The following is a 144,179-nucleotide window of genomic DNA, read 5'->3' on the forward strand; positions in this document are numbered from 1 at the left end:
TACACCCTAGAGTGTTGAAACAACAATCTCAGTGTTTAGTGTTTGAAACCTAAACGCCTTAAACTAGGGCTGGGGAATTGATAAGGATCTCACAATACGATATTATCACTACGCTTTGGTGCCGATGGGATATGTACTGCAATTCTCACGATTCTATATGTATTTCGATTCAATACTGGGATTTTATTGCGATTCGATGTTCCAAACATATTGCTCACCATACGTCTGCTGCGGAGGGACAAGAGAGAGCCATGACAATTTAAAAAAAAATCAGGCATGGAAATAAAAGTGTGGAAAAAAAATTGGCTCCCTATTTAAAAAGAAGATGGAAGGAAAAATACTGGAGCTTTGGTGCAGGTACTGCCAACTAACGCAAAATAATATTGCAATACTGTCAAAACAATACGATATATCATCAAAAACAATATCCCGATATGTAACTGTCGATTTTTTCATCACTAGAATAAACATGTTCATGTGTTTAAAAAGTGTTAATGAATAAACATGTTCTGGTGTTTACAATCTAAAAACTGACGGATATCCATTGAAATTCAAAATGCCTTGACACATTTCAAAAGTGTAACAAAAGTATTTATGTGTTCAGATCCTAAACACTTGGTTTTACAGTTTATATACTTAAATTGAAACCATTTCAATTCCCAATTGTTACTCTTGTATATGCTACCTTAGTTATCAGCTATTCTGTACTGTACTTATAAATATATAGAATGTAGGCCTAATACATTATATTGTCATTCCAAGATGGCATAGCAGTCAGACGTCCTTTGTCCTCCTTTTGTCGTGTCCCGTGTATATATATATTTACATATTTTCTTCGCATATCTTTAAAAAAAAATTTCTTCTAAAAACTCAACCTCAAAACACTCTCCTGCAACCCGCCTCACCAATTAAAAAAAAAAGTATTATTTACCTCAAATCTGAAATCCACAACAGAAGCTAGCCAGAGGTTAGCCAGAGGTTGGCCAGTTCACTGGCTAACGTTGGAGTTCAGCTAGCCACGGTTGGCGGTCATCAGCTATCCCTTAGCTCGAAAAGCTATCGCCAGTTTTGTACAGCGCGACTCAGACCAGAGCATACCGGATCTATTTTCTCTCCATATCCCCGGATTTCTACCGCAGGCTCTGGACATTTACACCTGGATCTTGCAGCTAGCTAGCTGCTACCCAAGTGACTATTGGCTAACATCGGTCCCGGAGCTAACATCAATTATTCCGGAGCTAGCCAGCTGAAGAGTTCCATCAGCCACTCCTGGGCTACAATCACCTATCCGGACCCGTTTTACTGCCAATGCGGAGCCCCAACGGGCCTTCACGACTGGACTACCTACGTTATCTACCAAAGGAAGTTAGCCAACTGGCCCCTCCGTCGCAACGTAAGCTGAACGCCCATCTGCGGCCCGCTAATCGTTAGCTGTCTTATCGGCTGCTATCTGAATAGGTCTATCGGACAATTTTCTTGGGCCACTATAACTAGAACTATTTTGCCAATTGGACTGGTCCCCCCTACCACACGGAACCCCACTAATCTACAGACGGAAACGCACAAGGTGGCTAAAAACAGACCTCCATCCATCTTCTGCCAGCTTGCTACCTATGGCCCGGCTAGCTGTCTGAATTTCACTGGACCCTGATGATCACTCGGCTAAGCATGCCTCTCCTTAATGTCAATATGCCTTGTCCATTGCTGTTCTGGTTAGTGTTTATTGGCTTATTTCACTGTAGAGCAACTAGCCCTGCTCATGCTATGACATCTTCTGGTTTCAATGATGTTTCTAGAGACAATATCTCTCTCATCATCACTCAATGCCTAGGTTTACCTCCACTGTATTCACATCCTACCATACCTTTGTCTGTACATTATACCTTGAAGATATTTTATCGCCCCCAGAAACCTGCTCCTTTTACTCTCTATTCCGGACATCATAGACGACCAATTCTCATAGCTTTTCGCCGTACCCTTATCCTACTCCTCCTCTGTTCCTCTGGTGATGTAGAGGGGAATCCAGGCCCTGCAGTGCCTAGCTCCACTCCTATTCCCCAGGCGCTCTCTTTTGATGACTTCTGTAACCGTAATAGCCTTGGTTTCATGCATGTTAACATTAGAAGCCTCCTCCCTAAGTTTGTTTTATTCACTGCTTTAGCACACTCCGCCAACCCGGATGTCCTAGCCGTGTCTAAATCCTGGCTTAGGAAGTCCACCAAAAACTCTGAAATAGAACGGCCAAAGGGGGTGGTGTTGCAATCTACTGCAGAGATAGCCTGCAGAGTTCTGTCCTACTATCCAGGTCTGTACCCAATCAATTTGAACTTCTACTCTCTAAAAACAAGTCTCTCACAGTTGCCGCCTGCTATAGACCACCCTCTGCCCCCAGCTGTGCTCTGGACACCAAATGTGAACTGAATGCCCCCCATCTATCTTCAGAGCTCGTGCTGCTGGGTGACCTAAACTGGGACATGCTTAACACCCCAGCCATCCTACAATCTAAGCTTGATGCCCTCAATCTCACACAAAGTATTAATGAACCTACCAGGTACCACCCCAAAGCCGTAAACACGGGCACCCTCATAGATATCATCCTAACCAACTTGCCCTCTAAATACACCTCTGCTGTTTTCAACCAAGATCTCAGTGATCACTGCCTCATTGCCTGCATCCGTAATGGGTCAGCGCTCAAAGCCTCCTCCCTAAGCTTGTTTTATTCACTGCTTTAGCACATCATAGACGACCAATTCTCATAGCTTTTAGCCGTACCCTTATCCTACTCCTCGCCCAAGCCTTCCCCATTTCTCCTTCTCCGAAATCCATTCAGCTGATGTTCTGAAAGAGCTGCAAATTGATGTTAGCTTCGGGATGGTCGCTTTGTAATTGAGAATGTCAATAAGCATTTTTCTACGCACTCCCAAATCCATTCAGCTAATGTTCTGAAAGAGCTGCAAAATCTGGACCCCCACAAATCAGCCAGGCTAGACAATCTGGAACCTTTCTTTCTAAAAAATATCTGCCAAAATTGTTGCAACCCCTATTACTAGCCTGCTCAACCTCTCTTTCGTGTCGTCTGAGATTCCCAAAGATTGGAAAGCAGCTGCTGTCATCCCCCTCTTCAAAGGAGGGGACACTCTTGACCCAAACTGCTACAGACCTATATCTATCCTACCCTGCCGTTCTAAGGTCTTCGAAAGCAAAGTCAACAAACAGATTACCGACCATTTCGAATCCCACCGCACCTTCTCCGCGATGCAATCTGGTTTCAGAGCTGGTCATGGGTGCACCTCAGTCATGCTCAAGGTCCTAAACGATATCGTAACCGCCATCGATAAGAAACAATACTGTGCTGCCGTATTCATTGACCTGGCCAAGGCTTTCGACTCTGTCAATCACCACATCCTCATCGGCAGACTCAATAGCCTTGGTTTCTCATGATTGCCTCGCCTGGTTCACCAACTACTTATCTGATAGAGTTCAATGTGTCAAATCGGATGGCCTGTTGTCCGGGCCTCTGGTAGTCTCTATGGGGGTGCCACAGGGTTCAATTCTTGGGTCAACTCTTTTCTCTGTATACATCAATGATGTCGCTCTTGCTGCTGGTGAGTCTCTGATCCACCTCTACGCAGACAACACCATTCTGTATACTTCTGGCCCTTCTTTGGACACTGTGTTAACAACCCTCCAGACGAGCTTCAATGCCATACAACTCTCCTTCCATGGCCTCCAACTGCTCTTAAATACAAGTAAAACTAAATGCATGCTCCTCAACCGATTGCTGCCTGCACCTGCCCGCCCGTCCAGCATCACTACTCTGGACAGTTCTGACTTAGAATATGTGGACAACTACAAATACCTAGGTGTCTGGTTACACTGTAAGCTCTCCTTCCAGACTCACATCAAACATCTCCAATCCAAAGTTAAATCTAGAATTGGCTTCCTATTTCGCAACAAAGCATCCTTCACTCATGCTGCCAAACATACCCTCGTAAAACTGACATCCTACCGATCCTCGACTTCGGCGATGTCATTTACAAAATAGCCTCCAATACTCTACTCAATAAACCGGATGCAGTCTATCACAGTGCCATCCGTTTTGTCACCAAAGCCCCATACACTACCCACCACTGCGACCTGTACGCTCTCGTTGGCTGGCCCTCGCTTCATACTCATCGCCAAACCCACTGGCTCCAGGTCATCTACAAGACCCTGCTAGGTAAAGTCCCCCCTTATCTCCGCTCACTGGTCACCATAGCAGCACCCACCTGTAGCACGCGCTCCAGCAGGTATATCTCTCTGGTCACTCCCAAAGCCAATTCCTCCTTTGGATGTCTCTCCTTCCAGTTCTCTGCTGCCAATGACTGGAACGAACTACAAAAATCTCTGAAACTAGAAACACTTATCTCCCTCACTAGCTTTAAGCACCAGCTGTCAGAGCAGCTCACATATCACTGCACCTGTACATAGCCCATCTATAATTTAGCCCAAACAACTACCTCTTCCCCTACTGTATTTATTTATTTTGCTCCTTTGCACCCCATTATTTATATTTCTACTTTGCACTTTCTTCCACTACCATTTACTTTGCCACCATGGCCTTTTTTGCCTTTACCTCCCTTATCTCACCTCATTTGCTCACATTGTATATAGACTTCTTTTTCTACTGTATTATTGACTGTATGTTTGTTTTACTCCATGTGTAACTCTGTGTTGTTGTATGTGTCGAACTGCTTTGCTTTATCTTGGCCAGATCGCAATTGTAAATGAGAACTTGTTCTCAACTTGCCTACCTGGTTAAATAAAGGTAAAATAAAAAAATAATACTTAAATCTGAAGCAAAATATGCACTTAACATTTCCAGTTAGACAACCATAAGAGACTCCCGTGCATATCTTGATAAGAGGCTATAGTTCATGTGGTGTAATTGAAATGAATGTAAATTACAGATATTATTCTGTGACGTGTTATCTCGAACATGTTCCTCAGTTATTAGGCCGACGGGCAGAGGAGTTGGACTGTTACCAGGCAACAGTTGGAAGTGTCTATACCAGCAATCATGTGTTCTGCCTTTGTCAATCAAAGCAAATTATTTTAAATGCAGTGTTTTACTCCCTCTGTGCAATGACAAAAAAAGAGCAGATTCACAGCAGTACCCGTTTTGTGTGGTGGTATAATCATGGGTCATTCATTGCATGAATGACATTAACGGGTTGTTGGAGCTCCACGCACTGTAGCCCTTTGTTTGCCATCCTGTGAGTTGTTGACTATAACTCTACATCTTATGAGCTCACTCTGCATACCAGCTGTTGGCATAGAGAGGCTTGGTGAAGTAGCTAGTCATCCATAAATCAAAGTCTTACAGATCTCCTCACAAACGATGCAACATGGTACTGTGGCCCTATCCATTAAAAGTCAGTGATCTTTCTCTCACCTGATCTTCAGTACTTCAAACACAACTTCGCGTTGCCTTTGTTGATGCTTTTGTAAAAAAAATGCTAAAAAGTCAATTAAAATAGAATTAGACCATTTAATGCATTCAATAGTTAGTTCTTTATATGCACTGATTGTATGAGGAGGTGTCTTGAGACAAAGAAAGTGTAAAAGTCTGTAACAGAGACACTGTGAGTCGAGAAGCAGGTGAACCATTTAATAAAAAAACAAACATGAACCGAGACACCATACCAGCGGCATTTACCCATGAACACAGGAACAATACTGACTGAGGAAGGAACCCAAGGGAGTTAAAGATATAGTGGAGGTAATCAGGAAGGTAATGGAGTCTAGGTGCGTATCATAATGATCTGCAGGTGCGCGTGATGATGGATGCCAGGTGTGCGTAATGATTGACCCCAGGACCGGTAGTTAGTATACCAGCGACATCAAATGGAGGGGAGGAGCGGGAGTAGACGTGACAAAGTCTAATGGGTCCTGGTCAACCATGAATAATAGAATATGTGCTCATGAAACATGGTGTCTTTTCCCTCTTGATCGTCTGCTGTCTCTCTCTGACGCCGTGCACACACACACACACACAAACACGCACATGCACACACACGCACACACACACACACACACACGCACACACTTAAATCATGCCCCAGGCATGCCCCAACCTGTGTGGAAAAGTGATTTAGGAGACTTAATAAACCTCATAACAACAAATTTAAAATGTCTTTATTTTACACTAGGGCATCCTCATAAATGAAGTTCCCAGCATTGTCTTATCCCATTTTGTCTGCGACTGAAATAAAATATTATTTTTACAAACTCACAACAGTAGTTGTTGACTCCCACCCAGTTTCATCTTCTCTCCAAAATTCTTTTCAACTTTTTAATATTAGATATTCAGCACACATACTTCAAACAAAGCTATTAGGGTTCTTATGTTATTCTCATTACAGTATTATATACTGAGCTGTTATGTCTGAACATTTAAAGTAAATTAAATCTATTTCCAAGGTCCACAAATTAAATGATCACTTTTCCCAAGTAATAGAAAAAGCTACCTTAAAAAGTTGGTCTTCAACCATGTAGACAAGATTTACAATCTATCTGTGATTACTTCTTGATTATTCACCAATTGGGACACTATAGTTTTAAACTACAATGGATGATAGCTACTGTTTGTCGGTCTGCTGTGTTATAGCTTTACCATGCATCACACAACCCCTTTGGTAATATTCTGCGCTGGGTTCTCATTATTACCACTGTCATTGATTTCACAGGTTAAGTTCAGCAGGAGCAGCAGTCCTAGATACGTGTTAGTGCTAACGTGTTAGTGCTAACAGACTTTCCATGTTTACGGTTCACAGAAAACACAGCACAACGCCCTCATTGCCACATTGATCTGCTCACCTGCTTTTAACACCCTTTGAGGTGAATGCATTTTGGAATTGGTTGGATGACCAATTAGATGCTAAATTAAATCTGGTGCCATTTCTTTAGTTTCCCCTGTGAACGTGACGAGGGTGACAGAGCTCAGATAACAGCTTGACATTCTTCCATTCCACATTGCTCCAAACAATCTGCAGACTATGTTCTGAGTTTGCTCATTTTGGACATACGCCTTTCCGTTGAAGTAAATATTTAGCTGTTAAACACACTCAATTACACAAAAGAAAGGCTGGCGTAGTGACTAGATAATTTGTCATGTTTATTGTCTAAATACTGTCAAACATTTCAGACAACAGACTAACAGACCTGCAATGACCTTGCATAAAATCTCCTGAACTTCCTTGTTTTTAAACTCTATTCTTGCTCTATTTTAACCAACTAAATGGTGCTGCAAAAGTTTTGTTGCTATTTTTCTTGCTGGATTCATATGCTGTCATGCTTCCCCACCTACAGTATATTATTGAACAGTAATGGGAACTAGCACTTCAGAATGCTTCCTTTACATGTAGGATACTGTATAGTATAACCATAGGTCAGTATGTACAGGACCCTGCCTTGGTGCAGTGGTAGACAATTTGAAGTGTTTTTCCCTTGCGGGTGCATCAGTCTTGAGTGCTCTCTTTTGTCACTGCTGTGCTGCCTGGTTGAAAATATTCAATCCAGAGCTCATCTAAAACAGACAGACCGGGGAAAGAGGATGTTGCACTTCAGAGTGTTCGATGTGCAGAAGAGACTTCACACTGCACTGCTTAGAGAAACAATAATTTGGATTTAATTATGGCAATGGATGGTCCTTCCATCCATAGCCATGTCGATGAATTTGAGTGTGGTTACATTTCTTCAACCCCATGCCTCAGTGTTTATCAAAACAGTGGCGGGATGGTCGCTTTGCTGTTGTTTGACCTGCATATTGCCCTTTTAATGATAGATAGTTATTACAGTATTGACATTATGCATTCATGACTTGCACAACGGCTAAATGCGTCTTAGTCTGATTATTTCAATCTTTAGCTCAATGTCATAGGAATTAATCTCATGCCCTTGAGATACCGCTTGATCCCAGAGAAGAGGATATTCATTAAAATGAAGTTTTTCTATTGTTATTCATTATTTAAGATTACAGTAATATAGGGAGTTAAGTTATTCAGCAACACAGAATGAAATCTTTGTAGGCAATATTATGGACAGTAACCACAGCACAGATCCAAATCAAAGGGAACTGGCAACCTAATCTGGCCAACTGTACCAATACGATTACGTGGATTGGGTCCCTGATCAGCCTGTCAGCCTTAGACTAAACTCACATATGTCATTTTTCCTTTCACAACAACCAGATGAGTCATGATAGTGTTGTTCTGGTTGGCCGTTGTAAAACATTGTTCACCCTGCTCAGAAGCAATTCATGAACGGTGAGTTCTTTCTTATTTCTTACATTTAGCTATAGTATATATCACGAAAAATAGCATGTTATGAATTATGAGTTCTTGCTTATTTTTTAAGTTAGCTATATATCACAAATATATATATGGAAAGTGTGTGTGTGTGTTTTTTTTTTGGGGGGGGGGGGACTTCCAGTAATGGCACAGTGATTAGAGTAATGAAGATGGAGGATATTTGTAACTCAAGTAATGACCACATGGCACGCATGCACACACACACTCACACAAATACAACGTCACTCATTGATATGCCATTGGAGTCTTGTGGATTCTGAGTTGAACAGATTTACAGAACATCCATGCAAATGCAACCAATTTTCTTCCAGCGCTAACAAAAAAATGAAGTCTTTGTCAGTTTAAGGCCATGTCTGCAGCAGGTAAAAGGGGTGATGTGGCAAGGCACGCAGGTTGTTAGCTTCTGACAGTAAAAAAAAAAGTTCTACATCATGAAGCAACAACCATGCACATGTTTTAGTTTTGGTTTTGTTTTCAGAATGTGTTCTTTCTGTTTCATTAACCTGTACCTAACCCATACCTTGACCATAACCACACAGGGTTTATTATCTAACCTTAACCCTACACGGTTCTTGCATCCTTGAAGTCCTAATTTTGTTGAGTGAATGTGATTATTTTTACAAGGCATGTCTCCCATAAAGAATGTTACATTTCTACATTTAAAAAAAAGAATATCGTCAAGAGCTTGTGAGATCAAGCTGCTCTCAGAGGATTCTGCTGTTGTAAAGCAGAGAGCATGACATATTTCTAATTTATATTTCTTTGTGTCTTTTTTTATACTGATAATTAGACTACAGTAGTTGTGTAATTTCAGCCTCTGGGATTTTTCTGTGTTGCACTATTTGATTTGAAATTAATGGTTAAATAAAAACCCAAGGCTGCTTCTTGAGTATTTAGCATGGATTCTGGAATGCTAATGAAAGAGGAAATCAGAAAAAAAGTGATGATGCACTAATCAGTCACGCTCCCATTTCTCCAGTGACACAGAGAGGCCTCAAGCAAGAAGCCCTTTTCAAGGCCAATGAGAGAAATGGGAGAGACACTTAAATACACCATCAAGATCACCTGGGGTGCATTTGTGACAGGCTAAACTTTTTGCTACTTGTTGCAACTGTGTGTACAGAATATCACATTGTCCTCAAATGGTGAGCCCTTTAACAGTCTTCGAGGTATGTTTACCAAAATAAAGTGACTGGGCGACTGTTTTGTTGTTGTTTGAATTACAGACTGCAGCGTTAAGATTATAAAGTGCGACCCTTTAGAATAGTTTCACTAATAAGCATTTTCATCCGAGCAAAGTTTGCACCTAATATTTCAGTTGGGAATAACAAACAAAGCAAATGGAACAGTCTAAACTCCTCATTATAAATATCAGCACTTGCACTTCCCAATTAAAAGGCCTGCATTGTTTTTCTTTCTCAGCACTGAATAATCTGAATACATTTGGGGGAAGCTATAGTCTGTTGAACAAGAAGGATAAAAGGGGGAAACGTGTAGAATTACACACCAAAACAATATTTGGGCCTCTCCAGTGTTCCCTCCTAGGCTTCTAGATTCGGACTTAGTATAATGCACCCACCCTTAGCGGCATTGGTAGAAAGCGGATGTTTCCAGTTTTCAAGGATACAGTATTTTCAACCTAAATTCCCTTTCCCCTGAAAAACGGATGTGTGGACTCAGCCCAGGCTTCTTTTACGCCTGCTACGTTAGGTTAAGTATAATGTAATGATACAGGGATCCAAACACATCTACCATGCTGTACGGCCCATTTTTTGGCAAATGGGATTATATACATGGAAATTAGCCTCCCCATCAATTACACATTGCTCAGCAATTTAAGAGCCCCCAGGTTCGTCTGGCTTTATCACAATGGAAACACTGCAGTTCAATGCACTCATGTAAATATATTTTAAATGTAAATAAGATGAGTATAATAAAGCGTTTCATGCTTTCTAGGAAGCATCCTTATGAAGACAAATGCTTGTAATGGGTAGCAGACGGTCTAGTAGTAACTTTACAATAGGTCTCCTGCACACTTCAACAGATGAGGCACTCAATTACACAGTCTGACTGGTGAAGTTGTCCCTTGTAAACTGTCAAACTGTCAATTTGTGAGGGAACCTATAACTTTCAAGAGGAGACTTGAGATTGAGGATGGAGCATCTTGATCTATCCACCAGGGGGAGACAATTAAGACCTGTCCTGATGTCCTCAGAAAGCTAACTATGGTCTCACTCATTGAATCTCAATGAGTAATCGATTTTCCTTGACAGAGAAACACCAGCCAATGAAACATCTCCAACCGTTGGGCACTTGGACAAGGCACTTAACCCCAAAACATGCTCTCCATTCATCGGCGCTACACTGCCACTTTACTGTGTATGTGTGTGTGTGTGCGCTGGATTCTCACAAAGAAATTGTTATGAGTTCGATCAGTATTCTATTCCATGGGTCCATTCATGTTTGACATTTTTTAATATACCCACATGGCAGTAAGACACTGAAATACATAGGTATGGACTAACATCAATAAATACAAAATTACATACAACAATTATACACAACTTAGATGAGGAGACTCAAAGAGTCTTATGGGGGATTTCTTGTATCTCTCAGTGCTGGCATGTCAGACAGAGGAGGTGGGTGCTGCAGGTGGTCTTGGAAGTGGGACTTGTATATATAATATTGTTACTATTCTATGAGGACATGTTCATCTGTATGGTTGGACTCCCAGTGAGGCATAGATTAGGTAAGCAAACCATGGAAACGCCGTAGGGGATAGATCCAGAATCTCCTCAGCCCCTTATTGCCGCCTAAATCATCTGTGTACCGGAGGGTGCTTCCTGAACTCTTCCCCCTCCATAATTACAGCCACACCCATCACCCACTTGAGTGGACCACCCCGTCTGGCAGTCATGGCAGTGCCGTCTTGGACTCCTAGCCCCCTTAGCATCACCATGTCACAATGTACACCATGTCTCAGGGCTGCTGAGCCGTCACCCGTAGGGCACCTCAAAATGGTCAAGGCCAGTTCGGACATGCTGGGTCTTCCTAGAGAACAATAGGGGAAAGCTCCATCTTCAGCCCTGCCACTCCCAGGACTACCAGACTACATAGGTCATCCTGTAGGGAAACAAACGTCAAAAGCAAACAAACTACTCTACTCCACAACTGCCCACTCAGTGGCCCAGATCCTGCCGACTACGCCAAATGTCAAGAGGTGGAAAAGTGACAGGTTCTTTTGGATTTGAGTTGAGCAGGCAGAGTGAAGTACAAACCAAGGACCAGTTTCAGCATTTAATAAATAATAGGGAATGGTTTACAAGTTCACCTTTATAGCAGTGGCCATTCTCACTGGCCCAGGAACATTCACAAACCATGCAACAAACAAGCAAAGTAACAAAATAGCCCAGGAGGCAAGCATCCATCTTGTTACCCTCATCAAACTCACGAGACTCTATTTCCCCCATACTCCCGGAAACCACCTTACCTCTGGACTGCATCACCTCCCGTGAGCAGCCGCCCCTCAAACAGAAAGAAACAGGGGTTTTATATACTGTAGGTCAGGAAACATATTAACCAATGAGATTGTTTTGAGAGTTAACGAGGCAATCAGTCACACCTGCGGCAGTACCCTATTCCCTATATAGTGTATTCATTTTTTCCAGTGCCCTGTCAAAAGTAGTGCCCTACATAGGGAATAGGGTGCCATTTGGAATGCAGTGTATTTTATGGAAGGTTACCATCTGACTTTCCCAAGGGAGTAGCAGCATCGTAAGAAGTGTTCTGTTGACTGAATCTAGCATTGTGAAAAAATATAATTTCTGAGCCATTTCTCTAAGTTCGTTTGCCTGGCTACCCATCCACATCGCTCCAGCCAACGCCACGCCCACGAACGTTTCTTTTCAACCGTGAGTCTGGATTTGCCTCCCTCCCCGACGACTTCTGGAATGCGAACACATTCTGACCATTCTGATTGGTCCCAGAAACTGATGGGCTGGGGAAGAGCCTGCCTACATGGTGACGTTATCAACTTTGATACTCTGATTGGTTAGATTTGTTAGACAATCCAATTGCTGATTAATTTGTTTTGTACAATGCCCCTCGTTTTAACGTCACAAAAACAACTTCTATGATGGCAAATTCAGACTGAATGTATGTAGCGATGAATAGAGCAGCGGAATTAAATTCAGGATGGGTCATCAGGCAATAGGTTTGTAGCATTCAGGTACATACTGTAATGTCAATTCTGCTATCATCAATGGTGTAAAAATACTTTAAAGTACTACTTAAGTTGTTTTTTGTGGTATCTGTACTCTACTATTTATATTTTTGCTAACTTTTACTTCCCAACATTCCTAAAGAAAATAATGTACTTTTTACTCCTTACATTTTCCCTGACACACAAAAGTATTCGTTGTTATTTTTGACAGCAAAATGGTCTAATTCTGTCAGGTCTACTCCCGCTCCTCCCCTCCGGCGTTTGACGTCTCGCCAGTATACTAACCACTGGTCCTGGGATCCATCATTATGCACACCTGGTATCAATCATTACGCGCTCCTGCACGTCATCATCAGACACACCTGGAATCCATTACCTCACTTATTACCTCCCCTATATCTGGCACTCCCTTAGGTTCTTTCCCCAGTCAGTATTGTTTATGTGTTTCATAACTATATGCAACTCGTATTGGTTATATTGCTTGATGCTCCGTTTATTATTAAACTCACCACCTGTACTTGCTTTCCGCCTCCCAGCGGATACGTTACAAATTCACACACTTATTTAGAGAACATCCCTGGTCATACCTAATGCCTCTGAACTGGTGGACTGTCACGATCGTCGTAAGAACTGCACCAAGGCGCAGCGTACGTAGCGTTCCACATCTTTATTATAAAGTGAAACTTCAGCAAATACAAAACAATAAACGAACAAACGAAACGTGACGTTCTGGAGTGCTCACAGGCAACTACACAAAAACAAAACACAACAAAATCCAACAAAACACAGTGGGGGAATGGCTGCCTAAATATTTACATTTACATTTTAGTCATTTAGCAGACGCTCTTATCCAGAGCGACTTACAGTAGTGAATGCATACATTTCATACATTTTTTCCCCCGTACTGGTCCCCCGTGGGAATCGAACCCACAACCCTGGCGTTGCAAACACCATGCTCTACCAACTGAGCCACACGGGACCAAATATGATCCCCAATCAGAGACAACGATAAACAGCTGCCTCTGATTGGGAACCATACCAGGCTGAAATAGAACAACCTACATTACCCACCCTAGTCACACCCCGACATAACCAACATAGAGAATAGAAGGCTCTCTATGGTCAGGGCGTGACATGGACTCACTAAACACAAATACCCCGCCCCTCCCCCCCCCAAAGGTGCGGACTCCGGCCACAAAACCTGACTCAATAGGGGAGGGTCCGGGTGGGCATCTAGCGTTGGTGGCGGCTCCGGTGCAGGTCGTAACCCCCGCCCAGACCCCAGATCCGACCATGGCGCCGGGCTGAACATCGTGCCTGGACAGGGCACCGGCGCAGAAGAGGACTCCGGCCATTGAGCCGTGCCTGGACTGGGCATCGACGCAAAGAAGGGCTCCGGCCCTGGAGCTGGGTTGGACGCCATGCCTGGACTGGGCATCGGCGCGGAGGAGGGCTCCGGCCATGGAGCTGGGTTGAACGCCGCGCCCGGACTGGGCACCGGCGCAGAGGAAGGCTCCGGCCTTGGAGCTGGGCTGGTCGCCGTGCCTGGACTGGGCACCGGTGCAAAGGAAGGCTCCGGCCTTGGAGCGGGACTGGATGCCGTGCCTGGACATCGGCGCAGAGGAAGGCTCCTGCCATGGAGCGGGACTGGACGCCGTGCCTGGACTGGGCACCGGCGCAGAGGAAGGCTCCGGCCTTGGAGCTGGACTGGACGCCGTGCCTGGACTGGGCATCGGCGTGGAGGAGGGCTCCGGCCATGGAGCTGGGTTGAACGCCGCGCCCGGACTGGGCACCGGCGCAGAGGAAGGCTCCGGCCTTGGAGCTGGGCTGGTCGCCGTGCCTGGACTGGGCACTGGTGCAAAGGAAGGCTCCGGCCTTGGAGCGGGACTGGACGCCGTGCCTGGATATCGGCGCAGAGGAAGGCTCCTGCCATGGAGCGGGACTGGACGCCGTGCCTGGACTGGGCACCGGCGCAGAGGAAGGCTCCGGCCTTGGAGCTGGACTGGACACCGTGCCTGGACTGGGCACCGGCGCAAAGGAGGGCTCCGGACTGTGGACCGTCGCAGGAGGTTCCGGACTGTGGACCGTCGCAGGAGGTTCCGGACTGTGGACCGTCGCCGGAAGCTCCTGACTGTGGACCGTCGCCAGAAGCTCCGGACTGCGGACCGGCACAGGTTGCACCGGACTGGTGACACGCTCTTCAGGGAGAGTGCGAGGAGCAGGCACAGGACATGCCGGACTGGGGGGGTGGGCGCACTAGAGGCCTGATGCGTGGGACCGGCACAGGTTGCACCGGACTGGTGACACGCTCTTCAGGGCGAGTGTGAGGAGCTGGCACCGGACGTACTGGGCTGTGGAGGCACACTGGAGACCTGGTGCGTAGGGCCGGCACAAATCGTACTGGAATGATGACACATTTCGCACGGCGAGTGCGGGGAGCTGGCACAGGATGTACTGGGCTGTGAAGGCGCACTGGAGACTTGGTGTGTAGAGCCGGCACACATGGTACCGGACAAATGATACACTCCTCAAGGCGAGTGCGGAGAGCTGGCACAGGACGTACAGGGCTGTGGAGGTGTACTGGAGACCTGGTGCGTGGAGCTGGCACAGTTTATACCAGACTGCTAGCACGCTCCTCAGGACGAGTACGGAGAGCTCACTCAGGTGGCATCAAACAGATAACACGCTCCTTAGGGCGAATGTCGTGCATCATACACCAACACAACAACTCTCTCATTTCTCTCTCCTCCAATTTCTCCATCAACTCACTGACGGTCTCTGACTCTCTCCGTTCACTCTCCTCCAATTTCTCTCTCTTCTCCCAGATCGGCTCTGGTTCGCTCCTCGGCTCCGCCGACCACCCCGTGTGCCCCCCCCCCCAAAAAAAATGGGGCTGTCCTTTGGGCTTTCCTTGTGGCCGCGAACCCCGTCGTCGCTGTCCTCCTTTCTCTCCTTGCGTCTGCTGCCAAGGAAGGCGATCCTGTCCTGACAGGATTTCCTCCCAAGTCCAGGATCTCTTCCCAAGTCCAGGATACCTTCTCCTCCTGGGCATGCTGCTTGGTCCTGTTGTGGTGGGATCTTCTGTCACTATCGTCGTAAGAACTGGACCAAGGCGCAGCGTACGTAGCATTCCACATCTTTATTATAAAGTGAAACTTCAGCAAATACAAAACAATAAACGAACAAACGAAACGTGACGTTCTGGAGTGCTCACAGGCAACTACACAAAAACAAAACACAACAAGATCCCACAAAACACAGTGGGATAATGGCTGCCTAAATATGATTCCCAATCAGAGACAACGATAAACAGCAGCCTCTGATTGGGAACCATACCAGGCCAACATAGAAATAGAACAACCTAGATTACCCACCCTAGTCACACCCTGACCTAACCAACATAGAGAACAGACAACAGAGCATTTGTAGAAGCATTTGCCTTTATACATCTTCTTGTAGTATACCTATATGTATTTAGACTAGAGAATATATAGTTAGTTCATCCCTATTTCTAGAAGTATGTAAATTAATCATGGTCCACTCATTTCATGTGAAGGATTTTAGGAATTTAAATAGAAACCAAACTGAAAAATGTCCAATGTTGGCTGTGACTAAGTAAAAACAAGGTGAATGCACCAATTTGTAAGTCGCTCTGGGTAAGAGCGTCTGCTAAATGATGTAAATGTAACAAGTTACTGAAGAGTTCTCTCCCCCATTAGAGCTGTCAGGCCTGTAATTGTGCCTTGATAAACACCCATTTCCTAAATTCCCAGGAGAAGGACAATCTAGTCTGCCGTAATAGACTATACTATCAGCTCAATTAGTGTCTATTGGACATATCCACAAGTGACTTTCCAGAAGCCCGCTTTCCAGGAAGCTATTATTACTGACTCATAGACCTACTCAAACATTCCATTAATTCCATGTTCCAAGTATGGCTTAGCTTTTTCGAGTCATCACTTGTATGCACTTGCCTTTTGCATGTTATGTTTTTTTGTATTTGTGTGTGTGTTCTTTGAAGATTAATTAACATTTAATTAATGGGAAATGTACCACTGTTTTTGATTGAAGCCAAGGTTAATTAATGGTATAAATGGAACTGAGACTCTATAGGTGTGATTGATTAGACCAGTGGAGCCTAATAGCCCAACAGTGATTTCCTCTGGGAGCTGATGCAGTGTTTCTCTAGCTTTTTGTGCTAGGAACACACTTTAATAGAGCTGAATCGATCCCGTCTAATCTGTTGGGAAGACAGGATACGGTGGTGGGCAATATTTAACTCGAATAAAATGTTCAAAATAATGTCCATTAAAAAGGCAGCAGCATTCTTGATTGCAGAAGTATTATGGGATGCAATAAAGGTACACACGTGTCTAACATTGGACTGCAGTACCCAATTTGACCAATGTCCAATTTTAAACACACTTTGGTTATTCATTATTTAAATGAAGAATGTATGATGGAAATAAAGAAGAACCCAATTTGTCGTGTTAATTGTTTCATCATGAACAGTTTCTGGGTTAGAGAAGGTTAATTGGTGAATGTGAGACAGGTAATGTTATGGAAACTCCAATCCCAGCAGATGTATTACATAATACTGGCACATACAGTACACTCTTAATACACTCACATGAACACTAACACTGTTAATGTGAATGTATTAAGAGTGTACTGTATGTGCCAGTATTATGTAATACATCTGCTGGGATTGGAGTTTCCATAACATTACCTGTGTCATATACAGCCAGTGTTAAGTAGCAGTAAATGTAAATTAGACACCGAGGGGAGCAATTTTCTCTACTGAGGGATGTTATGGTTTTTAATCCTTGCTTGTTTTGTGTAATGTAATTATGTAGAGCTCTCTTAATGAGTGTTTGCTGTACTTTCACTATTGGTCATTTCAATTACCTATTAAATCCAGTTGGTAATTACATATTGTGATAATGCTGATCCAGTGATCCAGCATGGTACTAGCAAGGGCCCCCCCTTTTTGCCATGGGGCAGAGAGGAAAATGTGTAGTTTTATAGCTAATATCATGCTATTTTTTTTAAAATTCCCCCACAGAGACCAATGTATCAGCTATCATACCATGTAAAGAAACAACCTAAATGTATTTTTTTTCTCATAAAATACAACTAACTGTATTTATGTGACCTTCACCAGACACCATAAAAGGCATTTTATTTGTACAATTTTTGTTCAACAAGTGTTTGAAGGCCTTGCTTGTTTAATTCTAACATTAGATTATTTAAATATGTCATACAAATTTCTAAACATCTTTTTGTTTAGTTTTATAGCCCTATTAAGTGCTCCAGGGCTAATTTTGTTAGCATTCTGGCATGTTGTACTAGATTTAGAACTTAAAACAACATTTCTAAAATAAACATTATCCCTTAGGTTTAGCACAGCAAATGCTTCAATTGTTTAAGCATATGTTGCAGAGAAGTTAATAAAATATTTGTTCATAATTTTGACACCGAAAAAAACGACTTTATGGTTATTAGCCATCAGTGACGAAGTTTACAAGCCATTGACGGAGTTGTTAACAGATATTCAAAACAGACATATTTTAGCCTCTAAAAATAAAAGTTCAATACAAAAATTTGCAAAATATAGAAAATTATTCATTTGAAAATCCTTAATGAAAACATATCCATTCTATCAGATCTTTCAGCACTCTGACGGAGTTGACGTTAGACACAAATATGACGGAGTTCATGTTTTACAAATTTGACATAAATTGCATTTTTCTTCTTCATTCAAGTGTTATACACAGTAGCAATCTAGATTTTCCTAAATTGCTTTATAACTCTAAACCCTAATTAAATGTAACATATTTGAACCAAAATGTATATTCTATTGTAATCTATCATTCAGATGGATTTGACAGTTAATGGTTGCACCAGTTAATGGAAGCACCATACCATGGTGCTTCCAATATTGTTTGTTTAAATCTATCAAAAGTATAGAACTTTACAGACCATGTGTGGTCTTGTTGCACTACATGCAATGAAGACATGAATAGGGGGTCCTTATGGTATAACTGACCCTGCTCATTCCTGATTCATTTAGGATTTTAGACAAATCTGACGGAATAAATCAAATCTCTGGACATCTTTTAGAAATCACTGTTTTGAGATACATTTTCATTAAAGATCATTTTTCAGTTGTTATCCATAATTGCCTGTTTTTAGAATTTTATACACTGTTTTGGAACGTTTGAAATTGGGATATTTTGCTCCAGACGGGCATTTCTAAGCATAGAGCCAAAATGGAAATACACAATATTGAAGGTATTTAGAAAATTCCCAAAACAAATCTTTTCCTGATAAAATGATTTAGCAAGTGGCTATGATTATGGCCAAACCAGAGTGGGTCTGGCCTTCTGGGACCATACACCATTTGTCAGTCCACTGACAGCTAGTTTCAACAGGTTTCTCACAAACTTAGAAAAAAAGTTCCTTAACGAACCAAAAAGGGTTCTATCTCTTGCTTCATATATGGAACCTCTAAAAGTTCTATACAGAACCATTTCATAGGGTTCTTTGGTCAGAACCCTAATGGTTCTTCTTCACTGAACCTAAATGATTCCATATAGAATCCTGCATGGTGCCATTTTATGAATTATGGCTGCTACTATTAAATAGTAATATTTTTTAACTAACAGCATCATTTAATAAACTATTCAATAACGGAAAAAAATATACCAGCATAGTTTTAGGAATGTATTGTCATTATATTCAAACATAGTTTGAAAATTTGCACTGGTGGCCAGGGAGACATCTCTTTGTTTGAATGATGGCCCATGTCAACTCTGGATGACTTCTTTAGAATACAATACAATGCAATCCAATACAACTTTGCCCATTAGTTACAATGAACAACAAAAATGTGTCTTCTGCTCCATTCTCAACCCCCATAAACAGCAGACCTCACACATATAGTTGAGACGAGCATATGTTCAAGCTGCAGTGCAGCAGCCCTCCAATTGTCAGATCAATTCCACTTTTCGGCCACAGGTCAAACTCCTGCATCAGGAACCACTCCTAAACCGCTAGGCAGCCTTCCGCCAGTACAGTATGGGTTGTTGCAAGACTGGTTCTAGAGAAGAAGAAAAAAGGAGCAAAAACATAAATGAATCTTCAGAAATAGCTTGAGTTAATCTGCCAAAACGAAGACAAAAGCCTATGCAGACATAATTATTAAGATGTAGAAGAACAACTTACAAGCAGTGGCTGTCAGTAGCAGCAGCAGCCAAAAGAGAGATCCTCAGCCTCTGATAGTTCTAAGTTAATACCAGACAGAGCAGAGGCTATTGAATCACCAAAACTTGTTATACATAATCTATTATAAATAATTTATACATACCTCAGTCTTCTAATGGCTTCATGAAATATTTTCATTTATACATTGTTTTATTTAACCTTTATTTAACTAGGCAAGTCAGTTAAGAACAAATTCTTATTTACAATGATGGCCCAGGAACAGTGGGTTAACTGCCTTGTTCAGGGGCAGAACGACAGATTTTCACCTTGTCAGCTCGGGGATTCAATCCACCAACCTTTCGGTTACTAGTCCAACGCTCTTACCACTACGCTACCTGCCGCACAACAAAGTCCCCTCAATGAATTCCACATTGAAATAGTGAAATAAATGTAACAATTGCTAATTGACAATGTCAGGCTGGGTCTGTAGCTGTATTTGGCATATCCCATAATAACAAATAATATTTATTTGAAAGAGTTTGCTGGCTAGCTAGTAAAGTGGTGAATTAGCCTAAAGTGGCCTTGCTTTTTCTGTTTAGCTAGCTAAGTTTACAAACATGCTCAAATTCTAATCAAGTTTCAACTTTATTTATCAAGCCTATAGTTTATCATATGACTTTGGCCTCATATATTTGAAATAAATAATAAACTTTGCTTACCTTAATACATTGAAAAATAATGTGCTTATTGGTAGGCTACTTCCAAGTTGGTTCAACAATCATCCCCTTGAATGGTCATGCTGGAATGACAGTTGGTTTTATAATAGGAATGGCAGTTACATTTTGAATTGACCAACATTTTCTATAAATGTAACATATTTTGTATCTAAGGGTGCATTCCTAAATTCACTCTGGCTATCTACTCCGATTGCAGAGCACTTAGTGTGCCAGAGCGCAGAATAACTGATGAATTTACGAACACGCAACACTCACTGAATATATGACCGGTGTCAGTGAACTCAGCAAAACAACATAATTAAATTGTTGCCAGCAGCACAGTTACAGTCACCAACTCCAGATAACATGAAAACAGCCTAACCAGCTCTTCTCTGGCGAGTTAAATGGTCAGAGTAAGGTGTTCTCTCATTTGTGTCTGGAAGGAGCTAGCAAGGTAGCCATCTTTAGCCTGTTAGCTTGGGTGCTTGACTGCCTTTGTGAGGTCAAAATGCTCGGATCAACGCTATTCCTCGGCCAGTGTCCAGTGCAGTGTGCGCTCTGAACGCTCCAAGAGCGAACTTAAATCTTACAGTACATTGCTCTGCATGTATGAACGCCCAGAGCGCACTTTCGAACACACCCTGTTTCTATGAACCTTGTTGTTAGTCACTCAGACCTTGGCAACAATGTTGCAAACTATGAATTCCATCTCCCCCTCTGCCATAGAGAGCTAATGGTGTCAGACATCAGCTAGCCATTTTTCTGACCAGGCGAAATCATACAGCAGAATCATTAATATGAATATAAATATCAATGCAAAACAGCTAAAACAAATGAAAACAGAGATAATCAGCTGTCATTTCAGAATTTGATGTGACTGGCTTAGCTTTTGTTATCTGTTGTTGTCTAAAATCCCCATTACAGAAGGGGGAAGAGACATCATCCTCAAGGTTGTTTGCCTTCACTGGGTACACAGCATATACCTTTACTTTATCCACATTTTGTTGTGTTACAGCCTGAATTGAATATGTATTACATTTAGATTTTGTGTCACACTGATCTACACACAATACCCCATAATGTCAAAGTGGAATTGTGTTTGTCTGTATTCAACCCCTTTGTTATGGCAAGCCTAAATAAGGTGACTAAATAAGGTCAGGAGTACAAATGTGCTTAACAAATCGCATAATAACTTGCATTGACTCATTCTGTGTTCTGTAATAGTGGTTAACATGATTTTTAAATGACTACCCCATCTCTACACATCACATATACAATTATCTGTAAGGTATCTTAATCAAATAGTGAATTTCAAGTCCAGATTCAAACACAAAGTCCAGGGAGGATTTTCAATGCCTCGCAAAGAAGGACACCGATTGGTAGATGCTGAATATCCCCTTTGAGCATGGTGAAGTTATTAATTAGGCTTTGGATAGTGTATCAATACACCCAGTCACTGGCAAGACTTGAAAATGGCTGTCTAGCAATGATCATTAATCAACATGACAGAGCTTGAAGATTTTTTTCAAGAATAATTGGCAAATATTGTACAATCCAGGTGTGCAAAGCTCTTAGAGACTTACCCAAAAAGACTCACAGCTGTAATCACAGCCAAAGGTGCTTCTACAAAGTATTGACACAGGGGTGTGAATACTTATGTAAATGAGATATATCTGTATTTCATTTTTTTATAAATTCAGGCTGTAACACAACAAAATGTGGAATAAGTCAAGGGGTATGAAAACTTTCTGAAGGCACTGTATATATATAACCTTTTTCAGTAAAGGTTTCTTTAAACTCATCCAAAGAATCATAAGGTTCTGTACACCTCAAATAACCATTTTTTTCTAATAGTGCATGGCTTTTCAATAGTGCATGGCTTTTTGCCCTTTCTCTCTCTCTCTCTCTTCCGAAAGGGATTCCAAATGCCAGATTGTTTTCTAGTTTTTGTGAAAGCATGGGTGCCTTGAGGCGAGCAGTGAGGTTTTGTTTTTGGTGGGGGATTTTCTTTTCTAATTTGAAGCTTATTCTGCATTTCCCTGACTGCTAAGAACAATGGCTTTGGAATGCATCTGTATGGTTAGAATTTATTTGCTTGAATGAGGAAGAGAATGACTGCCCAGACCTGATATCCACAAGCAAATGATGAGGATCAATGTTTAAGGACAAATCTTTTGTTTACACAAGGACATTTAAAAGTGAGTTAATTGAGTTGCCATGGAGGGACAGTATATTATAAAGGCAATGCATTTGATTGCTTTGGTTTTGTTGTAACCTTTAAACAAATAGATTTTGTTATCATCTCTGTTCACATTTGGGAAGGGCCTGTAGTGGCAGTTTAGGCAGATTGAACTTCTTTATGCCAATTTCTGTAAGTAGGAAGCTACCCTGCTTTGGTTCAAGATGTCATATTGCAGTTCATCTTTCATGTCATTAATACATTTCATGCCGTATCTTTGTCCATAGGCTGTGGATGTCAAAATAGATTCAGTACCATAGTGTGTGACAGACATCTCATCTGTATTCCGTATGAAATGTCAAGTGGAAAAGAGAGAGGGATGATTTCATCTGGGGGATTCTGAGCCTATCATTATGTTTGAAAGCATGAAACTGCAAGCAAACCTTGTTATCCTTGGACACTGAACAAGATTCCAGGACTTCATTTTAATCGCTACCCTCTATAAATCAGCTGAGCCTGCTCCCTTGCTGTGTGAATTGACTACAGCATATTTAGAGGTGGAAATCAAATAAAAGGTATAGCATATTGGTAACTATTAAATTTGCCCTGGATCAAACATTCCATTCAGTTACAAGGGTATGAATCCTATTCAAGACAGGCTCTGTAGTGTGTGAAACTTAGACTAAAGATGCTATAGTTCATGTCAAGCTGTTAAACTTTTACTCACTTTCTTGCCTCCACAATACATTACATATTAATGTTATATTTGATAAGGACTAGGGAGTTTTTTAGGATGAAAAAAACCCGTAATCGAGCTAAGCACAGGCAAAATCCTAGAGGAAAACCTGTTTCAGTCTGCTTTCCATCAGACACTTGGAGACCAATTCACCTTTCAGCAGGACAATAACCTAAAATACAAGGCCAAATATACACTGGAGTTGCTTACCAAGACAACATTGAATGTTCCTGATTGGCAAAGTTCCAGTTTTGACTTAAATCGGCTTGAAAATCTATGGCAAGACTTGAAAATGGTTGTCTAGAAATGATCATCAACCAACTTGACAGAGCTTGAAGAATTCTAAAAAGAATAATGTGCAAATATTTTACAATATAATTGATGCTCCAAATACATCACATAACTGGTAAGTACTCTCAATTAAAGAGGAATAAAGTATGGATATGTTTGAAGTCTATAAACAAAGAATATTAAGGAAGCTTAGTAAATGAAAACATAAGTCACCTTCATTGCCTTTAACAATGCAATTAGCAAGCAGCATTTTAATTATCTTTCAACTCTCTAAAGAAATATAAGATACCTCTGATTTCTAAGTAAGCAAATTAACACATTTTGCTGTAGCTATTCCTTCATGAACATCTCACATTCATTTCAGTCTGATGAAGCTGTCACCTTGACGACGCTGGCACCTAAGGCCCACTCATTGCCATATAAACAGCTCCACAAAACTGAAAACCTAAGTGTTGATCTATTATAGCACTAAATGGATTTTATTGAAATCAAACTTTTATTTCCCTAAAGCTTCACTTGAAATATCCAAATGCACTTCGCGGTACACACCAACATCCCTGTACTTTGCAATACTTTCACAAATGTACAATGCAGCACAGCAAATGACCACAGGGATTATTTTTCACCTTGAGGAAATAGGATAATGTGTTCAAAGAACAAATTTAAATAATAATGGTTTCCCCCCAAAAAAATTCATATTGTCTTACTTGCTGCTTCATGTAGATTAAAGTGACAGCACATTATGGATTATGCATTCGTAGGTCGCAGTTGTAAATGAGAACTTGTTCTCAACTAGCTTACCTGGTTAAATAAAGGTGAAATAAAATAATTGCACAAATGGCAATCTGCGATTGCTACATCAATTTTTTTACTTTTTAATTTATGATATACACCTATTTATTCTTGAAGAATATAACTTATAAATGCCTCATGAGCTAAGTTCAACTGTCAGAACCCAAAACAATAGCTTGTTTTACTCCATTGTTTGCAAACAATGTCATTTTAAACCAACACTGTATAGCCTCAAACATGGTTAAAACTATCATTTTCATACAGTATCATAAATGGCCAGTCCTTACATCCATAGCTCTGCCAATCAATTTGAGAGTGGTTACATTTCTCCAGCTCCAACCCTCAGCTGTTTACTAAAACAGTGGCGGGATGTACGCTCTGTTAATGTGTGAACTTCAGATTGCCTGACATTAACGATGGTCCCTCCCTGATCTGAATTCTGCATGAGAACATCCTGACAAGGACATTCAAAGTCACTTGTGACATCATCCCCTCAGTCCATCATCTTTACCAATTTTTCAATGACTCAGACTCACTGAAGGAAAGTTTTGTTCTTTGAATTTACTTGTGCAATTTCAATACTTTCTTTCAGCGATTCTTTCTCTTAGAGCAGCATAATAATTGCGCAGTATTGGGGAGAGTAATACATTTTTTTCTGAACACAATGATTAAAAAGGAAAAATAGCTGCTTGCAAGCTAAGTAAATTCTGAATATTGCATAACTAAAAAACTATTCTGAATTTTTATTCTCTTTAATTATAAGTTTTTATTTTGACTAAAGAAGAAAAGTAAGCTCCATTATTAATCGTTATCCATTTGTTTACTGAGTGGTGGCCATCATCCCCTGTGTTTTAATGCCAGCCAGTCCATAGATTACCTTTTTCGAATAGCATCTATACCAAGTCATCACAACCTTATAGTTTTTACTAATTCGAGGGCACCAGCACTTTGTTTTTCATATTTATTTATTATCGTGTAGCAAACAAGTTCACTTCATGACACCATGACTCACAATGTAGTGAAACACATTTTGCAACCTCCAATTTGCTCCTTTGTGCCTTAACCAGTGGCGTCATTCGTCCCGAGCCTTTTGATCAAATGTTTTTTTTACATTTCAGTCTGATATGAGATTAAATAACCACAAATCACTTACGTTTTACTGACACATTTTTATGACAAAAATAAAAACTACAACATACTGCACTAGAAAGTAGCTGGCATTACAAGAAGCCCCTGGAGTGACGAGGTGTCTGCTGTGTTTAGTTGAGATTTCACATCACAGTGGACCGCTCCCATCCCTTGACCCCTCACCCACCCCTACAGCACCGGTTAGATATCAATCTGGCATCGATATGAGTCAAAAACATTTCTTCTACTATCAAAATTGACTACAAAGTGTAAATAGTACAATTTCGGTCATGCAGTCAGTCTTCTCCAAAACTGAGTTGTGTGAGACTTGTGGTTGTGACTGCATCACAACATAAATTAAGGTTGGATGTGTTTCAATCCTGCCCACATGCCCACAGCTGGCAACAGGCAAGTAAATATCAATTCAGAGTGCAGCTACATGCAACACAATTGTAATGCCTGTGGTAAATTTGGGTTGACTTTGAATATCCCTTTGGGGCTAGTTAGGGACCATTGGCAAATTACACAATGTACATGGGACAACATGTTAAAATTCCAATAGCTCTAAATTTAAATGACTTAAAAACCTCAAACCAACTATGAATTGTAGAAATTCATATACAAATATTGAAAGCATTTAATGAGAAAACTTAAAGGTGTGCTACATGAAAATATTGTCTCATTTACATGTATTTATTAACGGTCCCTAACTAGCCCCAGAGATAGGCAATCTAAAGTCAAAGTCAGGTCGCACACCAGCCAGCTGAAACTAATTTGCTAAATAATTTGGCTATCTCATCCCACCTACAAACACACACACAAGACACCCACATCAAACCACACCCCGAAACCAACTCACATTTGAATTTACTCATGGCCGCTAGCATTTCTTAATTTCTTACCTTATTTACATAAGTATTCAGACCTTTTGCTATGAGTCTCGAAATTGAGCTCAGATGCATCCTGTTTCCATTGATCATCCTTGAGATGTTTTTACAACATGATTGGAGTCCACCTGAGGTAAATTCAATTGTTTGGAAATGATTTGGAAAGGCACACACCTGTCTATAGAAGGTCCAACAGCTGACAGTGCATGTCAGAGCAAAACCAAGCCATGAGGTCGAAGGAATTGTCCGTAGAGCTCCGAGACAGGATTGTGTTGAGGCACAGATCTGGGGAAGGGTACCAAAAAATGTCTGCAGCATTGAAGGTCACCAAGAACACTGTGGCCTCCATCATTTCTAAATGGAAGAAGTTTGGAACCACTAAGACTCTTCCTAGAGCAGGCCGCCCGGCCTAACTGAGAAATCGGGGGAGAAGGGCCTTGGTCAGGGAGGTGACCAAGAACTCGATGGTTACTCTGACAGAGCTCTAGAGTTCCTCTGTGGTGATGGGAGAACCTTCCAGAAGGACAACCATCTCTGCAGCACTCCATCAATCAGGCCTTTATGGTAGAGTGGCCAGATGGAAGCCATTCCTCAGTAAAAGGCACATGACAGCCTGCTTTAACAATTTTTAGGGCCTTCCTCTTACACCGCCTGGTATAGAGATCCTGGATGGCAGGGAGCTCAGCACCAGTGATGTGCTGGGCCGTGGCCTACGCACTAACCTCTCTAGGGCCTTACGGTCGGATGCTAAGCAGTTGCCATACCAAGCGGTGATGTAGCCGGTCAAGATGCTCTCAGTGGTGCAGCTGTAGAACTTTTTGAAGATCTGAGGGCCCCTGACAAATCTTTTCAGTCTCCTGAGTGGGAAGAGAAGTTGTCGTGCCCTCTTCCCAACTGTGTTGGTGTGTTTGAACCATGATAGGTCCTTAGTGATGTGGACCCCGAGGAACTTAAAGCTCTTGACCCGCTCCATTACAGCCCCATCGATGTGAATGGGGTGTGCTCTGCCCTCCATTTTCTGTAGTTCACAATCAGGTCCTTTGTCTTATTGACGTTGAGGGAGAGGTTGTTGTCCTGGCACCACACTGCCAGGTCTCTGACCTCTTCCCTATAGGCTGTCTCATCGTTGTCTGTGATTAGGCCTACCACCGTCGTGTCGTTGGCAAAGTTAATAATGGTGTTGGAGTCGTGCACGGCCACACAGTTGTGGGTGAACATGGATTACAGAAGGGAACTAAGAATGCACCCGAGGGGCCCCAGTGCCTACCCTCAACACCTGGGGGCGGCCCGTCAGGAAGTCCAGGATCCAGTTGCAGAGGGAGGTGTTCAGCCCCAGGGTCCATAGCTTAGTGATGAGCTTGGAGGGCACTATGGTGTTGAACGTTGAGCTGTAGTCAATAAACAGCATTCTCAAGTAGGTGTTCCTTTTGTCAAGGGGGAAAGGGCAGTGTGGAGTGCAATAGAGATTGCGTCGTCTGTGGATCTGTTGGGGCGGTATGCAAATTGGAGTTGGTCCAGGGTGTCTGGAATGATGGTGTTGATGTGAGCCATGACCAGCCTTTCAAAGCATTTCATGGCTACAGATGTGAGTGCTACTGGGCAATAGCATTTAGACATTCTTGAGCACAGGGACTATGGTGGTCTGCTTTAAAAATGTAGGTATTACAGACCGGGTTGGGAAGAGGTTGAAAATGTCAGTGAAAACAAGTGCCAGCTGGTCAGCACATGCTCTGAGTATGCGTCCTGGTAATCCGTCTGGACCTGCGGCCTTGAGAATGTTAACCTGTTTAAAGGTCTTACTCACATCTGCTACGGAGAGCGCGATCACACAGTTGTCCGAAACACCTGGTGCTCTCATGTATGGTTCAGTGTTGTTAGCCTCGAAGCGAGCATAGAAGGCATTTAGCTCTTCTGGTAAGCTTGCGTTACTGGGCAGCTCGCGGCTGGGTTGTCCCTTGTAATCTGTGATAGTTTGCAAGCCCTGACACATCTGACGAGCATCAGAGCCAGTGTAGTAGGATTCTATCTTAGTCCTGTATTGATGCTTTGCCTGTTTGATGGTTCGTTGTGTATAGCAGGATTTCTTATAAGCGTCCTGATTAGTGTCCCACTCCTTGAAAGCGGCAGCTCTAGCCTTTAACTCAGTGAGGATGTTGCCTGTAATCCATGGCTTCTGGTTGGGATAGATACGTACAGTCACTGTGGGGACGATATCATTGATGCACTTATTAATGAAGCCGGTGACTGATGTGGTAAACTCCTCAATGCCATCCGATGAATCCCGGAACATATTCCAGTCTGTTCTAGCAAAACAGTCCTGTAGCTTAGCATCCGCTTCATCGGACCACTTCCGTATTCAGAGCATCACTGGTACTTCCTGTTTGAGTTTTTGCTTGTAAGCAGGAACCAGGAGGATAGAGTTATAGTCAGATTTGTCAAATGGAAACCGGCCAGTGAATGAAACCTGTATCTCCTCTGCACCACAAGACTGTGTTAGGAGATAAAGCCTAGCTTGTGGAGCTAATAATGTAGGTCTTCAGGTCTCAGACAAGGTTACTCATCATGCAAGCATGATTCCAATCCGCCTTCGTTACACTTCACTCTCCTTTGACCTTGTGGTCGTTTGACCCATTCCAGTCACGGCACAAAACTTTTTTAAAGCCAGGTTGAACCCCGGTCTCCTGAGCACCTGCTCGTGTGATGAAGCAAGGTTACTTATCACACAGGCGTTGTTCCAAACCACCTTCGTTATATTTACAAGACAAGGAAAATAATTAACCTATGTTTTCTCGACAGAAGCAACAACTGCTTCTACCCTTCTTGCCGCTTATCCTCCCGTAAATACCATGGGTCTAATAATGATTTGATTATTGTTTGGCTATTGAGAAAGTTAATAACTTATTTGACACACTTTCCTGTTTTCAGAAGACAGTAATGTCAGTGTACTATTAACCTTTTCAATGCAAATCCTAAGTGGCTGATGGTTCTTGTCTCGTTAAAAGGTCCTTTCAGGCTAGTCCATCAAAGGTCATTTCAGGCCAGTCTAATCAATCAAATCCATTTAATTATGACAATCAGAAACATCATGTGCTGTGCATCGTTCCTAGGTTATCGATTTATTAGTTAGTTACAAGATAGAATTAGGAATTATAATACTATTAATTTAATAGGATCTGTATGAGCAGTGGTGGAAAAAGTACCCAATTGTCATACTTGAGTAAAAGTAAAGAAACCTTAATAGAAAATAACTCAAGTAAAAATGAAAGTCACCCAGTAAAATGCTACTTGAGAAAAAGTCTAAAAGTATTTGGTTTTAAATATACTTTAGTTATCAAAATAAATGTAATTGCTTAAATATTCTTAAATATCAAAAGTAAAAGTAAAAGTATGAATAAGAAAACATTCCTTTTTTTTTTTAAACCAGACGGCACAATTTTAATGTTTTTTTATATATAATTACGGAGAGCCAGGGGCACACTGCAAACACTCAGACCATTTACAAATGAAGCATTTGTGTTTAGTGAGTCCGCCAGATCAGAGGCAGTAGCAATGACCAGGGTTGTTCTCTTGATAAGTGTATGAATTGGACCAATTTCTGTCCTACTAAGCATTCAAAATGTAACGAGTACTTTGGGTGTCAATGTATGGAATAAAAAGTACATTATTTTCTTTAGGAATGTAGTGAAGTAAAAGTTGTCAAAATATAAATAGTAAAGTACAGATACCAAAAAAACAGGGGGTATCTGAAGTCAGAAGTCAGAAGTTTACATACACTTAGGTTGGAGTCATTAAAACTTGTTCTTCAACCACTCCACAAATCTCTTGTTAACAAACTATAGTTTTGGCAAGTCGGTTAGGACATCTACTTTGTGCATGTGTCACTCTTGTCGTCGTAGAGAGAATGGGACCAAGGCGCAGCGGGTTTCGTGCTCAACATATTTATAAAATAATGCGAACACCACGGAAGAAAACGATAAACAAACTAGCGACATGAAACAGTGACTGCAGGCTCAACAAAAAGCAGTGCTCTCAAACAACTACCCACGAAAAACAAAGACAAACACACCCTACTATATAGGACTCCCAATCAAAGGCAACTCAACACACCTGCCTTCAATTGAGAGTCCAACCCCAATCAACTAGACATAGAAACACAGACATAGACCAGTGACAAACCCCATAATACATACATCAACTACCCTCTGCCACGTCCTGACCAAACTACAATAACCAAATATACTCTATACTGGTCAGGACGTGACAGCATGACACAAGTCATTTCACTTATAATTCACTGTATCACAATTCCAGTGGGTCAGAAGTTTACATACACTAAGTTGACTGTGCCTTTTAACAGCTTGGAAAATTCCAGAAAATTATGTAATGTCTTTAGAAGCTTCTGATAGGCTAATTGACATCATTTGAGTCAAATGGAGGAGTACCTATGGATGTATTTCAAGGCCTACCTTCAATATCAGTGCCTCTGCTTGACATCATGAGAAAAAAAAAAAATCATAAATTGGGATTTCATCTGGGCCCGCTGCCTTATGGGTTTTCACCTTCTGTAGCTTTCTGTAGACTTCCCAGGCTTGGACTGTTGGAGCAGGGCATGCTGGTAAAAAGAAGGGCAGCAGGGCTGGGTGGTAGGGACTGTGCTACTTTTGATAGTGCTTTGATCATTTCATTTGCTGTACCATGTCTATCGTCTGGTCTAAGACCCTCTTTGTGGAAGGTTGCCTCAGTTTGGGAGAGGTTGGCTAATTCTTTGATGTTGTTATGCCACTGGGCATAATGAAACGACATTCACTGTTCCTTAACCCCTGTATTGATTAGCCTACATTAGGCCTTATAAATGTATTCTATAATATGATAATGCCTCTATAATTTCCTCTTCGAGTTGTACAAAAGAAATAGGCTATACTTTTAATGAGTCACTACTATCACATTATACAGTAACACCATGAATTTTCAGAATATAATTTCTATTGCCCTCCATTTAACAATAGGCATGATTTACCCATTGTAGTCATCGGAATTAGAAGGCAACATGGTTTTGATGCCTCCCAGTGGAGGATTAGAGCAAACATTTGTTGCACTTCCCATCTCTCACAAAGTGAAACTGCAATGTCCACTGGATTTTGTCTAGAAGGGATACAGTTTATGTCCAAATAGATTTTTTTGTAGCAGGTTAGGAGAACTTACGCAGCAGGTTAGGAGAATTAACTTAACAGGTTAGGAAAATTAGGTTATGGTTAGGAAAAGGGTTAGCAAAAATAAAAAATAAAAAAGTAAATTTTTACCATCAATTTGACAAAAGCTGTATCCCATCTAGACATGACCTGTCCACTGGCACTGAAGCCCTCATACCAAGATAGTAGTCTACAACAGCAACCACAATTAGTAAAGTGTGATGGAGGGGCTTGAAAGCACACAGGGCTCTTTTCTATCTCCGGTGAGAACAAACTCTCATTCCCATTTATGTTGGATATTTGTCAGGGTACTTCTATGGTGCAATGCGATTTTTCTTGTTGACCTAAATATGAGAAAAGATCATTAATTTTTCTATAAAAATGTCACTCGTATTATTTAATTTGTGTTAAATGTCTGCATCCATTTTATGATAAGATTGTTTAAGATCATGTTGGAGTTTTAATGTGTTCTATAATAATCAGCTGGTGATACAAAATGCCTATTCCTATTGCAATTTAATATCCAAATGATTACAAACACAAGATTTAAAAAAAAAAACATTATGTTAAAGATGGGAATACTTAATATCTTGTTAGAGCCAAACAATTGTTCATCTTGGTTCAGAAAAATATTGTATACATTCCATATGCAAACACATGTTTTAGTTTCAGACACTTGAGCAACAACTAGCTTGTGCTTAGATTGACATAAGTATCGAACCAATGGTGTAAGCAGGAATTGTAAAAACTTGGGTAAGAATGAAATTAGCAACTGTATTTCAGACTACATTAAGGTGGGCCAACCGGTGGCCATCTATGTGGCAAAGACACTGGGAAACTTACAGTAAATGTTTCAATATTACTTCTCCATCTTTGAAAAATCAATGTAAGCAGCTCCCTTTCCCGCACCCTGCATGGCCAGCGTTGAGCTGACAGTAGCACGCATGCGCAGTATATCAACTGTTTCGGTGTCGGTGCTGAAGTTGGGCGGATGGAAGAAAAACACCGCCGATGGAGATTAAACGGCAGGATGTATCTTTACTGTGCGATCTAACAAGCATCAACATAAAACACATATAAAGTAACCACTATAGACGACTGACAACCAGAATTAAAAGGGTAAGATGATGGATATTCTTATGTTAAATGTCCCACGAGCTAGCACTAGCCATGCTAGTCTCAGTAGCTAGCTGCCGCCTCTTCGCAGCACAGAACATGAGAACGGTCTGACGGTGGAGGGCTAGCTAGCTATACAGAAAGTGGGTGTTATTCGTAGTTTTTTTGATGCGACAATAAGGCACTATCGTATCTTTGTAGTGGTTTTGCATTATCATTTGGTGTTTTGCCATGCGGAATCAGGTTGTCTTTGCAGCTGACGTTACCTGCAATGATTTAGCTAGCTAGCTAGTTCAGATTCTTCGAATCACAGCTGCAAGACAGTGAGAGACCATGCAAAACACCCAAGGATGAGCAGCAGGCAACGACCGCTATGTTGCGAATGCTTTAGGAAGTTATGACAAGAATGCATATACTTTAACATGTATTTAGCTCTAAAATGTACGATTGTATTACAGTTCATTAGCTAACTTATTTCTTCATGCATTTAATTAGGCGAGTCAGTTTATTTGTTATTAACGAACTAGGGGTTGTCACAAGTTACGACAGCCACAAAGTCCAAATTTGCTACTGGCTTATCGTAAAAATTCATGGAAACAAATATTTTATTTTTGTCTTAATTTAAGGTTAGGCATAAGGTTAGAAGTGTGGTTAAGGTTAAAGGGATAATTCGAGATTTTGGCAATGATGCCCTTGTCTACTTCCCCAGAGTCAGATGAAATCGTGGATACAATTTTTATGTCTGTATCCAGTATGAAGGAAGTTAAGAGGTCGTTATGCTAGCCATAGACTTCATCATGATGCGCTGATTCTTGTTAGCAATTGCAATAGTACTAGTTAGCAGCTTCATTCAAACCGCATGCAGAGACATAAAAATGGTATCCACAAGTTCATCTGACAAGGGAGGTAGATAAGTGCATCATTGGTTAGGGTTGAACCAGAATCTGTACTTACAGGAGGCGAAATTTCGTTCCATAGGAAGTGGGGGCAATTTCACAATAGTGTGTGATTGCAGCCGCAATTCAGGGCGTTCCTGTATCTGCAGGAACATCCCATTGGTGCACGTGATCTTCATGCTTGTGTTACACTTGATATTATGGATTTCCCCTGATTGTCTCTGCGATTCAAATGTGGTCCAAAGGGAAATATAAATATTTTCGGTGCTTTTCATGGGCAAAGAACATTGTCTACCGGTGTCCTAGCTAGCTACCTACCTGTGTCGCCCTCGCCTCCCGCCTGGTGTGTACCGGAGTCCTAGCTAGCTAACTAGCTACCTGCCCTCACAGTCATTAACAGAACTGCGGGAAAAAAGTGCCGGACAGGAGGTGGGCGACGTACACTGTCTACCGGTGTGCTAGCTTGCTACCTATCCTGCCTCCCACCTGCTGTGTACTGGAGTCCTCCTAGCTAGCTAGCAAACAAGTTAGCACACAGTGTCCTACGCTCCCACCTTCCAAACACCTGCCCTCGCCATCATTAACAGAACTGCGGGAAAGCAGTGCCTGACAGGCAAGGGCAAAGGACACTGTCTAGCTGTCGTTAGCTAGCTAGCTACCTATCCCGCCTGCTGTGTACTGGAGTCCTACCTGCCCTTGCTGTCGTTCACAGAACTGTGGGAAAACAGTGCCTAACAGGTGGGGGCGAAGTAGTCTTGTCTACCGGTGGCCGAGCTAGCTACCGTTGTCGCCCCCACTCCAGGCTGTATCACATCCGGCCGTGATTGGGAGTCTCATAGGGCGGCGCACAATTGGCCCAGCGTTGTCCGGGCATGTCTGGGGTAGGTCATCGTTCTATACAGTAATTTGTTCTTAACTGACTTGCCAAGTTAAATAAAAATAAACATTTTGTCTCATCTGATATTTTAGTTAAAAGACTCAGGTAAAAAAAAAATGAAATGAAATTTAGCAATATGTCACATTACATCTTACTAATACATTTTAAGTAATTATGGCAAAAATATTTTGGCTGCTAAAAAATCTGAGTGGCTGGTAGATTTTTTTTTCATCTACCTACCACAGTGGCTGATAGACCAAAAAGTGAATTTTAGGCCCAATAGTAACCCCCAACTTCAATGACAGTTAACATTAAACAAAAATACGAATTTGACATTCCCGCGCCCCAATGACATTGGCGCAGAGGAGGGCTTGCTTACTAGCTACAGTGTTTGATTCATATCAGCCGTTTTCTTATAAAACAGCTCAGCTAGCGAAATGCAAATTCGTAAATCATACCAGATGTGAAAAGAATGTCTGTCCATATTTCTAGATTGAGTTCTTAACTTCTATGGGCTAGCGTCCCACCCGTGGTACACACTATCAACAGCCAGTGAAATACAAAACAGCAAAAATTTCATTTTCTCAAACAATCAACTATTTTACACCATTTTAAAGATAAACTTCTCGTTAATCGAACCACATTGTCCGATTTCAAAAAGGCTTTACGGCGAAAGCATAAAATTAGATTATGTTAGGACATAAACTTCACAAGAAAAACCACACAGCCATTTTCCAAGCAAGGACATGCATCACAAAAAACAAAAATACAGCTAAAATATTCACTAACCTTTGATCTTCATCAGATGGCACTCATAGGACTTCATGTTACACAATACATGTATGTTTTGCTCGATAAAGGTCATATTTATATCCAAAAACCCCATTTTACATTGGCGCGTGATGTTCAGAAAATGTATTCCCACCAAAAGATCCGGTCAATGAGCACATCAATTTCCAAAAATACTCATCATAAACATTGATAAAATTTACAACAGTTATTGAAAGAATTATAGATATACTTCTCCTTAATGCAACCGCTGTGTCAGATTTTAAAATAGCTTTACGGAGAAAGCACGTTTTTCAATATTCTGAGAACATAGCTCAACCATCAAAGCAAGCTATACAGATACCTGCCAAGTTCTGGGGTCAACTAAACTCAGAATTAGTATTATAAATATTCTCTTACCTTTGCTGATCTTCGTCAGAATGGACTCCTACTTCCACAAGAAATGTTATTTTTGTTCGAAATACTCCATATTTATGTCCAAATACCTCCGTTTTATTCATGCGCTCAGATCACTATCCAAAGGCATAACGCGCAAGCGTAAATCCAGACACGAAAAGTCAAATAGTTCCATTACCGTTCGTAGAAACATGTCAAACGTTGTTTACAATCAAACCTTAGGGTCTTTTTTTTAACATAAAAGGTCGATAATATTCCAACCGGACAATAGCATATTCATTACAGAGGAAAAAGAAGGAGCGGCGCACCAAACGTGCCCGCGCAGTAAACAACTCACTGGTCCCAGGCAGTCCACTCATTGACTGAGCTCCTATTTTCTGCCTAGTAACAGGAGAAGGATGAAACACGTTTCTAAAGGCTGTTGACAGCCAATGGAAGCCTTAGGAAGTGCAACGTGACCCCACAGACACTGTAGTTTCGATAGGGATTCAAAAGAAGAACTACAATTCTCAGATTTCCCACTTCCTGGTTGGATTTTTCTCAGGTTTTTGCCTGCCATATGAGTTCTGTTATACTCACAGACATCATTCAAACAGTTTTAGAAACTTCAGAGTGTTTTTTATCCAAATCTCATACTAATAATATGCAAATATTTGACCCTGGGCCCGAGTATTAGGCAGTTTACTCTGGGCACGCTTTTCATCCGAAAATGAAAATACTGCCCCCTATACCTTAAAAAGTTAAGGGTGTGAGGGGTCTCCCCTATTTAAGCCATGAGCACACCTTCACCATCACCATTGGCTAAGCTAAATGGTTGAACTGGCTAACTAAGCGGACCCACACAATGAATGGTTGGAAATGTGGTTGAACACTCAATTAGGCTAGCCACCACAACTTTAAAAAGTTCCTGCTACATCTCACTTATGGAAGATTCTCGTTGTTTAACACTGACTGACTAAGCTACCGTAAATCATTCAATTACAATGGAAGAAGGGGACGTAAAGGAGACATTCAGCGATTTGACCATTGGCGACTGGTTTGAATGCGCAAACTTCGTAATAACAAATTGGAAGATGGAAGCTGTCGCTAGCCATAGATAGACCACCACCAACTCGCTGTATAGAAAGCAATGATGTGAATCCTCTGTTGGGACTGCGGAGAGGTCCTGGGGATGTGAATCCTCTGTTGGGACTGCGGAGAGGTCCTGGGGATGTGAATCCTCTGTTGGGACTGCGGAGAGGTCCTGGGGATGTGAATCCTCTGTTGGGACTGCGGAGAGGTCCTGGGGATGTGAATCCTCTGTTGGGACTGCGGAGAGGTCCTGGGGATGTGAATCCTCTGTTGGGACTGCGGAGAGGTCCTGGGGATGTGAATCCTCTGTTGGGACTGCGGTGAGGTCCTGGGGATGTGAATCCTCTGTTGGGACTGCGGAGAGTTCCTGGGGATGTGAATCCTCTGTTGGGACTGCGGAGAGGTCGTGGGGATGTGAATCCTCTGTTGGGACTGCGGAGAGGTCGTGGGGATGTGAATCCTCTGTTGGGACTGCGGTGAGGTCCTGGGGATGTGCAGCAGCTTGTTTCTGTATTGTCAATGTTAGCAGAGCCTTTACTTGGGCTACCATTTAGGGTTTTATCTTCCTTTTTTTAAAGGAGTGGGGCAGTCCCACTCTTTACGTAGGTCTATTTTTTGTTTATTGAATATTAAAGAAGTAGAGAGGAAGGATAGAGGAGAGGGTTGCTGAAATAGCAGTGGGCCAGATTCTAAAGTTTTAAGTTCCTCAGCGTACAAATCACAGACAAACTGAAATGGTCCACTCACACAGACAGTGTGGTGAATACGCCTCTTCAACCGCAGGAGGCTGAAGAAATTTGGCTTGTCACCCAAATCCCTGACAAACTTTTACAGATGCACAATCGAGAGCATCCTGTTGGGTTGTATCACAGCCTGGTACGGCAACTGCATCGCCCTCAACCGCAAGGCTCTCCAGAGGGTGGTGCAGTCTGCACAATGCATCACAAGGGGCAAACTACCTGCCCTCCCATGACACCTACAGCACCCGATGTCACAGGAATGCCAAAAAGATCATCAAGGACATCGACTACCTGAGCCACAGCCTGTTCACCCTGCTTCCATCCAGAAGGCGAGGTCAGTACAGGTGCATCAAAGCTGGGACCGAGAGACTGAAAAACAGCTTCTATCTCAAGGCCATCAGACTGCTAAACAGCAATCACTAACTCAGAGAGGCTGCTGCCTACTTTGAGACCCAATCACTGGACACTTTAATAAATGGATCACTAGTCACGTCATACAATGCACTCTAAATAATGCCACTTTAATAATGTTTACATGTCTTACATTACTCATATCACGTGTATATACTGTATTTTATACCATCTATTGCACCTTGCCTTTGCCGCTCGGGCATCACTCATCCATATACTTACATGTACATACTCTCATTCACCCCTTTTGATTTGTGTGCATTAGGTAGTTGTTGGGGAATTGTTAGATTACTTGTTAGATATTACTGCACTCTCAGAACTAGAAGCACAAGCATTTCGCTACACTTGCATTAACATCTGCTAACCATGTGTATGTGACAAATAAGATTTGATTTGATTTTAAACCCATGCTGCTGTGGTATAGGCTATGTAATCTGGAGGCAGCGACCCAGACCACTAAACTTCCCTAGGCTACTAGGCACTGTTTCCTGACCAAGCTAATTTTGACTTGTGAGTATATGTATTAATGTCTTTATTGTGAACCTCCTGAGCCTCTGACACAGATCTCGGCTAGGCAGGGTACTGTACAGTGGCCCTCCCCAGGCCACGTTAGAAACCAGATGAGGAAGTGTGTCTGTTTGTAGTTGTCAAGGAGATGACAATCTAGAGCTCTGCGGTCATGTGCTTGCAGTAGTTTTGCAGTCGGAATATACAAACATACTGTAGGCCCATGCTATAGCTAGCCTAAAGGCCTAAAACTGTAGAACACAAACTCACGTGATATACTGTCCATAACAGTCACTTTTGAAAACTGTTGGGATATATCCTACATTATGCACAGTGGTAAGAGACAGACCTAGATTTTTGGTGGACTTTACTATTTTGTTTTATATAATAGGCTACTCCAAATCACCAAAAGAGTGAAAAGTAAGCCTAATTTAGGGGTGTCAAACTACATTCCTGGAGGGCCATGTGTCTGCTGGTTTTGTTGTTTCCTTTCAATTAGTTTCCAATTAAGACCTAAACAACCTGGTGAGGGAAGTTCCTAATTAATCAATGACCTTAATTAATCAAATACAGGGGAGGAGCGAAAACCCATAGACACACGGTCCTCCAGGAATTTATTTTGACACCTAATACTTTAGTGGCACAAGATCAAAGGTTAATATAAACCCTGTCTGTCTGTACAATATTACAATGCACTGTATTTCTCTTTTGTGTTTTTCAGATGGTTTATTGTTGCTCCTCGTGCGATCAACACTGCAAATGATCCACCCACTGAGTCCCTGAACTCTGCTGAGACCCAGGCGGAAACCGCTGTCCTCCTTATCCCTCCTCACTTCCTGGCCCTCCGTCAGGGATGGTGAGAACAACAATACTACCCTGTAGACACACCCTAGTGCTTTACTTCTGAACCCACCCAAGTTCAACCAACCACTTACCTCAACGCCATGATTCACCTGCCTGGTCTGTCTGTGGAAGCAACTGACTAATTTTTATGGTAGGTTACTTAGGACAGATTTCCAATACCTTATAGTAGTGAATGTGACTGTTAAGTTTCATTACATTTTATCCGTACATCATTGAAAGAAATTCTTTATGTTACGACATTAAAACTTAAATTAATAGCCCAGGCGTTTATTTGCTTAAATCACTGAACACAAGAGGCGCTTGCTTATTAGAGACGGCCTTCTACAGTGCCTTCAGAAAGTATTCATACCCCTTGACTTATTCCACATTTCATTGTGTTACAGCCTGAATTCAAAATGGATTAAATATAACTTTTTTCTTACCCATCTATACACAATACCCCATAATGACAAAGTGAAAACATGTTTTTCGAAATTGTAACAAATTTATTGAAATTGAAATGCAGAAATATGTAATTTACATAAGTATTCACATCCCTGAGTCAATACTTTGTAGAAGTAGCGATTACAGCTGTGAGTCTTTCTGGGTAAGTCTCAAAGAGCTTTCCATACCTGGATTGTGTAACATTTGCCCATTATCCTTTTAAAAATTCTTTAAGCTCTGTCAAATCATTGCTTGATAACCATTTTCAGGTCTTGCCATAGATTTTCAAGTAGATTTAAGACAAAACTGGAACTCGGCCACTCAGGAACATTAACTGTTAGTCATAAATCATGTTAAACACTGTTATTGCACACAGAGTGAGTCCATGTCATTTATTATGTGACTTGTTAAGCACATTTTTACTCCTGAAGTTATTTAGGCTTGCCATAACAAAGGAGTTGAATACTTACTTGACTCAAGACATTTCAGCTTTTCATTTTTTTTAAATTAATTTGTAAGAATTTTGAAAAACATAATTCTACTTTGAGGTGGGGTATTGTGTGTGTAGGCCAGCAACAAAGAAATCTACCTTTTTAATCAATTTTAAATTCAGGCTGTAACACAACAAAATGTGGAAAACGTCTAGGGGTGTGAATACTTTGTGAAGGCACTGTATTTAAGCCAGGTGTCTCTTTCCTTAATGAACACAGCGTTTTGCTAATTTGCATAGTTCATTGTTTCTAATTTGCGTAGTTCATTGTTTAATTCCAGCATTCACTTCCAGCATTTTAATACATTTCCTGCACTCATGTGTTATCATTTACACACTGTGTCACGTTTCTTTTGTCTTAGTATGTCTCTATAAAAAAATATAAGCAACTTTTCCTTGACAGAATAATTATTCACCACTTTGACTAGAGGTCGATCGGTAGATTTCTAGTTGTTAACTGGCAAGCAAAAAAACTGTCATCAGCGTTTCTCAGCTGTTAGCAGCCAATGGCTAGCAGTTTCTTAATGGCGATAAAAGTCATTACTGAATTATTTAATGTAACAAATCAAACGTTAAACCTCGTAAACAATTCATGGTAATACATGTGAACCTTGTAAACAATTCATTTAGACCATGCGTTTATTTGAAACGTGCGTTAATTCACTGAAATGTGTACCGTTGCCAGGCTATTTATAGGGACAGGCGGCAATTTCAGACTAGGCGTTTAATACCTTTTTTGCACTATTGGTTAGAGTCTGTAAGTAAGCATTTCACTGTAAGGTCTACTACACCTGATGTATTCGGCGCACGTGACAAATAAACTTTGATTTGATTTAAGTTTTACAGTATTTGAATTCTCTGAATTCTCTTCAGCTGTACGCATCAGACAGGTGTAGACTAATTTATTCTGACAGTCACAGCATAAATGTAGTAGATCTAATTTAAGGCTTTTTTGTCATGCACTGCATGACCTCTCTGGGTGGAGACTGGAGAGTGGCAGGCGGAGGAGGATCCTCTTGTGCAGTGGGCCGTAACCCTTGCTCTGCATCACTGGCTGCTGCTTTAGAACGGCTAGGACCATGAGCTGTTAATATTGAATAAATTAGCCTTACATTTAAAGAGAGTCATATTTGCCATTGAACAAAATGATGTGTGCCTCTGCTGTATTTTGTGCCACAGCAAGATCAAAGGACATTACATTTCCCAAATGGCTAATAGAATAGAATAGAATTTCTCCTCACTGTAGTTCGACAATAGAATTAAAATAAGAAATTAATCCTGGCCAAAATGATGGAGATGCAGAATGAAAATTAGGTTCTTTGGCTAAGCCTATATTTGTCTTTCCACATGGAGGGATCCTTTATTTGCATTTCTTTTCAGTGGCTTGGATGTGTCCCCAGCTAGAACAAAGGTGTTTGTCACTGTATTTTGCATCAATGTGCATGTTTTCCACCGGTAGAAGGTGAATAACCGATGGCTGCTCAAGTGACCAACTCAGGATTTGCATGTTTGGTTTATTGGTTCATATATGACCCCTATCATGAATGTCAAAGTGTAGGCCACACAGAGAGACAGACAACATTCTCACTGTTCATTGTTAGTGTCCATAAATACGGAGCAAAAGTTGAATGATGACTATGCAGGTAAGACAATCCTTTATTTCATAGTTTTGGGATTCAAGAGCAAAGTTTAAAAGTAGTGAAATGAAGTAGAATCACAGGAGAGGTCAAATGAGAGCAGAGAAGACATTTATTTTTTAAGTTTAGCCAACATGTACCATCTACAGTACTTGGGGCCCGTGTTCCACACCCAGATTGTGCAGAATGGTATTTATTAACCTGTCATAATTATTATAATTATATTAATAATGATCTGTTCTTTGGGATTGATTGAAACAAGCATTATTGTACCATTCCTTACCAGGATGTTAATAATCGTGGTGATAGTAACCATTCTCTGAAATAAGTACCAGAAAGAATCCAATGTTGGCACATATTTTCAAAGTTGCTCCTCTTATTTCCTAGGGATGTTCCCAATAGGCCATTTTATATTTAAGATTCTTCAAAGTAGCCACCCTTTGCCTTGATGACAGCTTTGCACACTCTTGCCATTCTCTCAACCAGCTTCACCTGGATTGCTTTTCCTCACTCTCCAGTCCAACTCATCCCAAACCATCTCAATTGGGTTGAGGTCAGGTGATTGAGGAGGCCAGGTCATCTGATGCAGCACTCCATCACTCTCCTTCTTGGTCAAATAGCCCTTATACAGCCTGGAGGTGTGTTTTTGGTCATTGTCCTTTTGAAAAACAAATGATAGTCCCACTAAGCGCAAACCAGGTGGTATGGCGTATCGCTGCAGAATGCTGTGGTTGCCATGCTGGTTAAGTGTGCCTTGAATTCTAAATAAATCCCTGACAGTGTCACCAGCAAAGCACCCCCACACCATCATACCCCCTCCTCCATGCTTCACGGTGGGAACCACACATGCGGAGATCATCCGTTCACCTACTCTGCGTCTCACAAAGACACGGCGGTTGGAACCAAAAATCTCAAATTCGGACTTATCAGACCAAAGGACAGATTTCCACCAGTTTAATGTCCATTGCTTGTGTTTCTTGGCCCAAGCAAGTCTCTTCTTGTTATTGGTGTCCTTTAGTAGTGGTTTCTTTGCAGCAATTCGAGCATGAAGGCCTGATTGACGCAGTCTCCTCTGAACAGTTGATGTTGAGATGTTACTTGAACTCTGTGAAGCATTTATTTGGGCTGCAATCTGAGGTGCAGTTAACTCTAATGAACTTATCCTCTGCCGCAAAGCTTACTCTGGGTCTTCCTTTCCTGTGTCGGTTCTCATGAGAGCCAGTTTCATCATAGCGCTTGATGGTTTTTGCGACTGCACTTGAAGAAACTTTAAAAGTTCTTGAAATTTTCCACATTGACTGACATTCATGCTTTAAAGTAACGATGGATTGCTGTTTTTTTGTTGCTTATTTGATATTTTCTTGCCATAGTATGGACTTGATATTTTACCAAATAGGGCTATCTTCTATATACCAACCTTGTCACTACACAACTGATTGGCTCAAACACGTTAAGAAGGAAATACATTTCACAAACTAATTTTTAACAAGGCACACCTGTTAATTGAAATGCATTCCAGGTGACTACCTCATGAAACTGGTTGAGAGAATGCCAAGAGAGTGCAAAGTTGTCATCAAGGCAACATCAAGGCAACGGGTGGCTACTTTAAAGAATCTCAAATATAAAATACATTTTGCTTAACACTTTTTTTTCTGTTACTACATTATTATATTTATTTTACCTTTATTTAACTAGGCAAGTCAGTGAAGAACAAATTCTTATTTTCAATGACGGCCTAGGAACTGCCTTGTTCAGGGGCAGAACGGCAGATTTTTACCTTGTCAGCCCGGGGATTTGATCTTGCAACCTTTCGGTTACTAGTCCAACGCTCTAACCACTAAGCTACCTGCCGCCCAGATGATTCCATATGTGTTATTTCATAGTTTTGATGTCTTCACTATTATTCTACAATGTAGAAAATAGTTACAAAAATAAAGAAAAGTTTGGACACTCATTCAAGGGTTATTGACTGGTACTCAACCTTCAGCATGACATTATCTCAGTTTAATAACTGTACATACATATACATACGTATATTATATATACACTACTGTTCAAAAGTTTGGGGTCACTTAGAAATTTCCTAACTTTTTAAAGAAACACTTTTTCTCCATTAAAATAACATCAAATTGGTCAGAAATTCAGTGTAGACATTGTTAATGTTGTAAATGACTATTGTAGCTGGAAACGGCAGATTTTTTTTTGTTGTTGATTTTGAATGGAATATCTACATAGGCCTACAGAGGCCCATTATCAGCAACCATCACTCCTTTGTTCCAATGGCACGTTGTGTTAGCTAATCCAAGTTTATTGTTTTAAAAGGCTAATTGATCATTAGAAAACCCTTTTGCAATTATGTTAGCACAGCTGAAAACTGTTGTTCTGATTAAAGAAGCAATAAAACTGGCCTTCCTTGGATTAGTTGAGTATCTGGAGCATCAGCATTTGTGGGTTCGATTACAGGCTCAAAATGGCCAGAAACAAGGAACTTTCTTCTGAAACTCATCAGTCTATTCTTGTTCTGAGAAATAGCCAAGAACGCGAAGATCTGGTACAATGCTGTGTACTACTCCCTTCACAGAACAGAGCAAACTGTCTCTAACCAGAATAGAAAGAGGAGTGGGAGGCCCCGGTGCACAACTGAGCAAGAGGACAAGTACATTAGGGTGTCTAGTTTGAGAAACGGACACCTTACAAGTCCTCAACTGGCAGCTTCATTAAATAGTGCCCGCAAAACACCAGTCTCAACGTCAACAGTGAAGAGGCAACTCCAGGATGCGGGCCTTGTAGGCAGAGTTGCAAAAAAAGCCATATCTCAGACTGGCCAATAAAAAGAAAAGATTAAGCTGGGCAAAAGAACACAGACACTGGACAGAGGAACTCTGCCTAGATAGCCAGCATCCCAGCAGCTGTACTGTTTCCTTTGTTAAAATGGACTCTTTTGACCTAAATTGCTTTTGTTTTAGAGATGAGTCCTGAATTGCATGGCCTCTAAAGGCACATTTAAAAGTGTCCCGTACAGTAAGGGGATCTGCTGTACCTATGTTATGTCGGGAAAAAGTAAGTTATAAATTATTCTGTCCTAGTTAAAAACATGTTATCGTACAAAAGGCTTTGATTAAATTTCCAATATCCTCGTCCACGTGGAAATGCTGTAAGAATAATGTATATGCCAATTATCTGATTGTCCGACCGCATTCTGTCCCCTAACAACACTTTTTAAACTTTTGGTGCCAGAGAGAATGACATAAGAAAGTAGTCAAGACGACTAACTTGATTGAGCCTCCACCATGTATATCTCACTAGGTCAGGATATTTAAGCCTTCATATGTCCACTAGTTCCAATATATCCATGACATTCGGGATTTCCTTAAGTGGATGAAGGTGATATCCTTTAGGCTCCATAGAGGTATTTAAAACTGTATTATAATCTCCCACCATAATAATAGTCTTGTATTGCTTGTAGGGTTGATTCATTATTATATATATTTTCAAAGAAGCGTGGATCATCATTATTTGAACTGTAATAGGTTAATGAGCCATATCTGTTTATGGTCCAATAACATATTTAAAATCTACCTTGTTTGGACAATTTGCACATTCTGATCAAAATTACTGTTAATTAATATCCTCACCCCTTTTTGAATTTTTTTGCACATAGGAGAAATATATTTTGCCCCGCCCCCCCAGTTCTTTTTCCACACAACTTCATCTAAAATTGTTGAATGAGTTTCCTGTAAACAATAGATATTGTATTCCTTCTCTTTTAGCCGGGTAAATGCTGATTTGTCTTTTCTCATTATCTGCTAAGCCATTACAATTATAACTGGCTATCATTTTTTTATTGATTGATTGAATGTGCTTGACTGTCTAAGGCTTGATTGTACTGGAGTGTTCATTCACTCAAGAAAGATTTGCCATATGTCAGTGTCTACTGCCTAAAGTAGGTAAATGCCTTTGTATCCTACTTTTGTTGGGTTTCACAATGGTGGTATTGCACACAGCTATTGCACTGCAACCTTTAGGCTAGCTTATGTCCACTTGTTTACTCCCCTTCACACATATAGGCCTAATAGGCTATAGACAGGCCCTTGATTTGTGCTCCTTGTCATTGGGGACAAACATAATATGTTTCTCTGTTACAATGATATACAGTTGAAGTCGGAAGTTTACATAGGTTGGAGTCATTACCCCGGGGCGGCAGGGTAGCCTAGTGGTTAGAGCGTTAGACTAGTAACCGAAAGGTTGCAAGTTCAAATCCTCAAACTGACAAGGTACAAATCTGTCGTTCTGCCCCTGAACAGGCAGTTCCTAGGCCGTCATTGAAAGTAAGAATTTGTTCTTAACTGACTTACCTAGTTAAATAAGGGTAAAATTAAAACTCGTTTTTCAACCACTACACACATTTCTTGTTAACAAACTATAGTTTTGGCAAGTCGGTTAGGACATCTACTTTGTGCATGACACAAGTCATTTTTCCAACAATTGTTTACAGACAGATTATTTCACTTATAATTCACTGTATCACAATTCCAGTGAGTCAGAAGTTTACATACACCAAGTTGACTGTGCCTTTAAACAGCTTGGAAAATTCCAGAAAATGATGTCATGGCTTCTGATAAGGTAATTGACATCATTTGAGTCAATTGGAGGAGTACCTGTTGATGTATTTCAAGGCCTACCTTCAAACTCAGTGCCTCTTTGCTTGACATCATGGGAAAATCTAAAGAAATCAGCCAAGACCTCAGAAAAGAATTGTAGACCTCCACAAGTCTGTTTTATCCTTGGGAGCAATTTCCAAACACCTGAAGGTACCACGTTCATCTGTGCAAACAATAGTATGCATGTATAAACACCATGGGACCGCGCAGCCGTCATACCGCTCAGGAAGGAGACGCGTTCTGTCTCTTAGAGATGAACGTACTTTGGTGCGAAAAGTGCAAATCAATCCCAGAATAACAGCAAAGGGCCTTGTGAAGATGCTGGAGGAAATGGGTATTAAAGTATCTATATCCACAGTAAAACGAGTCCTATATCGACATAACCTGAAAGGCCGCTCAGCAAGGAAGAAGCCACTGCTCCAAAACCGCCATAAAAAAGCCAGACTACGGTTTGCAACTGCACATGGGGGACAAAGATCGTACTTTTTGGAGAAATGTCCTCTGGTCTGATGAAACAAAAATAGAATTGTTTGGCCATAATGACCATTGTTATGTTTGGAGGAAAAAGGGGGATGCTTGCAAGCCGAAGGACACCATCCCAACCGTGAAGCACGGGGGTGGCAGCATCAAATTGTGGGGGTGCTTTGCTTCAGGAGGGACTGGTGCATTTCACAAAATAGATGGCATCATGAGGTAGAAAAATTATGTGGATATATTGAAGCAACATCTCAAGACATCAGTCAGGAAGTTAAAGCTTGGTTGCAAATGGGTCTTCCAAATGGACAATGACCCCAAGCATACTTCCAAAGTTGTGGCAAAATGGCTTAAGGACAACAAAGTCAAGGTATTGGAGTGGCCATCACAAAGCCCTGACCTCAATCCTATAGAAAACTTGTGGGCAGAACTGAAAAAGCGTGTGCGAGCAAGGAGGCCTACAAACCTGACTCAGTTACACCAGCTCTGTCAGGAGGAATGGGCCAAAATTCACCCAACTTATTGTGGGAAGCTTGTGGAAGGCTACCCGAAACGTTTGACCCAAGTTAAACTATTTAAAGGCAATGCTATCAAATACTAATTGAATGTATGTAAACTTCTGACCCATTGGGAATGTGATGAAAGATATTAAAGCTGAAATAAATAATTATCTCTGCTATTATTCTGACATTTCACATTCTTAAAATAAAGTGGTGATTCTAAGACAGGGAATTTTTACAAGGATAAAATGTCAGGAATTGTGAAAAACTGAGTTTAAATGTATTTGGCTAAGGTGTATGTAAACTTCCGACTTCAACTGTACCTTTCTGTTTTTTGAGGGGTAAATTGTTATGCATGTTTTTTATTTTGGTATCTATTTAGGCACTCACAGCAGACGCATAATGTAGCACAGACTGAGCATCTTCTGCTCGTGTGTAAAGACATGTGAGACCTCACACATCTCCCTCAGTGTTTGCTCTGTGTGTGTGTGTGTGTGTGTGTGTACCAATCTCTTGCTCACACAGCAGAGCAGATTTGTCACGGTGCCAAGCAAGGCCAGCTCCAGGAGGGAATCCTCTGTCTCATTCTTTCACCACCTCTTTCTATCATTCTATCTATTTTTCTCTCTCCATCCTCGCCCTCTATCTTTCTCTTTGGGCTTGTGCAGCCTAAAATGTTCTTTGTTGGCCTCTGAGTTTGAATATCAATATTGTTGAATTTAATTTATTCTGGGTAACGGACATATATACAACAAAATGTACAATGTGGACCCAGAGGATATCACTTGAAAGTATTAATTAAAAAAAATTCCAAAGTGGTCCTTGATGGTTGTTGACATGGTTTGACTGTGATTGCCACACACACAATACCTTGTTTTAAAATGTATTTTGTTGAAATTATAAAAAGTTGAACGCATGAATGAGTGGCAAAGATAAAAGGGGAACATTTAGAAAAGAACCAGTGAAAAAATACCTTTTCACGTCTATATTGATTTCTGTATGAAATTCACCTGGTTCATGTTCTCTCAATGTTGTGGTATTCATACATCTATGAGAAAGATGGCATAGTCCTTAACCAATGTGTTTGGATTTTGTCCACAGCCCCGAAGTTTAAGCGGTGTTGATATGAGAAAACGGCAGCAGCCACACATTGAAGGACCTCCCCAGGCGCCTGGCCATCCAAGGCCCAACAACTGCTGCATGTGCTGGTGTGGTTGTTGTAAATGCCTCTGGTACGTCAATCCTCGCTTTCTGTTTACTTACCCCATGACTCCTCCATATTCAAAGGGCAATGGCTGTCTAAATGCCCTTTAGAATTATGAGAAATTGTGTTTCGATTTTCCTGAAATATAGACAGAAAAAAGCACCTGGTCATATTACCTTCAAGACCACATCCCTTTCAGTGTTTTTTTTATTAGTGGGGGAAAGTATTGTAGACTGTAGTTATCAGCACTTTAGGCCAAAATAACCAAAACTTGTACATTTGGAATTATTGTCGTTATTCACCCAATGTTTAGGCCGATCACATTGTTTATAGATTAAAGTAATGAATGCTGAAAGACTGTAGGTCTCCAGGTAAAACATGACTCGATGCTTGAAGTCTTTTTCCTCTCATAGTTTTCAGTACTATGGGTGCATAAACATTGTTTATCAGACCAATTATCTGATGCCTGGGAAAAGGGTGAGCTTAGGAAAAGAGACTCCTATATACAACTGTATGATTACTACTCTTCATGTTTCCGTGGAGAAAACAGCAGGGGTGCATTAGCTTTTAATAATCTGCATTTTCAAAATGCAGACCATCAAGAAAATCTGCATTTTAAACCATTTCACCTGCATTTTATATTGAAAGTCAGTGTTTGTGTTTATTTGCTTCAATAGAGTCATCAGGGGCATGCAACTATAGTTTTTCTTCACACTAAATAAATTAATGCAACACATTTGGTAGAAAATAGCATGGTTTTCATCAGATGACTAAAAGTGCAACACTATTTGGCTAGCAGCCACACATAAGTAAATTAGCTTACAATGAAAAAGTATGGTCTTTTTTGCAGTTCAACGTCTAGTTTTGATTTATATTTCGTTGAGTTTTCAGCTAACATTAATCCAATGTGAAATCAAGAAAGAAATGCAACGTCATTGGATTTTGGTTAAAAGTTGGGTAAATAAAGGCGAAATGCCCTTACATGCTGACCACACCGCTTGCGTCGCATGCGCGAGTGTTGCAAAATAAATGTACATGTTATTCAGTAATTTCACCCACACTGATGGTGCGCGTCAACGAGAGTCTGCGTAACCAGGCGCTAAAATAGAACTTGGTTCTATTTGTGACACTTGATGCGCTGCCAGTCCCGCCTCTCCCATCTCCTCATTGGTTTTTAGGATCATATACCCACGTGCCATCTCCTCATTGGTTTTAAGGAGCATATACCCACGTGCCATCTCCTCATTGGTTTTAAGGAGCATATACCCACGTGCCATCTCCTCATTGGTTTTAAGGACCATATACCCACGTGGGTGATTGAAAGATGAGGTCCACACTCCAGTTCAGTTGGTAGTGGTAATGCACCTACAAACTTTTACCCTTTTTATTTGTGGATATATTTTTGGAGAAGAGGACCTTGTACATTTCAGGTAAAATAACAACCCAATGTTTATATCCCAGGACAAATTAGCTAGCAAGCTAGCTAGCTAATTGCCATACTTTTTTTTATGCTTTTCGACCTGTTCCTAAGTTAATATAGTTGGTTTAGAGTTCGTTTTGATATTTCAACCTGCGTGTCCTGATCGCGTCTGGTGTGGGTGGACAAAATCAACATGCGCACGTGCGGTCTGGTCCGCATGTTACATTGATGACTTTTTTGCAAATCCAATCAGTCCAAGAGTGCTCTGATGTACTTTCTTCCGTGTAGTTTTTCTCCGGGAGCAAGTTAAAATGCAAGATGAACTTCAAGTAAAACATTAGGAAATGTAGCTGGCTACATTATTTCTATGATAAACATGAGAAATCTGATGCCCCACCCCCTGGACAAAAACTGGTTGAATCAATGATGTTTCCACATTTCAATGTGAAGATGTTGAATCTAAACTCAGCAAAAAAAGAAATGTTGCTTTTTCAGGACTCTGTCTTTCAAAGATAATTCATTAAACTCCAAATAACTTCACAGATCTTCATTGTAATGGGTTTAAACACTGTTTCCCATGCTTGTTCAATGAACCATAAATAATTAATGAACATGCACCTGTGGAACGGTCGTTCAAACACTAACAGCTTACAGACGGTAGGCAATTAAGGTCACAGTTATGAAAACTGAAGAGGCCTTTGTTCAGGGACACATTATTCCATTTCTGTTAGCCACATGTCTGTGGAACTTGTTCAGTTTATGTCTCAGTTGTTGAATATTGTTATGTTCATACAAATATTTACACATGTTAAGTTTGCTGAAAATAAACGCAGTTGACAGTGAGGACGTTTCTTTTTTTGCTGAGTTTACGTGGAAACAATGTTGAGTCAACCAGTTTTTGCCCAGTGAGTGGACATCAGATTTATCATGGTTATCATAGAAAGAATTTACCCTGCTACATTTCCTAATATTTTGTAAGATTTTTTTTTAGCTTACATTTTAACTTGCTACCGGAGAGAAACTATACTAGAGAAAGTATATCAGTCAGAGTGCTGTCTGCTGATCGAATGACCGTTTCTGAATGCGGGAATCTGATTCATGAAGACAATAGAAAATATTTATCATCCAAGTGGAGAAGTGTAACTGGAGCACGAAATTAAGCCGAGTAGAAATTACAATAAGAAGCATTTTAGATCTGTGTTTACAAAACGCAGCAAAATATTTTTTCAGTGTTATATCTTTCTTTTTTCACAGAATTCTGTGTTAACACGATCCCTAAATGTGAAAAGAACAATGTAAATATTAACGGATATCATTGGTTGTAGTTTGCATAGTGTATTGATAAGCCATCCTTTACATTTCCATAAAATGGGTGAAGTTTGTGATGACAACATGAGCAAACAGTAATTTGCAGTTTAAGAGTAATATATTAAAAAACTGATCAAAGGTTAAGCAAAGCTCTAAGATTGTAAGAATAATGTGTGACTGACCAGCTCAAATCGGTCTTATGCAGCAAAATTTGAAATTGTGTCTTTTACATTGGATAAAAGTAGAGACTCAGAGCTACAAAATGGTATATCATACACTGCAATTGAGGAACAATGGGAAAGTCATTCTGCTTTGAAAGTTGATCAACTCACTTTTGAGAAAGGGGCCTTGGTACCTACTGGAGAACTCTGCTTTGTCTACACCCATTAAGCGTTGTTCACACCCTCTTAAGCCAGCCTCACCCATCTCTTTAAGGATTCACATGTCATGTGCTAAACAGTGAGTAGTGTAGTAAAGATTAAGACTAAAAGTGGTAGTAGAATACAATAAGGAACCATTCCAGGTAAACATAGTGTCCAGATTAAGAAATGTATAAATATTAGACACCCAGACACACTTGTCTAAATTGATGGGTCATGTGAAATAAATGCTATAACCCCCAGCCATATCCAGTGGTGGAACAAGTACTAAATTGTCATAGAGTAAAAGTATAAATCATTTCAAATTCCTTATATTAAACCAGACGGCAAAATTATTTTATTTTTATTGACGATAGCCAGGGGCACACTCCAACACTGAGACATAATTCACAAACGAAGCATTTGTGTTTTGTGAGTCGGCCAGATCAGAGGCAGTAGGGGTGACCAGAGATGTTCTCTTGATAAGTGTGTGAATTGGACAATTTTCCTGTCAAAATGTAACAAGTACTTTTGGGTGTCAAGGAAAATGTAATGCGTAAAAAGTACATTATTTTCTTTACTAATGTAGTGAAGTAAAAGTAGCCAAAAATATGAAATAGTTAAGTAATGTACACATACCACAAAAACTACTTAAGTAGTACTTTCAAGTATTTTTACTTAAGTACTTTACACCACTGCCCAAATGCCTTCACACCAGTACATTAGCATACTTTATATACCGTTAAACAGGCACTTATCACATAGTATTCCATACATAAGTTAAGGCCATGCAATCGGAGTTGAAACCTGCGTGAGGTGCACATGTACAGTACATTAACAGATGCATGCGCCATATATTTATGTGGTGGACACTTGATACGGTCACATGTATGTACAAGAACAATATCAGTGATAGACGAGGTAGTTATATGCATACGATCAGGGATAATGTGGCTGAGCAGCAGGATAAAAAAATTATAGTAGCAGCAACATATGGCGTGTGTGTTAGGAGAAAGTCATGTGAATAGAGGCACTGCGGATAGTGCTGATGACTGGTCCGTCCAAACCACGCATGAACAAGGGAATCTATATTCGGAGAACCTGTTTCTGTCCTGCCCTTGACTTTGGTGCAGGGCATGTGATGTCCATAGCCTCTTCGTAACAAAACTACCTGATCTTCTCAAAAATATAAGTTTGTCTAGCTGTGTCCAGTCCAGGTGGTGCTTTTACAGGCAGACCATCTATGGGAGGAAGGATGCGCAGCAGCTGAAACCTGGTCCCGACAGTCTGAACGCTCCTTGGCGACAACACCAGGCTCCAGAGCATTGAAGATGTAAAACAGGGAATAACAAAAAAAATCAGAAGACATTACAACCCTGAAGAAAACATCAATTCACCTCCCAAGTTTACATAAGAATAACCTCCTACAATGAAAATCATTTTTTACCTCAAGTACTGGTACTGCTTGATCTGTGGCAGCGGCCTGAAGTACAGAGTCGGGTGTTGTTGCCAGCCATAGTTTTCCACCAGCACCGCGCCATCCTCCAGTCCAACCAGCTGTGGGATGTTGACCCCTGTCACAGTGGTGTCCTTCACAACACCAGCAATCTCAGACAAAGTGTTCACTCTGGTCTTTCTAAAGCACTGCTTGATGAGGCCGAAGCACCAGTGGGGGCAAACTTGTTGTGGCCTGTGATCAGGAAGTGAAGGTCCAGATTGTGGTGGAGCTTGTGCATGGTCCACCAGGCACAATACCAGAGCACAAACTTGTTCTTGTTTTGGCCACTGCAGTTATCACAATTCAGGTCCACACATGTTTTCCCAACTCCCTAGTTGGTGAAGAAAGGGTGCAAGTAGTTGATGACTGCGCTGCTGCCTTTGCTTGCTTAGGCCAGCTCTCTTTTTGATGACTGTATGACTGGTGGATTAGAGTCAGGCATGTTCTACTGATTGATGCTGAAAGACAAATTCCAGATACAAATATTTTAGCATTATTATACAATAGATGCAAAGTGGCATTCTGAGATCACTACACACCGTTCATACTGGGAATGTTAGCTACCGTTCATACTGGGAATGTTAGCTACTGTAGCTAGCCAGCTATCTAACATCAGCTGGCTAGCTAACAGCAAGCTTTAACTAGAAATACAAACCGATTGTCATAGCTAGCTAAAGTTAACCAATAGGTTCAATGTTAGCTATCTAACATTAGGCTATAACTAGCAATGCGAAATGGCATTCTGAGAAAAATACACTAATGTTACACACACTTTATACACATAAGTTCATGTTAGCTAGCCAGCCATCTAACCTTAGCTGACGTTAGCTAGCTAACAGCAAGCTTTAACTTGGGGTCTTTTGTTTAGACATGTCACGTTAACGTTAGCTAGCTAGCTAAAATATGAAATATAATCCCAATCCATAGAGTAACGTTACTAGCAATACAAACCAATTGTCATAGCAAGCTAAAGTTAACCAAATAACAGGTTCAATGTTAGTTAGCAATCCAGCCATCAAACTCCAGCTTGCAATGAAAACAACTTTCTGACAAACGTTAGAAACGTATAATATCTGAATCTGTAACTAGATTCTTACCTGTATACATGGATGAAAGCTTCACGGCAGACTGCAACCCCTTTATAAAACATCCTGTGTTGTTTCCGTTTAGTTTGCGCAGCTTGTTTGGCCGGTTGTGTTCCACTGATTTCAAAATGTGTAATTTTCAGAGTGAGAGAGAGTCAGCATTGCATGGCATGATCGTCATCCAGAAAGTAGTCTGACACAACTTTTTCCCACTCACCTTTTGTTGATAGCGCCTGATAAATTCAGGGCAGCAAGTTATTGAGAGCAGTAGCAACATATTAGCAGTTCTCCATGGCTAAAGTTATATATTTTGAGAAAAAAACCTGCAGTAGACAGGACTATCTACGCATTACAAGCAGCTCATTTTATAGACACAAGATGCAACACCGCAGACCAATCCAAACTCATCTCTCGGCATGTCCAGCCCACTCATTATCTCAACCAATCATGGCTAGCGGGAAGGTTGCTGGCTTTCTCTGTGGCTAAACCAACTAGGCACGTAATTGAACAATTTTATTTGTATTTACAGATGACATACAAGTTTCATATTAAGGCACATGAAAGTTCACATGTCCGAGAAGGCATTTCTTCCAAAAAACGCATTTAGATAAAAAACATTTTTACGTTCAAAAGGCTCTCCTGTGAAGATGTGACTTGCGACATACGCCTAGTTTCCTGAATCAGGTCACATATAATACAAGGTAATCTTTTAGGACTCAGAATATGTCTGTTCTCATAAGTGTTAGCATGGAATGGTACATCCATACAGTTCCATGATCTACAGATGTAGGATGATCATTTGAGCCAGTTTGCTACAGCAAACAAATAATCCTGCAGAAACCGGAAATTTTAATTTTTATGTGAATTTATATTTAAGTGACATTTTTGTAGTGGTTGATACATTTTTTGTAAGTGGAAATTACAAACTTCAGAAGTTTTTCTAAAACTTCAAATAAACTACACGTTTTAAATGTCCTGCACTGCAGGAAGGTTATCCTGCAACAGAGTGATCAAATTAAAATCCTACATCTGCATTGTGATAGGTGATGACTGTGGAGCTTTGAGAAACTCATGTCCTTGATGTTGAAGTAAATATGTCATGTGTTTGGAGGCAATTGATATTTGGAACACAACTTCTGAGAGTTCTGCCAGTCAGAGTTGCATTGTAACTTTACATTTCTCGACCACTGTAACACGTGTGGGTCTCTGGTATGCATGACCGACCTGAGAAGGCCAAAGGCAAAGGTAGAACGACTTGAGCAACACTTTCTACAGATCAGAACAAGCCATCGATGACTCCTGGATCCGTATTCACAAAGAGTCTTAGAGTAGGAGTGCAGATCTAGGATCAAGTCCCCCCCCGTCCATATAATTATGATCTAAAAGGCAAAACTGATCCTAAGTTTGCACACGTACTCTGAGATGCTTTAGGAAGTCAAGGTCTTGCTCCATTAAAGGCAAAAAGCTTTTTCCAATTGGGGACACCAAACAATAGAAAGCGGTGCTCAATAAAAACTCATTGTGGAGGTAGCCTACCATAAGCAAGTGTTAGCCTATAACACAAACTGGACAACTGTGTTACAGCTGTAAATACAGTACTTTTATTAGGTAATAATGGCCTATACTATAACTACAGTGGTTGCTCAACTAAAAGTTTGTGATTATGCTGCAGAACTTTGAGGTAATTTGTTGTTTAGTACGGTACCCTGCGTCACTACTTCATTGCTCCAGACCAGCGCAAGGGGGAGTTAGAGCACTGATTATGCTTTTGTGTCCCAAGGTGCAAAAGCATGTGTCTCTAACTGACAATGAATGGGCGACATAAACCAAATAGAAACTGATAATTGTGCATGACTTCAGTATCACTTACAAAAACTGTTGTTACACTAAGGTTTTTATTCTAAGTGGAACTTCGACTACAATTAGGGTGTTGCAATGTTAGGATTATTTTGCTCTTACTGTAGTACTGTAGTCTACTCCCAACCGGTCACGTTGTACAGCGCCTGAGTGGCACAATGGTCTAAGACTCTGCATTCCAGTGCAAACTGCATTGCTACAGATGCTGGTTCAATACCCGTGCCAGCCGTGACTGGGAGACCAATGAGGTGACTGTAGGCTTTTGGTTTCTCTCCCTCTAAAAACAGAAATAAATAATTCTAAATAACAATCTGGCTTTATTTACAAATTAGTAACAATGTCTCACCCCATGTTCAAGAATGGCCTTTTTCTTACTCACTTTAGGTTATTTGAAAACTAAATCATCTCCAAAATATCGTTCTTTTTAAACAAAGCAATTATTATTAATTAATTTTGAATTATTTAAAAGCCTCTTAGATATTCTCACAGATCAGATTTTACCAAATGAAAAATGCCCCTTTGATATTAATTTAGAATTCTCCAATCCTCTAAATCTAATTAAAGGCTGAGAGTCACGTCATTGCAAAAAAATATTTTTCGATATACTGTTGGCCTACCGTAGGCGACATGAGTCTCACTAGTGTTGAGTAATGTGCTGTTAAAAGTGGTGTAGGTCTTATTTATTTAAAAAGCGTATTGAAGATAGAAGCAATAGGATTTGAAGCAATAGTCTACCCGCTGTGGTAAACTATTTCAGCACCGTTTTGCGTTGCTCTGAGACAAGCATGGGGACTGGTCTTGATAAATCAATGAGATTTTTATTTTCACTGAATCTCCGTTTGGGTATTGGTTAGACTACAATTAGGGCGTGGAAATGTTATGCTCTTAGTACTGTAGCCTACTCCCGACCGTCACGTTGTACAGCGCCATATTTTTCGTTTCATCCTAACGGAAACCCTGAGGGTTTAGTTTGTAGTTTTTCTTGGAATAGAAACACCATATTATTCATAAAATTAATTAAGCAACATTTCTTAAAATCAATCCCATATACTATGTTCTTATAAAAAAGGTTAAACATTTTCTAGTACAGCCACAATTGAAGGCTATCAAATGCTTCTCAAAGATGCCCTCTGGTGGTCAAACTAACACTAACTAGCATTAATGGTAAGAATGGCTGACAATTAAATAATGTGCCATAGAATTCTTGGCAGCCCACAAGGTGTGCTGCAGTATGACGCAACTTTTAGAGGAACCACTGTAATATTCACACCCCTTCACTTTTTCCACAATTTGTTGTTTTACAGCCTGAATTTAACATGTATTAAATTGCTTTTTTTTGGTCACTGGCCTACACACAATTCTCCATAATGTCAAAGTGAAATTATATTTAAAATAATTGTAGAATTAACAAAGAATTAAAAGCTAAAATGTCTTGAGTCAATAAGAATTCAATCCCTTTGTGGCAAGGGGTTGGCAGGTGTAAATAACTTCAGGTGGCGAACATGTGCTTAACAAGTCACATAATAAGTTACATGGACTCACTCTGTGTGCAATAATAGTGTTTAACATGATTTTTGTAATGACTTACTCATCTCTATACCCCACACATACAATTATCTGTAAGGTCCCTCAGGCAAGCAATGAATTTCCGACACAGATTCAACCACAAAGACCAGGGAGGTTTTCCAATGCCTCGCAAAGAAGGGCACCTCACAGGAGGCCTTTTGGTAGGATTTGTATGTGAGAAAGGAGTAACCCCCAGTCAGATAGCATTTGCTGTGAAGACTGTTCCAATTGTATAGAAATCAGGGTTTGGCACCTAAGACAAGGTTCCTCCCATCAGCCGTCCACACCAGAGACATCTCCTCCCTTGTACCTAATATTAGATAATGTTTACATAATCTACATTATTCATCTCATATGTATATACTGTACACTATACCATCTACTGCATCTTGCCATCTTGATGTATTAGATGTATCACTAGCCACTTTAAACAATGCCACTTCATATAATGTTTTCATAACCTACATTACTCATCTCATATGTATATACTGTACTCTATGCCTTCCTGATGTGATGTATCACTAGCCACATTAAACAATGCCGTTTATATGTTTTCATACCCTACAATACTCATCACATATGTATATACTGTACTCCATACCATCTATTACATCTTGCCTACGCCGTTCGGCCATCACTCATTTATATATTTTTATGTACATATTCGTATTCATTCCTTTACACTTGTGTGTACAAGGTAGTTGTTGTGGAATTGGTAGATTCCACAGTATTATAACTTTATTATAAACAGTATTATAACTTCATCTTGTAATTTTTCTATCATATTACTCCACAATACTAACCTAATTGACAGAGTGGAAAAAAGGAAGCCTGTACAGAATAAAAAATATTCCAAAACACTTTTCCTTTTTGCAACAAGGCACTAAAGTAATACTGCAAAAAAATGTGTCAAAGCAATTCACTTTTTGTCCTGAATACAAAGTGTTATGTTTGGGGCAAATACAATACAAAACATTGCTGAGTACCACTCTCCATCTTTTCAAGAATAGTGGTGGCTGCATCATGTTATGTAATCATTAACAAAAAAAATGTTTTAATTACGAATGGAGCTAAGCACAGACAAAATCCTATAGGAAAACCTGGTTCAGTCTACATTCCACCAGAAACTGGGAGATTAATTCACCTTTCAGCAGGACAATAACTTAAAACACAAGGCCAAATCTACACTGGAGTTGGTTACCAAGGAGACAGTGAATGTTCCTGAGTGGCCGAGTTACTGTTTTGACTTAAATCTACTTGAAAATCTATGGCAATAATCAACAACCAATTTGACATAGCTTTTAGAATTTGTAAAAGAATAATGGGCAAATGTTGCACAATCGAGGTGTGGAAAGCTCTTGGAGACTTACCCAGAAAGACTCACAGCCATAATCGCTGCCAAAGGTGATTTTTAAATGTTTTGATTCAGGGGGTTGAATACGCATCTAATCAAGATAAATTTGTGTTTTTTTTTATTTCTTTTTACCAATGTTTGAATTTTTGTTCCACTTTGACATTAGTATTTTGTGTAAATTGTTGACAATTTTGTTTATCCATTTTAATCCCACTTTGTAACACAACAAAATTTGGTAGAAGTCTAGGGCTGTGAATACTTTCTGAAGGCACTGTACATGGTATCTGTCTCTAAAACTACCATGTAAGTAAATAGTTTTACCACCGCTTAATATGAAATGGGCCTAACTTTGAACCTACTGTAAGTTTAAGACCAAGGCTGAACAAAGCAAGCTTCAGGACGCCATCACAGCCAAGTCTGTCTTGGACAGTGAACCCACAATATAGGCCTACAAAACAATGGCTTGAAATAATGAAAACATTGAAGAAAGCATAATTGTAAGACCCGTTTCTAAAATGCGGCCTCCACAACCCTTCCCAATTATATGGTGACCTTATCTTCTCTATAAACAGCCAGCCTATTTCCATCTTCACATCACATGCAAAATAGCTGTGAAGAACATGTTTTATATTTAGAGCCATCTCAGGAGGTGTAGAGCCTGTGGCTAGCCAGCTCAATTATGTCAGCACAAAGGATACTTTGATGAAGATACTAAGAGGAAGCTAATATTCACCACTGTGCGACTCCCAGTATATGACATATAATATATGTAGGAAGAGACATGCCATGTATGGGTACAGATGAAGATTAGGAGGGGTTTTCTGAATGCTTAGCGCTCATTCTGGAACCTAGCTGCATGAAGGGCTCAATTCAATTGGGATACTTTTTTGTGCATTAGCAAAAATAAATAAAGGGGGAGCGGGATTCCTGTGGTAAACTCCGTCACAGGTAGATGCTTCCTGCTTTCAGAATAACATAGGTCCACAAAGTACACAGGCGGAAGTTTGTAAACAAAGATACTACATATAGCCTAATTTTATTAGGTTTGATTGGATACGGTAGCCCCATGGCTTAAGAACACTCCCTCAAGTGCTTTTATAACCCAAAGACAAATGGAGCTTTGAGATAAAGAAGAGGAACTTATTATCTCAAGCTCTTTGAGAGACGCTGCTGTGCCCCTAGGCAGAAGCACATTATAGCAGCACTTACTAGCATGGCACTAGGAATCTGCTGTCAGAGATGCACAAGTCAATCCAATCTACTTGTGGCGGTGCTCTGTGTCTGTAGCTAGGTTTTCCATCCAATTGGTGACAGATTTCCATTTTTAAATCAAAATGTTTTTTGAGGGGCAGAAATACCTTCTGGAACGTGTCAACGTTCATGTGCCTTAACCTCTATGGGCAAGCGTCCCACCTACTCAACAGCCAGTGTAATCCCGTGGCGTGTTATTAAAATACCTCAAAAATGCAAAAACTTAAATTTTTCAAACATATGACTATTTTACACCATTTTAAAGACAAGACTCTCGTTAATCTAACCACACTGTCCGATTTCAAAAAGGCTTTACAACAAAAGCAAAACATTAGATTATGTCAGCAGAGTACCCAGCCAGAAATAATCAGACACCCATTTTTCAAGCTAGCATATAATGTCACATAAACCCAAACCACAGCTAAATGTAGCACTAACCTTTGATGATCTTCATCAGATGACAACCCTAGGACATTATGTTATACAATACATGCATGTTTTGTTCAATCAAGTTCATATTTCTATCAAAAACCAGCTTTTTACATTAGCATGTGACTAGCATTCCCACCGAACACTGCCGGTGAATTTACTAAATTACTCACGATAAACGTTCACAAAAAGCATAACAATTATTTTAAGAATTATAGATACAGAACTCCTCTATGCACTCGATATGTCCGATTTTAAAATAGCTTTTCGGTGAAAGCACATTTTGCAATATTCTCAGTAGATAGCCCGGCATCACAGGGCTAGCTATTTAGACACCCAGCAAGTTTAGCACTCACCGAAGTCCGATTTACTATAAGAAAAATGTTATTACCTTTGCTGTCTTCGTCAGAATGCACTCCCAGGACTTCTACTTCAATAACAAATGTTGGTTTGGTCCCAAATAATCCTTTTTGGATTTATGGGACCAAACCTTTTTAAAAAATATATTGCGTAGTAGAACTGCATAAGTGCTGATGTCCTCTTTCTGGAGGACTGAGATTTGAAATCAGTGGAATTAGAGTAGGATAGCTAACGAGATGGAGGAAACCCTTGTCTCTGGATTACATCTTCAAACTAAGGGCAACCATGGCATCTGTGTGACAGAGAGGGAGAAGCATCCATCCATGTATACGGGTAAAATAGTCTAGCTAGCTACATTTTCAGATATTACACGTTTCTAATTTAGTCAGTCATTTTATTTTCATGGCTGGCTCGCTAGCTAACGTTACGTTTATGCTCTGTGTAGTAATATTCTTCGTATCTCCGAGCCATTTGCTTTGCTAGTTATAGCCTAGTGTTAGCTAGCTAACGTTGAATCTGGTTCGTTAGCTACCTGCAAATTCATGCAGGGTAGTAACGTCATGAGTTGGGATTATGGTTCATTGTTTAGCTAGTTAGCTACATTTCTTAACAAAAGACTCCACTATGCAAGTAAGCTTTTCAATAGAATGTTAATGATGTCACTGCGACAACTGTTGATAGATGTAGCTGGTAAATTTGATCTGGCTATCTACTCCGATTTCAGAGCACCTCCTCTCTTCTGAGTTTGCCAGAGCGCAGAATAATTTACGAATTTACGAACGCTTAACCTGTTGGGTCTAGGGGGCAGCATTTGCACGTCTGGATAAAAAAAATGTACCCGATTTAATCTGGTTACTAATCCTACCCAGTAACTAGAATATGCATATACTTATTATATATGGATAGAAAACACTCTAAAGTTTCCAAAACTGTTTGAATGGTGTCTGTGAGTATAACAGAACTCATTTGGCAGGCAAAACCCTGAGACATTTTCTGACAGGAAGTGGATACCTGATGTGTTGTATTGACTTTAAACCTATCCCATTGAAAAACACAGGGGTTTAGGAATATTTTGGCACTTCCTATTGCTTCCACTAGATGTCACCAGCCTTTACAAAGTGTTTTGAGTCTTCTGGAGGGAGATCTGACCGAACAAGAGCCATGGAACGATGATGTCCCATTAGACACCTGGCGCGCGAGTTCATGTTGGGTACCCTCGTTCCAATACGTTATAAAAGAGTATGCATTCGTCCACCTTGAATATTATTCATGTTCTGGTTAAAAAAGGCCCTAATGATTTATGCTATACAACGTTTGACATGTTTGAACGAACGGAAATATATTTTTTCCCCTCGTTCATGACGAGAAGTCCGGCTGGCTTACATCATGTGCTAACGAGACGGAGATTTTTGGACATAAATGATGAGCTTTTTTGAACAAAACTACATTCGTTATGGACCTGTGATACCTGGAAGTGACATCTGATGAAGAGAATCAAAGGTAATGGATTATTTACATAGTATTTTCGATTTTAGTCTGTATCGCAACGCGTATTTTTCTGGGCGCAGTGCTCAGATTATTGCAAAGTGTGATTTCCCAGTAAGGTTATTTTTAAATCTGGCAAGTTGATTGCGTTCAAGAGATGTAAATCTATAATTCTTTAAATGACAATATAATATTTTACCAATGTTTTCTAATTTTAATTATTTAATTTGTCACGCTGACTTGACTGCCGGTTATTGGAGGGAAACGATTTCCTCAACATCAATGCCATAGTAAAACGCTGTTTTTGGATATAAATATGAACTTGATAGAACTAAAAATGCATGCATTGTCTAACATAATGTCCTAGGAGTGTCATCTGATGGAGATTGTAAAAGGTTAGTGCATCATTTTAGCTGGTTTTATGGTTTTGGTGACCCTGTCTTTGACTTGACAAAACATTACACACAACTCTTGTAAATGTACTGTCCTAACATACTCTAAATTTATGCTTTCGCCGTAAAACCTTTTTGAAATCGTAAAACGTGGTTAGATTAAGGAGATGTTTATCTTTCAAATGGTGTAAAATAGTTGTATTTTTGAAAAATTTGAATTTTGACATTTATTTGGATTCAAATTTGCCGCTCTTGAAATGCACCTGCTGTTGATGGAGTGCACCACGGGTGGCACGCTAGCGTCCCACCTAGCCCCAAGAGGTTAACACCCGTCAGTAAACGTTGGCAAAAAAAGCGTAAATTGTTGCCAGCATCACAGTTGCAGTCGCCAAAGCTCTGCATAACAGACTGTCCAGGTCTGTTAGGGCGAGTAAAATTGTCAGAGTGAGCTGTTCTCTCATTTGTGTTTGGATGTAGCTAGCCAACGTTAGCGAGTTAGCTTGGGTGCTTGGCTGCTGCTGTTAGGACAGAACGCTCAGATCAACCTTAAAGAGATGGGTGGTGCCAAAGCTTATGAGGGTGTGAATGATGCTGAATGGGTGTAGACAAAGAAGAGCTCTGCAGTATGTGTACCAAAACATTCTAAGGCCATTTTCTCAAAAGTGAGGTTACGAGTTTATCAACTTTCGAAGCAGAATTACTTTCCCATTGTTCCTCAACTATAGTGTATGATGTACCATTTTCTAGCTCTGAGTCTCTACTTTTATCCAATGTAAAAAATTACAATTTCAAATTTTGCTACATAAGACAGAATCAAGCCGGTCGGTCATATTTTCTAGTCTGCATAGAGAAAATATGTGAATTTTCCCATTAGAGGTGTTATTCATTTATTTTTGCTTTACTTTTTAGCAGATAAAATGCTGTGCGTGATGACGTAGTGCACATACAAGCACATTTGTTTTAGTTTTCAAGTACTGAATAATAAAACAAGTTTGTGTTTCCATTGCAATTTCAACTCTACGGATGGTTTTCTCACAACAACTGTTGCCATAAATAGCATACTTGCCCAATTTGGTTTTGCCTCATGCTCTATTGACAACAGTTCGCTGATGAAGTGGACAGGGTAGATTATATGAGATATGGATAAAATGTTTTCATTGGCAGCCATGCACCGATCATCATGTGACCATCATCATCCAAATGAAAGTTACAAGCTTGGCACACCTGTATTTGGGGAGTTTCTCCCATTCTTCTCTGCAGATCCTCTCAAGCTCTGTCAGGTTGGATGGGGAGCGTCGCTGCACAGCTATTTTCAGGTCTCTCCAAAGATGTTCGATCGGGTTCAAGTCCGGGCTCTGGCTCAAAGACATTTGAAGACTTCCCCCGAAGCCACTCCTGCGTTGTCTTGGCTGTGTGCTTAGGTCCTGAGTGCTCTAGAGCAGGTGTTCATCAAGGATCTCTCTGTACTTTGCTCCGTTCATCTTTCCCTTGATCCTGACTAGTCTGCCAGTCCCTGCGGCTGAAAAACATCCCCACAGCATGATGCTGCCACCTCATGCTTGACCGTTGGGATGGTGCCAGGTTTCCTCCAGATGTGATGCTTGGCATTCAGGCCAAAGAGTTCAATCTTGGTTTCTTCAGACCAGAGAATCTTGTTTCTCATGGTTTGAGAGTCCTTTAGGTGCCTTTTGGGGAAACTCCAAGCGGGCTGTCATGTACCCTTTACTGAGGAGTGGCTTCCATCTGGCCACTCTACCATAAAGGCCTGATTGTTTGAGTGCTGCAGAGATGGTTGTATTTCTGGAAGGTTCTCCCATGTCTACAGAGGAACTGTGGAGCTCTGTCATATTGACCATTGGGTTCTTAGTCACATCCCTGACCAAGGCACTTCTCCACCGATTGCTCAGTTTGCCCGGGTGGCCAGCTCTAGGAAGAGTCTTGGTGGTTCCAAACTTCTTCCATTTAAGAATGATGGAGGACACTGTTCTTGGGGACCTTCAATGCTGCAGACATTTTTTGGTTTTCTTCCCCAGATCTGTGCCATGACACAATCCAGTCTCTGAGCTCTACGGACAATTCCTTCGACCTCATGACTTGGTTTTTTTCTCTGACATGCACTATCAACTGTGGGACCTTACATAGACAAAGGGAAGGGGTCTGAATACTTTCTGAATGCACTGTACAGGGGAAAGCTAAATCTGAGTTGGTATGAAACCAACTGAGTGCTGTGATGGCTAAATGAGGCTAAACACTGAAATGTTTAGATTTTTAGGCTACATTAGTATTGACTGTCTGATGATTGACAACCATTATCGATGGTGATGACATTGTGATGTGACAAATGGTGGTTTAGCCTATTTGAACTTAACTGGCGCTGTGCAGTAAAGAACACACAAATTACATTGAGAGTGATTTGCCTATTCCTTTTTGCTTTAGCCTATTTCAATATATATATACAGAACGCAAGAGAGGAATGTAGGCTAGACAGAGTGGAGAATTCCACCAAAGCAGTCCAGTCAGAAAATATTGTTTCGCTCTCTCTCTCTCTCTCTCTCTCTCTCTCTCTCTCTCTCTCGGATGCGTGGGCCTTACAGCCTAAACCTATTCATTTTTTCTATATAATGGACACCCCATAGTTCACTCAAATTACAAAATTACATATTGGTTTCATTACCCTGTAAGCAGTCTTTGGACAAAGTAGAGCTGGGCAATATGGACAAAAATCCATATAACGATAACAAATTATGATAAAACATTTTGGGGGGGAGGTGCTTGAGCTGGGCGTTATGAACAAAAAGTAATAGTGCGATAAATGTAACTTTTTTTTGCTTGATAAAACAAATAGAACGCTACATATTTAGTTTTTTTGAACAGTTACTTTACATTGGCTGCAGGGCTCTAGACACATTTTTCTAGTGCCAAGTTAGACAATTAAAATGGTCGCCTATGATTCAGAAAGTAAACTGTTTCATCTAACATATCCAGGAAATGCATTATTGATATTTTGATGGGATCCAGAATGATCAGATTTATTTTTTGATCCTCAGAGAATTTTCTGACATCTTTGTGCAAATTGGCCTTAAGGCTATATTATTGTTATTAGGAAGTGGGATCTCAAAACACTTAGCTAGATTGCTAACTCTGATATTGTTGCTATTAAGCCATGTGGGCTGATTGATTAATCACTTAGCTAGATTGCTAACTCTGATATTGTTGCTATAAAGCAATGTGGGCTGATTTGATTAATCACTCAGTAAATCTAGGCTAATGTCCTAAAAAAGAATCCCGTGCTAGGCCTAGGCTACTGGATGTAGGCCTATTCACCGCAAATGGCGCGCTCCGGCTCAACTCCTCAGGTGCATCAAAACCATACTACACAGATTACTCTGGTTGTAAATTGGTGCCATGAACTCAATATTAAGAGGTAAGAAATACATTATATATACTCCCAGAAAGCTGTGACTCTCCTCTCTAACTAGAACAACAGTAGTTGCTTTGAAAACTGTATTTTTCCCCAATAGCATTTTGAGCAACGGTCATATGCTTGTGCTTCTCAGAATGCAGCTCTCTCTCCTATGTGCGCACAGTGGGGAAAGGGAGTAAGAGTAAGCAGCTGACAGCGAAACAGGGACAGGCAAATACTTTCATAGCAGGAATCAACATAATGCTTATATTACTGTTGACCAAAGAATTGTTTTAGAAAAATCTACAGGATTTGTGTAGCAAAATCACCTAAAATGACTGACAAGCAAAATGCTTCGATAAGAGGAAGGCAGTGTCGGTGTCTAGTTTTTGGTTTATCGTCCCAGCTCTAGGACAAGGTATGACAGCAACCCATGCTTTGGTTTAGTTTCCGTGGCACTGTTTCCACATGCTAACGTTTTAGCATTTGCGGCACAAATCCCATTCAAGTCATGGGACCGATATTAGCATTTTTGCACATCACGTTCAAATCATCTATATTGGACTTTGTTGAGCTTCACAATCAATTTGAGATGATTTGGACATGATTGTGTATGTAGGTGTTTAGTGTGAAAGTAATGATCGTATGACACAGGCTGAACCAATAGGCCTATACTAGGCTACATCCAAGCGCAATTCAGTCAAATCTGCATAGCAGTATTTACACAGTGGCATATAAACGTGCCGTTTCTCCAATACATCCCTACTTGAAATTTTACACAGAATTAACACATTCCGTTTGCATGGCAGTTGAAATTTCTTGATAACCTCTTTCCAATACATTTGTAATGTATTTAGGAACAGAACATGCACCTCAAACTAGCTTTTCAGGTGTTTGTGAAAGGACAGACAGCTGGAATGTATTGTTAATGTGTTACAATTCAATTTGTGTCACAATATAATTTGTTATTGTGTATCCAACATGTGTTGAACATGTACATTTCCGGTATAGCGATGTTGTAAAGGTTTTGTGTACTGTAAATAGCAGAGAGTCTCACTCCACTCACAGGTTTAATTTTAATGACTAGTTTTCACTGGTTTTCAGAAGAATACATACCTGTTCTCAGGCAGTAGTTCAACAGAGAGACTACATGAACATCCAACCTTGAGACTGCCATATGAATAAGTATGTTTGAATATGGAATATGTTTGAAAACAATAGTAATGTTTGATCTCCCTCTGCTTCTCCTTTTCCAGGAATGAGGACCGCATGGAGCGCTCCGAACGGGCATGCACTAAAATGGATAGTATTGAAGCCACGGAGGAGCAGTGAGTTGCCAGCTATGCCTTTTTCCATAGGTTGTCTCTGAGAAAATACCAAACCGTTTTGATATCATGTCACATTTTGGTAATTTAGCAGATGCTCTTATCCAGAGCAACTTACAGTAGATAAGACAACCACATATGACAGTCATAGTAAAACGTTCCTCAACAAAGCAGCTATTAGCAAAATCAGTCTAAGTAAGAAAAGACAAGTGCAAGAAAGGGAAGTACAACAGTGAGGTGTTATTTTTGTTTTCATGTTGTCAGATAAGCTGATGACCTTTGGTCACATCTGTTCATCCCTGTCTTTGAAGGCATTATACAGTACATAGACATTATACATTAGGACTGTCTACCTCAAGAAAGGATGCCAGAAAATGTAATTATTGCATGCAAGAAATTAGCCAGAATGCATGCCAGAAATTTTGCAGTCTAATTATTCTGCCTGTTTCGTTTTACTGCTTTGGCCCATTCATTTTCTCTCTTTACATTGCTGCTGTGTCAATATCTATTCCTGTGTGTTGCTCACTCATTTGCTGTATTAGCCAATTAGAGCATGAGTTTTATTTTCTCTCCACCTCTCACAATTTCAGTTATTTGACTGAAATGTCTCTTAACTGAGGACACACAAGGACATCATTTTCATCCACCCCAAAGGAGCAGGTCCATTATAGAGTATAGGGCTCAGCTCTACGGTATATTGTGTGCTTATTATTTGCGTGATATGTAAAATTGTCAGATTTCAGCATTCAGCTGCATTTACACGATGTAGCCTGTTTGGCTGCCCAAACAATTGTTCTCACATGGCTGTGGCTCACAATACTGTTCTCACATGGCTGTGGCCATGACACCAGGTTCAACCTGAGGCTCTACCTTGGAACACTCATTCTTCATGTTGTTGTAATAAGTGAGAGGGATTTTTCTCCTTATCACCTAGACCTAATTGTAATAATGGTAACACTTTAGCATGTGACATGCTTAGCAGGTTTTGTCGATTGAGACATGAAAATAGCAGGAAGGCCCGCACACTGAATGCTCCTAATTACCACCTTTTAATTTCAATCGGTCCCTGTAGCCATGACTCTTAGGCCTCAGACACACCAATAGCGTTTGCTGGCCGAGATTACTTAGCACCTGTGACCGTAATTTGCGAACCGAGTGACAACCGATTTTACATGTAGAATCAAGTGAAAAATGTTGGCAGTCAGACGTTTACAGTGGGTGGTCCCTAAACACAGCGCGCTGAACGATCGGCAGATGAACGCTAGATCCACATTCGGTGCGATGTGTGCGAGCCTTTAGGTCAAAAAGGCTCTTAGGGAGATGCTCTGGTTCAAAGTGTTGTCATTGAATGTGGTGATTAGGATCATACCAAAGTGTTCCACTAGTATATGCACAAGTCAGCCAAATGGAATGGTTGGTTGGTTACAGTGGCTCACCAAGGTATGGATTGCAGTCTCTTCATGTCTGCTTAGACTGCTTCGAGGTAAGCGGTCTACATTATAATGTGGGTCAACTATCGCTTTTAAAATAAGGCTTGAATAAAATAGTTTTCCCATAAGGGCCACACCCCTGGTCTATGTTTCCCAAGTGCTAGCTGTTTGAAAATGTTCATGCTAAAACAATGACTTTCTCCAAATCACTCTACCTGGCTATAAATCTTCAGGTGGTTGAGGCTGACTACTTGCAGAAATGTGTCATCATATAACAGTAATTGGGTAAGATCTTTGTTGTTGAGTCCCCCTACCATATCTGCCTATAGTAGCTTGTGCACAATACTGAAATGACATCTCTCTAAAATGACAAAACAGGATGTTTGAGGTATGGGGTATTTCAATATAGCCTATTCTCGTTTTTATGACATATAATCAACACTGTCCTTGACCTAGTAGCTATATGAATGCCTACAAAAATGCATAGCCTCATTTAATTTATTTTCAAAGACACAAGTAGGTAAATCAGATTTCAAATAAGTAATTACACTGGCAAAATTGTGAAGAAGTTAAATGATAAAATAAGTATGGGGAATAACAGTAGTGTTCTGACAAGCACATGAATTACCTGCGGACTCTTTTCCCTTTCTTCTTGTGCCATCTTCAACCAAATGTGTGCCTGTCAAGTTACCAGGTTGTTACCAGGTTGTTACCACCTAGCTAATATGGTAGCATGACTGAACAAGGTTGTTGGTTATCAAAATAATTATTAGGCTAGTTAGCGCCCCAGCGTCTAATGTTTATCATTAGCCCAGTACCTACGTTTTTCAAGGATGTGTGTATGACATATGACCGCTACTATTTCTATTGCTAATTGAAACAGCCTGTGGAAACGATGTTATTGCATCTCTGGAGAAAAAATAATGAATCTGTTTGTCTTGTGCGTATTGTGAGAGTCCAGACTGCTAACACTGGGTTCCTGGTATCCTGTGTTTAGGCAACCCACTCTAGACGAGGTGGTTGCCTGGGCCCGTAGCTTCGAGCTGGTGATGCGCTCCTCAGAAGGCAGGGAGATTTTCCGAGAATTTCTGCGCTCTGAGTACAGTGAAGAGAACCTGTTGTTCTGGCTGGCCTGTGAGGAGCTGAAGAAAGAGACGGACCTGACTGCGATCGATGAGAAAGCCAGGATCATCTACGAGGACTACGTCTCCATTCTATCGCCGAAAGAGGTAGGAGGCATCACGTTGGAAGCAGGAGTTTGACTGGCACCTAGTATCACTTGGCTGATATTTACTTTGCTTTCAGGACTATTCCATTGGTTCCATTTTGGAAAATTAAAGCACATACAGCTGAAGTATTTGACTATGTTTGGAATACATGTATTTGACCCAGGTCTGATTCCAAGACATATTGAAACCCCAATCTCAAAGTGGTTGAAGAGGAGGAGGTGGGAGGTGACCTTATCTCCATTGATAACATGACCTCCCTCCATTTCCGCTGTGGCTCTGTGTGATAGTAATGTCACTGTTCTCTCCCCCTCCTCTGCCTTCAGGTGAGCCTGGATTCGCGGGTGAGGGAAGGCATCAACCTGAGCCTGACGGAGCCCAGCAACGTGATGTACGAGGAGGCCCAGCTGCAGATCTACACTCTGATGCACAGAGACTCCTACCCCCGTTTCCTCAACTCCTCCGTTTACAGGAACCTTCTGGACAGCAAGAGAAGCTCCTGCCTAGACACCTAAAGTAACCCCCACCCCCCCAAAAAACAAGAAGACAATAAGGTGCCAAAACTGGGTTTGATATTTTCCTTTTTTGAAAAAGAAACAAGAAAATAATGAATAGTTTAAGCAATTTCAAGTGTCTGCTCGCAGGCAGCCCTGAGGTTTAGTTCCTGGTTTAACTGCAGATAAGAGCTCCTCGGGCTACTATGACAAAGAGAAACAAAAGGAAGGACAGACCCATTGTTCCTGTACTGTACTTTTGAGAGTTCTCCTCCTTTCGCTCCCTCTTTCTCTCTCTATCTTGCTCTGTATTTTTCTCTCTCAAATTCTGTCCCATGCCTCAGCCATTTTTACAGTCCAAAAACAATGTATTTTTTACGATGGCTGTAGAGCTTGACGGTGGTGAGCAGGAAAATCAGACTTTGCATGTAACAAGGTAATGGAATTCGCTCTACAGTAGCTTGGTATTTTAGCAGTGGACTGCAAAGGTTCTTGAATATGAAATGTAATTTCTTCTGTTCTAGGGATATACCCTGTCAAGCTCTTGATGTGTTATGTGAAGGGAATATTGATATTTGCCAATTAGCTTGCAGTCGTTGATTTTGAGAAGGTTGAAAGTTTTACAGCAGTGTTAATATCCAAGCACTTGCCTTCTTTACAACTCTAAAACTGGGAGAAGGGCTAGAATTGTGGTTGGGCAGCTAAATGTCTTATGAACATTACTTTCCACGGGAAATCACAATGCCTTTATGTGAAAAAGGCAGCACAAGAGCTGCTTGTTATGGCAACAACCACAGTTTAGTAAACACAGAGTCCTTTCTATCCTTCCCACACCATCTCACCCTGAGAGAAGCACAGGTTATGTCAGAGGTTGGAATCCTTGTTGGAGAAAAAAGAAATCAAACATTCAATTCAGTCGTTTCATACAATAAATCATGAACACTTTACAGCTCTCGAGAATGAAAGAGAACCATTTACTTTTTAGTTTTTCTACTGCCTATAATATAAATAGTAGTAATCACGATGCCTTGGTTTGGAAGGTCAATTATAAGGTAGTGGTATGTCTAATGCATCACCATGAGGTCTAAGAGTGGTATGCATTGCTGACACATGGAATAATGAAGTAGGCCTATATGGCCTCTGATTTTAAAGCTGTAGCTAGTCCTAGACTGAAGGGGGTCAGTACCAGCTAAGGAACAGCCCAGTCGAGGGCAGAAGAGGCCAGGTGGAGTCAGACGTATTTATATATAGGTTGTTTGGAGGTTTGCAGTCCTATTCACCAGATGTGCGTCTGTCTTTAAGACTGGTTAGTGAGGCTCCAGTAAGGTGCTTGGGTACCGGTGAGCCCCATGCCTTTAACAGTCGGTGAGCCCCATGCCTTTAACAGTCGGTGAGCCCCATGCCTTTAACAGTCTCTGCTTTACAGAGTTGGACAGGGGAGGTGAATAGAGATTTTGGAGACGGGTCGGTATTTTCTTTCCTAAAATTGCCAGCACGCATTAATGTGTGTACCTGCCATCCAGATACATACGTATCGAAACATTTTAAAGAGTTAACGTCCCATGAACATATAGGCCTAAAATATATGTTCAATGATTTTTTGTTGTTGTTGCAAGTGTGACATTTAAACATGGAGAAATGATTGCAGGCCTTTGTCACCTGTTGATGTGTAGAGGTCAGTGCATGAGTAAAGTATATTGTGAGAGGGAGAGTTGTGTGTATTATCACCACTGGTGGGTAATGATATTCAAGTGTCATTGAAGCAGTGCCACTCTTCTGTTTGAACATACTACCTGAAGTTCATGTGCCAAGGCCAGTTATTAAGGGTTTTAATAAAGCCCACATACTGTAGGTTATTGAAGTGCAATTGGATCAGATGTAGAGTCTTTCCGTTTGTATTCATTCACAAAAATGAACATATAGCATAGCCTAATGATATCAGCCGTTTTGAGCATCCAACAATATTCTAACGTTCCCTATATTTCGTTCACATTCAGCCACCTTTATAGATAGTTTCATTCGCAATAGTGTTTGCATACTCTTTTTTTAAGGAAGAGTGATACAGTATGCATGCACCACAGTGGTTAGGTAGAGGATACCTTTTTATGTAGCTCTATTAATGACAACTCGCATTGAAATAATAAAAAAATAAATGACTTGCTCATTTTAGATATTATTTCAGCTGTAACTTCTGAATCAACCAGACAGGGAAATGATGGTTCAATCAAACCAAGTTTACATTCATGCGGTTAGCAATCATCCTGGAAACGCAAGAGAAGCCAATAGCAAAAAAAATGTAGGTAGGAAAATGGTTGTGAATGATTCACAATTAGCATTTTACACTGGGTGAAGAGTAGTATTGCAGGTTTGTACGACGTGTCCTCTGGTGTCTCGGAGTAATTGATTATTTTCACTCCGTGGAAAGAAATGGTTGTTCATTTTACTGACATTTCAACAAGGATTTAGCAATTAATGACATGAGGTGGTATCACAGGCATAGTGTCATGGTCAAATGTTGACTTTCAATTCAGAATGAATGGCTTTGAAAGGTGGCAGAGGTTTGTTGGCAGAATAAGATTTTTATCTAGAGTGTCAGAATTGATGTGATTAGAGAAGCATTGGCCTTATCTACTGTGTTCTCCTTTAACTTTCATTAGGGATTTCACTACCTCTCATATTGGTTAATTTATTTCACATCTAGTTGTCAATGTACACTTTGTTTTTAGATCTACTTGAAGCCTAACACTGTAAACAAAATGTGCACAGAAAATATATGTATTAAGCGTTAAAGGACGATTAGCCTAGTTAACTTTTTTGTTTGTTTAATTGTGTTCAACTGGAAAAAGATTTTTAGATATATAAATAATTCAGGAAATACACTGTTTAAAGGGCTAATCTCATTTTGCCTATGCAAATATGTTACTGTTGAAATATGGGAAAGGATAGGTTAAGTTTGATGGAACATGGTTTACATTGCCCTTTGCTGATATTCATATCTTATTCAGCAAAAGTGTATCGTTAGTTTTGTTTCTATATAAATATATAACAAGTAATATACAGAGAAAATAGTATATGCCTTCATGATGAAAAAAAAAACAACACTTGATAAATACAAATAAATGTGTGTTGTCCGACCTGTGGCTGTGTTATGAGATGACAGTTCACTGCAAAATACACCTGATGACTGATCGACTAGTCCGAGACGCCCTCATCCAGAGAGGCTTTATTATCCATTCACAGTGTTTTCTTTCAGGCCAATGAGCATCTCTTTATCCAAGGAGCTATTCTATGTCATTATTGCTGTACGTAACCCATATTGTCATTTGCAATCCTACCATTTCGAATTTCAAAACATTTCTACTGTACAATCAAGGGACAGTCTCGTTTCTTGTTGTTTCCAAGGGTGCTTCGTAGTCACATTCACAAAGGTTGAAGGGCTATTTTAGTCACTTAAACAAAGATGTTAAATCCACAAGAACAGAAACATCTACCTCTTGGTTGCTTTCCCAATCCTCCAAACCTGTAGGCTACTTCGGTACTTGGCCTTTTTTTGTCAGACCACCAGAATGTAATAAGACTGAAATAGCTGTACAAGAGCCAGGATGTCGTGGTAAAATTCTGTAGATATAAGGGTGCAGTTTTTCTTCGACTGCACACAACACATTAATAACACAATAACTCATGAATAAAAATACATTGAGCTAATAACTAATATTACTACTGACTGGCTGAATTAACATTTTCAATAAGTACGTTCGCTAATAAGACAACTGAAATGTGATGTCAATGTTCCCTTTTAAGATTTAATGTGGTACTACATTATTATGTCCAAGTGGGGTATAATGATCACTAGACCCATAAGTATTTTTCTGTATATCTAATCATACCCCTTGAGCTGTCTGTGTCTTCCTGACTGGTGGCTCTTTTTAAAATAAAATAAATATGCTTCTCTGCTAAAATCTGGGTAAAAGATTGAAAGGAATGAGAATCTTAATCAGTACATTTAGTTATTGCTTGCTTTTCTAAAGTCTACCAACTTTGCCAGCAGGCATGCCAGCTAAGATAGATAGACAAGCTAGCTACTATAACTTGATTGATAGACTGAAATGGCTTCTTGGTAGCTAGTTATGAGGTTGGGAGATAGCTTTAGCTAGCCCAGATTGGAAACCTAACTTCATAAAATTGCTAGGTGGCTCGTAGTATTACAGAGAAAATAATATATATATATATACTACCGTTCAAAAGTTTGGGGTCACTTAGAAATGTTCTTGATTTTGAAAGAAAAGCTATTTTTTTTGTCCATTAAAATAACATCAAATTGATCAGAAATACAGTGTAGACATTGTAAATGACTATTGTAGCTGGAAACGGCTGATTTTTAAAAATATTTTTATGGAATATCTACATAGGAGTACAGAGGCCCATTATCAGCAACCATCACTCCTGTGTCCCAATGGCATGTTGTGTTAGCTAATCCAAGTTGATCATTTGAAAACCCTTTTGCAATTATGTTACCACAGCTGAAAACTGTTGTTCTGATTAAAGAAGCAATAAAACTGGTCTTCTTTAGGCTAGTTGAGTATCTGGAGCGTCAGCATTTGTGGGTCCGATTACAGGCTCAAATTGGCCAGAAACAAAGAACTTTCTCCCGAAACTCGTCTATTCTTGTTCTGAGAAATGAAGGCTATTCCATGCGAGAATTTGCCAAGAAACTGAAGATCTCGAACAACGATGGGTACTACTCCCTTCACAGAACAGCGCAAACTGTCTCTAACCAGAATAGAAAGAGTAGTGGGAGGCCCCGGTGCACAACTGAGCATGAGGACAAGTACATTAGAGTGTCTAGTTTGAGAAACAGACGCCTCACAAGTCCTCAACTGGCAGCGTCATTAAATAGTACCCGCAAAACACCAGTCTCAACGTCAACAGCGAAGAGGCAACTCCGGGATGTTGGCCTTCTAGGCAGAGTTGTAAAGAAAAAGCCATATCTCATACTGGCTAATGAAAAGAAAAGATTAAGATGGGCAAAAGAACACAGACACTGGACAGAGGAACTCTGTCTAGAAGGCCAGCATCCCGGAGTGTGCTTTTCTTTCAAAAACAAGGACATTTGTAAGTGACCCCAAACTTTTGAATGGTAGTGTATATATATTTTTTTTACAAAACAAATCTGAGGGGCCACGTGCCCCTTTGCCCCTTATGGGCATGCCGCCTCTGGTCCGATGTACATTTTTTTGTCCACTGGGTTAGCTTTATGTTCAGATACTGAGAGAGCTTGGGTACTTGCTTTCAAAGGGTCATGCCTATAAACACCTGTCTTATTCGTTTGTTCAATTGTTTATTTTTTTCTCTATGCGCTAAACATGTTTTAATTATTCTCTTTCCTCTAACTCCATTAGAAACCATTTGTAATGTCCACGAAGGGACATTAGTGGTGACTCACTGTCACCCTGCCACACAAACATTGATTGAAATAATGCTATAATAATAAATATTATGAGTGAACTTGTCTTGCTGGGTTTTGTCTAATAGTATACATTACACATATTTTTTGTAATATAAATTGTAGAATGATTTTGGGAATTGGCAATACCGGATAGTTTTCTGTCACAGGTACCTTTTTATATGCGTCCACCTGTTTTGTCTGTTGACCACACCGATTTTGTCCTCTGTTAAGTGTCATCCATACCTTACTCCCATCTCATCTCTCAACTGATTTCCAATGTCCAGTCATCTACAAAGATACAGAACATTGATGAGGCTTTTCAGGAATTACCAAAGAAAGAAGGCTATTTTCAACCACAAAATATTATTGGTTAATATTACCACCACAGGTGTCCGTCAGTGATTCAGGCCATGATTTCAAGAGTACTAACTGCTAGATTAGTTCCTCGGATATTGTACTATTCTGATTATTCACTGTCTGCTTAAAACTGAGCACCGTTTGTTTAACATGATTCTGTAGGCCTAAATCTTGTTCCCGGTTACAAATGGCTATATACAGTCCTTTGGCTCCCATCCAAACTATTATTTTGCGGCAGGGAATGTTTAACCAGTCTTGAAGCTCTGTCTAAATGTTGATAATCCCTACTTCTGATATGGTTTTGGAAACCTTTTTGAACTTTACTTTCATATCATCAAGTATTTTTTATTATTATTATTATTTTTTTTTTTACAAATACCAAAGATACACTTACTGTACACTGTTTTAACACAGTTGCAGCTAACAGTATATTTCAGTTAAACAATTCTGGCTTCCTTCTTCCGTTATAAAAGGTTTTCGGAATGCTGGGTAGCTAATTAGAACAGGTCATCGCCTCTCATGTAAACAATCCATAGAATTTCTGTAACATGGGAACATGGCAGTGTGGGATTCATGTTAAAAATGGGTATAGTAAATTTACCTTATTTTTTAACATTTAGACAGAGCGTTGGAACTGGTTACCTATTCACCACAAGCTAAATAATAATTTGGATTGGTTCCCAATGGCTGAATGATAACACTTTGTGACTGGGAGCAAGCCTCAATCATGAGATTAGATGCAGGTATGATATGGGCTGTTGGGAGGCAACATGTCTGTAAACTGGAAGTGGCAGGTTTTCTCCATCATTTAATGTTCCCCATAAAGTTTTTGCCCTTTTGTCCTTGCTCTTCAACATAATGCATATGTCCCTTACCTCACTTTATGGATCTGGCTGTGACCAGACACAGTAACCGGCATAGATATAGAACGTTGCTGTATTGTTTATGTAAACCGGTCTCACTCCAGATAGCAAAAGAGTAGGAAGGAGAATCCTCAAACACACATTTTACCTCGATCAGAGGCATTCATGACAATTGTGTCTTGCTTTGGGATGATAGGGATCACTTTGTACAGGTATTTCTCGAATTTATTTTCAACGTACACAACTGGTGAGGCAATCAGAGCATGTTTATTGATTTAGAATGCCAGACCCTTCTTTTCGCAATGCTTTTGAAGATACCATCAATGATCTGGAATTAAAATAACTCTTTTAAAGGTCACTCAAGTAATTGAAAGTTCTATTTTATATTCAGCATGCTTTTGCTAAATAAAATAATAATTCAGTTATTTACCATAAACAATACTGTATGAGTATGTATTAAAGTATTGCATTATGCAGACAGTAAAGTTAGAACTCTTTTGAGAGATTATTTTACTTCTAGTATGTTTCACTAATATTGACAATATAAATATCTAAGTCTTTTTTTAGTATATTCTCGTCAATTGCCTGAATGACTTTAATCCTATTCATATGAATGAGATTAGATTATTGTAGTGTTACGAAACCAGCTAGCTGGTCTACTGATATTGCTACACTCGCTAAGTCTAGGGGTCCTAGGCCTAGCTAAATGGTCTGTAACCTGATTTAATGTGTTTGTTAACCTGAGAAGTCAGAGTATGTGGACCGTGTTGTATGCACTTGCCCCAGGAGACAGCACATTTTTTGGGGGTCCAGGGATGGCTCTGTTTTGACTCTCTGGTCAGCCAGCCCAAGCAGTATATTGTGTGTTCAGTTTATGTTGATGAAAATAAATACATACAAAAAGGAAACTGCAAAAAGGCATGTCCAAAACGAAAGAGATGACACAAAACACTGTCCGGCCGAGAATCTCATGTCCACTTCTCTCTGTCGATCCCTGATTGCCCCCACCTGTTTATCAAGGCTTGGCACAGCATATGGCCCGATTGCTGCTGCCACCTGGGGATGGGGAGTGGAAATGGTAGTGTGCTGTTTATCTATGTGCTAACAAAAAACTACCCCCCATATCATAACAGTAGGTCACTTCAGATGATTTTACAGTATGCAGTTGCATGACTCAATAACTTTTATCTAAAGGCCATTTAACACGTGTTTGGGAACTCAAGGGCATCAAGAGGGATTGTTGTACGACAATGTAATGAAAGCAAACATTTGAGATATGTAATGTAAATATTTAGGTGCTTCATATATTCAAGAAAGACACCCTTTACTGACCCCTAAGTTTGACATTATCTGTGCTATTGTAGCTGCCCTGTTTCACAGTGACACATTTCTTCTTTAAAAGGGGCACAGCCTACTGTAATTGGAGAGGTTGTGTTTAGGAAGTCATGGATTGGTGAGCATTGAGATGTTCTACGCGTCAAGTATCTTGTCAGTCACTATTTTCCTTTCTCAGCATGACAGTATTAATATGACAAAATCACACCAGGCTATTGGTTTAAATAAGCACTGGCTTTCCTGATTCTAGGTGGTTGTTATAGGCTGTCATTCTACCTGATATAATTTGGTCATGTAAATCTCATTTTATCTACGGAGTGCATCGTGAAGTTGCCAAACGTTCTCCTGTTGCTTATATTTGCTTTCTCTGCTAGAATGTGCCAAAACATTTACCGAAGGCTGAAATGGTCCTCTCAGTCCATTTCTAGACATTTGGGAAAAAATATCTGTTGGATTTTGATGGTGTTGTTTCTTTGCGGTCTGTTTGTAACAAACACAGAATAGCCTGTCATAAACCCACCCTCTTCACTTCACTGTCGTAGGCCCATGTGAAAAATAATGAAAACATATTTCACTTTTCCTCCTCAAAATTCATTTTCACACATAACCTTGACATTAGTCAACTCATTTGTCATTTCAGATAAAACATACAAGAACGTTTATATAATTAACAAGTACTGAACAATTATTGGGGCTTTGTTTGAATCTTTGTCAAGCAGGTCAACATTTTGTAATATTTCAGAGAACCTTTGCTCCCACCCGAAACAGAATTGGAAAAATAGATTTTTAAAAGACTATGTGGTGTATATATCCGGTAATGATGAAATTGTAACGTTTTTGTTGAATAATGCCATTCACATTTGCTGTTTTATTGTTTTATTTATTTTAACTGGTCTATATTTAATTTGTTTTATAACTCAGAAGACAGTGTTTATTAATGTTTAATTTATTTTTTAACATATGGAACATCTTTGTTAGAAATTGTCAAATTGTGGTAAGCATATGATGTAAAGTTCAGTTTTTTTCTTTGTTTACAAAACAACACCTTGCAAAAGAAAAAAATGCCAATCTTGTAACTGCCCTTGAATATCTGTGTCATTTAAATAGTGCTGCTAGAGAAATAAATACATTCTAAATGTAACATCTTACAATAAACACTTTTTAGACTTTTTCCCATATGTGATGTTCTTTTGAACTAAGTTTTCCTCCCATTATGTATCACTTACTAGGACTGAGCACTAATATACTGTACATTGTATACTGTATGTGTTACATCCTAGTTTAATAATTAACAAAACTGAGTAAAGGTAACAAGTACTATACAGTAGGCACATTCTACAATTACTAAATATGTGTACAGTATGTCTGCTTTCCAGCCCCCTCTTCCCCTGGAAATGACAGAGAGGGCGTCCCCCTCTACAAAGGCCCCGTACCTCCCAAAATGCAGTGACTCTTCTGCATGTTCACATGTGGCCAACAAGTTCATTTTCATGGATTTGAGAGATACTTTTGTATGTATATGGACATCCCTTTAAATTAGTGGATTCGGCTATTTCAGCCACACACGTTGCTGACCGGTGTATTAAGTTGAGCACACAGCCATACAACTTCCATAGACAAACATTGGCAGTAGAATGGTCTTACTGAAGAGCTCAGTGACTTTCAACGTGGCACCGTCATAGGATGCCACCTTTCCAACAAGTCAGTTTGTCAAATTTCTGCCCTGAAAGAGCTGTCCCAGTCAACTGTACGTGCTGTTATTGTGAAATGGAAACGTCTAGGAGCAACAGCGACTTAGCCGTGAAATGGTAGGCCACACAAGCTGACAGAACGGGACCGCCGAGTGCTAAAGCGCGTTGCAAATCGTCTGTCCTCGGTTGCAACACTCACTACCGAGTTCCAAACTGCCTCTGGAAGCGACATCAGCACAATAACTTTGTCGGGAGCTTCATGAAATGGGTTTCCATGGCTGAGCAGCCACGCACAAGCCTAAGATCACCATTTATTTTTATTGGTCGCATACACATTTAAGAGATGTTTTTACGGGTGTAGCGAAATGCTTGTGTTCCTACCTCCAACAGTGCAGTAGTATCTAACAATACACACATCTAAAAGTAAAAGAATGGAACATATAAACATTATGACCAGCAATGTGGCATTGACTAGAATACAGTATGTAAACATTAGTGACTAGTGTTTCATTATTAAAGTGACCAGTGATTCCATGTCTATGTACATAGGGCAGCAGGGTTGAGTAACTGGGGGGTAGCCGGCTAGTGACAGTGGCTAAGTGTTTTTCAGTCTCTTGGTCCCAGCTTTAATGCAGCTGTACTGACCTCACCTTCTGGATGATAGTGGGGTGAACAGGCTGTGGCTCGGGTGGTTGATGTCCTTGATGATCTTTTTGGCCTTCCTGTGATATCAGGTGCTGTAGGTGTCCTGGAGGGGAGGCAGTGTTCCCCCAGTGATGCGTTGGGCAGACCGCACCACCTTCTGCAGAGCCCTGCGGTTGCGGGCGGAGCAGTTGCAGTACCAGGCGATGATACAGCACAGGATGCTCTCAATTATTCATCTGTAGAAGTTTGTGAGGGTCTTAGGGGCCAATACGAATTTCTTCAGCTTCCTGAGGTTGAAGAGGCGTTGTTGCGCCTTCTTCACCACACTGTCTGTGTGTGTGGACCATTTCAGATTGTCAGTGATGTGTACACTGAGGAACTTGAAGCTTTTCACCTTCTCCACTGCGGTCCCGTCGACGTGGATGGGGGCGTGCTCCCTCTGCTGTCTCCTGAAGTCCATGATCAGCTCCTTTGTTTTGTTGAGGGGAAAGGTTACCTTCCTGGCACCATTCCGCCAAGCGTCGGCTGGAGTGGTGTAAGCTTGCCGGCAGTGGAAATGCGTTCTCTGGAGTGTTGAATCACGCTTCACCATCTGGCAGTGCGATGGACAAATCTGGGTTTGACGGATACCAGGAGAACGCTACCTGCCTGAATGCATACTGTCAACTGTAACGTTTGGTGGAGGAGGAATAATGGTCTGTGGCTCTTTTCATGGTTCAGGCTAGGCCACTTAGTTCCAGTGAAGGGAAATCTTAACGCTACAGCATACTTTGTGGCAACAGTTTAGGGAAGGCCCTTTCCTCGTCCAGCATGACAATGCCCCTGTGCACAAAGCGAGGTCAAGAAATGGTTTGTTGAGATCGATGTGGAAGAACGACTGGCCTGCACAGAGTCCTGACCTCAACTCCATCGAACATCTTTGGGATGAATTGGAACGGCGACTGCGAGCCAGGCCTAATCGCCAATCATCAGTGCCCGACCTCACTAATGCTTTTGTGGCTGAATGGAAGCAATTCCCCATCTCTATGTTCCAACATCTAGTGGAAAGCCTTCGCAGAAGAGTAGAGGCTGTTATAGCAGCAAAAGGGGGACCAACTCCACATTAATGCCCGTGACTTTGGAATGAGATTTTGGACGAGCAGGTGTCCACATACTTTTGGTCATGTAGTGTATATGACATATAAAAAAAATGCTATTTAACTGTGGCCTGGAGTAGTCCAATGGTCTAAGTCACTGCCTTTGTGTACGCTGCAAGTATGGATTCAAATCCGACCCACTGCTCTAGCACTATCTATCATGTTGTCTCTGTTCAATAATCACAAAAACTACGAAAGGAGTGGTGCGGAGCCGGCCCTTGCCACCAAGCGACCGCTTAGGGCTCAGCGGCTGCTAGGGGGCCCCTGACCCAAATTTTGTTTGATTTGTTATACATTTTTTAGGAACTCAGTCGGGGTCTCAACTTACTGTTGAGAGAAAGAACAGTAGAATACACAAATTTAAAATCGCACACAGAATAAGTTATAAGGATCATTTAGTTGCTAATGGCAGCTTGTAGTACCCTGGTCGGCCTTTAACTTGAGTTGCTCAATGAGAGGGGGCAGCATTGAGCGAGCAATGTCAGAGTGGCATAGACAAAAATACAGTAGAATAGAATCTATACATATGAGATGGGTAAAGCAAAAATATGCAAACATTATTGGCCAGTGATTTCAAGTCTATGTATATAGAGCAGCAGCCTCGAAGGTGCAGGATTATGTAACTGGGTGGAAGCCGCCTACTGATGGCTGTTTAACAGTCTGATGGCCTTGAGATAGAAGCTGTTTCTCCATTGGAGCACTGTGATTAGTTGCCCAAAATTCTGGGGTGGGGCTTAGTGAAATGTCAATTCAAGAACGATCCAACTAGCTAAAATACGAGTATTGTCTGCATCAGATTTTCTTACACCCTTGTCCTTCCCTTGATGGCATCCCAATCTCTTCTGCCCAATGGAAGATGGCTTCCAGTCTGTCGGAAAGTAAAAAACAAATACTACATATCAGACAATAGGCTGTGGGCAGAGCTCATCCCTCCCTCTCACCTGTTAGAGCAGTAGGCATTGCTTCTTTTCAACCTTGGTGGTCTGTGGACAGACACTCTTATCCAGAGCAACTTACAGTAGTGAGTGCATACATTTTCATACTGGTCCCCCATGGGAATTGAACCCATAACCCTGGTGTTGCAAGCACCATGCTCTACCAACTGAGCTACAAGGGACAACCTTGGTAGGATGTGGGCAGAGCACACTACTCCTCTCCCTTCCTCTCTCCCGCCATCTCTCTCCCTCCCTCTTCCGCTCTCCCTCCAATTTCTCTCCCTCTCTCCCTCTCCCCCCCCCTTTCTCGTGCTCCCTCCCTCTATCTCTCTCACAAGTTAGAGCAGTAGACATCCCTTCTTTTCAACCTTAGTAGGCTGTAGGTGGTGCACATTCCTCCTCTCCCTCTCCCTTCCTCTTTTCCTCCTCCCTGTAATTGCTGTCATCTGAGTAAATGATGTGGTTAGTTATTGATCTCCCCTTCAAGTAGATTTAGCCTACTTGGATTTACAATTTTTCGCTCTCCTTCAGCCCGGTGTAGCAAATGCCTCCTTTCCGGCTTCCACCGGCCTGTACTGGAAACTACATTACTGAGGATAATAGACGATATTGACACTCCTATTTGCCATATCTTCAATTTAAGCCTACTAGAAAGTGTGTGCCATCAGGCCTGGAGAGAAGCAAAAGTCATTCCCCTACCTAAGATTAGTAAAGCCCCCTTTACTGGCTCAAATAGCCAACCAATCAGCCTGTTACCAACCCTTAGTAAACTTCTGGAAAAGTTGTATTTGACCAGATACAATGCTATTTCACAGTAAACAAATTGACAACAGACTTTCAGCACGCTTATAGGGAAGGACACTCAACAAGCACAGCACTTACACAAATGACTGATGATTGGCTGAGAGAAATGTATGATTAAAAGATTGCGGGGGCTGTTTTATTAGACTTAAGTGCAGCTTTTGACATTATCGATCATAGTCTGCTTCTGGAAAAACGTATGTGTTATGGCTTTACACCCCCTGCTATATTGTGGATAAAGAGTTACCTATATAACAGAACACAGAGGGTGTTCTTTAATGGAAGCCTATCCAACATAATCCAGGTAGAATAAGGAATTCCCCAGGGCAACTGTCTAGGCCCCTTACTTGTTTCAATCTTTACTTTGAGTAAAGCCAGTGTGTCTATGTATGCGGATGACTCAACACTATACAGTGAGGGAAAAAAGTATTTCATCCCCTGCTGATTTTGTACGTTTGCCCACCGACAAAGAAATGATCAGTCTATAATTTTAATGGTAGGGTTATTTGAACAGTGAGAGACAGAATAACAACAAAAAAATCCAGAAAAACGCATGTCAAAAATGTTATAAATTGCAATTCCAATGTCTTGAAAAACGTTATGAACACAGCTACCTCCTCACGTGAATGTGCGTAATTGTGGCCTGTCATTCTCTCGGTGATCAGACTCCAGGAGGTCTTGTTCGCTCTCTGTTGACTGCAAAAGCCTGAAACACGTTCTGAAGACTGTTGACATCTAGTGGAAGCCTTAGGAAGTGCAAATTGAACCCACTTCCTGGTTGGATTTTTTCTCAGGTTTTTGCCTGCCATATGAGCTCTGTTATACTCATTCAAACAGTTTTAGAAACAGAGTGTTTTCTATCCAAATCTACTAATAATATGCATATTCTAGTTTCTGAGCCAGAGTAGTAACCTGTTTAAATTGGGTACGTTTTTCATCCGACCGTGAACATACTGCCCCCTAGCCCAGACAGGTTACATTTACATTTACGTCATTTAGCAGACGCTCTTATCCAGAGCGACTTACAAATTGGTGCATTCACCTTATGATATCCAGTGGAACAACCACTTTACAATAGTACATCTATATCTCTTTTGGGGGGGGGGGGGTGGTTAGAAGGATTACTTAATCCTATCCCAGGTATTCCTTAAAGAGGTGGGGTTTCAGGTGTCTCCGGAAGGTGGGGATTGACTCCGCTGTCCTGGCGTCGTGAGGGAGCTTGTTCCGCCATTGGGGTGCCAGAGCAGCGAACAGTTTTGACTGGGCTGAGCAGGAACTGTGCTTCAGCAGAGGTAGGGAGGCGAGCAGGCCAGAGGTGGATGAACGCAGTGGTTAAAGTGACTAGGCATAAAAAAATAAGAGTAGCAGCAGTGTAAAAAAAGGGGGGGGGGCACCACCAAGTCTAGGTCCAAGAGGCTTCTAAACAGCTCTACCCCCAGCTGTAGAACCTTTTGAGGATCTGAGGACCCATGACAAATATTTTCAGTCTCCTGAGGGGGAATAGGTTTTGTTGTGCCGTCTTCACGACTGTCTTGGTGTGCTTATACCATTAGTTAGTTTGTTGGTGATGTGCTCTCAACCTGCTCCACTACAGCCCCGTCGATGAGAATGGGGGTGTGCTCGGCCCTCCTTTTCCTGTAGTCCACAAACATCTCCTTTGTCTTGATCATGTTGAGGGAGAGGTTGTTGTCCTTGCACCACAAGGCCAGGTTTCTGACCTCCTCCCTATAGGCTGTATCGTTGTTGTCGGTGATCAGGCCTACCACTGTTGTGTCATCGGCAAACTTGGTGTTGGAGTTGTGCCTGGCCGTGCAGTCATGAGTGAACAGGGAGTACAGGAGGGGACTGAGCACGCACCCCTGAGGAGCCCCCGTGTTGAGGATCAGCGTGGCGGATGTGTTGTTACCTACCCTTACCACCTGGGGGCGACCCGTCAGGAAGTCCAGGATCCAGTTGCAGAGGGAGGTGTTTGGTCCCAGGTGGAAAGGGTAGGTAGGAACTGCAGCTATTTTGTACAGTTCCAGGATAATATTTACTGGCCAAATGTACAATTTGGAAACTGTCAGCTTATGGTGAACTGAACACAGCTATGCAGACCACCTCAAGATAAAAACGTAATATTCAATATCGGTAAGTTAGATTAAATACAGTTGAAGTCGGAAGTTTACATACACTTAGGTTGGAGTCATTAAAACGTGTTTTTCAACCACTCCACGAATTTCTTGTTAACAAACTATAGTTTTGGCAAGTCGGTTAGGACATTTACTTTGTGCATGACACAAGTAATTTTTCCAACAATTGTTTACAGATTATTTCACTTATAATTCACTGTATCACAATTCCAGTGAGTCAGAAGTTTACATACACCAAGTTGACTGTGCCTTTAAACGGCTTGGAATTCCAGACAATGATGTCATGGCTTTAGAAGCTTCTGATAGGCTAATTGACATAATTTGAGTCAATTGGAGGTGTACCTATGGATGTATTTCAAGGCCTACCTTCAAACTCAGTGCCTCTTTGCTTGACATCATGGGAAAATCTAAAGAAATCATCCAAGACCTCAGAAAATATAATTGTAGACATCCACAAGTCTAGTTCATCCTTGGGAGCAATTTCCAAACACCTGAAGGTACCATGTTCATCTGTACAAACAATAGTATGCAAGTATAAACACCATGGGACCACACAGCCGTCATACTGCTCAGGAAGGAGACGCATTCTGTCTCCTAGAGATGAATGTACTTTGGTTCGAAAAGTGCAAATCAATCCCAGAACAACAGCAAAGGACCTTGTGAAGATGCTGGAGGAAACAGGTACAAAAGTATCTACATCCACAGTAAAACGAGTCCTATATCGACATAGCCTGAAAGGCCGCTCAGCAAGGAAGAAGCCACTGCTCCAAAACCGCCATTAAAAAAGCCAGACTTCGGTTTGCAACTGCACATGGGGACAAAGATTGTACTTTTTGGAGAAATGTCCTCCGGTCTGATGAAACAAAAATAGAACTGTTTGGCCATAATGACCATCGTTATGTTTGGAGGAAAAAGGGGGAGGCTTGCAAGCCGAAGGACACCATCCCAACTGTGACGCACGGGGATGGCAGCATCATGTTGTGGGGGTGTTTTGCTGCAGGAGGGACTGGTGCACTTCACAAAATAGATGGCATCATGAGGTAGGAAGATTATGTGGATATATTGAAGCAACATCTCAAGACATCAGTCAGGAAGTTAAAGCTTGGTCGCAAATGGGTCTTCCAAATGGACAATGACCCCAATCATTCTTCCAAAGTTGTGGCAAAATGGCTTAAGGACAACAAAGTCAAGGTATTGGAGTGGCCATCACAAAGCTCTGACCTCAATCCCATAGAACATTTGTGGGCAGAACTGAAAAAGCGTGTGCGAGCAAGGAGGCCTACAAACCTGACTCAGTTACACCAGCTCTGTCAGGAGGAATGGGCCAAAATTCACCCAACTTATTGTGGGAAGCTTGTGGAAGGCTACCCGAAACGTTGACCCAAGTTAAACAATTTATAGGCAATGCTACCAAATACTAATTGAGTGTATGTAAACTTCTGACCCACTGGGAATGTGATGAAGGAAATAAAAGCTGAAATAAATCTCTACTATTATTCTGACATTTCACATTCTTAAAATAAAGTGGTGATCCTAACTGACCTAAGACGGGGAATTTTAACTAGGATTAAATGTCAGGAATTGTGAAAAAAACTGAGTTTAAATGTAAGGTGGCTAAGGTGTATGTAATCTTCCGACTTCAACTGTATTAGCACTTCACAATCTGGTGGGTAATAACCTTCAATCTGGATAACAACACAAAACAAATCATAATACTAGAGAAATGTATTGACAAATATTACGAAAACAAGCAACACCCAAACATGACGGAGAGTAAGACAAGGGAACCATTTTTCAAAACAAAAACGTGACTCTTCTACAGACACGGACGATTTAATCCACCACCGGGAATGGTAAAGGTCGAAACTGATCTGTTAAAATCAATAAATGACAAACTGGGTATACTTGAACTAGTCAGTAAGGATATAAAAGAGTTGAAGGCCTCGAGATGAGTGATGAAAACACTGCGACATTGGAGAAAGATACAAACAAGCTAAAAGGGACAGTCAACAAGATTGAAACAGAAGTTAATGAACTTAAAAAGGAGAACATCGTTCTGAGGGAAGCCTTACTTGACATACAGACTAGATCCATGAAAGAGAATCTGGTACTTCCAGGTATCCAAGAGAAAGAAGGAAAAGTTCCTGAAAGTGTAGTTAGAGAGTTCCTCCTTACAGCGCTTCAGATCCCACACGACGCTATCGACAAAATCCAACTCGAACGTGTACACCGCTTCAGACAAAGAGGGCAGAGGTATGAACCCCCAATCATTGCCAAATTTGCTCTCTTTAAAGATCAAATAATGGTTAAAAGCCTGGGTAAAACACTTGCTGGCACGAAAATAGGCATGAATGACCAGTTCCTGAAGGGAATTTCAGAACGGCGCAAAGTTCTGTATCCAATTTTCAAGGAAAATAGATTGTAAGGTAAACGCGTAGCTCTCGTAGTCGATAAACTGTATATTGATAACCAATTGTTCAAAGACTACTCCATGGCTATTCTAAAAATTACAAAGTTCTCATAGAGGAGGCAAATAATTAAACACACAATTCTAGCCCTGTTATGGATTGTAATAATACAAAACATATATATATATATATATATATATAGCTTTTCTATCTAACTTCAAATATAACTAATTGGAACACAAAAGCACTAATTCAACATGGAGATAAAAACACAGCAGACAGAAGGCACTGTATGTGGGTATGTGTGGATGGATGGTGTGGAGTGTCTTTTTTGGTGTTTGGGAAAGTGTGGCGTTAAGTGAGTGAGAAAGGAAATGGTTGCATATCCCAGAACCAATGTATATCTGTGAGCATGGGTTGTGAGATAGCTTTCAATTTTGTGCAGATGAGGGATAGACATTTTATAATGAATTATACATTTTATTGATTTATTGTCCTATCATGATGGAACAGCATTTTAAAATAAATTATACATCTTATTTATTTATTTATTTATGGTCCTATATTGATGGAACGATTCACAACCCTATATCCTAGCCACCCAACTGAACGACCCAGATACTAAGGAGAAATCCCTATCTGTTTTATGGGCCTGCTGTAAGCGGCCTGTATGCAGCCAAATGCGAGAAACCTTCTAGAGCAGCACCGCCCCCTCAAGATTCTGAGCCTGCCTGGCAGGGTTGGTCCTGCAAAGCCAGAGCCCCCTGATGGGAGAGCATAATATACAAGGAAATTCTCAAAGCTGCTAATGAGAACCTTGACGACCTTGTACTTAGCCGGTGGGGATTCCGGTGGGGTGCCCCCACCCAGGCAGTGGCAGTGCTGGCAACACTAGCTGCAGTAACACATGGGGAGGGGGTCACACTCGGACATTCAGAGAGGGGCATATTATTGTGGCCATGTGGAACAAAATCAAAGGTCTGACTGCACGGAGATACTTGAAAATATGGTCACTACGGGGGACCATGTGGGGTGTTTCAGGGGAAGGGGGTATATCTGACCTCCATCACCTAGGACGTGACAATTGTTCATCAAATTTCCCCATTTCTGACAATTTTTTTGCTCAGTTTTGCAGGCCTTCTCATACAACTGTACATGCATTCATAAATCACAACCTTTTTTGAGTTGGTGCAACTGAATCCGAGTCTATGGTTGTTGTGGGGGAAAGGGGTTGAGTGTGTATGAGTGTGTGTGTTCATGTATCCCACAATTGTTGGAGGGAGTAAAAGACATTAGGGACAATATAGGATGAATCACAAATTGTTTGCTAAAATATGAATTGCTTGCCATAATGTAATTTTGGTAATGGTGAGAGGTAAAAATCCTTTGCATAAAGTGCCTACATTACTACAAATATTAATTGCTAATTATGGTAAATAAGATAAACAGGATTTAAAAATATATATATTTTTATTGGCTATATATAATACAAATCAAGGTGAGGGTGATGGAAATGCATTTGGTAGTTGATCTGCTTCTGTTCTGTGGGTGGCACTGTGTGCTCTTTTCAAAGGATGGGTTCCGGTCTCTCCGGGGCCATGGGATCCGGTGGGTCGGGAGTAGTCTGCTGGGCATTGGGATGACAACCCAACTTGGGATGAGGAGGGGTTTTAGCAGGTGGAATAGTGGGGACCCTTTTGGAGGTTTACTTAGTAGCAAAGCAGATATTGTATCATGGTACTGCTCAATCATCATGTTACTTTTTAATGGTATGTTTACAAACATATATTATCATAAATATAATTGAAACTTTATGGTCTCATTATGGTAATTAGTGAAATTAGCATAGCCAGTTATAATTGTAATGGCTTAGCAGATAATAATAAAAGACAATCAGTATTTACCTGGCTAAAAGAGAAGGAATATAATATCTATTGTTTACAGGAAACTCGTTCAACAATTTTAGATGAAGTTTTGTGGAAAAAGGCCTGGGGGGTGAAATATATTTCTCTGATTAGTAAAGAAATTCAAAAGGGGTGATGATATTAATTAACAGTAATTTATATCCAAATGTGCAAATTGTCCAAACAGATCATCAAGGTAGGTGGATTATTTTAAATGTGTTATTGGACAATAAACAGATATGGTTTATTAGCCTATACGGTCCAAATAATAATGATCCAAGCTTCTTTGAAAATATACAGTGGCAAGAAAAAGTATGTGAACCCTTTGGACTTACCTTGATTTCTGCATAAATTGGTCATCAAATTTGATCTGATCTTCATCAAACGAGTTTAATGACTCCAACATAAGTGTATGTAAACTTCCGACTTCAACTGTATGTGTATATATTTATGTATGTACAGTTGAAGTCGGAAGTTTACATACACTTAGGTTGGAGTCATTAAAACTCGTTTTTCAACCACTCCACAAATTTCTTGTTAACAAACTATAGTTTTGGCAAGTCGGTTAGGACATCTACTTTGTGCATGACAAGTAATTTTTCCAACAATTGTGTCACTGATATGTAGGGCAGGAGGAAGGAGCAGAGTCAAATGCAGGATGTGATAGTTCAGTAGGCCGAAGTTTAATGGCACTCAACACGCTAGTTGTATCAACAACACCAAGATCGCGGAAAACCCCAAAAGGGAAACAGGTAATCCAGATGAAGAGGCGAAAATACGCACGGGGCGCAGCCCGGCTTGAATCAATACTCCAAATAATAAAATGCTGGACCAAAATACAAAGTACAACCACACTGCCGCTGACAATCAAAATAATCCCACACAACCCCACAGGAACAAACTAAATACCCCCACTAATGACAGAAACGAAAACAGGTGCGGACGTAGACAGACAAAACACAACGAACACAGAAACATAGATCGGTGGCAGCTAGTAGACCGGCGACGACGCCCGGCCGAGGAGGGGCACCATTTTCTGTGGATACTGTGACAAATTGTTTCACTTATAATTCCCTTTATCACAATTCCAGTGGGTCAGAAGTTTACATACACTAAGTTGACTGTGCCTTTAAACAGATTGGAAAATTCCAGACAATGATGTCATGGCTTTAGAAGCTTCTGATAAATGATGTCAATTAGCCTGAGTCAATCGGAGGTACCTGTGGATGCATTTCAAGGCCTATCTTCAAACTCAGTGCCTCTTTGCTTGACATCATGGGAAAATCTAAAGAAATCAAAGACCTCAGAAAATATAATTGTAGACCTCCACATGTCTGGTTCATCCTTGGGAGCAATTTCCAAATGCCTGAAGGTGCCACGTTCATCTGTGCAAACAATAGTACGCATGTATAAACACCATGGGACCACGCAGCCGTCATACCGCTCAGGAAGGAGACGCATTCTGTCTCCTAGAGCTGAATGTACTTTGGTGCGAAAAGTGCAAATCAATCCCAGAACAACAGCAAAGGACCTTGTGAAGATGCTGGAGGAAACCGGTACAAAGTATTTATATCGACATAACCTGAAAGGCCGCTCAGCAAGGAAAAAGCCACTGCTCCAAAACCGACATAAAAAAGCCAGACTACGGTTTGCAACTGCACATGGGGACAAAGATCGTACTTTTTGGAGAAATGTTCTCTGGTCTGATGAAACAAAAATAGAACTGTTTGGCCATAATGACCATCGTTATATTTGGAGGAAAAAGGGGGAGGCTTGCAAGCTGAAGACACCATCCCAACCGTGAAGCGGGGGTGGCAGAATCATGTTGTGGGGGTGCTTTGCTGCAGGAGGGACTGGTGCACTTCACAAAATAGATGGCATCATGAGGTAGGAAAATTATGTGGATATATTGAAGCAACATCTCAAGACATCAGTCAGGAAGTTAAAGCTTGGTCACAAATGGGTCTTCCAAATAGACAATGACCCCAAGCATACTTCCAAAGCTGTGGCAAAATGGCTTAAGGACAAGAAAGTCAAGGTATTGGAGTGGCCATTACAAAGCCCTGACCTCAATCCTATAGAAAATGTGTGGGCAGAACTGAAAAAGCGTGTGCGAGCAAGGAGGCCTACAAACCTGACTCAGTTACACCAGCTCTGTCAGGAGGAATGGGCCAAAATTCACCCAACTTATTGTGGGAAGCTTGTGGAAGGCTACCCAAAACATTTGACCCAAGTTTAACAATTTAAAGGCAATGCTACCAAATACTAATTGAGTGTATGTAAACTGCTGACTCACTGGGAATGTGATGAAAGAAATAAAAGCTGAAATAAATCATTCTCTCTACCATTATTCTGAAATTTCACATTCTTAAAATAAAGTGGTGATCCTAACTGACCTGACAGGTCATTTTTACTAGGATTAAATGTCAGGAATTGTGAAAAACTGAGTTTAAATGTATTTGGCTAAGGTGTATGTAAACTTCTGACTTCAACTGTATTTATGATGAGCCGGCAGATGCCACGGTTATCGATCCTGCATCCCAGTAGAGGTCTTTGGTGAATGGGGATGAAATGTCTTTGGGGGATCCCATCCTGCTGATCAACAGTCTTTCCCACCTGCTTCCAGAGATTCCTACTCCTGCTCCTTCATCCTCTACCCTTTTTCCTGAGGGTCCAGCTCAGGGGGTTTCTACGACAGGCCCGTACCCCCGGGCTCCCTCTCACATCAGGCCTCTAGAGTGTCTGAGGCTCCAGTTCTTTTCAGTGAGAACTTGAAACTACCTATGGAGGTTATAAGTTTCAAGTTCTTCAGAAGACTTTTCCAAAGAATGGCAGCTGAGTATAAAAAAAGTTTCTTTCCCCATACCACTTTTAAATCTAAAAGGAACAGTGTCAGTTTCACTACTTATAGTAGAATAGTTATGGTTATCCTGTACCAAGTTAAAGTAGTTACATAGGTACCTGGGGACCATACTGTGGACAATATTATGTACAAGACACAATTTAATCTGAGAGAATCTCCTCCACTTTGAGCCATCTAAGGCATTCAAAGTGGGAATGGTCAAGATGTGTAAGTGCTAGAAGTTTAAGAATAAGCCTGACTAATTTGTTCTGAGACTTCTGAAATGTATTTTGTATTATCTTGGGGGCACTATTGTACCAGGAAGAGCATGCATAGTCAAAGTGGCATTGAACAAGAGCCCCTGCCAATGCCCCCATTGCATTCTTATCCAGATATTTGGAGGTTCTTGACAGAAACCTAGTTTTATGGTTCACTTTGGAGATAACCATCTGACAAGGTAGAGCATGGCACAACATGTTATCTAGCACACATCCAAGATAATTAAATAGTATTTTGCTGTGACGACTATGTCACCTACTACCACCTTAAAATCAGGGGATTTCCTCCGTTTCAATTTGGACCTGAACAACGTGGACTCTGTTTTTCCAAGGTGAAGTGACAGCTTATCATCATATAGTAATTCACTGACTTTCAGAAGTTCAGCACTGAGGGCTTTCTCATCCACATTTTTGTCTTTGTGAGAAACCAACAGTGCAGAATCATCTGCATAGAGGAAAAGGTCACATGTACAGGCAGATTTCAGATGATTTATACACAATAGAAAGAAAAGTGGACCCAGCACACTCCCTTGGGGTACTCCACAGTTCAGGATTTGGGGTTTAGACTGGGTCCCATCCACATTCGCCATCTGTTTTCTTCCTTGCAGATAACCAATTTTAAAATAAAATAGTATTTGTCACATGCGCCAAATACTACAGTAAAATGCTTACTTGCAAGCCCTTAACCAACAATGCAGTTAAGAAAAAAGTGTTAAATAAAAGTAACAAATAATTAAAGAGCAGCAGTAAAATAACAATAGTGAGGCTATATACAGGAGGTACTTTACTGCTATTAGTCAGAACAAATTAGTCAGGATTATTCTTAAACCTCTAGCACTTACACATCTTGACCATTCCCACTTTGAATGCCCATGGCTCTTAGTTTGATTAACAGAATCTCATGATCCACTGTATCAAACAACTTTTGGAGATCTAACATATCCATACCACAAGATTTCCTTCCATCTACTTCCTTTCTGATGTGGTCAGTTACATATAGTAGGCAAGTGTCGGTGGAATGGGATTTCCTAAATCCAGATTGGTCCCCCATCTCCCGTCCACAGCCACTCACATTCGTCCAGCCATCATTATTGGTAGCTCCATGGTAAGGAACATCTCGATTCTTGGAGAAAAAACCCTGCACTACCTGGGGGCTATGGTGAAGGATATCACAGGATTTCTTCTGTCAGTCCTACATCAGCTGCAGCTGCCGTAGTGCATGTGGGATCAAATGATATCAAAAGGGTAAATCAGAGCTAATGAAAAAGGTTTACATTTAGCTGATCAACACCCTGAAAGGCTCTGAAAAGCAGCTGATTATCTCTAGTCCAGTGCCATTGCTGGGACACTTTTTGCAAAACAAAAGATGATGGACTCCACCCAAACCATCTAGGAGCCTGGACCCTCTTCACATTTCAAGGCCGCATTAAGATTTTGACTCGGAAACAGACCTACAGTAGCCCCGCTCAGGTAATACCTCCCATCCTTTCTAAGTGTTATCATCGTACTGTTGTCTATACTGCCAGGGGTGTTGTCAGTTGTAATCTTGTACCCATTCATTTGAACTGTTATAGGTGTCTACCGTCCTCCCTCGGCTAACCTTTGTGCACTCGAGGACTAAGCTAGTTTGTTGTCTTCCTTTACTAAATCAGAATTTATTATCCTGGATGACCTAAATTATGATTGGGAAATGCAGGCTTCAGACAATCTAAAAGATGTGTAATGATCTAAACCTAATCCAGCTGGTGACCCAACCCTAAAGATCTTCAAAGTCAACTCTGATTGGTCTTATTTTAACAAATACACCAGAGAAACATGTTTATTCTGGTGTCTTTGCACAAGACTTTAGTGACCATTTCACCTGTTGTTTTTGGCGCATGTGACAAATAAAATTTGATTTGACCAATTGCCTAGTTGTTTGTGTTAGAGATTTGAGAATACAAAAATCTAAGCCACTTTAAAAACTTAAGTGAACAGGCTTTTTTCCCCCCATGATCTTTATTTTAGTGACCTTGATTGTAATCAGCTATCCCTGAACCTTTTTGAAGATGTCTTCAATACTATTGTGGACAATCTTACTCTGTTAAAAAAAATAAGGGTTAAAGGACGTTAAAGCATTGAGAGAAAATACATCCATTTTCGAGATGAGAAGCGATCGTCTGAAAAACATTGCTTAACCCCCCTGGGTTACGTCCCAAATGGCACCCTATTCCCTACTTTTGACCAGGACCTGTATCCACAAAGCGTGTCAGAGTAGGAGTGCTGATCAAGTCCCAACCTGTCCATATATATCTTATTCATTATGATCTACAAGGCAAAACTGATCCTTGATCAGCACTCCTAGTCAGAGATTTTTGGATACGAGCCCAGGGCTCTGGTCAAAAGTAGTGCACAATATAGGAAATAAACAAAGAAATCTAGTCAGACATGACACATGCTCCACCGTGACAAACATAATCCTAAATCATACTTTATCGTATCACATTTCTGTGAACTTCTCATTCAACTCTAATATTTTGTCTGCACTAATACTTTGAGTCGCCTTTTTAACATCGCTGAGACAACTTAATTGCACGTTGCCACAACTGTCACACCATTTCACATTTCGCTCTGGATCTTAAACATGCAGGTTAAATCGCTCTCTCTCTCATACGGGGCCAAATTTGGCTGTAGTTTAGATGGAGAAACATGGCTAAAGATGGCTCATGAATAAACAGACGTTCAGAAGCATCATGAGATGTGGCATGCCAATGTGAAGAGCCAGCTGACAGATGTTAGGAGAATAGTGGAGCAAATGAGCGAGGTTAGAGAGAGAGAGAAATAACATTGTTGGACACCATAACAAGCAGATCAGAGCTTAGATGATAATGCAAGCTGACGAATTAAGGATCTCAGTCACTTTGTTTGGCAAATATCAAAGGCACTTTCATATTCTATGCAATTGGGTAGATCACTTGGCTTACTTACAACAAGCTGATTTAGTAGCAGTTTTCCTTATACAAAATATATAGTTAAACAAAACAGCAGAACCCACATTTGTGTAAATGCTTGATCATTTTCTGTAATTACAGAAAGTAAGACTGTTACGGTCGTTAAATCACAGATCTCCCTTGTTAAGCATACTTTTTAAAATTTTAACTCCTAGGGGATTTTCAAGCAAACATTCCTTGATTAAACATAAATTCTGAATTTAGGTCATATTGTCCTGATAAACAAAACAACTCGAGTTGTGCTCAAGTTGAGTTCTGTCTCAATAGCTGCCCTGCTACCAATTGAAAGCGGAAAAATCCCTGCATTTGATTGTTTATTATATACGCAGTATACACATTTGGTTACTTTTACACCAGAGATACCTTTGTGTATAAGCCTGTTGTATAAGAGCAATGAACCAGCTGTGGAGTTGCATGCCAGTACCTGTGAATCATGATAATTAGATTACCTGCAGAGGTAGATGATTAAAGGTCCGGAATGATCAGAAGTCATTCATAAAAGCGATGATGCTTGGGTCAAGGCCAGGATTGCAGGCTTTTAAGCATCTGAGGAATCATTGTGTTAGTAATCGGATTTAGCCTTTGATTTGTCTATGTAACCGCTCTTTCGGATTGTAATGGGAACCTGGCTAAATTCTGGAAAACTGTCAAATCCCTGAAGGGTTATACTTCCTCTTCTCTGCCAAAAATGCCACCATTGATCCATTTAATCACCATTTTATTTCAGCGGGCTGTCTCTTTGAAAGAACTTCTGAGCCTATTCACAATGAAATTGGGCTTGATGCTGTTAGGGGAAAGTTGCTGAATGATCAGATAAATGATAGTTAAAGCTTTTCTTTTAGGCTATTTACACAAAAAGAAGTCCTGGATGCTTTGCTAGCAATAGAAAACAAGAAATCCACAAGGGCCGACCAATTGGATCCTGGTCTGCTTAAGGGTGCAGCGCCCATCATTGTTGCCTCATTAACCCACATTTTTTATTTAGCATTGTTATCAGAAAATATTCCAAAAGTATGGAAATCAGCTCTTGTGCTGCCATTCCATAAGGGCGGGGATAGTAGGGATCTTAATAATTATCGCCCCATTTCAAGGACTACTTGTTTAGCTAAGATTCTTGAATCTTTAGTAAATGTACAACTTTGCTCTTTTTCATCTGAGAAATGTATTTTGAATGTTAACCAATCAGGGTTTTTACGACTGGGCATAGCACTATTACATCAACCACTTTAGATGTTAATGATCTTGTCAATGCTTTAGATACTAAAATTAAATGTGCTGCTTTGTTTGTGGACCTGTCAAAAGCTTTTGATTACTTTTGATCATACTAATTTATTGAATAAGTTGTCCTCGATAGTCATGAACCGGCGTCGGAGCTCAGGCCTATCTTAGTCTGAATTTCTTGAAGTACATAATGGTGTACCACAGGGGTCGATTTTGGTACCTGTTCTCTTCACTATTTATATAAACACCAATGGCCAATCCGGTAAATTATTTTATTTTAACTTAATCTATATGTGTATGATACTATTATGCATGCTATTGCTCCTACTGTTGATCTGGATTGGATTGTGTGTGTGCAATTAAGGAGGGTGAATGGGCATGACAAAATATTTAAGTGCCTTTGAATGGGGTAGGGTATTAGGTTGAAGGCTCACCAGTTTGTGTCAAGAACCGCAACACTGCTGGGTTTTCCACACAACAGTTTCCTGTGTGTATCAAGAAATGGTCCACCACCCAAAGGACATCCAGCCAACTTGACACAACTGTGGGAAGCATTGGAGTCAACATAGTCCAGCATTCCTGTGGAACGCTTTAGAGACAATGCCCCAATGAATTGAGGCAGAGCCCCACCTGTTCTGAGACCCACAATTTTTGCAAAAAGTATATTTATATATAATAAAAAAAACTTAAAAAAATGGGGGCTTGCATGTTATTTTAGCATTAATATGTGTCAGACATCAGTTTGCAAATATAATTGAGTTAATAAAGCCGCATACAACCATGGTCTCTTTTTGTTTTCTTGAGTAAGGCAGCCCCAAAATGCAGGTGTTTCAGCCCAACTCAGTGCTTTCTGTGGTGGGGCAGGCCAGCAGAAAATTGGAGCATTGCGCCGTGATTGGCTCAGTATTCTGTCAATCATGGGGACCTTGCACAATTGCCTAGCTTCAGTCCTTTAGTAATGGTAGACATCCAAAATTTCAGCCCTTTTGGTCCTACCATAGAGTTATAATACAAGTGCCCTTCCAAGAAGACTAAAGGTCATTGGCCACAAATGACGTCAAATCAAGTTATATGTACAGTAGCTTTGATTGGACTGATCATGACTACATCTTACTTTCATAATTTAAGCTAGCAGTCATCATTGTGAATCAAGTCTACTCGCAAATCCTTTTTAATCCTTGTCATACGAAGAGAAAATATAGATAAAAACGTACCGCAAGCATTGCAACTGGGAAGTCAGACTGGGAAAATACATTTTGAACGGTCATCCAACTCGGAATTGTAAATCTTTTTCTTTGATGACTAAATTTGCCACTGAAGGACCGTCACGCACAATAAGGTGAGTCCAAAAATGTCTTATATGCTGCTGCACAAATGATGTAATATGCCAGGGAGATATGGTCAGCCATATCAGCTATGTGTTTTTTTTTTTAAAGGCAGTAAACAAGGCTGAATGAATTGCGTCGCTGATAGCCAGGTGTAGTGGTGGTAAGGATTCACTCCATTGTGCTGAAAAGAAAGAGATGTTGTTGGGACAGCTTTATGTAAGCCCTAAACGTCTGTGGGCACCGCTTGTTGCCATAGTGCAATTAATGTATTGTTTCGTGTTTAGAGTTTGCCCCGCCAAGATTTACATGCTAACATCGCCACTGGTTCTGATTTTATTTTAATTTTTTTAATGTATTTAACTAGGCAAGTAAGTCAGTTAAGAACATATTCTTATTAACAATGACGGCCAAACCCGGACAATGCTGGGCCAATTGTGCACCGCCCTATGGGACTCCCAATCACGGCCGGTTGTGGTACAGCCTGGATCCAATCCAGGGTGTCTGTAGTGACGCCTCTAGCATTGAGACGCAGTGCCTTAGACCACTGTGCCACTCGGGAGCCCCGTGTGTATCAATTATGGTGATATTATTTATCAAAATCCAGCAACTACTAATCTTAAACCTTTGGGTCGATACTGTACCATCTACTATAGTGCCCTTCATTTTGTTACAGGTGACAGTTTTGATACTCATCACCACATCCTGTATCTAAAGGTTGGCAGGTCTTCGCTGAAGACCCGTAGAGTTCTACATTTCTCCTTTTCTGTTTACAAGGCCATACTTCATAAACTTCCGTCTTATCTAACTCTGCTGTTGATGTATACAGTAGACACCCGAGTTGCCTAACCCATTCACAGGATTGGTTAACTCTTGAGGTTCCTACGGTCTCCACTGAGCTAGGTAAATCTGATTTTAATCTTAATGCACTGTATCGCTGGAACAAAATTCTAAATAAATGTTATCTTGATGTTCTGGTGCCGTTTGGGCAGTTTAAAGTATTGATTGGGGACTTATTTGTGGAGGAATGTAACTGTTTTTATTGATGAGAATGCCAAGAGTGTGCAAAGTTGTCATCAAGGCAACGGGTGGCTACTTTAAAGAATTTCAAATAAAATATAATTTATATTTGTTTTACAATTTTTGGGGTTACTACCTAATTCCATATGTATTATTTCATAGTTGTGATGTCTTCACTATTATTCTACAATGTAGAAAATAGGAAAAATAAAGAAAAACCCTTAAATGAGTAGGTGTGTCCAAACTTTTGACTGGTACCCTATATACCGTGACTTCGGAAAGTATTCAGTCCCCTTGACTTTTTCCACATTTTCTTAGGTTACTGCTTTATTTTAAAATTGATTAAATGTTTTTTTCCCCTCATCACACACACACACACACACACACACACACACACACACAGCAAAAACAGGTTTTTAGAAATGTTTGCTAATTTACTAAAAATAAAACACTGAAATATCACATTAGTATTCAGACCCTTTACTCAATACTTTGTTGAAGAACCTTTGGCAGCGATTTCAGCCTCGAGTCTTCTTGGGTATGATCCTACAAGCTTGGTACACCTGTATTTGGGGAGATTCTCCCATTATTTTCTGCAGATCCTCTCAATTTCTGTCAGGTTGGATGGGGAGCATTTCTGCACAGCTAAATTCAGATCTATCCAGAGATGTTCAATTGGGTTCAAGTTCGGACTCTGGCTGGGCCACTCAAGGACATTCAGACACTTGTCCCGAAGCCACTCCTGCATTGTCTTAGCAGGTGAACCTTCGCCCCAGTCTGAGGTCCTGAGCGCTCTGGAGCAGGTTTTCATCAAGGTTCTCTCTGTACTTTGCTCTGTTCATCTTTGCCTCGATCCTAACTAGTCTCCCAGTCCCTGCCGCTGAATAACATCCCCACAGCATGATGCTGCCACCACCATGCTTCACCGTAGGAATGGTACCAAATTTCCTCCAGACGTGACGCTTGGCATTCAGGCCAAAGAGTTCAATCTTGGTTTCTTCAGACCAGAGATTCTTGTTTCTCATGGTTTGAGAGTCTTTAGGTGCCTTTTGGCAAACTCCAAGTGGGCTGTCATGTACCTTTTACTGAGGAGTGGTTTCCATCTGGCCACTCTACCATAAAGGCCTGATTGGTGGAGTGCTACAGAGATGGGAGAACCTTCCAGAAGGACAACTATCTCCACAGAGGAACTCTAGAGCTCTGTCAGAGTGACCATTGGGTTCTTGGTCACCTGATCAAGGCCCTTCTCCCCCGATTGCTCAGTTTGGCCAGGCAGCCAGCTCTAGGAAGAGTCTTGGTGGTTCCAAATTTCTTCCATTTAAGAAGGCCACTGTGTTCTCAGGGACCTTCAATGCTGCAGAAATGTTTTGGTACCCTTCCCCAGATCTGTGCCTCGACACAATCCTGTCTCTGAGCTCTATGGACAATTCCTTCAACCTCTTGGCTTGGTTTTTGCTCTGACATGCACTGTCAACTATGGGACCTTATATAGACAGGTATGTGCCTTTTGAAATCATGTCCAATCAATTTAATTTACCACAGGTGGACTCCAATCAAGTTTTAGAAACATCAAGGATAATCAATGGAAACAGGATGCACCTGCGCTCAATTTCGTGTCTCATAACAAAGAGTCTGAATACTTATGTAAATAAGGTATGTTTTTAGCGAAAAATTCCTAAAACCTGTTTTCGCTACGTAGTTGTGGGGTATTGTGTGTAGCTTGATGGCTGTAACATAACAAAATGTGGAAAAAGTCAAGGGGTCTGAATACTTTCCGAATGCACTGTATATACTATAGCCCACAAAGCAAATATTGCATATAACAAACAGTTGACCTGCAGCATGGTCAAGCAAGTTAATGTTTGACAGTTTACTAAACAACTACTGATTTAGAACCACAGAGTTACCACAAGTCAGCACAGACATGAGTCAATCAATCAAATGTATTTATAAAGCCCTTTTTACATCAGCAGATGTCAAAGTGTTATACAGAAACCCAGCCGAAAACCCCAAACAGCAAGCAATGCAGATGTAGAAGCACAGTGGCTAGGAAAAACTCCCTAGAAAGGCAGGAACCTAGGAAGCAACCTAGAGAGGAACCAGATTCTGAGGGGTGGCCAGTCCTCTTTTGGCAGTGCCGGGTGGAGATTATAAGAGTACATGGCCATTTAAGGCCAGATTGTTCTTCAAGATGTTCAAACGTTCATAGATGACCAGCAGGGTCAAATAATAATAATCACAGTGGTTGTAGAGGTCAGTACCTCAGGAGTAAATGTCAGTTGGCTTTTCATAGCTGAGCATTCAGAGGTCGAGACAGCAGGTGCGGTAGAGAGAGTCGAAAAACAGCAGGTCCGGGACAAGGTAGCACATCCGGTGACCAGGTCAGGGTTCCATAGCCGCAGGCAGAACAGTTGAAATTGGAGCAGCAGCAGCACAACCAGGTGGACTGGGGACAGCCAGGAGTCATCAGGTCAGGTAGTCCTGAGGCATGATCCTAGGGCTCAGGTCCTCCGGGAGGGGAGGGAGAGAAAGAGAATTAGAGGGAGCATACTTAAATTCACACAGGACACCAGATAACACAGGAGAATTACACCTGATATAACAGACTGACCCTAGCCCCCCGGCACATAGACTATTGCATCATAGTTACTGGAGGCTGAGACGGGGGTGGGTCGGGGACACTGTGGCCCCATCCAACAATACCCCCGGATAGGTCCAACCAGGCATGATATAACCCCACCCACTTTGCCAAAGCACAGCCCCCACACCACTAGAGGAATATAAACAGCATGGATTAGGTTCTGCATAATTTTTTTATAAAATATTAGATTTTTGCAATGTTACGAAGATGGAAAAACCTGTCCTTGAAATATTCTTGATATGTTCGTCAAAAGAGAGATCAGGTTCCATAGTAACGCAGAGGTCCTTCACAGTTTTATTTGAGATGACTGTACAACCATCAAGATCAGATCCAACAGCATATCTCTTTGTTTCTTGAACTAGCATCTCTGTTTTGTCCGAGTTTAAAAGTAAAACATTTGCCGCCATCCACTTCCTTATGTCTGAAACACAGGCTTCCAGGGTAGACAATTTTGGGGCTTCACCATGTTTCATCGAAATGTACAGCTGTGTGTTGTCTGCATAGCAGTGAGTGTTGACATTGTGTTTCCCGAATGACATCACCAAGAGGTAGAATATATAGTGAAAACAATAGTGGTCCTAAAACGGAACCTTGAGGAATGCCGAAACTTACAATTGATTTGGACAAACCATCCACACAGACATACTGATATCTTTCTGACAGATAAGATCTAAACCAGGCAAGAATGTCCGTGTAGACCAATTAGGGATTCTAATCTCTCCAAAAGAATGTGGTGATCGATGGTGTCAAAAGCAGCACTAAGGTCTTTGAGAACGAGGACCGATGCAGAGCCTTGGTCTTACGCCATTAAAAGGTAATTTACCACCTTCACGAGTGCAGTCTCAGTGCTATGATGGGATCTAAAACCAGATTGAAGCGTATACATAATTTGTTTTCAGGAAGGCAGTGAGTTGCTCGACAACAGCTTTTTCAAAAGAATTGGGAGGTTCGATAATTTTATTTAACTAGGTAGGCCAGTTGAGAACAAGTTCTCATTTACAACTGCGACCTGGCCTGGATATAGGCCAATTTAGTTTTTTTTTTACATTTTCCGGGTCAAGGTTTGTCTTTTTTAAGAGAATCTTTATTACTGCAACTTTTAGTGAGTTTGGTTCACATCTGGTGGATAGGGAGCCATTTATTATGTTCAACATAGGAGGGCCAAGAGCTGGAAGTAACACTTTCAGTAGTTTAGTTGGAATAGGGTCCAGTATGCAACTTGACGGTTTAGAGGCCATGACTATTTTCATGAATGTGTCAAGAAATACAGGATAAAAAAATAAAACTTGTCTCCATTGATCCTAGGTCCTGGCAGTTCTGTGCAGACTCAGGACAACTGAGCTTTGGAGAAACACGCAGATTCAAAGTGGAGTCCGTAATTTCCTTTCTAATGACCATGATCTTTTCATCGAAGTTCATGAATTTATCACTGCTGAAGAAGTGAAAGCTATCCTCTCTTGTTGAATGCTGCTTTAGTTAGCTAGCTTTGCGACAATATCAAAAATACATTTAGGATTGTTCTTATTCTCCACAATTAGGTTGGAGAAATAGGATGATCAAGCAGCAGTGAGGGCTTTTCGATATTGCACGGTACTGTCTTTCCAAGCTAGTTTGAAGGCTTCCAGTTTGGTGGAGCCCCATTTCTGTTCCAATTTTCTGGAAGCTTGCGTCGGGGCTCAGATATTTTCTGTAAATTTCTTATGACAAATGTTTGTTTTTTTAGGGGTGCTACTGCATCTAGGGTATTACGCAATGTTAAATTAAGATCCTCAGTTAGGTGGTTAACCGATTTTTGTACTCCGACATCCTTGTGTAGGTGGAAGGAGTCTGGAAGGGCATCTAGGAATCTTTAGGTTGTCCGATAATTTATAGCACGGCTTTGATGTTCCTTGGTTGGGGTCTGAGCAGATCATTTGTTGCGATTGCAAACGTAATAAAAAATGGTGGTCCGATAGTCCAGGATAATGAGGAAAAATATTTAGATCCACAATATTTATTTCACGGGACAAAATTAGATCCAGGGTATGAATGTGGCAATGAGTAGGTCCGGAGACATGTTGGACAAAACCCACTGAGTTGATGATAGCTCCGAAATCCTTTTGGAGTGGGTCTGTGGGCTTTTCCATGTGAATATCAAGTGTCACCAAAAATGTGAATATTATCTGCCATGACTACAAGGTCCAATGGGAACTCAGTGAGGAACGCTATATACGGCCCAGGAGGCCTGTTTAAAGTGATTGAGTAGGCTGCATAGATTAACTAGGAGTGATGAGCTGAACAGCAGAGTCTCACAACTCAATCGCTGGTTGAAAACTGTTTTCTGCCCCTCCCAAAATATAGAATTTGTAGATAATTAGCCCTCTTTCTGGGACTCACCCACAAACAGGACCAAACCTGGCCTGCTGAGGAGTGACGGACTCCATCCTAGCTGGAGGGGTGCTCTCATCTTATCTATGAACATAGATAGGGCTCTAGCTCCACAATGAGATGGGGTGCAGGCCAGGCAGCGGGCTGTTAGCCAGCCTGCCAGCTTAGTGGAGTCTCCCACTACCACAGTCAGTGTAGTGAGCTCAGCTATCCCCATTGAGACCGTGTCTGTGCCTCGCTCTAGGTTGAGCAAAACAAAACATGGCGGTGTTCACCTTAGCAATCTCACTGTAATAAAAGACCTAAATTCCTGTCATTATTGAAAGAGATTGTGATAGGTCCCATTATGCCTGGCGAAAACCAAACACTGCATTCCACAGCAAGAACCTTATAGCAATGGTCAAGCATGGTGGTGGTAGTGTGATGTTTTGGGAATGCTTTGCTGCCTCAGGACCTGGACTATTTGCCTTAAGAAGGAACCATGAATTCTGCTCTGTATCAGAGAATTCTACAGGAGAATGTCAGGCCATCCATTTGTGAGCTGGAGCAGAAGCTGAAGCGCAGCTGAGTCATGCAGCAAGACAATGATCCCAAACACACAATCAAGTATACATGAATATAGCTAAAAAGCAACAAATGTAAAGTTTTAGAATGGCCTAGTCAAAGTCCAGACCTAATCCCAATTGAGATGTGGCAGGATTTGAAACGAGCAATTCATGCTTGAAAACCCACAAATGTCACTGAGTTAAAGCGGATCTGCATGGAAGAGTGGGCCAAAATTCCTCCACAGCAACGTGAGAGACTGGTCAACAACTACAGGAGGAATTTGGTTGGAGTCATTGCAGCTAAAGTTGGCACAACCAGTTATTGAGTGTAAGGGTGCAATTACTTTTTCAAACAGGGGCATTGGGTGTTGGATAAAGTTGTTATAAATGAAATAATTAGGTAATTGTGTTTATTTGTTCACTCAGGTTCCCTTTATCTAACATTAGGTTTTGGTTGAAGATCTGATAATTCAGTATTAAAAATATGCAAAAGTAGAGAAAATTAGAAAGGGGCAAATACTTTTTCACAGCACTGTATGCTTTGTTTAATACAATGAAAAGAAACTCAATGTTGCTAAATATCGTGTGTAAGTAAAAAAAATAAAAAAATAAAAGTTGTGGGACTCACCCTACTTGTGGACTAGTTGAACACTTTCAGTTTTGTTTTCATAGGCTACCTAGCTAAAATGCTTGCTAGTGTAACTTCCTTGCATGGGCAACAATGAACCAGCAAAACAACAAGTCCAAATCCCCATCTCCATCCATGGCTTAGGAAAGGGCCGATTTAACAAGCTAGGTACTACAGGACATCAACACCAGCAGACCAGACACAGACACGTTTTTCTGACTGATGACGTTTTGCTCAAGATGTGATTTGATTGGTGTGAAGCCAAATCCAAACTGGCCTCCCTTTGGGAGAGTTTTGCTGCGCCAGGAAAACCCACAGATGACCTCAGCGCAACGCTGATTGGCTAATTATTTTATACTTTTTTCAATCAAGGGAGGCCAAATCTTTGCTGGCATCAATCAATCAAATGTTATGGCGGCAACATGTCATACTCTTTTGTTCCAGATAGCATCAAATACATGGGCTGCACATACTGAGACAGAGGGGCGCTGTTTCCCTTGCTCAGATGATTTCTCCGGTGAGATTCAGCCACTTGCGAATTTAAGGAAAATTATGAAAACACAGAGACGAAAGTTAATGTTATAATTTTTATTTGTAAAATATTTGGGGAACCTGGCTTCCCTTGGTATCCATGAATACATGCCACTGCTGAAGGGAGGGCCATCCATTTTAATTTCAGAGAACTCCATGTAACCCTTATTATAAATAACGCACCCTCCCTAACCATCATGTAGAGTCACACAATGATATGTTTTGTTGTCCTCCCACCACGATGTGGAAGAGGCATTAAGAGTTTATTAGGCAAATGAAATAAGTTGGAATGAACTTCGCACGTTGATGAGCTTGAAGCAGATTTCCAATACATATCGATAAGGGTATTATTTGTATGCTGGTGACATGATGATTGGTGCTTGGTTGCCAATACTTTTTTTAATGATCTTGTTCATTCATATCTCATTATGTAACCTCTCCACTTTATCAGCGAACTGTTGTCTAAAGTGCATGTGCACATCGGCGTCGTTTACAATGGGAGCCAATGATGCACAGTTTGCGGAACAAGCAAGGAGGTGGGCAGAGCCAAGCACAAGCTAGCGAGATCCTAGCCGAGGGTTTTTGCATATTTCTGTTAGGGAATGCCAACTGCTGCGTTTCCAGAGCTTAATTTGAGCCGGAACAGAATCTGGCACCGCTCAGATTTGACTTTATTTGTTCCAGTGCCTATTTGCCCTGATCGGGTACCTCTTGCGGCATGATTTACTAATTGTTTAACTTTTCGCACTATAAACATTCGAAAAAAAGCTATCAGAGTTAAATGAAGTTGCCTCCTTGTTATCCCCCCCAGAAAACCATCACGTAAAATTGCGGGGATCCTTCTGTGTAATCATCTTATCCTGCCACACTGATTCCAGATCTGCTCTCTTATACATAGAGTTTAGGGGGAGAGCCGGTGAGGTAAGTAACTGATCTTGACACAGATCTTGGTAGTGGTGATCAGCTAGTGAAGAGGTCCCAACATATTTACTTCACGTAGACTAGGCTTGTCATCTCCCTACTGAATTTGAAATGTGGGAAAGCCAAATAAAAAATTGATAAGAAAAGGCAATTGAGTTTGATGACGTTTTCCAAGTCCAAAAATAGAGAAAAATGTCAATGTAATTATTATTATTATTTTTTTTTTTAAATCAGGCTGTAACAACAAAATGTGGAATACGTCTAGGGGTAAACTTAATTAGATGATGCACTCACTGTATGACATGTACTTATAGGCATTGTCATTAAAACAGAATGACATTTAGATACACACAACAGAGTGAGAGAGAGCAACGTAGTGGGAGGAAGCTAGCTACATGGGTGACAATGCAGCTAGTTAGCTTAACCATAATATCTAGTGGCAACCTAATGTTATAACTAGTTAGCTATTGTCACACACACACACACACACACACACACACACACACACATCTGATTCATTTGTTCACTCGTTATGCCAATGACAAGGTGGCTAGTTAGCCAACAAACAGAAATCATTTGGAGAGCTAAAAACATGATTAAACTTTGTCAGATCCTGGGTTAGCCAAAGCTAGCTATTTCATTTGCACTCTCCCTCAAAACACAATATCAACAGCAGAATTATTACTGAGAAATACTTATCTTACTGCAGAAATATTTTATATTACAAAGGCGGAAGGTAATAAAGTGTAACTTAGCTCTCTGGTTCGAGTCCAGGCTCTGTCGCAGCCAGCTGAGACTGGGAGACCCATGGGGCGGCGCACAATTGGCTCAGCGTTGTCCGGGTTAGGGGAGGGTTTGGCCGGCAGTGATGTTCTTGTCCCATCGTGCTAGGTGTACAGTGTTTCCTCCGACACATTGGTGCGGCTGGTTTCCCGGGTTAAGCGGGCATTGTGTCAAGAAGCAGTGCGGCTTGGCTGGGTTGTGTTGTGTTTCGGAGGACGCACGGCTCTCGACCTTCGCCTCTCCCAAGACCGTACGGGAGTTGCAGCGATGAGACAAGACTGTAACTACTAATTGGATACCACGAAATTGGGGAGAAAAAGTGGTAAAAGTAAAAAAAAAAAAAAAAAATTACCTCTAATCGCGTCTGGCTAAGAACTCTCAACAGTGAAGATGCGTGCTCACTTCAAGAGCCGTGGTGGAGATACGGGGATTGACAGACAACTTTTCTCAGAGTTTTGATAACAAGCTATTTTGAATAGACTTTATTGGTCAAGAGGTTGTGAAACGTTCCTACAGACATAATGGTGAACAATTAGTATCGATTCACGTAAAAAAAGATACATAATAATAAACACATTTGTAGTTACGAGGTTTTAATCCAACAGCGACGAAACAATAATATAAATATATGTAAGTGAAGTGATTTGGTAAAATGTAACGGAGTAAAAAGTAAGTTAGTTCTTTCAGAAATTACTTCGAATAAAATAAAATGTTATTTGTCACATGCGCCGAACAGGTGTAGCTTACTGTGAAATGCTTTCTTACATGCCCTTAACCAATAAGGCAGTTAAAAAAAATAAGGAAGTTTAAAGAAAATATTTTATAAATAAACTAAAGTAAAAAAAATAACACAATAAAATAACAATAACGAGACTATATACAGGGGGTACCGAGTCAATGGTACAGGTTTGTCGAGGTAATTGAGGTAATATGTACATATAGGCAGGGGTAAAGTGACTATGCATAGATAATAAAGAGTGAGTAGCAGCAGTGTATAAAAGGGGGGGGGGGCATCAATGCAAATAATCCGGGTAGCCATTTGATTAATTGTTCAGCAGTTTTATGGCTTGGGAGTAGAAGCTGTTAAGGAGCCTTTTGGACCTAGACTTCCAGATGGGAATGGGCAATGTGGAGTGCAATTGAGATTGCGTCATCTGTGGATCTGTTGGGGTGGTATGCGAATTGGAGTGGGTCTAGGGTTTCCAGGATGATGGTGTTGATGTGAGCCATGACCAGCCTTTCAAAGCACTTCATGGCTATAGACGTGAGTGCCATGGGGCGGGAGTCATTTAGGCAGGTTACCTTGGCGTTCTGTTAGGGTTGAACTGGCTATTTGTATGCATAACCTTTATAATATACCGGGAAGCTATTCTACAATATTAAGTATATAAACTACAGGGAAATCAACTGTTGAAGACAAGAAGAACTACAACCGGCAACAGGAAGTGCGTCACGACGCTGGGATCAGCCTACACGCCGACGACAGGAGGAGCAAGTTTAAACCACGCTCCTCCTCCCTCGGACAGGCCAGCATTAAGCGGGAAATATCTCTCAGTATAAAAGAGAGAACAATAGGATGTGTCGCTCTCTTCTCTGTTTTGCCCTGCGAGGTAAAACAGCGAGACCGTATATATACGAACCACACATATACCACGCACGTGTTTGCATTAATTAAAGTACAACTAAATCAGAAGTTACTATGTGCTGACTATTTTGTTCTAATACCAGAAACGAACTGTCGCAACATTAACAGTTCTTGGGCACAGGGACTATGGTGGTCTGCTTGAAACATGTAGGTATTACAGACTCGGTCAGGGAGAGGTTGAAAATGTCAGTGAAGACACTGTTGGTTTGTCCATGCATGCTCTGAGTACACATGCTGGTAATCCGTCTGGCCCCGCGGCCTTATGAATGTTGACCTGTTTAAAGGTCTTGCTCACATCGGCTTCGGAGAGCGTTATCAAATAGTCGTCTGGAACAGCTGGTGCTCTCATGCATGCTTCGGTGTTGCTTGCCTCGAAGTGAGTATAAAAGGCATTTAGTCAGTCTGGTAGGCTCGCATCACTTGGCAGCTCACGACTGGGTTTCCCTTTGTAGTCCTTAATAGTTTGCAAGCCCTACCACATCTGACAAGCATCAGAGCCGGTGTAGTAGGATTCAATCGCAGTCCTGTATTGACGCTTTGCCTGTTTGATGGTTCATCTGAGGGCATAGCGGGATTTCTTATAAGCATCCAGATTAGTGTCCCGCTCCTTGAAAGCGGCAGCTCTACCCTTTAGCTCTGTGCGGATGATGCCTGTAATCAATGGTTTCTGGTTGGGATATGTACGTACGGTCACTGTGGGGATGATGTCATCAATGCCATCGGATGAATCCCGGAACATATTCCAGTTTGTGCTAGCAAAACAGTCCTGTAGCTTAGCGTCCGTGTCATCTGACCACTTCCATATTGAGCGAGTCACTGGTACTTCCTGTTTTAGTTTTTGTTGTAAACAGGAATCAGGGGGATAGAATTATTGTCAGATTTGCCAAATGGAGGGCGAGGGAGAACTTTGTACGTTTCTCTGTGTGGAGTAATGGTGGTCTAGAGTTTTTTTTCCTCTGGTTGCACATGTGACATGCTGGTATAAAATAGATAAAAAGGATTTAAGTTTTCCTGCATTTAAGTCCCTGGCCACTAGGAGCGTCACTTCTGGATGAGCATTTTCTTGTTTGCTTATGGCTTTATACAGCTTGTTGAGTGTGGTCTTAGTGCCAGCATCGGTTTGTGGTGGTAAATAGACAGCTACAAAAAATATAGATAAACTCTCGGGCGAACAAAACCTAGAGACTCCCTTAATATTAGATATCACGCACCAGCTGTTACTGACAAATAGACACAGACCACCACCTCTCGTCTTACTGGAGATAGCTATTCTGTCTTGCCAATGCAGGGAAAACTCAGCCAATTGTATATTATCCATGTCGTCGTTCAGCCACGACTCGGTGAAACATAAGATATTACAGTTTGTAATGTCCCGTTAGTAGGATAGTCTGGAACGGAGCTCATCCAGTTTATTCTCCAGTGATTGCACGTTGGCCAGTAAGACGGATGGTAGAGGCGGGTTACCTACTCGCCGACAAATTCTCACAAGGCACCCGGATCTTCAGCCCCTGTATCTCCATTTCCTCTTCATGCAAATGACGGGGTTTTGGGCCTGGTCCGGGAGCTGCAGTATATCCTTCGCGTCAGACTCATTAAAGAAAAATCTTTGTTCAGTTCGAGGTGAGTAATCTCTGTTCTGATATTCAGAAGCTCTTTTCGGTCATAAGAGACGTTAGCAGAAACATTATGTATAAAATAAGTTACAAACACTGCAAAAAAACACACAAAATAGCAAATTGGTTAGGAACCCATAAAATCGTAGCCATCCCCTCCAGCGCCATTATGTACTGAGTAAGTACAAAATTTAGTAAGAGTATAAGTACTGCCAACAGAGAGTAACTTGAAAAGTAGAAATTCCTCCAAAAATGTACTTAAGTACATGTTATGTGTTACTTGTAGCGCGTTACTACCCACCTCTGGTAGCTAGGATATATCAGTTAGCTAACCATTTACAGTAACAGCAGTTTATTAATAAGGCAATACACACTATCATTGTTGTGGCTAGATTACAAAGCTAACCTGAAATATAAAGCAGAAATTGAAAGACCTCACCTTATCTTAGCACTGCGGCGTGGTATGGAGGCTATTAATTGATTAATGAATAGATTAATAGAACGGAGTTATAAGGTTGAACTGCTTTTCTGAAGGGACAGAAAGTGTTGGATGTGTATTTGGCCAATGACAGGAATTCCACATTTAAATCCACCCACACTTGAAGATCGGAACTTACACAGACCGTCTTTTTATAAAAAATTGATTTAACTAGGCAAGTCAGTTAAAAACAAATTCTTATTTACAATGACGGCCTACCTCAGCCAAACCCTAACCCGGGCGACGCTGGGCCAATTGTGCGCTGCCCTATGGGACTCCCAATCACGTCCGTTTGTGCTACAGCCTGGAATCAAACCAGGGTCTGTAGTGACGCCTCTAGCACTGAGATGCCTAAGGCCAGATTGGACAAGGAGGAAGAGAGGTATAGTATTACTAGGAAACATCATCTAGAGACTGTGGTTGTTACTCTCGGCCATCTCCTCACCTATTACTGTGAATGCCCCCTGGAAAACAACACCACCTTCGATTAGCATTTCCCCCTGAAAACACGTACAGTACAGTCTGGCCCCGTTTGACCAGCAACTCGATCGCTATATCAAAATAATATTTTACCTTAATTTAACTAGGCAAGTCAGTTAAGAACAAATTCTTATTTTCAATGACAGCCTAGGAACAGTGGGTTAACTGCCTTGTTCAGGGGCAGAACAACAGATTTTTACTTTGCCAGCTCAGGGATTTGATCCAGCAACCTTTTGGTTACTGGCCCAATGCTCTAACCACTAGGCTACCTGCCACCCCCATAAACAGCCCCTTGTATACTGATAACAATATGTTAGCAAATCACCCCCTCTGTGTCAGCAATAACAAGTGTTCTAGATGGGCAGAGAGCATGCTCTTTCCACTGGGACTCTGTGGGCCTCAGTGTTCTTTCCCTGAAGAATCCACCTCAGGACACATGAGGTAGAAGGTAAAGACAGAGCAGGGTTGGAGGCCATCTAAGAACCATTTTTTTCTAAAGGGAAAATCAGATTCAAAGAGTTCCACTTACTGTACTACATATGGAGGGGGATGTACATTCTATCCTTTGACTCCGTAGTATTGAAGTCTTCCCTGTGGCTCAGTTGGTAGAGCATGGTGTTTGTGACACCAGCATGGTGTGTGCAACGCCAGGGTTGTGGTTTCGGTTCCCCCGGGGGGCCAGAGAAATGTATGCATTCACTGCTGTAAGTCGCTCTGGATAAGAGCGTCTGCTAAATGACTAAAATGTAATATCTTCTCTGTAACTTCTTCTACTGAACATAGCCTTACAGTATATTTCATGACCTGGGTCTGGTTGTGGGAGCTAGGTTGAGTGTCACACACACACATCAGCTAATGGGGATCCTTAATAAATACAAATACACACACACACAGAAAGAGAAAGAGTGAGACTGACAGCTGAACCCAGCGAAGGCTGCTCACGATGGCAGTCTTGAAGACAACACCAGAAAACCAATTATGCCAATTGACAGACTGGACAGTTTGGGAAGAATGTGAACTTAGTTTTTTAAATTTTCCCACAATTCCAAAAGCATCAACACAGCCAGAACAAAGGTAAAAAAAAGCTGTGCCCCACACCTTCCCCTAGCCTCCCAAAACCCTCACTCCCTTCCCCACAGCCTCAGCAGTGTGGAGAGGTGGGATTAGATTCAGGTGCGAGGTCCTGTTTGGGTTGGACAGGCCCCAGTCCAGAACAAAGTGTTTCTGTCTGCACTCAACCCAGTTAACAGCTTATTATGAGATGTTGCCATTCCGAGATGTCAATCAGTCGGAGGGAGACTGATCTAACCAGCTGCAGGCTCTGAAAACATTTGACTCTCAGTTTTTAATGGGATCCCTTTACATGCCCCCTACCTCCACAAACCCAACCAACTACTGCCCCCATGCTGGTAACAAGAGCTACTCCAGGTATTCTCTGGCAAACATTAAAGCCCCCAATCAAACAGGAGAGAGATAGAATGGCAGAATAGTATATAGGGTTCTGAAAGAGGCGATTGCGGAGGTGCTGACTGACGTGGAGCCGTAACGATGGTCTGTATCTGAGACTGGTCTCACTGACTAACAAGTATCCATGAAGCCTTTCACAACAGCCTGAAAACTGCCTTACAGCCATATAGGAGCCAGAATGACGGTATCTACTGATGCCCAGACGGTAATGATTGTATGGCCCATAATGAGGGTTACCACTGAAAATGTTTTGGTCCTGACTGACTGACAGCCTCTATGTACGTCTATGGCATGGAATGAATACTGTAGCATGGTAATACTGTAGAATGCGGTGATGACATTTCTACTGTCGCCATCACAGGCACAGGCTTTTGGCATAGATGGTAGAGCTCTCATCTAATTTCTGGACTGCACCCTCTTACAGCACTGCTCTCACTCTATACATTGATCGGCAGTGGTGGAAAAAGTACCCAATTGTCAAACTTTAGTAAAAGTAAAGATTTCTTAATAGAAAATTAGTAAAAGTAAAAGTGAAAGTCACCCAGTAAAATACTACTTCAGTAAAAGTCGAAAGTATAAATCATTTAAAATTCCTTATGTTAAACAAACACGAAGGCACCGTTTTCTTGTTTTTTTATTTTATTTATTTATGGATAGCCAGAGGCACACTCCAACACCCAGACATTTATGTTTAGTGAGTCGGCCAGATTAGAGGGAGTACAGATGACCAGGGATGTTCTCTTGATAATTGCGTGAATTTGACAATTTTCCTGTCCTTCTAAGCATTCAAAATGTAACGAGTACTTTTGGGTAAAAAGTACATTATTTTCTTTAGGAATGTAGTGAAGTAAAAGTTCTCAAAAATATAAATAGTAAAGTAAAGAACAGATACCCCAAGAAACTACTTAAGTAGTTTACACCACTGTTGATCAGTAGGTTTAGGTTACACTATATTTAGATACTACAAATACTGCCTGAGACACCTTTGCTATTTGTTTCTGTACCCAATAAATAGTGATCGAGGAAGATCCGATTATAGCGCGATTGACATTTAATGGTCATTTCCGATTGAGCCGAAATCCAGGCTGCGTCACATCCGGCCGTGATTCGGAGTCCCATAGGGCGGCGCACAATTGGCCCAGCGTCTTCCGGGTTTGGCCATCATTGTAAATAATAATAATAAAAATAACAAATAAAAAAACATTATGCAGCGTTTCTGGTCTCCATGAACACGGAAACATTGCCTTTAAAAGGTGCATAGCCGGCAAAGGGCGATTGGATTGAATCTAACCCTAAATGTGATGTTCTTTCTTCAAATGAAAATGCATGAAATGTACAGTATATAAAACATGTCTCGCACTGTCATAATTAGTAGAATATCGGATTTGGCACAATCAAAATGTTTGCCACTGCAGATATGGCACTGGGGTTAGAAGTTAACCACCTCCATTTATCCACATTCATTGACTTAATAATAAGTATCTGAAATTGAAACATTCATTTCCCAACTGCTTTTCTATAATTTGCAGGCTCTTTATCGTTCTACATTAGATCTAGCTCAACCACAGTGCAGCCAATGTGTACAACAAGCTCTGTCAAAAGTTAATAAAGATCGCGTGTTATACGGTTTTGGAAACCCCAGAAACTAAATTCATATCACCCCAAAATAATTTTACAAATATAGAAGGTAAACTTACTGTGCACCGTTTAACCACACATAGGTGTTTTGCGTTGCACATTAAACTGAACTGTGATACTTCCTTAGCTAAATGGAAACTCGGGAACACAAAGAAATTTGTGTTCCCATACACACTATGCTTTTATTTGGGTTGACTTCCAGTCGACTCGGTTCGACATCTCACTTTGGGACATGATCTAATAAGATCATTTGGTGGATTTGGCCTGATCAATATCAAATCAAAATCAAATCAAATTTATTTATATAGCCCTTCTTACATCAGCTGATATCTCAAGGTGCTGTACAGAAACCCAGCCTAAAACCCCAAACAGCAAGCAATGCAGGTGTAGAAGCACGGTGGCTAGGAAAAACTCTTTAGAAAGGCCAAAACCTAGGAAGAAACCTAGAGAGGAACCAGCCTATGAGGGGTGGCCAGTCCTCGTCTGGCTGCGCCGGGTGGAGATTATAACAGCACATGGCCAAGATGTTCAAATGTTCATAAATGACCAGCATGGTCAAATAATAATAATCATAGTAGTTGTCGAGGGTGCAACAAGTCAGTAACACAAGAGTAAGTGTCAGTTGGCTTTTTCATAGCCGATCTTTGAGAGTATCTCTACCGCTCCTGCTGTCTCTAGAGAGTTGAAAACAGCAGGTCTGGGACAGGTAGCACGTCCGGTGAACAGGCCAGGGTTCCATAGCTGCAGGCAGAACAGTTGGAACTGGAGCAGCAGCACGGCCAGGTGAACTGGGGACAGCAAGGAGTCATCAAGCCAGGTAGTCCTGAGGCATGGTCCTAGGGCTCAGGTCCTCCGAGAGAGAAAGAAAGAAAGAGAGAAAGAGAGAGAGAGAGAGAGAGAGAATTAGAGAGAGCATATTTAAATTCACACAGGACACAGGAAAAGACAAGAGAAATACTCCAGATGTGACAGACTGACCCTAGCCCCCAGACACATAAACTACTGCAGCATAAATACTGGAGGCTGAGACAGGAGGGGTCAGGAGACACTGTGGCCCCATCCGATGAAACCCCCGGACAGGGCCAAACAGGTAGGATATAACCCCACCCACTTTGCCAAAGCACAGCCTCCACACCACTGGAGGGATATCTCCAACCACCAACATACCATCCCGGGACAAGGCCGAGTATAGCCCACAAAGATCTCCGCCACGGCACAACCCAAGGGAGGGCGCCAACCCAGACAGGAAGACCACGTCAGTGACTCAACCCACTCAAGTGACGCACCCCTCCCAGGGACGGCATGGAAGAACACCAGTAAGCCAGTGACTCAGCCCCCGTAATAGGGGTAGAGGCAGAGAATCCCAGTGGAAAGAGGGGAAACCGGCCAGGCAGAGACAGCAAGGGCGGTTGTATGGGTGTGCAAGGACAGCAATATGGGTGTGACCATCTGAATTCGCAAAACTCATGCAGCACACCATAATATGGTAACTGCCCTCTGGGCCACCGTAATCACATTTTTTAACTGGTCGTTCAGTACAGTACCGTTTCCGTGTCTGTTGAATTCAACATTGTGTGCCGTTCTGGCATACTGAACGCAACCCTGATGGCTTGATGCCGAAACGTTTGTTTTGTTTTTTCACCTTACATTATGAACTTTTCTGCACAATGCACTTTTTGGGCATCATGATGTCCCAATAAATAATCTCTATTTTTGCATTTAAACCCGTTTTGGATTTTTCCTCATTTTCGACAGTGTGCAGGTCTCCATCTCTCCCAGTATTCTTATATATTTTGAAACCTACTCACCTGTAACAGACACTATTTGATATAAAGGTCCTTTAAAGAGCGCAGATGGCCACCCATCATTTCATTAGAGGCCCAGTGCAGTCAGAAACGGGATTTTCCTGTTTTATATCCACTGAGTGTATAAAACATTATGACACCTGCTCTTTCCATTACAGACTGACCAGGTGAATCCAGGTGAAACCTATGATCCCTTATTGACGTCACTGGTAAATCCACTTCAATCAGTGTAGATGAAGGGGAGAAGACAGGTTAAAGAAGGATTTTTAAGCCTTGAGACAATTGAGACATGGATTGTGTATGTGTGTCATTCAGAGGGTTAATGGGCAAGACCCTTAGTGTGGTAAAAAGAAATGTATGGAGGTGTGCTAGACAATCTATACTTAAAAGGATAAGTTGTGTATTGTTTTTAAACATATGTATGCTTTTCTCCTACGAGAAAACATCTGCGGTAGGATACACCCAAGAATCCTCTGCAGAGCCAATCGAGGAGCAGACTCCTCTGTTCACCTATTAACGAATTGACACTCCTACATATGGCGACCAATTATGAGTTTCCGGGTCATGGAGGAGAGGAAGACAGAGGAGTCGAGGAGAGGACTTACTTTTGCACAATTGGGAAAAGGCTTAAGTGTTCTACTTTCCCAGCCAGCACCTCACCAACCAATAGCGATACAACCTTTAGAAAGGGACGAAATATTTTCCAATTTATGAACGCTCAAAACTTAGTTTCAAGCACCTTTTTGTTAGGTTTTTTATTGGTACACTGAGCACATTGTGAAAAATTAACATCAGTCATTGGAAAGTGCCCATATTTCATGCACCAGATATATCCTTAAAGTGATCTGTGATTATTGTTCACATTTACAGCACAGTATGAAATGAATCCATTGATCCAGCGGCACCCTGAACACGACTGAACCTTTGAATGTGTTTAATTTGTTAAGTGTTTATGAGTTTTTAGTACACTATTAACACACCACATAATTCACAACCCTTTGGACAACCCTCCCGGTGTAGGATCATGAACGGTGCAGGAGTTGTCTTTCTTACAAAAAAGTTTATTTTGTCACTCGAGCAACAGGCATTGTTGTTTACATTCAGAAAACTGGGGCTGAACATGCTGCGGAGTGAGGCAGGTGTTGGTGGTCTCAGATAGTCTTTTGTTCTGGAAGTTCGTGGGTTTCAGAAGTTGTCGTGTCCTCCTGGCTCTTATCCGCGCCCTGTGTGCAGCCTTTGTCACTTGAAGGCTTGTTGTCTTTCGCGCCATTGGGAGTGTTGGAGTAGGTTGCATCTATACTCTCGTAGGGCTCTGATGTCCACTGGGAGCAACATAGAAAAGATAGAAAATTCCTTCAGAATTATTTCATTACATTTATTTAATACGATCTGATATCTGATGCATTGTACCAACTAAAAAGCAAATTTAGTCTCATTTGAATTTGACTTATTTAAAGGTTCTGACCCATGTCTGATAAGTGTCCTCAATCAACTGTTGACATTAAATGCTAACATAGGTAACCACAACATAGTTAAACGTTAATATAGTCTCATGAATTAAGCTTAATAAATGCTACTAAATATGTTATCGGGCTGGAGCTTCTACCTGTGTGGCTCGGCTTGTGGACCGGCAGGAGGGTCCACCCATGGCGATGTTGACGCTGCTGGACGACTGCGTGTCCGTGGTGTTGCCCCCCTCAGCCGCCGACAAGCCGGAAATGACCAGACCGCTGGAGAAGCTCCTCTTGCCGAACAGCAGGCTGAGGGTGGAGCTGGAGGATGACACCTGGCTTGAGCGGTGGTGGGCTGCAGCCTGGAGCTGGGAGCTCAGCTGGCCCCCGGCCGTGGAGAGCCGCGGCACCTGGGAGAAGATAGAGGCGATGGAGGTGTTGAAGGACAGCTGGCTGTTGGAGAGGCGCTGCACCAGGCCGTTGGCAGAAGCTGACACCTGCTGGCTGTCCAGGATGGGCCCTGACTGGCTGGTGACTGGAGGCCGCTGGCTCTGGGGCTGCACTGAGCGGCTCCGGTACTCTCTCCTGGCTGGATGGATGCACATAAAGACAAGAAGACACAGTCAGTGTCAGAACCTAACATGGCAGAACCATGAACATAGCGGTCAGAACCTAACGTTTCAGAACCATGAACATAGCTGGCAGAACCTAACATGGCAGAACCATGAACATAGATGTCAGAACCTAACATGGCAGAACCCTGAACATAGATGTCAGAACCTAACATGGCAGAACCCTGAACATACATGTCAGAACCTAACATGGCAAAACCCCTGAACATAGCTGTGCAAGACACATCAATGTACTCTACTTAGATGTGTAATGCTTTCATGGTAAGGAAACCAATATGTAAATTAGTAACTTGGGTGAACCATCCCTTTAAACGTATCATGTATTGCATTTGTTGAGCATACGTGTGCATCTCCAGAGAAAAGCTGGTGAACCAAACCTGCAGCATGCTGCCTATTGGTGTGAGAGGTCCTGTTGGGCCTGGCCTGGTAAAGACTCAGGCTCTGGGAGGTGATGGAGTTTGGGTTGTGGCTCAGAGAAGAGGAGCCCCCTGCACAGTCCACATCCTCCATGTTCACACCACTGTTACAACTGGTCAGGTTATCCTTCCGCACCCTGCAACACAACACACACAGCCCTATGATTCCTTTATATGCTGTCCGACAGCTCTATTAAAATGTTGTTTAGTCAAGGGCAATGAATCTGGATTGAAAAAATCTACATCTAATGTCAATCGAAAGCATGGACCTATAAAAGGCTTACACAGTGCAGCCGTGCCTCCACCCAATAAACACTCTAAACATAAAAGTTCCATTAGCCTAACAGAAGATGCTAATGGTCAGTTAGTTATTTCAATCTCTCTGGATGCAGTCAAACATGTCGCAGCACTTTAGCCCTATAGGGTTTGGAAAGAGTGGTGCTGTCACAGCAGAAAAGTCCCTGATTGGATTCCATCCATAGGAGAGCAGAGCACTAGCAGACTGGCTGATAAAGGATACCCTTCTGTTTCCCCTTGGCAGCCAGTACTCACCGCAGCCACTTGGAGAAGAGCCAGGTCCTGATGCTGTCCAGGCTGAGAGGGCCGCCCCAGATGCTCCTCAGCTGCTTGTGGGTGCCCATGTAGGAGGTGGTGAGGGGGGACACGTACATGGGGTAGCCCAGCGGCTGGTCACACGACGAGTTGATCATGTTTCGGAGGGCCTGCTTGGAGTTCTGGATGCTGCCGCGCTCTGGGTTGCGGTTGCGCAAGAACACCAGCTCCTGCTGCTGGCCGGCCCACAGGCCCCTTACACACTCCTTATTGATCTAGAAGAGAGGAGAGGATGAAGAGGGTAGTATTACTGACATCTGAATACACATGACACAGTCCAAATCCATACTTCTTTGATTTAAATCACAATTTTAATCAACTATGATACTATGATTGAATCATGACTTCAATCTACTGGTGATGGCAGAGAGAAGGATCAGGATAGTACTATTGATACCTGAAAACACATCACACACCTTGTCCAATTCCACATTTCTTTACTCTGATTAGAGCACAATTTTAATCAACTGGATATGGCAGACCCATTTGGATAAAGTTTCTTTACTTCATTAATCAAACCAACAACTCGTCCACCCCACAGTGCTCACTCTAAACTCTATTAATATACAGTGCCTTATGAAAATATTCACAGCTCTTGACCTTTTCCATATTTTGTGTTTTAGACTGAATTTAAAATGGATTAAATTGAGGTTTTTGTCACTGGCCTACACACAATACCCCATAATGTCAAAGTTGAATTATGTTTTTACAAATTAATAAAAAATTAAAGCTGAAATGTCTTAGGTTAATAAGTATTCAACCCCTTTGTTATGGCAATCCTGAATATGTTCAGGAGTAAGTATTTGCCTAACAAGTCACATAATAAGTTGCATGGACTCACTCTGTGTGCAGTAATAGTTTAACATGATCTCTGCACCCCATTTATACAATTATCTGTAAGGTCTCTCAGTCGAGCAGTGAATTTCAAACACAGATTCAACCACAAAGACCAGGGAGGTTTTTCCAATGCCTCGCAAAGGGCACTTACTGGTAGATGGGTAATAATAGAAAAAGTAGACATTTAATATCCCTTTAAGCATGGTGAAGTTATTAATTACACTTTGGATGGTGTAGCAATACACCCAGTCACTACAAAGATACAGACAGAGAGAAAAGAAACCGTTCAGGGATTTCACCATGAGGCCAATGGTGACTTTAAAACAGTTAGAGTTGAATGGCTGTGATAGGCGAACACTGAAGATGGATCAACAACATTGTAGTTACTCCACAGTACTAGCCTAATTGACAGAGTGAAAAGAAGGAAGCCTGTACAAAATACACATATTCCAAAACATGCATCCATTTTTATGGAATGGTCTGCCTACCAATGTGAGAGACGCAGACTCAGTCTCAACCTTTAAGTCTTTACTGAAGACTTATCTCTTCAGTAGGTCCTATGATTAAGTATAGTCTGGCCCAGGAGTGTGAAGGTGAACGGAAAGGCTGGAGCAACGAACCGCCCTTGCTGTCTCTGCCTTGCCGGTTCCCCTCTTTCCACTGGGATTCTCTGCCTCTAACCCTTTTACAGGGGCTGAGTCACTGGCTTACTGGTGTTCTTCCATGCCGTCCATGGGAGGGGTGCGTCACTTGAGTGGGTTGAGTCACTGACGTGGTCTTCCTGTCTGGGTTGGCGCCCCCCCTTGCGTTGTGCCATTGCGGAGATCGTTGTGGGCTATACTCGGCCTTGTCATAGGACGGTAAGTTGGTGGTTGGAGACATCCCTCTAGTGGTGTGGGGGCTGTGCTTTGGCAAAGTGGGTGGGGTTATATCCTGCCTGTTTGGCCCTGTCCGGGGGTATCATCGGATGGGGCCACAGTGTCTTCTGATCCCTCCTGTCTCAGCCTCCAGTATTTATGCTGCAGTAGTTTATGTGTCGGGGGGCTAGGGTCAGTCTGTTACATCTGGAGTATTTCTCTTGTCTTATCCGGTGTCCTGTGTGTATTTAAATATGCTCTCTCTAATTCTCTCTTTCTCTCTTTCTGTCTTTCTCTCGGAGGACCTGAGCCCTAGGACCATGCCTCAGGACTACCTGGTATGATGACTCCTTGCTGTCCCCAGTCCACCTGGCCGTGCTGCTGCTCCAGTTTCAACTGTTCTGCCTGCGGCTATGGAACCCTGACCTGTTCACCGGACGTGCTTGTTGCACCCTCGACAACTACTATGATTATTATTATTTGACCATGCTGGTCATTTATGAACATTTTAAAATTTTAACATCTTGACTATGTTCTGTTATAATATCCACCCTGCACAGCCAGAAGAGGACTGGCCACCCCTCATAGCCTGGTTCCTCTCTAGGTTTCTTCCTAGGTTTTTGGCCTTTCTAGGGAGTTTTTCCTAGGGAGTTTTTCCTAGCCACCGTGCTTCTTTCACATGCTTTGCTTGCTGTTTGGGGTTTTAGGCTGGGTTTCTGTACAGCACTTTGAGAATATTAGCTGATGTACGAAGGGCTATATAAAAATAAATTTGATTTGATTTGATTTGTTTGCAACAAGGCACTAAAGTAATACTGCAAAGAATTTGGCAAAGCAATTTACTTTTTGTCTTGAATACAAAGTGTTATGTTTTTGCCAAATCCAATACAACACATTACTGAGTCCCACTTTCCATACTTTCAAGCATAGTCATGGCTTCATCATGTTATGGGTATGTTTGAAATCAAGGACTGAGGAGTTTTTCAGGATAAAAAAGAAACAGAACCTGGTTCAGTCTGCTTTCCACCAGACATTGGGATATTAATTCACCTTTCAGCAGGACAATAACCAGAAACACAAGGCCAAATCTACACTGGAGTTGCTTACCAAGAAGAGTGAATGTTCCTAAGAAACTGAGTTACAGTTTTGACTTAATCTACTTGAAAATCTATGTCAAGACCTGAAAATGGTTGTCTAGCAATGATTATCAACCAATCAACCAGGTGTGGAAAGCTATTAGAGCCTTACCCAGAAAGGCTCACAGGTGTATTTGCTGTCAAAGGTGATTCTAACATGTATTGACTCCGGGGGTTGAAAACGTATCAAATCAAGATATACTAGTATATTTTTCTTCATATTTTTTTTAATACATATTTTATAATTTTTCTTCCACTTTGACATTAGAGTATTTTGTGTAGATTGTTGACAAGAAATGACAATTAAATACATTTTAATCCCACTTTGTAACACCATAAAATGTGGAAAAAGTCAAGGGGTGTGAATAATTTTTGAAGGCACATCAGAGTAACTTCATATCATGTTCCAAACAGCTTCACACAGCTTGAATAGACAGCAATGCTGAATAATTCCAGTATGAACTATAATACCATAGGCACTTCCATAGATCTGAAAGGACTGGATTAATGTAAGCAATATTGTAATAGCTTCATTTTGCCTTTTGGTTGGTAGAAAAACTGCCATATTGCTTACTTTATACACTCCTCACAGATCTACAGAAGTGGCTACAGAATAGGGGCTTGGAATTCATTATGTGTTCAGCACAACTGTTCATTCCAATCCGGGACAAAGTTTTTTAACCATTGGTGGGGAAAATGCAAAACTGACCCAAGATCAGTGTCTAGGGGCAACTACACCCTACACCATTCATCCCACACCCACCTTAATGACCTTGAAGCTGAGGTGGCGTTTGTAGAGCATGATGATCTTGTACTCGTCCGTGCCATCATCCACCATATGTCTCAGTGTGAGAAGAGTGTCCCGGCTGGACAGAACTGCCTTCCTCCAGGCTGGGTCGCTTTCATGGCAGATCACCAGACTGGTCTTGTAGTTACTAATGGCCTCGTACAAGATGGCTGGCTCCTCTGTCTCCTCCAGACATGTGAAGTGGTCCTGAAAACAACCAAGGAACAGAGCAGTAAGTAGAACCGCCATAAGTAAAAGCTTTGTTTCAGGGATTTACTGAACCACTTAAAGGACAGGATTCAATTAACAGAGCATTGTCCAAAACTTTTATAGCGCAATTTGCACTGGAGCCGACATCCGCCGCTTTTACCCGTGAATTGCTCCTTTTAAAGGCAATTTCTCTTGACATTTGCGGGAATCACATTCACAGTAAACGCTGCAGATGTCAGCTCAAGGGTAAATAACCTTTAAAAGCAAAGTGCAGTCAGTGCACTTATCGACAATGCGCCTTTGATTGCATCCTGGCCTAAATAAATCAATCTTTGCAGCTCTACTGTAAAGTGCCTTCAGAAAGTATTCACACCCCTAGACTTTTTCCACATTTTGTTGTGTTACAAAGTGGGATCAAAATGGATTTAATGTAATGTTTTTGTCAACAATCTACACAAAATATTCTGTAATGTCAAAGTGGAAGAAAAATTCAAACATTTGTACAAAAACATATATGAAAAATTAATTAGATATATAAGTATTCAACCCCCTGAGTCAATAGAGTGGTCCAGTGGTCTAAGACACTGCATCTCAATGCAAGAGGCGTCACTGCAGTACCTGGTTTCGAATCCAGGCTGCATCACATCCGGCCGTGATTGGGAGTCCCATAGGGTGGCGCACAATAGGCCCGGGGTAGGCTGTCATTGTAAATAAGAATTTGTTCTTTACTGACTTGCCTGGTTAAATATATATATATTTTAATAGACATTAGAATCACCTTTGGCAGTGATTACAGCTGTGAGAAAGTCTCGAAGAGCTTTCCACACGTGGATTGTGCCCATTATTATTTTCAGAATTCTTCAAGCTTTGTCATATTGGTTGTTGATCATTGCTAGACAACCATGTTCAGGTCTTAGATTTTCAAGTAGATTTAAGTAAAAACTAACTTGGCCACTCAGTAATATTTACTGTCTTCTTGGTAAGAAACTCCAGTGTAGATTTGGTGCTTAGCGCAATTCCGTTTTTTTTATCCTGAAAAACTCCCCAGTCCTTAACATGATGCAGCCACCACAATGCTTGAAAATATGGAGAGTGGTACTCATTAATACTGTATGTTGTACTATATTTGCCAAAAACATAACAGTTTGTATTCAGGACTAACAGGATGCATGTTTTGGAATATTTTTATTCTGCACAGGCTTCCTTCTTTTCATTTGGGTTAGTATTGTGGAGTAACTACAATGTTGTTGATCCATCCTCAGTGTTCTCCTATCACAGCCATTAAACTCTGTAACAATTTTAAATTCACCATTGGCCTCATGATGAAATCCCTGAGCGGTTTCCTTCCTTTCTGGCAACTGAGTTAGGGAGGACGCCTGTATCTTTGTAGTGACTGGGTGTATTGATTCACCATCCAAAGTGTAATTAATAACTTCACCATGCTCAAAGGGATATATATATATATATTGTTTTACAATCTACCAATAAGTACCCTTCTTTGCGAGGCATTGGAAAATCTCTTTGGTCTTTGTGGTTGAATCTGTGTTTGAAATTCACTGCTCAACTGTGGGACCTTACAGATAATTGAATTTGTGGGGTACAGAGATGAGGTAGTCATTCAAAAATCATGTTAAACACTATTAGTGCACACAGTCCATGCAACTTATTATGTGACTTGCTAAGCACATTTTTACTCCTGAACATATTTAGGCTTGCCATAACAAAGGAGTTGAATACTTATTGACTCAAGACATTTACGATTTTCATTTTTAATTAATTTGTAAACATTTGTAAAAACATAATTCCATGTTGACATTATGGGGTATTATGTGTAGGCCACATAATCAATTTTAAATTCAGTTTAACTCAACAACATTTGGAAAAAGTCAAGGGGTGTGAATACTTTCTGAAGGCACTATACACCAAGATACCATGGTTAATAGATATATGTAACTGAGAATGCACAGGAAGAGTTTAAGGTTAAATGTACAGTCACCTACATATTCTACTTCAATAAGGGAGCAAGAGACCAAATGTTATTGTCTTCAAGATAGGCTATTGTGAATACCTGATGGAGCTTGAGACTCATCCTCACACCTGGGGCCACCACTTTCTGCAGCAGATCCATATCCGTGAACACCCACTCATCTTTAGTGGCGATACGGAAGTCTCCTTTGAACAGAGTGTTGAACCCATACAAGAAGGACTCCAAACTGAATTAGAGAGACAGAGAAAGGGAGCATTGTCAAGGTTTTTAATCACATTACAGCAAACAGAGGGTTAGAGTTTAAAGAGACTTGCGTACCACTGTGATACTACAGTGTATTTGTACAGTTGAAGTCGGAAGTTTACATACACTTAGGTTGGAGTCATTAAAACTCGTTTTTCAACCACTCCACAAATTTCTTGCTAACAAACTATAGTTTTGGCAAGTCGGTTAGGACATCTACTTTGTGCATGACACAAGTAATTTTTCCAACAATTGTTTACAGACTATTTCACTAATAATTATTTCACTAATAATAACAATAATTCACTGTATCACAATTCCAGTGGGTCAGAAGTTTATGTACGCTAAGTTGACTGTGCCTTTAAACAGCTTGGAAAGTTCCAGAAAATGATGTCATGGCTTTAGAAGCTTCTGATAGGCTAATTGACATCATTTGAGTCAATTGGAAGTGTACCCGTGGATGTATTTCAAGGCCTACCTTCAAACTCAGTGCCTTTTTGCTTGACATCATGGGAAAATCAAAAGTAATTGTAGACCACAACAAGTCTGGTTCATCCTTGGGAGCAATTTCCAAATGCCTGAAGGTACCACGTTCATCTGTACAAACAATAGTACGCAAGTATAAACACCATGGGACCACTCAGCCGTCATACCGCTCAGGAAGGGGACGCTTTCTTTCTCCTAGAGATGAACGTACTTTGGTTCGAAAAGTGCAAATCAATCCCAGAACAACAGCAAAGGAACTTGTGAAGATGCTGGAGGAAACGGGTACAAAAGTATCTATATCAAGGTATTGGAGTGGCCATCACAATGCCCTGACCTCAATCCTATAGAACATTTGTGGGCAGAACTGAAAAAGCGTGTGCGAGCAAGGAGGCCTACAAACCTGACTCAGTTATACCAGCTCTGTCAGGAGGAATGGGCCAAAATACACCCAATTTATTGTGGGAAGCTTGTGGAAGGCTACCCAAAACGTTTGACCCAAGTTAAACAATTTAAAGGCAATGCTACCAAATACTAATTGAGTGTATGTAAACTTCTGACGCACTGGGAATTTGATGAAAAAAATAAAAGCTGAAATAAATCATTCTCTCTTCTGTTATTCTGACATTTCACATTCTTAAAATAAAGTGGTGATCCTAACTGACCTAAGACAGGGAATTTTTACAAGGATGAAATGTCAAGAATTGTGAAAAACTGAGTTTAAATGTATTTGGCTAAGGTGTATGTAAACTTCCGACTTCAACTGTATCGGTATTTATCTTCCTGGGGTCCAAACACATTAAGGCACTAACATCACACATACAACAAACAATAAAACAGTACATCATATAACATTAATACACCACTACATATCTACAACACAAAATGCATAAAACTACCAGACAACAATATTACAATATACATGTGTGTAGAGTGCATGTGCTAGCGTATGTGTGCGTATGTGTGTGTCTGAACCTGTGTGTGTGTCTCTTCACAGTCCCACGGTTCCATAAGGTGTATTTGTATCAGTTTTTTAAATCTGATTGTACTACTTGCATCAGTTACCTGATGTGGAATATACTAGTTCCATGTAGTCATGGCTCTATGTAGTACTGTGCGCCTCCCATAGTCTGTTCTTGACTTGGGGATTGTGAAGAGACCTCTGGTGGCATGTCTTGTGGGGTATGCATGGGTGTCTGAGCTGGGTGCTAGTAGTTTAAACAGACACCTCGGTGCATTCAACACTTCTTACAAAAACAAGTAGCGATGAAGTCAATCTCTTCTCCACTTTGAGCCATGAAAGATTTACATACATATTATTAATGTTAGCTCTCCGTGTACATTTAAGCGCCAGCCGTGCTGCCCTGTTCTGAGCCAATTGTAATTTTCTGAGGTCCCTCTTTGTGGCACCTGACCACACGAGAGCCATAGCTGCCCCCTTATGGAATCTCAATGGAACTACAACTAAGTGTAGATTGATGTGTTTTTACCGTCCATGCCTGGAGGGTAATAAATCCCATATTTAACATGAAAGGAATGAATATTTGACAGGTATGGAAGGTTTACCTGTTGGACATGTTGTGAGATGCTGTTCCCAAGGATCTCCTGCCCAGCACAGACAAGGCATAGCACAGAGTGACCAGAGGGGAGTCCTCGTCACAGTCCACAGGCTGGCAAAGCACAAAGGTCAAAGGTTCTCATTGTTCACATCCACTGAAATGACCAGCGGCAAGGAAACCAAAGTGTACAACATGGATGTTACTGCATGTCATGATAAGGCCCTGGAGTTTTTCTTGACCACATGACCTTATCAGGATAAATGAACTAGACTAGGGCCTGGAGTTTTTCCTGACTACATGCATGATTGTACTGTTCATTGCAATCTCACATCTCTACTTACCTCCTCCATTTTGTTGGCACAGTACTGGATCCACTCCAGATAGACGTTACAGAAGCTGGCTCTGGTGACGCCCTGGAGGCAGTGGACGTAGTCCTCATCTATCTTAACGCTGAACACGGCCGGGTCTCTCTCTATGTGGTGCCACTTGGTGTAGGACACCAGAGCCTCCGTAATAGAGGAATCCTTGATCCACGTCTGTAGCTTCAGGGAGTGGATCAGGTAGTAGATTATGCTCTAGAGGTGAAACAAGAGGGAATAATCACAGAAGATTGATGATTTTATGGTCTACTCCCTTTTGCTTGCATAAGACCAAGCTCAGACTTACCGTGGGATGAAACGTATTTAACTGCTTATGAAATAAAACCGGTAATGAATTACAAAGATGCTGAAAGTTTAAAAAAATGAATATAATTGAGCAATAAGGCCTGAGGGGGAGTGGCATATGGTCAATATACCACGGCTAAGGGCTGTTCTTATCCACGACGCAAAACAGAGTGCCTGAAAACAGCCATTAGCCGTGGTATATTGGCGATATACCACAAACCCCTGAGGTGCCTTATTGCTATTATAATCAATCTGGTTACCAACATAATTAGAACAGTAAACAAGTCATTTGTGTCATACCCGTGGTATACGTTGTGACATACTATGGCTTTCAGCCAATCAACATTCAGGGCTCAAACCACCCAGTTTATAATACTGCTTAGATCATAGGTTAAATTCAAATACAAAAACCTTTATTGTCTGTTACATTTCCATAAGAAGTAAAAAGGTCTACAACCTTCAGATAGTAGGTGATGAGCAGTTTGCGCAGGTCGTACACCTGCAGCATGGTGGCAGCATTGTTCTCGCTGATGCTGTAGCCCTCCAGCAGGTACTTGGTGGTGGTGACCTCCCAGGCCAGCCATCGCAGGTTGAAGGCCGCGTTGCAGGACAGGACGTGGGGCAGGTGGCCCGGCTCACAGCAGCAACAGGCATCATCCTCCTCCACCCCCTCAGTGATGGCCTCTACCTCCCTCTGCTGGCAGTATGTACCTGGGGAGGAGGAGAAGGAGCACAGACCATCATGTTAATGGTGATTTTAAATCTGTGGTCGAGATGTTAGGTTTAGGATTATTAGAAAACAATTTCAGATAAAAATGTAATAACTTCCGAATTAAATGAAACATATCAAACATGTAACATTCAACACAGTCAAGATATTTCCCATATAAGTAGAGTGTGATCAGAGCCACAGACTATCTATATGTATATAGATGTATATGGTTCTGGGTGTGGTATAGTGCTCCTCACTGTGTTGCTGTATATTAGTCAGTATCTGACCTCTGAACTCCAGGCCTCGGAGCTGGAAGGTGACCAGGCCATTGCCAATCTCGATGAGGTGAACAAAGGCGTTGAGGTAGTCAGAGGCCAGGATGAAGCAGTCTCCAGAGCTGTAGTTCCCCCAGCGGCCCAGCATCAGGTCACCACACAGAGAGTGCTGCAGAGAGCGCGTCAGATACTCATAGAAGATGGAGTTCAGGTTGTTGTCGTCGCATCCTGGGGGAATAAAGGTTTATGTAAAATACACTGATTGACATGACCAACAAACCAACATGTAGTAACCATGAGAAGATCCTTGTAGAGTTGAGAAATTCTCAATCAGATTATTATTTTAACGTTAATTAGGGGGAAAAACATGTTGATATTTATTCAATAAACTCAATAGGTTACCTGTCTCTTTATCAACCTGAGACACCAGTCTGCTATTAGAGTTGTCAATGCGTTTGGTGCTGCAAAATGGTACAAAACCAGAGATTAGGGAGACAGCACATTCATTAATATAAGGTAAACATTGTCTAATTCTGGTTTATTTTTAGGACCTTTTCTGTGTGTTAAATTAATTACATAAATCCTCATCAATAACTCAGTGACTGGAGTAGAGTTAGAGACGGAAAAGGAAGCGAGACATCTCACTCGCTCCTTTTTTATGGTTCATATAGGGTCAATGAACTAAGCAGACCAGACCCAGTTGCTATCGCAATGGGAGAGACATCCCTTAAGCAGACCGGAATTGTGACCATTCTTTTCAGTGGTAAACGTCCTGAGTAAGACTTCTTTTATCCATCATCTTTAGTGGTCTCTATACTCTGCTTGTCTACCCCTAGCCTAGAGCACTTAGCTCAGGGTCCTTGCTATCCGGAATCCTTGGGACGTCCCTACCCCCTTGAAGTTTACATTTAAAATGGTTAAGGTAAGGGTTAAGGTTAGGGTAAGCGTAGTGGTTAGGGTTTAGGGTAAAAGGATCCCAAGGATCCAGGATAGCGCTAACACTTGGCTCAGTCAGCTGAGCGCATGACATCATCTCTGAGAAAGAAATGTCCTTATATGGATGTCAACAGGGGCTCTAGGAAGTCATATAATTGACTACTTGCATATTTCCTGAGCACATTAAAAACAGATGAAACAGATGTGAGTGACTAACAATGAACTTTCACCAGATTAAAAATTATTGTAAGCGACCTAACTCAATGGTTTGGTCATAGACTCAAATTGAGTCGGACGTCCCTTGTCCCCTTCTTTATTCATAATGGACTTTCCCACGTCCCATCTCTAAGGCTGAATGCCCTGGGGTGCGGCCGACACACCGTGGTGCTTTAAGGGGTGCATGCATATTTCATGGTGCTTTATCTCATGCTGCGGTCGGTGAAAGGCCATTACTTGTAGTTCCTCTCCCAGAACTTGACGGGCCGTGGGTAGGAGGTGATGAAGATGGCACTGCCCAGGAAGGGGCTGAGAGGGGTGTAGAACAGAGTCGTCACAAACGTTTGCAGCAGCAACATGGCTGAGTCTGAGCTGTATCATGAAGGAGAACCACCACAACCAAGGAAAATCCACCAGGTATCAATTCAATTGGAGACAACAGGTTTACCATACTCACATATCTTCTGTCAAATTCGCATTACATTACAGTTTCAGTCAGAGCAACGTCAAAACATAGGCGGAAGCTTGTGTAGTTCCTACACATGTCAAAAGCAAAGGATACGAGGCACAGCGAAGGGCTGAGCGAATGCGTGGAAGGCGCTGCCCCATGCGATTTGCCACGGTGCGATATAGACCATGATGAAGTGGAGCTTGTGAAGCAGATCACTGAGCTGTAGAGGAACAAAGACCTGCTGTGAATCACTGACAGACAGCAAAGCCAGTTATTTTTAGACCAGATCCTAAAAATAAATCCAATATAATCAAAAGTAGGAAGGCCACTCTACATACAGAGCAGCTGGCAGGTGTTCGCTGCTTCATATAGACCCCGAAAAAACGGTATGTTTGTTAATCAACTGTAGGCAGTTTGGGGACTGTAGTCATAGTGAGTTGTATTCCTTTCCTATCTTATTGTAGTGAGAGGTCTATCATTGGGAGTGTGTGTACCAGTCTCTGGTCACATTGCAGACTGACCTTGTGGAAGACAATGGACATGATAAAGAAGTCCAGCAGAAAGGTCTCTGAGGCCCTGCTGCAGTCGAACTCGAAGAAGACGATAGTGAAGATGAGAGTGACGAACTGGAAGCTGGGATTGCAAAAGGAGGCGCGGAGGAGCTTCATCCCAGCAACTGTCATCAACAAGACATCACAGCTGGAGCGAGACACAGAGACCTGAGCGACTCAGGTGTACAGGCGTGACACAGCAGAGCAAAGCAGAGGGGTGACATGGAGTGGGAGGGGAGCAGGGGAGACAAATGCACCAATACTAGCGAATATTGTATATACATCATACTTTCTTCCCTAGCAAGGGAAGTGACATGCAAAGTGACTGTTGTCATGATGACCAGGCTCAGATGATGGCATCAAAGTGACTGACTGTCTACTAGTTAGTACATGTACATAATTCAGACTGGGTTGAAAGTGATATTTATGTGATTGATTAAGGTGCTAAGGGTTTTGTTCCACCTCCATGATGCACAGAAGGGAGTGGTGGAGACTTTATAAACCTATGAAGAACTGTGTGTTTCTGGATAAGGTTTTTCCTCAGCTGCTACATGTAACTGCCAAAATAAAGGAAACAACAACATAAAGTGTCTGAATAGTGTTGGGCCACCAGAACAGCTTCAATGCACTTCGGCATAGATTCTACAAGTGTCTGGAACTATATTGCAGGGATACGCCACCATTCTTCCATGAGAAATACCATAACCAGCTTTTTTGTTGATGGTGCTGGAAAATGCTGTCTCAGGCGCCGCTCCAGAATCTCCTATAAGTGTTCAATTGGGTTAAAATCCGGTGATATGGACGGCCACAGCATATGGTTTCAATCGTTTTCATGCTCATCAAACCATTCAGTGACCACTCGTGCCCTGTGGATGCAGGCATTGTCATCCTATGGTGGCATAACCACGGTAGCCAAAATAATACCTGTGGAAAGAAGTCGAGGTGCAACCAACATTTTTTTTAATCATAGAAAAGGAAAAGGTGCAACACTCGCTCACCATTAAACATTATTTGTTTTATTTAAGCAAGGTTAAAAGATTCATGTTTCGGCCTTCATTAGAATAATCCTGATGATTATTCAGATGAAGGCTAAAACGTGAATCTTTTAACCTTGCTTAAATAAAACAAAAAAAATGTAGTGGTGAGCGAGTGTTGCGCCTTTTCCTTTTGATTTCTGAAATAATGGCCCGTCTAGCATTTTATACGTCATGGGATGTTAATTGCTTAATTAACTCATTGCTTAATTAACAGCACCTGTGTGGAAGCACCTAATTGTAATATACTTTGTAATGCTCATTTACACAAGTGTTTCCGTTATTTTGGCAGTTACCTGTACATTAAGATTTATGTTGACATTTTAAGGTAATTACGTAAGCGAGACAGAGGCAAGTTTAAAGTATTTCATACTGTCTACCTGCAAAGAGATTAACTTTACATTCTAAACTGAATGTTATACAGACTGAAAATGGTTCTTAGAAGCCCTGGGTCAAATACATACACAGGTTGGCATTTATTGAGATGACTCATGTAATGAAGGCAGCTCTGCAGATTGGTCACTAGCTAGCACAACCACAAAGTCATAAAATCTGATTTTAAACTTAACCCTAACCTTAACCACACCGCTAACCCTAATGTCTAACCCTAACCTTAAAATAACACCAAAAAGCACATTTTTGTTTTCATGAATTTTTATTATATCGACAATTTTGACTTTGCAGTTGGCCTATCAAGTGGAAACCGATCAGTTCTGCCTCCAGGGCAAGCAAGACTCATGACAATAAACGTCAACCTGCAATACATACGTCCAATATTTGGCATGTGCTTGATTTAGTTAGCTTGGTACAATGGAACCACTGGAATAGTTCCAAAAGTGCAAACCCCAAATTACACCAAGCTCACATCAAATACTTTCAAATGCTTTTGCATTTGACCCAGGTCTGGGTCTTGGTTCAGGAGAAAGGTACTTACTGGATGCCTAGCTTCTTGCGGTGACTGAGTGAGAATCCATCGTTGGTGAGCGCACTCAGAATGATGGCTGGGTAAACCACGTATTTCTCAAAACACAGCAGGCCCACGTACAGACGCTCAAACCACATCAACTGAGCATCATCTGGAAAATGAAATCAACTTTAATCACAACACGCAAGAGCTGTTTCTTACTTTTGCAGTACTTGACAAATCCGTATAGATGAAGGCACAGGAGATAGGTCTTCCCCAACTAACTGAACCCACACGTGTATAGAACTATAGCCTATTAAATGTAGTCTTTCATCAAATTTGTACCAGAGAGTCAGAGATGCAAAAGGTCTACCATAGGAAAGACTGCATTGTGTCAGAATATCTTTTTTTTTAAACAATAAAGGCAGGACTGACCTCTGGGCTCAAACTGGGAGTACTCATTGCTCTTTAGCACTGGGTGAGAGATCCAGAGCCAAGGGTGGTGCTTCCGTAACTGGGGTACGAGATAGTGGGTGACAAAGCCCACTGTCCCTGCCAGCGCATACAGTACTATGGTCACAAAGGGCTGTGGAGAGAAAGGAAGAGAAAAGGAGAGAGAGGAAGAGAAAGGGAGAGAGAGAGAAATAGAGAACGGGAGAGAGAGAGAGAGAGAAGAGAGAGAGACAGAGAGAAAGAGAAAGGGATATAGCGGGAGAGAGAGAGAAAAGGGGAGAAAAAGGGATAGAGAGGGAGAGATGGAGAGAAAGGTATAGAGAGGGAGAGAAAGGCATATAAAGGGAGAGAGATGGAGAGAAAAGGGGGTTGACTGAATACTGAACCGATCAGATAACATTTTATTTACGACACCACAGTAATTATTTACTGATGAGACAACATTGCTTTATGACACAAACAACATTTATGACACATCGTTTAGGGATGGTGTTTGGATGTAGGTAACCCACCTTTAGGGACAGGAAGACAGTGCTTGAAGTAATAGCAAAAGTTAAAATGTAGGCAATGGAGCAGACCACAAGATCCGAAAGAAGAATCTCCTTCTGCAAATGCAAAAGCAAATCATACAATATCACAATTGCGGAATATAATAATGTGTTTTAGTCAAACTTTTGTTTCTGAAACAAAAACAGAGGACAGCATTTGAGTGGAAGTGGAGGAAACAATGCATGTCTCTGACTTACCACTGAATTCATGAGCTTCTCTGGAAGAGGATCCTTGATGTCTTCTGAGTCTTCACCCTCTTCCTCATTGTCCACAAGAGTGGGCATCAGTTTGGACTTGATCAGAGACCTGTATGTGCACAAAAACAGGAGAATATCTTAGCCTTAGCACTAACAACTCTCATACAGTCAGCATGTTAGCAGGCATAACAATAGGAGCAGAAAAGCAGGCAGCTTACATTAGCACAGTCGGATCACTGCTCTGCCCACTCAGATGATAGGAGAGAACCACTAGCAAGCCACAGAACCCAGAGAACAAGGCTGGGGTATGCTGTTCATCCCAGGGCTCCTTTAGAATAGAATAGAAATATTGATTATTGTACCTTTTCATGCTCGACTAAACTGCCTCTGCAGCAACAAACTGTTCCGTCGCAGTGCAAAACATATCCTTCATGTAATCATACACACGTCTTTACTCAATAATGAATTCATTCCTACCTTCAGAGCTCCAAAACAGAAACCGTACAGCAAAGATAACGCTGTCAGACTACGGAATATGCTGTACACTGCTGAGTGGAGTCCAGTTGCAGCTGACAAAGGAAGTGGAAACACAGGAATCACGTTAAGGGCTAAGTTTATTGTGGTACAGCATGCATTCAGTTCATGATTATGAAGGTCAAGCGAAACAGACAAGAGAGTGCTACTCACCTGTTCCACCAAAGAAATGAATGTCTATTTGTTCGAGCAGGTAAATCATAAATGTGTTGATTTGTGGGAACAGGCCAACGAGAAATGTGATAGGAAAGCAGTAAGTGATGCCTGTCGAATATAGAACAGACAGGACTTTAGAACTATAAGCTTTTTAGAATGTCAAAATAAAACATAATGTAAAATTATTTATTGGAGATGACTGAAAAAAGGTAAAAGAAATGATTTCTGGTACGTGACTTACCCACTAAAATGTCTCTCAGGAATTTGAGAGCATCTGCTAATACTATGGTGATGCCATATACAGTGGACACAGGCAGATCCTTACTTCTTAACATCTGTTCCAGAATCCAAATAAGGCCACAGAAAATACAGAAATAAGCAGCCCGGCTGTAGGCAACAATCTGATTGTGTCCCTGGAAAACATCAAGAGGGGAGAGAAATGAAGCAGAGAAAGCCTTGAACCATCTAGTTTGAAAAAAATGTAAATTCTAAACAACCAGTGAAAGTGTAAAGGTAATTGCCTAAATAAAGGAAACACCAACATAAAGTGTCTCAATAGGGCATTGGGCCAACAGAACAGCTTCAATGATTCTACAAGTGTCTAGAACTCTATTGGACGGATGCGACACCATTCTTCAGCGAGAAATTCCATAATTTGATGTTTTGTTGATGGTGGTGGAAAAAACAGTCTCAGGTGCCGCTCCAGAATCTCCCATAACTGTTCAATTGGGTTGAGATCTGGTGACTGAGACGGCCATGGCATATGGTTTGCATTGTTTTCATGCTCATCAAACCATTCAGTGACCACTCATGTCCTGTGGATGGGGGCGTTGTCATCCTATGGGGGCATAGCCACAGTAGCCAAAATAATGGCCTGCCCAGCATTTTTATACATGACCCTAAGCATGAAGGGATGTTAATTGCTTAATTCACTCAGGAACCACACCTGTGTGGAAGCAACTGCTTTCAATATACTTTGTATCCCTCATTTAATCAAGTGTTTCCATTATTTTGGCAGTTACTTGTATCTTCACAGTATGCCTTTAGAATATGTTCCATACAGACTCACATGTGTTGGCGAGGCTGCATCAGGTTGGACACTCTGTAATAAACAATTTGTTCAAAGTGTTATTAATGTGATTAACTGATATACAGTCAATGACTGACAGAGAAATGTGTTTCCATCAGCAATGTGTCAGATAAAAAGTACTTAGCTAAAGCTTAATTCCATTGTTACAGTGGAGTATGTGGTGGAGCATTGAAAATGGCACAGTATTATCACAGATCTGGTATCCTATCACTGATCTGAATTATGTCAACACAGATAAGCAACGGTTGTACGGTTGATTAAGCCTTATCCTTTGTTACAAAATAGATACCTTCCTTACCTTTAACAACGAGTACTGGCAGCTAGCTATGACCACGCAGAACTGGAAAACCCAGATGTCTTTGAAGCAGCCATGGTTGAGCAGGATGAATCCCAGGAAGGCCACCAGGAAGGCCAGGAACACAACTGCTATGTTCTCCACCACATCCTGGTTCCTGAGGAGAGAGAGCAAAGGTCAAAGTAAAGTCTCTGTTAACTAGTTGATCAATCGCTGAGAGATGGAAAAGGAAAGATAGAATGGGAGCTTTTTCTCTTACCTGTCCAATAGCGCCAACAAGGCGAGCCGGTCATACAAGATGTTTACCCACTTCCCAGGAAAAAGCTTGAGCTTGTAGTACAGCTTACGAGAAGGCTTTTCCTGTGTGGAGGTCTCTGATGATTCATCAATCGAATCCTCCTCCTGTCAGAGGTGGAATTCGGGTTGTAGTGTAAAATAAATCTCAATATCACTTTAATTGAACCCTTAGTCATAAGGGTTACATAACACTGACATAATAGATGTCTTAAACCGTCATGACTGTTAGTTTCTGCTCATAACAACTGACTACACGCTGTCATGACACAGATAATGTTTAGATCAGTTATCTCATACAGCTACATTGTAAGTAATAATCATCAGTACATTTCACCCAGTGTATTTCCTATGTGTGTGTGTGTGTGTGTGTGTGTGTGTGTGTGTGTGTGTGTGTGTGTGTGTGTGTGTGTGTGTGTGTGTGTGTGTGTGTGTTGTGAACCATACATTGTGAATTAGGCGCTGAGAGGAACGATGTGCCATGTGATGTCTGAGCCAGGCAGGCAGTTTCTGTTCTGCTCACAGAGTCACTATAGTTTGATTAATGGCCAGCACTCTGATTTGCAGTGCTGAGTCTGAGCACCGCTTGGCTGTGGTTGCCTGCGTCCACTGTCTGGGATGGATAGGGGTTTATGGGTGGAGTGGAGAGGAGAGGAGAGAGGAGATGGGGATGAAAGAGTGGAGGGGCGGGGTGTAGTGACTTGGAAGATTCTGGGTGAGGGAAGGAGGGGAGGAATGGGTGGCGGGGGAAAAGGGATGGGGGAAAGGGGTTGAGGTGGAGGTGGGGGGGTGTAGTCACCTGGAAGATTTCAGGGTGAGTTCTCCGAGGCCGAAGCCTGTGTGAAGGGATGATGCGGCGCTGGAAGGGGCAGTCTGTATGTCCACCCGCTAGCCCGTCCTGGCACTCCGAGTTGGAGGAAGTAGACAGGAGATCACTGGGTACACAACAAGGTTCACATGTAAAAGCCCATGACTTTTAAAAACAACTCAAATTAAACATTGTCAAATGTAAATAGAACACAACAAGAACTTCATACAAATATTACATATTAAATAATTGAGGTTATAGTACCACATGTTGCCTGTGATAAGTTCAGCTCCGAGGGGTAGGTTTAGAGCTCTCTCAGCATACAGCTTACGAGGTCTGTCTCCTGGAATAGAGAGCAGACAGAACTTCACATTTAAAACACCTACCTGATATGACGTAAGTGATATACAGTATGTTATACAATAGTTGGGCAATAATAGCACAGACAATTGACCCTTGGTTACTGTTGCAACCTCTGCCAACATTTTCCCGGGAAGCCCAATTTCCCATTGAACCACTGCCGAAATTCCCTCCAATGATCTCAAACTGTGTTTCTAATAAACAAATCCACTCACAATATTCTAAAACTGTGTTTCTAATACACAATTAAATTAAATACAGACTACCCCTTGCTAATCAGGAAACTCTTGGGTATGTTGTGGTGGACTGTCATTACAATTGCTTCACAGGCACCTGGTAAAATTAAGTTTGTAGTGTAGCTTGCCACTGACTGGCTCTGAATTCACTGTCAGCAAGCAGTCAAAGCTATAACCACTTTTGGAGCTAACTGGTGCTCTCAAATCATATCCTGATGTTGACAGCAGATGGGAGTTAACTAGCTAACATACATTTTGAGAAAAACAGGTTATATTAAGTGGCTAGCTAGTGTTAGCAACGTTTGGTGGTCAATGTGACTTAGAGCTAGCTAACCAGCTGAACTAAACAAAAGTATAATTTCACATTTAAAAAAATACTCCAACAGGCTCTGCATTTCAAGAATCGCAGTAGCAAGATACTATTGAATTATTTAGCCATTTAAACATTTATTTCTTGAAGAAAACGCTCAGTTTTCATGCGATTTAAACGGATGCTTGTCCGATGTATCGACAGTTGATATCCATTGAAGTGCTGCGATTGGTTGGCCAAAATTCTAGGGCGGAGATTATCGAAGGGTCAGTTCACTACCACATTATCCAGGGTTTGTAACCAGTTTGTAGACTTCAGTGAATTGATGCCGCACAACAATATTTTGCACTTACTGTGGACTGTATGGAAAGTATAGGCGTCCTCCTTGTTGGTGGCCTCTGGTCTGCATATGACCTGGAGCATGGAGCTCTCTGACTGAGATGTTTGGGAGGGCAGGGAGTCGTAGTCTGGGTCTTTATCCCGGTCTGTCTGGGGACTGAGAGTAGAGGACAAACTATACAACGATTATATAAAAAAAATGCATTCATTTACAATAAAGATCAGATCAAATAACAAAATAAAGTAAATTGTGATGATGACCTTTTATATCTAAGAATCATTTAAAAAGGTTTACCTGTCTGGAGACACAATGGGGATCCGTGTTTCGGGGATGGTGTGAAGGGTGTCTGTTGTGGCCAGAGTATTGGGAGGGTTTGGCTGCTTCTGCTGGCTCTCTGTCTCTGTGTTATCCTCAATTTTTGCAGTGACGTCCTCTGCAAAAGCAACACTCGTTTTCAATTTTACCAATAAAGAATGAGTAAAACACAGCTATTTGCACAACAGAGACAATAGCTTCTCTCCTAAAATCTTAACTGCCTACATGTATATCATCATTATCTGACAACCTACATATGCCTGGACTCACCTTCCTCCATGGCTCTGTCCTCCTCATTTGTCTTCTCCTCTGGTGGGTTTTCACTGCCACTGGCTCCCCTGGTGCTGTTGATGGACTCCAGCAGCGACACAAACTCCACAAAGTTGGACTCGTTGGGGATCTGGCCCTCCTTGGCCTCCAGGTCTGACTTGGATGAGGTCATGGTGGTCTGTTTATTCTGTGATCTGTCAGCAATGAGGACTGCATCCTTCCCGCTGTCCATGCTCAGGCCTCGCACGTGTGTCCTGCCCCCCGGGCCGTACTTCCTGAACATAGACGGGATTCGCAGGAAGCCATCTGCATCCACATTGAGGTCCGGAGGGTCGTTCTCGTCAGGGTGGGAGTGGACATCGATGCCAGAGGAGCTGTTGTCGGCTGTGGTCAACTGCGGGGCTGGGGTGTTCCAGGTCTGCCTCGTTGTACTCTAAGTCCCGGCAGTCCAGAGCAGCAGAGTCAGCGCTCATCAACTCTTTGGTGATCTGGCCGTCTGGGCTTGGGGTCTGCAGCTGAGCAGAGTCAGCCTCAGATAAGGGTTCCCCTTCACTCTCTGCACCACTCCGTTCATCATCCTCAGGTGAGTCAAAGGTGATAACAGGGATTTTGATGAGGCAGTCGCCAGCAGCCCCTCCATGGGGGTCGATCCCCATCTGTGCCTGGGCAGACTCCAGGATGCTCTGTTTGACCGACTCCTCCAGTTCCGCAGCCGTCTGGGCATCACAGCTCATGGTGATGATGATCTTGACCATGTCGTTCTCATCCAGGCGGGCTGACGGGCCAGAGTTGTCCACAAAGACAACAGCGATCTCATCTGAGCAGTATGTCTCCTCTGGCTGGTCATTCTGAGGAGGAGGTGGGAGGGGGTCATCACGCTCCTGAATGACCTCTAAAGAGTTGTTGTTGGGTTCCTGTTGGGGCTGTTTCTCCTGCTTTGTCTCATCTGTGCTTTCTTCATCACTCCCCTTGGAGGAGGGCAGTCCCTCATCAGCAATCTCCCTATCAGCCACATGCTTCTGCTCCCCCAGCAGGAGAGGGGCAGCCTGGTCAGGGTTGGGGCTAGACAGGTCCTCTGGGGAGAGCTCTTGCTCAGGCTGTAGGCTCATTCTGGGTTGTTTCTCCTTGGGGACACTGTCACTCTGGGCTGAAACAGATACATTAATGTTACAAAGAGCATATTGACAGGAATTGAGAATGGCTCATAAATGAAAGAAGAAGAAAAACGTCTCAGTCTTTACAATTTCTGCTCTTAACTAACAATAAAGAATATAGATCTTCTCAGCAACACTTTGCAAAACCAACATTATGTGAGAATATTTATTGGAAGCTGACAACATGCTTATCTGAGCATATTTGAAGCAATAATGTGCTAGGCTAGCATAATGAGTAGTAATCATTTTATCACTACATCCACACAATGCATTCCAGGAAGAGCATTTTTATTCTCACAGTGAGATTTTAAAATAGAAAACCCATTTCCCACTATAGGGGGGAATCAGACTAGTGTTAAAAATATAGGAGAGTACAGTACCTTCAGTATTCTTTAAGTCTTCTGATTTTGGGCACTCCTGTAAGGGCAAGAGATATGGATGATGATGAATAGAAAAAGGGGGTGGGGACAGTGCTTATTCACATCTTAGCTTTAACTCAAAAATGTCTATTCCATAATATAATATAGTAGTAGAATGAAGCTCGAGGGTAGTTATAATGGTACACTAACCACTCCAATCAACCCAGGGTCCGTTTCTGTCTGTTTCACTGTAACCTGGATGACTGGACTCGGCCTGTTTCTCGTCAACATTGTCATGGCAACACTGTCAGGAACCGTGCTGCTTTTCCTATTTGGAAAGACGTAGAGAGTATGTGGTCATCTGTGGTCTTTTTCAAGACAAAAGCACTACCCAAAAGAGACATTCTATTGTGCATTTGGAAAGTATTCAGACCCCTTGACTTTTTCCACATTTTGTTACGTTACAGCCTTATTCTAAAATGTATTACATTTCTTTTGTTCCTCATCAATCTACAAAGCAAACTTTTTTTTGTTGCACATTTATATTTAAAAAAACAACTCAAATATCACATTTACATAAGTATTCAGACCCTTTACTCAGTACTTTGTTGATGCACCTTTGGCAGCGATTACAGCCTCGAGTCTTCTTGGGTATGACGCTACAAGCTTGGCACGAGAGGTCGACCGATTAATCGGAATGGCCGATCAATTAGGGCCGATTTCAAGTTTTCATAACAATCGGTAATAGGTATTTTTGGCACCGATTTGCCGATTGAAAAAAAAAATTGGACACCTTTATTTAACTAGGCAAGTCAGATTAAGAACACATTCTTATTTTCAATGATGGCCTAGGAACGGGGGTTAACTGCCTTGTTTAGGGGGGATTCGGGGATTCGTTTTTGCAACCTTCCGGTTACTAGTCCAACACTCTAACCACCTGCCTTACATTGCACTCCACGAGGAGCCTGCATGGCAGGCTGACTACCTGTTACGCAAGGGCAGCAAGAAGCCAAGGTAAGTTGCTAGCTAGCATTAAACTTATCTTATAAAAAACTATCAATCTTAACATAATCACTAGTTAACTACACATGGTTGATGATATTACTAGTTTATCTAACGTGTCCTGCGTTGCATATAATCGATGCGGTGCCTGTTAATTTCTCATTGAATCACAGCCTACTTCGACAAACGGGTGTTGATTTAACAAGCGCATTTGCGAAAAAAGCACTGTCGTTGCACCAATGTACCTAACCATAAACATCAATGCCTTTCTTTAAAACCAATACACAAGTATATATTTTTAAACCTGCATATTTAGTTAATATTGCCTGCTAACATGAAATTGTGTCACTTATCTTGCGTTCATTGCACGCAGAGTCAGGGTATATGCAACAGTTTGGGCCGCCTAGCTCGTTGCGAACTAATTTGCCTGAATTTTACGTAATTATGACATACCATTGAAGGTTGTGCAATGTAACAGGAATATTTAGACTTAGGGATGCCACCCGTTAGATAAAATACGGAACGGTTCCGTATTTCACTGAAAGAAAAAACTTTTGTTTTCGAGATGATAGTTTCCGGATTCGACCATATTAATGACCTAAGGCTCGTATTTCTGTGTGTTATTATGTTATAATTA

General features: G+C 41.3%; 2 protein-coding genes and 1 long non-coding RNA gene across 4 annotated transcripts in view; 1 reads left to right on the forward strand and 2 right to left on the reverse strand.

The window, feature by feature from the left end:
- Positions 1 to 18,396: 18,396 nt before the first annotated feature.
- On the reverse strand, positions 18,397 to 20,607 carry LOC106589253 (uncharacterized). The gene is made up of 3 exons (XR_001324817.2): positions 20,499 to 20,607; positions 19,801 to 19,859; positions 18,397 to 19,675 (listed from the first exon to the last, which is right to left on the reverse strand). It is a non-coding gene; the product is annotated as an uncharacterized lncRNA (long non-coding RNA).
- Positions 20,608 to 32,657: 12,050 nt separating this feature from the next.
- On the forward strand, positions 32,658 to 75,172 carry rgs17 (regulator of G protein signaling 17). 2 transcript variants are annotated; one of them, XM_014179913.2, is made up of 6 exons: positions 32,658 to 32,816; positions 39,222 to 39,494; positions 48,651 to 48,781; positions 67,777 to 67,848; positions 70,273 to 70,504; positions 70,828 to 75,172. In XM_014179913.2, the coding sequence occupies exons 2-6, from the start codon at positions 39,492 to 39,494 to the stop codon at positions 71,014 to 71,016; spliced, it is 627 nt and encodes a 208-aa protein (XP_014035388.1). In that variant the 5' UTR covers positions 32,658 to 32,816; positions 39,222 to 39,491; the 3' UTR covers positions 71,017 to 75,172. The 2 variants fall into 2 exon arrangements, with proteins under 2 accessions (XP_014035388.1, XP_014035389.1); XM_014179914.2 differs by having other exon boundaries at positions 39,222 to 39,356.
- A 43,419-nt stretch (positions 75,173 to 118,591) lies between these two features.
- The window catches only part of pcnx2 (pecanex 2), a 30,215-nt gene continuing 4,627 nt past the window's right edge, over positions 118,592 to 144,179 (reverse strand). The window contains 33 exon segments of the mRNA XM_014179915.2: positions 118,592 to 119,188; positions 119,473 to 119,906; positions 120,327 to 120,502; positions 120,918 to 121,192; positions 124,571 to 124,801; positions 126,873 to 127,017; positions 129,084 to 129,187; positions 129,418 to 129,651; positions 130,199 to 130,452; positions 130,741 to 130,956; positions 131,131 to 131,189; positions 132,118 to 132,247; positions 132,443 to 132,551; positions 132,853 to 133,030; positions 134,851 to 134,992; positions 135,256 to 135,406; positions 135,786 to 135,878; positions 136,020 to 136,128; positions 136,238 to 136,347; positions 136,497 to 136,588; positions 136,707 to 136,817; positions 136,951 to 137,122; positions 137,779 to 137,811; positions 138,098 to 138,251; positions 138,354 to 138,496; positions 139,188 to 139,323; positions 139,461 to 139,539; positions 140,456 to 140,616; positions 140,737 to 140,875; positions 141,028 to 141,367; positions 141,369 to 142,174; positions 142,562 to 142,598; positions 142,751 to 142,868. Coding sequence (XP_014035390.2) covers positions 119,018 to 119,188; positions 119,473 to 119,906; positions 120,327 to 120,502; positions 120,918 to 121,192; positions 124,571 to 124,801; positions 126,873 to 127,017; positions 129,084 to 129,187; positions 129,418 to 129,651; positions 130,199 to 130,452; positions 130,741 to 130,956; positions 131,131 to 131,189; positions 132,118 to 132,247; positions 132,443 to 132,551; positions 132,853 to 133,030; positions 134,851 to 134,992; positions 135,256 to 135,406; positions 135,786 to 135,878; positions 136,020 to 136,128; positions 136,238 to 136,347; positions 136,497 to 136,588; positions 136,707 to 136,817; positions 136,951 to 137,122; positions 137,779 to 137,811; positions 138,098 to 138,251; positions 138,354 to 138,496; positions 139,188 to 139,323; positions 139,461 to 139,539; positions 140,456 to 140,616; positions 140,737 to 140,875; positions 141,028 to 141,367; positions 141,369 to 142,174; positions 142,562 to 142,598; positions 142,751 to 142,868 — 5,842 coding nt within the window. The 3' untranslated portion in view covers positions 118,592 to 119,017.

Source organism: Salmo salar, chromosome ssa28 (genome assembly GCF_905237065.1).
Source record: "Salmo salar chromosome ssa28, Ssal_v3.1, whole genome shotgun sequence".
Classification (NCBI taxonomy): domain Eukaryota; kingdom Metazoa; phylum Chordata; class Actinopteri; order Salmoniformes; family Salmonidae; genus Salmo; species Salmo salar.

What these genes read in the sequence shown, in the direction of transcription:
- rgs17 (XM_014179913.2), top strand. An exon ending in GGTTGTTGTAAATGCCTCTG is followed by an intron (nt 48,782 to 67,776) that starts GTACGTCAATCC and finishes CTCCTTTTCCAG; the next exon opens with GAATGAGGACCGCATGGAGC. An exon ending in ATTGAAGCCACGGAGGAGCA is followed by an intron (nt 67,849 to 70,272) that starts GTGAGTTGCCAG and finishes TCCTGTGTTTAG; the next exon opens with GCAACCCACTCTAGACGAGG.